At 42.3% G+C, this 141,890-nt stretch overlaps 6 protein-coding genes across 12 annotated transcripts; 4 read left to right on the top strand and 2 right to left on the bottom strand.

Annotated features, from left to right (window-relative positions):
• The first annotated feature begins 21,495 nt into the window (after nt 1–21,495).
• On the top strand, nt 21,496–33,089 carry HSPA14 (heat shock protein family A (Hsp70) member 14). The gene is made up of 14 exons (XM_014883095.2): nt 21,496–21,609; nt 21,731–21,811; nt 21,924–22,006; nt 23,006–23,054; nt 23,866–23,959; nt 24,061–24,151; nt 25,250–25,354; nt 25,912–26,073; nt 26,467–26,622; nt 27,819–27,921; nt 29,419–29,631; nt 30,027–30,200; nt 31,074–31,144; nt 32,410–33,089. The coding sequence occupies exons 1-14, from the start codon at nt 21,553–21,555 to the stop codon at nt 32,486–32,488; spliced, it is 1,518 nt and encodes a 505-aa protein (XP_014738581.2). The 5' UTR covers nt 21,496–21,552; the 3' UTR covers nt 32,489–33,089.
• A 1,007-nt stretch (nt 33,090–34,096) lies between these two features.
• On the top strand, nt 34,097–45,403 carry SUV39H2 (SUV39H2 histone lysine methyltransferase). Its single transcript, XM_014883144.2, has 6 exons — nt 34,097–34,152; nt 35,158–35,303; nt 36,267–36,938; nt 38,810–38,956; nt 40,106–40,235; nt 41,590–45,403. Exons 1-6 carry the CDS (start codon nt 34,134–34,136, stop codon nt 41,697–41,699), a joined length of 1,224 nt encoding a protein of 407 aa, XP_014738630.2. The 5' UTR covers nt 34,097–34,133; the 3' UTR covers nt 41,700–45,403.
• A 905-nt stretch (nt 45,404–46,308) lies between these two features.
• Nucleotides 46,309–57,555, bottom strand: DCLRE1C (DNA cross-link repair 1C). Of its 3 annotated transcripts, XM_088165892.1 has the most exons (15): nt 57,419–57,555; nt 57,244–57,295; nt 55,526–55,610; nt 54,434–54,493; nt 53,718–53,773; nt 53,538–53,639; nt 53,219–53,291; nt 52,921–53,061; nt 52,298–52,399; nt 51,586–51,722; nt 51,368–51,422; nt 49,676–49,764; nt 49,099–49,199; nt 47,703–48,629; nt 46,309–47,574 (listed from the first exon to the last, which is right to left on the bottom strand). In XM_088165892.1, the coding sequence occupies exons 1-15, from the start codon at nt 57,525–57,527 to the stop codon at nt 47,399–47,401; spliced, it is 2,265 nt and encodes a 754-aa protein (XP_088022018.1). In that variant the 5' UTR covers nt 57,528–57,555; the 3' UTR covers nt 46,309–47,398. The 3 variants fall into 3 exon arrangements, with proteins under 3 accessions (XP_088022018.1, XP_088022019.1, XP_014738615.1); XM_014883129.2 differs by having other exon boundaries at nt 47,525–48,629; XM_088165893.1 differs by lacking the exons at nt 55,526–55,610; nt 57,244–57,295; nt 57,419–57,555 and adding an exon at nt 55,042–55,219.
• A 94-nt stretch (nt 57,556–57,649) lies between these two features.
• On the top strand, nt 57,650–69,355 carry MEIG1 (meiosis/spermiogenesis associated 1). Of its 4 annotated transcripts, none has more exons than XM_088165896.1 (5): nt 57,650–57,673; nt 59,860–59,992; nt 61,817–61,979; nt 67,989–68,102; nt 68,894–69,355. In XM_088165896.1, the coding sequence occupies exons 2-5, from the start codon at nt 59,889–59,891 to the stop codon at nt 69,206–69,208; spliced, it is 696 nt and encodes a 231-aa protein (XP_088022022.1). In that variant the 5' UTR covers nt 57,650–57,673; nt 59,860–59,888; the 3' UTR covers nt 69,209–69,355. The 4 variants fall into 4 exon arrangements, with proteins under 4 accessions (XP_088022022.1, XP_088022021.1, XP_088022023.1 ...); XM_088165895.1 differs by lacking the exon at nt 57,650–57,673 and adding an exon at nt 57,684–57,812; XM_088165897.1 differs by lacking the exon at nt 57,650–57,673 and adding an exon at nt 57,684–57,812 and having other exon boundaries at nt 68,962–69,149.
• Nucleotides 69,356–76,550: 7,195 nt separating this feature from the next.
• Nucleotides 76,551–85,619, top strand: TMEM243 (transmembrane protein 243). Its single transcript, XM_014883113.2, has 4 exons — nt 76,551–76,647; nt 82,879–82,929; nt 83,761–83,865; nt 84,942–85,619. The coding sequence occupies exons 1-4, from the start codon at nt 76,570–76,572 to the stop codon at nt 85,062–85,064; spliced, it is 357 nt and encodes a 118-aa protein (XP_014738599.1). The 5' UTR covers nt 76,551–76,569; the 3' UTR covers nt 85,065–85,619.
• DMTF1 (cyclin D binding myb like transcription factor 1) lies at nt 85,445–113,951 on the bottom strand. 2 transcript variants are annotated; one of them, XM_014883112.2, is made up of 17 exons: nt 113,787–113,951; nt 107,468–107,584; nt 106,863–106,982; nt 105,851–105,945; nt 105,002–105,116; nt 102,780–102,856; nt 101,202–101,359; nt 100,354–100,386; nt 99,114–99,223; nt 98,343–98,571; nt 96,591–96,742; nt 94,924–95,139; nt 92,409–92,494; nt 91,636–91,794; nt 90,500–90,886; nt 87,342–87,489; nt 85,445–86,805 (listed from the first exon to the last, which is right to left on the bottom strand). In XM_014883112.2, exons 2-17 carry the CDS (start codon nt 107,574–107,576, stop codon nt 86,696–86,698), a joined length of 2,304 nt encoding a protein of 767 aa, XP_014738598.1. In that variant the 5' UTR covers nt 107,577–107,584; nt 113,787–113,951; the 3' UTR covers nt 85,445–86,695. The 2 variants fall into 2 exon arrangements, with proteins under 2 accessions (XP_014738598.1, XP_014738597.2); XM_014883111.2 differs by having other exon boundaries at nt 106,863–106,979; nt 113,787–113,899.
• Nucleotides 113,952–141,890: the final 27,939 nt, after the last annotated feature.

Raw genomic sequence — 141,890 nt, 5'->3', positions numbered from 1 at the left:
CATAAATTAATGATGAGCTGAAATGTTCTGGCTTAACAGCTCAGGGAGCTGGACATGTCGAGTAAATGGAGAAGGTGAATTGCAGCCAACTCTTGACCTGTCTTCAGTATTATTCCTTCAAGAGAATTTTTTCCTTTATGTTGCTGATGTTATACTCTCTTCTCAGAGACATCAGGTCAGATTTGGCTCAGATGCTCCAGGCTTGCAGCAGGAACTAAGCCTAGCTGGTTCTCTCACTTCACAGGAGCCAGTTTTGAAGCATTTTGTTTTGCAGTTTTTGTTTTTCTGTGTTGTCTCTTCTTTCCTCATCACTCCTACAGTAGCACTGACTCTCTAAACATCTCCCAAGCCCACGTCTGTCTGGTGGGTTTGGCCATAGCTCAGCATTCCCCAGCACCTCCCCTTTCTCATCCTGACAAAATCCACAACCTGCATCTGCTGCCTCTGTGTTGTCTGCAGATGGAATATGTTCATTGCACCAAAGTTATGTTAAATCAGAGCTGATGATAATCAATAGAGTTCCACTGTCTTCAGGTTTGGGGGACATGAAACAGTGATTAAAGGATATAAACCCAGTCTCCTGCTATCTCTTCTATCTCCTTTCAAACTGCCCAAACTTTACCAGGAAACCAGCTGAGCTTCTGTCTCCTCCCACTTCATATGAAACATATTAAACTGTCAGAGGGCAGGTCTAGATCAGATGTTAGGAAGAAATTCTTTACTCTGAGGGTGGTGAGGGCCTGGCACAGGTTGCCCAGAGAAGCTGTGGATGCTCCATCCCTGGAAGTGTCCAAGGCCAGGCTGAATGGGGATTACAGCAGCCTGGTCCAGTGGAAGGTGTCCCTGTCTGTGGCAGGGGGGTTGGAACTATGTGTGATATATGCTTTCTATACACCTACAGTATATACATTCTATAGAAGATGAGTAGGATGTGAAGAGAGTGGGGCTAAACCATTGAAATCATGAAATCAGCTGGATGCAACTTGGCACTACTTGGATGGAGCTTAATAGAAGATCAGAGAAGAGCATTGCAGATGCCAGAGGGGCCAGCTCCTAAGGGAAGGCTTAAAAGAGCTCAGCTGGAGATGCAACAAGAAACCAGTAAGATAAGCCATGAGATAAGATGGCCTGCCCTGCTTTTATCTGAGACACATAGGGATTGAGATTAAAAAATAAAATGATTATGGTAGTCAAAACACTCCCTAAAAATTTCAGAGTTTCTTTCATCTTCTGTTGTACCTGCTATTAGGCATCACTGAGGGCAGGTGGCTGGCTGAGAGGAACTATTATTATTCTCATCCAGTTATGGCAGAGCCTGTTTTTCTAGACAGGAAAAATTTAGATTGATTCGTGAAAGAATTTACTTAATTGTAAACAAGTTTTTAAAAACATGAACAAGAAACTTTTAAAGTTATTTTTCAACTCATTTTCTGAAATTTCTAAATGTTTTGACACTTTCAACACTAAGCAAACAAACAAACAATCCCCCTCCCCCCCGTATTCCATTGCTAATCTGGCTTTTTAAGGTCTTGAGCATGCCTGTCAAAATCTTGCTCCTGAGAGGCTACAAAAACCTCCTGTCTTGGAATTCCAAAACCCTGACAGGACTAACTGATCAGCTGGAGGCAGACTCTGAGTCCACCCCCCTGTCTTCCCAGGAAAGGCTATAATTTTGAAGGACAGTGAAATTCTTATTCCCCAAGGGATTCCTACTGAGGACCAGGGAAAAAAACACAACTAGAAAGTAAACCCATGTGGTGAGATTACAGAAGACTGGAAATAAAGAGCTAAACTAAAGTCCTTTGCAAAGAATTGTGCTGTTCTACTGTAGAATTAACACCAGCAGTTGGATGATTCCTGAAGCTGGATGAATGCACACATGCACTTTTTATATTAATGAAGGTCATTGTTCAAATTTTCCATTTTTGGCCATGCAAATAATATTCATACCAAACCAAAGTCCTGGACCTTGGAGCCAGAAGCTTTTGTAAACCAAGTCTTGATTCTGCTGTTGACATGGGTACAACAGAGATGATGATATTTACTCTGTTATCTTCCAGCAAGGCAGGTTGCTTCCATCAGTGAAAACTTGGAAAAATCAGAAGGCTGCTCAATAAATTAGTTCTTTCATAACAAGTGCTACTAGTTTCTGAGATCGATTTAGAGCCTTCCTCCAACAGCTGGATTAACAACAACTGAAATAAAACTTCTGTCAGAGCACAAGTTGTCCTTGAGGCAGCAGTAGAATCTCTTCCTTTTGTAGTTTAGAGGATTCAAGATTAAAACCCATATTTTTGTTTAAAATGGCCTTTCATGCACTAATGACACTTCAAGCCTCTGAGCCAGAACAGTTTCAAATAATTGACACTTTGTAAATGATCAGCTTCATTTACTTTCTGCTCTTTTCCCAATTACACATCCAACCTTCACAACTTTATACATTTATAGCAATTTTCCGGTTTTCACTCTCGCCCACTGCTATTAACACGGCGTGACTGCAAGTATTAAGTAAAACAAAAGAGCAATGACAAAATATTTCTTTGAGTTTCAATGCTTTTACTTCATAGAAAGATTTCCTTTGAATTTACAAATCTGCATTCTAGTCTCTGTGCAGCCCTTCTAAAATAAAACAGACTTGCCCCATGGCTGATTCTTAGCAATCATTCCAAAAGGCAGGTAATTTTCCAGGAATTAAAAAAAAAAAAAAAAGAAAAAAAAAAGGGGGGGGGAATTACCCTGTTTGTCTTGTTTGTAACTTAGAATTATTATAGAATGGTTTGGGTTGGAAGGGGCCTTTAAAGGTCATCTAGTTCAACCCCCTGCCAGGGGACACCTTCCACTAGAACCAGGTTGCAAACTGCCCTGTCCAGTCTGGCCTTGAACACTTCCAATCTACCATCTCTCCAGGCAACCTGTTCCACTATTTCACCATACTCATTGAAAAAAAAAAAACGTTCCTTGTATCTGGTCTGGATCTACCCTCTTTTAGTTTAAAACCATTACCTCTTGGCCTGCCAGAACAAGCCCTGCTAAAAAAGTCTGTGCCCATTTGGAACAGGCTGCCCAGGGAAGTGGTGGAGTCACCATCCCTGTAGGTATTTAAAAGGCACATAGATGGTTGAACTCAATCATCTTAAAGGTCTTTTCCAATCTGAATGGTTCTATGGACCTTTGATCTTCCTTATAAGCCCCTCTGAGTACTGGAAGGCCACAATAAGGTCTCCCTAGATCCTCCTCTTCCCCAGGCTGAACAACTCCAACTATCTCAGCCCCCTGACATCCTCACAGCCTTCCCTGCACCCACTCCAACAGCTCCATGTCTGTCTTGTACTGGGGTTCCCCAGCCTCATGCAGTGCCCCTGGAGAGCAGAGGGGAACAATCCTCCCCCTTGACCTGCTGGCCACACTTCTTTGGACTGGAAACATCTTTGATGCTGCAGACACATCTGTGGGCCCTGATGGCCTGATCCACTGTCCTGGAGCCATTCTCCATATTCCAGACACTTGCTTTGCTCCCATGTGTTGGCATATGGCTGGAGCAGACTGCCAGATGCCCTTTTGGAAAGGGATGGACTGAAGGCCACTCTCCCAGTGGGGATTTCCTCAAACAACTCCGATTTCTCCAGTTTTTGTCATGGCAAAGCAGGGGGTCTCAACCCTTCCTTTCCTGGTCTGCAGCTGTGTCACTGCTCCCAGCAGCACTGGGCAGCTCCAGTCCAGTGCACAGAGAAATGCCAGCCCAGCCTGGACTGGGGAAATCATTTCTGGCTGCCCCTTCCCTGCTCTGCTTGCTGAGCCGAGCCCTTTTCCAGTTGCACACCACAGATGGCTAATTAGGATCATGCAGAGAGGAAATCTGCTCCGTGGCCTTCTGTGCTGGGAATGGGCTCTCCGTTATGCAGATGAGATCCATCACTGTGTAATTCAGCTGTGTGTTGCAGCTGGGGCATGGCACAGCACCCAAGGCTATGGCACACACTTGCCCTCAGGGACCTGGAATCTGATTTTGGGCATGGATGGGTAAGCAGAGAAATGGGGCATGCAAAAGAAGGGAGCAAAGTCTGGGAGCAGAAAAGGTAGATTTCTTTGAACCCTCCCCATATCCATCTAAAAAATATAGCCTGTGCTATCATTATCTCTCACCCTTAAAATCACCTTTTCGTTCTTGACAATGCTAATTACAATGCAACAATTGCCTCCCAGAAAAAATTCACCCTACTCCTTTGACTCTGTGAGCCCTTAACCGAGCAAATCTCCATGACTAACAGAAAGAAAGCCATGAGGAACCATGTCAGGTACCCTGTGTCACACATGAGTCACAAAATCTCACTCTGAATTTTTTTTACACAAAGAAAAGCACTATATTTCCTTCTTCTCTCAGAGGGGCTTGAAACTATATCATCATTGAGGACTTCAGGCATATATTGTGATTTGTATTCTGAGTGCTTGCTGAACAAAACCTGTTCTTCAACTCAGCATAGCAGTGATTTGTGAGTATTAAAAGCAGAATCAATATTAAGGGGCAACATAGTGAGAGATTTTAAAATTGTGTAATTGGTTTGTATTTCCCTGTAAACCTCTGGGCATTTTATAAAATCACTTCCAAAAAACATTTTATTTACAGGAAAAGAAACCCCTCTTTCTTATTTGTATGAGGAAGTCATCTTTCTTGATAAGGACATTTCTTTGGAAAAAAAAATCTACCAAAGCAATTATCATTTCAGGAAATGGTACATTGTGAAATGATCTTTCTGGTTTGGAAGCTTATTCTTGAAAACTCTAAATAAAGCCCACGCTTGTCATGGCCTTGACCAGAGATAGATGATTAAATCAAACAGGGTCCTCAATCATTTCACTCTGTTCAATTTAATTTTGGCCGTGTCTGCACATCACTTAGCTCTGTTTACTTTGCTACATTCCTGCTTGATGCTTGGGAAAATGAACAGTCATGCCTGTGGCCAAGATTCTGTATTTAATCAAGAAACAGGATCACAGAATTGCAGAAAGGTTGAGGCTGAAAGGAACTTCTACAGGTCATCTTGTCCAAGCCCCCTGCTCACCTAGGACCACCTAGAGCAATTGAACTGTGTCCAGATAGCTTTTGAATATCTCTAAGGATGGAGACAACATCCTTGGGCAACCTGTGCCAGTGCTCAGTCACCCTCACAGCTAAAATGTGTTTCCTGGTGTTCAGAGGGAATCTCCAGTGCTTCAGTTTGTGCCCATTGCCTGTGGCTCTGTCACTGGGCACAAACTGAACAGAGCCTGGCTCCTCCTCCTTGCACCCTCCCCTCAGGTTTTTACATACACTGATAAGATCCTCTGTGCCTTCTCTCCCCAGACTGAACAGTCCCAGCCCTCCCAGCCTCTCCTCATGGCACTGATGATCCAGACTCTTCATTGTCTTCATGATTTTTTTGCTGGGCTCTCTCCAGTATGTCCACGTCACTCTTGTATTGGAGAGCCCAGAACTGAACAAAATACTCCGGGTGGGGTCTCAAGAAAGCAGAGTAGAGGGGAAATAACACTTTTCTCTAGCTTCTAGTAATAGTTAGTGTCATGCAGCCCAGGGTACCATTTGCCTTCGTTGCTGCAGGGGCACTGTGCTGGCTCCTGCTCAACTTGGTGTCCATCAAGGTCCTTTTCTGACAAGCTGCTTTCAGGCTGGGTGGCCTCCAGCACATATTGGTGCCTGGGGTTATTCTTCCTCAGGCACAGGACTTTGCACTTCTCCTTGTCGAGTTTCATGAAATTCCTGCAGGCCCATTTCAGTGTAATCCATCAGTGTATCAGACACTTCTCCCAGTCTGGTGTCATCCAGTTCACAACTACATAAAGTCCATCTCAGATAGAAGTGGGTGACTTAAATATCATTCACTGAGCCCAGGAACCACAGCAATCAACCAGCTCAGGTCTGACAGTAAAAGCTCAGCTCTGACTGCCTGACCTGGATCGGTGTGGGCAGCTGGTGAGGGGCATTCAGCATCGTGCTGCCTCCTGCCCACACGTCCAACAGGGGCAATTCCCAACCAACAGGCTGAAATACGTGTGTGTGTTGATGCAATGCACTTGTTCCATGTTTGCTCACAGCGCCTGAGAAAAACACAGATGTTTGGGTTTGCTACTGCCTCTGCACCAGGGTTCTGCAGGCTTTTCACTGCCACACTCCTCGCTGAGACCTCACAGGCAACGATCCAAAGGCATCCCTTTGGTGTCCTTAAGACTAATTATCCAGAACTTCAGGCAGTGGGAATGGTAACCCAGTTACACAAGTTTCAACAGAGGATTACTGGTTTTGCAGACATTCAGAAAATTTCCCAAGCAGAGATGACTCCTCACCACGATGCACCGAGTCCTCTCTCAGCCAAGCCCGCAAGATGATCCATGACGGTGCTGTTACTTTTTAACCTCTCTACAGCTTCCACACTTCAATTTCATTTGTTTGATCCAGTCTTTAGACTTCTTTTTTTCCCTTCCCAGCCCCACCACAGGCACATACGCAGCTCGCAGGTGCAGCTTTCCACCGCTTGACTTGTCGGGGTGGGTTTTGCTGGCTGCAGCTGGCTGCCTGATTAAACAGGCAGGAATTCCCATCTCAGTGCCCACAATGCATCTAGCAGCTGTCTTGCTCCCACAGACTGCTCTGATTTTGAGGAAAATGGTTTTAAATAGCTGCTTCCCCCTCGCATCCACCATTCACTGCAATATAATCAGGTCATGGTAAACCAGAGCACACGTCTGACTCTGCCTTCAAAAGCAAATATTTGGCAAGAACAAAAGTTATAGGGACTTTCAAGGTGCTCCACACTTGGAAAATCTGGCCATTTCCTTCACATGCTGCAAATGTGAAATTAACCACAAAATTTAAGGCGCAACTTTGAACATCTTATTGCAGCAAAATATCTTCTGAAAAGATGAGTCCAGTGTGTGATTTAGATGTGAAGGAGCACGGCCAAAACGTTGTAGCAGTGTTTAAGTCTTGCAAAGGATTCAGTTAAAGCTCCTGGTTCCCAGAGGCAGGTGAAATGCCAGAATTGCAGATTCCACATTTAAAATATATCTCTGAGCCCTTGGGCTTGTAACACAGGGTCTGAAGTTTACCCTGGGAGGAGTCAGTAACACACTGATGTGTCCCTATTGCCCTGGGCAATATTTCCTCCAGCAGGGAGGAGATATTGAAGGCCCTTTAACAGGGAGGGACCAGATCCTTCATCAGCACACAGCACTGGGACAGTGCCCCACACTGTACCCCTCTTCTGCTCTGCACCCCCCAGAGCAGATGCAGAGGATCATCCCACCAGTGCCCTACCCAATTTAGATGCCTCTGCAGGGCAGAAAGGGGGTACCTGGGAGAACCAATCCAACACATCTCCTGTGTCCAAAGGTGCCCAAAGGCACCTCATCCTGCTGCTCTGACACTCTGGAGTTGATGCTGCACAGAGAGGACAGACACAAGCAAGGATCATTAAGAAGGCAGATTTTAGCAAATACAAAAGATGCCAAATTTGGCCTGAAAGCTGCTCAGTGCCATCCTCCGGGATATTATTTAATTTGGGATAGCTACCAATTTCATAGCTGTGTTTTGAAATCCATGGCAGGTGCCCAGCTGGCAGAAATCTCTCAGTGGCAAGACTGAGAGGAAGCATTGTCCCTGCTTCCGACACGGACCCGGATCTCTGCCCCAGCAATAACAATGCAGTTAACTTCCAAGGAGCTCTTGGCTCAGCTCAGCTCAGCCTCCTCCAGTGCTCCCTTCAGGAGATGGCTTCACCCATCCACACTGGCTGTGAGCACGGAAAGGGAGGTCAGATCCCAGCCTGTGTCCTTCCAGCAGAGCCCTCCTTTATGGCTCACTTGACAGCAACAGTAGCTAGTGTTTCACAGCTTCCTGCTCTGCCACGGCCTCTGTCGTGGGTGGACAAAGGCTTTCTCTTGGCATGACAGGCTGGGAGACAGAAGGCACCTCCTCTGCCAGAGTCTACGGGATGGTGGTCTCGGCAGTAGGGAAAAAAAAGCTTTTTGGGCTGCTGAGTTTGCTGGCATCAGCAAATGCCAATTCACAGACTGAGACAGCTCCAGAACGCTGTGGGCTCAGGGCAGCTATTTCTGCAGCAGTTCAGTGGATGAGGGAGTCCCGCCTGGTACACAAAGCATTCCCACTTCCATGTTTTGTTCAGAGCAAATATTTTCCTTCCTAATTTTAAAATTTTAAAACTGCTGCTTAAACGCTGTGTGCAACCTGAGTGCCTTTCCCACTAAGTAATTTTGCATAGGAACCCACACCAAGCCATGGGCTGATGGGAATTGTCTGGGCTCTGCTGAGCTCATTTGATTCCTGGCAACTGTGAGCCTATCCTTAGGTGCACACCTGGCTCTGTGGTCATTCCACAGGCAAATAAGTCATAACTGAGCAGACAAGAGTCTAGAACAGGACCTAAATATCTATCTATATTTTATATATGTGTATATCTATTCTTGACCACAAGAAAAAGTTTGCAAACTTTAGGCAACACAATTACATCCCTTTGTTGAAATGCTTTGACAATGAAATCCAAATTTATGTATTTTGTACATAGTTTTACACCTCACTGCAAAAAGATATGGTAGTTTTGGATAGGAAATGCAGATTGTCTTATTCAAATGTACCTGGAGGGAAATGGAGGTAGACAGGAAGATTTAGGCAAGGTGTGTTTGGCAACATCCCCAGAGTTAATACTCTGCTGTTTTATGAAGTGATAGAAAATTTTAAAGAGGTAGAAGGGATGGACTTAACTTCTGTGACAGAGCACAACTGAAAGGCAAGTAACATTAAGAGTAAAGCAGGTCCTTGGTTCATTACTGATGGAGAAGGAACAATTCTCCTTCCACTTCTTTTTTTAAAGCAGATGTACCTAAATAACTTACAAATAGAGATATAGATATATAGAGATATAGATATATAGATATATAGTTACCCACCTATGTGTCTACCCCTTTGCCAGGAGATACTGAAAATTCACTGCAAACCCACACAAGACAGGCTCTATTCAGTCACCTCAACACATTTCAAACCCTCTTGGCTAAGACAAGTGTGGGCAGATGTGACATGGGACCTCCAGGAGATGCACATCCTTCCAGCCCAGCTGGGCCTCCCCAATGGCCCTAGAGATGTCTGTTCAGTCAAGAGATTCAAGTCCAGGATTTCCAGACAAGACAAGGCTGCCAAGTTCAGATGTGATTTGTTTTAGGCATTTATTAATTTGTAACATATTAGAAGTCTGCTTTTTACTGATTTTTCTATTGCATTTAACCAACTACAATCAGAGTCCTTTATTTCACTGAGTTTGATTGTGAAATAATAAATTGTTCAAATGGCTACCAATGCATGAACTAGTTTCTTTCCTAAGTACTGCATCTTTTTCTTTCTGGTTCTCCAGCTAAGTAGGTCTCACTTTTTCCAGGATGGGTCAAGTTACCAGAGGAAGGTTTCTTCCTGCTGTTAAGGGATCTGCTGCCAGTCTCAGACTTTGGGACCAGCTCAGACCCTGCCCCTCAAGGCTTAAGCTGTTTGCTCAGGACTGATGTCACAACCTGTCCTGCTGCCTCCCACATCTTTCACAGTATGACGGTGCCTGGGCAGAGCAGCCCGGGGTAAGAGACAGCACGTTTCCTTCTGGTGGAGTTGGAAGGGATTTTGCTCATTCCCAGAGGATTTTTTCGAGGTAGAAACATAAGGGAAAAACCTTCTGCTTTCCTTTTATGATTTGTGCCATTATCTTCTGCTGATCTTCCTGCACCTACATTTTCTGCACTTATAGTTAAACTCACAGGCCATACTGGTATACATGTCAATAACCCCTTCAGACAAGCAGAATGTCCTGAAGTAGTGGGATTTTCTGGTTGTGTTGCCATCCATTGTATCAATCCCTGATTGGAAGGGATTTGAAAAGCACCAAAACAATAAGAGCATTGAGAGCTCAAATTCTATTGAAAACCTCTGGAAAGTTCAGTTTAGTACAGTGAGGTGGCAAAGCCCTTGGATGTCTATAGATCATGACAAAACCCTTGGATATCTATAGATTTTGGCAAAGTATAATACAATGTGGGAAGAGATATATTTAGAGTAGGTCTAAAACCTTGAGTTTTCATTTATAATAGCTTTAAGTGGATTTGGCAGTGTATTTGTGGCAAACTGCTTCAAAGACAATAAGCAAAGGAAAACAGGCTTGCTCAAGAATCATTCCCAAGCAGCAAAAATCTAGGGATTAGGGAATAATCTTCACAAGGGAACACGTATGTATATTGATGCCACACTGACTCTCCCATCCATTATAAGATTATAGATGCAAGGTGAAACACTCATTTTGTCCTTTGTGCACTGCAATCAGATTTTTGGAAATAAAGGCTTTTTTTCCTCAGGATTCTGCCTTATTCTGTAACGTGCAATGGACAGGGTTATCCACAGGAACCCTGCCTCCTTCCTTCACTGCTAAGATAAAAGGCAAAAGCCTTGCAGGGAAGCCAAGATGGATTTGTGGCCAAGGAGCTGCCTGTGGAAGCTGCAGCCAGTGCCAAATACCTCTGTAGGAGATGATAAGATGATGTGATTGCTGGCTGCTGCTGCTCAGTGTCAGCAGCCAGTGCTCTGACGGTGACTTCTGCTGGTCTGTGCTGTCCTTGCCCTGCCATGGCACTCCCAGGCTGCTGTGGCACTGCAGGCAGAGCCCCTTCCTCATCCTGACAGCATCATGACACGCTTCAAATGAAATCACCCGAAAACATGCTGACAAAAAAAAACCAAAAGCAAAAGCCACGATTTTTGCTAAACCTCAATTTTCTCATAGAAGTGCACTGGGAAGCAGTGACATACCATGCTTTATCAGGAGACTTTGTTTATCAGCAGCCATCAGCAGACTGGGAATGCACCACTGGAAATCCCCCTCCATCTCCCAGCCTAAATCTTAACAGAGCTGGTGTAACATGGCCAAAGAGATTTAAAGCTGCCTCACACCAATAAATTCTGTGCTTGTAAATAGCAAACTCTACCGGTGTCATACACACTTAAAATCAATGGTGAACTTAATCTCCACTGCAGTTTTGTATTGATTTACCCACATTGACTTAAATTCCAATATAGTAAATCGAGAGCTGCCTAGAAATGACATAAAATTGTAAGTTTAAGGTACTTGTCCTAAGAAAAATAATTTTAGCAGGATTAATTATTTTTGCCTGAGTTTCCCTCTGGGTATGGTTGGACAATCACAAGCAGGCAGGTTAGTTCCTCAAGGCATGTAAGAGTCAACAGCAACACTGACAGGAAGAAACCTCTGCTGGAAAAGCAGAAGGCAGCACATGCCATGGTGTCCTGCAAAGCTCAGCTGTCCCTGTTTTCATATGGCCACGTGCATTTGGGCATGTGAATTCTGTCACTTTCCTGCCAGACTAAAATTAAGTAACTGAAGCCACTTGCATCAGCAGTCTGGGGTTAAATTAAACCATTGGGGGACCTGGAGAGGACTGGATTCTGTGCCAGCTTGTAGTGGAAATTTCTAAGGAGTGTCTGAGGTGAGGAATATTAATAAGAAAATCAGAAGAGTGGATGCATGCAAATGGCAATGATGCATAGTAAGAGGCAGATTGTTTCCTAGCAACAGGCTTTAGGCTGGTTAGTTTTGGTTAGCATTTTCTGACTAACAGCTGCAATTTGTATCTGTATTGCTGCTCACTTGCCTAGCTGTGCTGAAAGAGAGAAAAAGCAATAGAGAACACAGGGCAGGATCTGTGTGTGCCAGGCTGTGCTTGCAGGGGAGAACTCTGAGTGTGGAGAACCTGCCAGCAGTCCAAAAACTGATGAGTTGGAAGTGTCTTCAGATGCCCATTTCTGCCACGTGTGAACTAGCTCTGACCTGGACCTTGTGCTTCAGGCAGCTGAGCCAAGGCACGAGTTTCACCCTCACTGCATTTTGGCACTTCCCTCCTCTCCAATCTCTATTCCATAGTACCATGTGCTCCAGGAATATCCTGTGGCTAATTCTCTTCTCAGTATCATCAGTGAGAGACCCTTGACTTCACTAGTAACAGGGCAGACTTTTTATTTATTTATAGATTTTGTCTGTGGCTTTATTTACACCATATCCTCAGAGAATAGTGTAGAAAAACAGCTCCTCTGTGTGTGTGTGTTGATGTGTGTGTTATGTATAGGTCTTGGCATATTGGGATCGCTGCTCACCTATTGCAAGGTAAATAATTAATGATTGTATGTCTGTTAGAAATCTTTTCTGAAGGTGTTTGACAAATGCCTTGCACTGCTAGCATGCTACAAAAACAACTCTTAATAAAAATCCCAACCTTCTCTTTAAGACAGTGTTTGTAACCAACATGGGCTTGATACCAGTGTGAGCTCAAGGTGTGATCTGGGCTTTCCAGACACTTTGGAACAAGCTCTGCTTTCCCCATACAGATCCTGCCAACTTCTCCCCAGCCTGTCAGTACTTCCAGCACTCAGCCTCCCTCATCCTCCTGGAGAGCTGTGTTTTAAATCCAGTTTCCTTGCTGCAAGAGGAAAGAATGTGAAAGATGCTTTAGAGAGCATGTGAGTTTTCATGTTGTCCTTAACTCCTCTGTGCTGTGGAGAGGAAAATATTCACTCAGTTTATGTAAATGCTGGGTGTAATTGCTGTAACAGAGGGCAGCACAGTCAAGGAGACCAGTTGTTGCACCCCAAATGAAAGGGGCTTGTAGTCCTGTGTCCTCCACTGATCTATCAGCAGCTCCAAGTGTTTAAAGCCAAGGACCAAGGCTTTACCAGTCCATGACATCTCTAGAGGGGGATGGCACCAGCTCCTCTGTCTCATTTCTTACCTCAAGAGGAAGGTATTAGAATAAGTCTCATTAGCCACCAGAAAAATCACATAGGAAAATGAATCTGAGAAGTGCCAATCGACAAAAAGCTCCTGCCAATGCCTGCACTTTACTAGGAAAAACGCAGCAGATCCAAAAGTCATTAAGCCACTGGAAATGAGATTTCATTCAGTACGTGGGACTGGCTGTTTATGTCCTATATTCAGTTTTTGTCTGCCATGAAAAACTGTCTGGGTAAGAGGAGCACAAGTTTTTGATGTACAAAGAAAGCAAGAAGAGGGAGAAGAGACTTCACTTATTTGAGTTATTTGAAACTCAGCAGTCTTTGTGCACAGCTGTTCAACTTGAACAAGCAACCTCTCTGAAGGAGTCAGCATTGCTCCTCCTTCACTGCAGAGCTGGGAAAGTGCCCATCCACATCCATGAGTCATTCAGACAGGCCTCCAACAAAGGCTGCTCTGGCTAGCAGGAAAGTGTAAGCTCCAAACTTTTCCTGGCCTAAGCTATAAGCAGATGAGAAAAGGGAGGCAGGGACTACAGAACTATTTATTTCCCTTTCTGTTTGGGTTTAGAAAGGCTGAAGAGCAGAAACAATCTGTAGGAAAGTAGCCAAATGTGGCAGTGACACCCCAAAACTCAGCAATTTCCTTTAAAACCTTGATCTACCTTGTCCAAGTTCACCAAAATATCTGCCACCTTATACTTTTTACAGATCTTTGGTAGGGGGTGCTGCAAAGCTGGGCAGGCTTGCACACTTCTAGAAACCCATGGAAGTACAAAGCACAATTATGCCAGGGATGTTGACTGCCACAAGCCACTGGCTAAAATCATGAGACTCCTTCTTCCATGGAGTAAAACACATGGCAAAGCAAAAGGTACAGCAGTGCCAGACCTGCTCATAATGGATGTGGCAAATGTGCAAGTAATGGATTCTCAAGGAGATATTGAATGGTGTTGTTTCTATTTGGCAATGTTTTGTTTAACTTTGCACCTAAAATAAATCCTGAAGCTAAGCCTTGGATTGTGTCAGTCTGTCACATGAGCAAACATGATGAATGTACAATTAAATGAATTAATGAGTAATGTGATACAGCAAGGAAGCTCTCTTCTTCATGGTAGAATGCATCCCATAAAAGCAGCAGGAGTTTCCTACCAGCTTTTACAGCACAGAGAAGGCAAAGAGACCACCTGTGGTTCTAAATCAAGAATGAGACTCTTGCAGCTCTACCCAGTTAGTCTGTCCCACCAGGACCATTGTGGATAAGCACTCTTCAGCACAGGGGCAGGAGGCTGATCCACAGAAACCTCTGCTTATCTCCTGGCCAGACCAATTCACTGTTTCTCTGCACCCCAGGAAATTCCTCTTGGTTTGACTGTAATTTCTTCAAGTAGATTTTGTCTTTTTGTTCTGTGGTTGAACAGCGTGCAGAGGAATAACCTCTAGGCATGTGAATAGGCCAGGAAAATCTCCAAAAGGCAACCTGGGAAAATCCAGAGCTGAAAATTCAGTGTACACCTTTCTTCAAAGGGTAGACCCATGCAACTGACTGGTGCTGCAGATGTCTCTACTGAAGTTGGCCTAAAACTCCTGCTCGGTTGGAGTGGGATTTGTCCCCTGTGAGCTGCGTTTCTCCTGCAGCAGCTCTTCTGTGAAGACTTTGGAGATTCCCCTCCCATTTCCAAAGAAGTGAGGAGTCCCTGCAGCACGACTGATTAACATCAGAGCACGGAGAGATGTTACACAAACTGCCTGACTGCACAGCCCTCCCGTGGCTCAGGAGGGAGGATCAGTCAATGTCATGTGTCCCAACCGCCTGGATCCCAGGTCTGCCCTGCATGGGAAGTGGTTTTGTCTCCATAAAAACGTGTCGTTTTCCACAGAAGTGTAAGCTCTTATTCCTGGGTCCAAGTCATTAAAACCTGAGCATCACACAGTAAAAAATCATTGGGTGAAATTCCTCGGAAGCCCTGAAGCTGTCGCTAAGGAAAAGTGCAGCTGTTTGTTCATCAGCACTGCAGCTCCCTCCTCTGCACCCTTGGCCTTTCCCAGCTTCCTCTCTAAAGGTGGAAGGGAATTTCAGTGTATCTATTCAGTCATCAGCTGATGAGCTGCCAACAGCTCCGGTAATTTTCCCCTGCTTTAATAGGCAGTTTAGGGACTCAGCCAATGACCAGGGAAGCTGCTGGAAAGAGTCCCACTGATTTCAATGGCTGTCCAACAACACACAGCCATATATGCTGAAAATCAAGCACAAATCCCTCAAATCTGCTTCTCACAAGCCACAGGACTGTCCTCTGTTATTCATAATTATCATTATTATTGTCATTACTGGATTTGAATTAATGCCCGTGAGTGCAGATGGACAGAGATTTTTACTGAGCACGAATTCTGTCATATTACCAGGGTTTTCTCAGAACTTAAAACAAAGAAGAATGGTTCCAGATGCCATTCTTTTCCTTTGCATCCCCACAGCTGCTGACCAGCCATGATGTCCACAGCAAGAACTAAATTTCTCTAAGCGAATTGTAAAATCTGTCCAAAAATTCTTTATGTACAACAACAATAAAATCCTTAAGCTGAACAGCAGAGATTGCCAAAGGAATATTAACAAGTTAGCTAAAGACAGGGATCATTAACACTTAAAACAAATATGAGTGCTCTGTAGTTTAAAGAACTGTAATTTCATCTTTGAGCTTTATAGATAACAGTGGGGTTGTGGGAAAGGAAGTAATTCTGTCAGCTCTGCATGAATCCCATTAACACTTTTTTTGTAATAAAAGGAGCTCAAAATCTATCACCACTTTGATCTCGTTCAATAAAGCTAATCTTAGTGTTGGTTTTAACATGGACATTTAATTGTGTTTAATCACCTTCTGCAAAAATCAATTTAGTTGACATGATACTGACCAGGAATGGTCAGCAGAGATAAGAGCTGTGTTCTAGCTACTCCATCCTATTACACTCACCTCTAAGCAGGCAACTAATTAATGTGGTTATCCTTAGAACACCCTTGGGAGGAAGGAAAAGGCTGCTCCTGTTTATTTGTTGGTTTGGGCTTTTTTTCAAATTAAGAACTCAGGGAACAGCAAAATTAAATGGCTTCCACAAGATCACATGGTAAATCTCTGACAGTGCACAGAATGAATTCCTTGTTTCTAGCTGCTCCCTCATGCCTAAATCTGTTCTTTGCCTACATTGATCTCTATCTAATCTGATGCTGATCATAACTTGTGGTGGCAGTCATCTCTTCTTAAACTGCAGGTTTAAACACTGCTCACTTTTCATAGAATCATGGAAATGTTCAGGTTGGAAAAGGCCTCTAAGAACATCGAGTCCAGCCTTTACCCCAGCACCACTGTGTTCACCGTGACCCCAAGTGCCACAGCCACACACCTTCTGAAAACTTCCAGGGATGGTGATCCCAATGCCTGACCTTCCTTTCAGCAAATCATTTCTTTCTAATATCTAATTCTAATCTAAATCTTCCCTGACACAACTTGAGGCCACTTCCTCTCATACTTTTGTAATGACCTTTGTCCTGCAGAGTATGAACTTCATGGCAGCACTCAATGAACACAAGGTTTTCCACTGAGAGCACAAAAGTGAATTTCAGGCATATTTTACCATGAAGCTGGCTTGGAAAAATCTGAGCTTGCCTCATGGCATCCTTTGTAATTCATGTCACAACTTAGATCTGCATTATTAACCATAACATTTTGCATTTACAGAGCATCCTCCAGCCAAGCATCTCAGCACACTTCCTATCTATTATTAAAATCTTTCAACATTCCTGCAGAGTGAACTTGACATCATTTAAGAGATGGAAAAACTGGAAGACAGAGAGGAAAATGGACAAAAAATATGTAGATTTGCACTTTTACTGGGGAGGAAAAAAATGGTATATATGTTTGAAAGTTCTCAGGCTGGACAAGAGTAATGAAGTTGTTTAGCCAACTTTGATTATCACAGATGTGCCCAAAGATGATACTGCCTGACACAGTCAGTAGCAATTCCCCAAACAGCAATGAGAATATTACATATTTTTTGTTTTATTAACACCAAGTGTACATGCAATTATCTGTGCTTATATTTACTCTATGGTAATTCATACAAATTTGATTTCCCTAATAGCCAAATTTCAACAAAGCCTTGTCAAAGGTGACTTGTGCCAGCTCTCTGTTCTAGCCCTGGAGTGTGTTTGCCATGCTTAATTGGCCTTCAGTATCTCCTTGCTCCTGTCAACAATAATTCACAATTAGCTGCGTGGCAGCAGAGAAGAAATGTACTGGAGTGACCTGAAAGAGCTTCCTGCTTTCAGGCCAACATTGTTTTCAGTGGTGTCATCAGCAGATACCCTTGGGATGCTTCAGTGTGGGTGAGCAGCTCATTCAAGGAGCAACCATCAATGCCCCAGTTATGGTTTGGTTGTAAGAAAATAAATTTTTTCCTACTTTGTGACTCAAGTTTGTGATGTGGAGTGCAAAAAAAGGGGGGGTTATTTTGAAAGCACTCTAAGGTTTTTCAAGAAAAGAAAGCAAAGTACCATACCTGATTTACAGTCGAAATCAGAGATGTTTAATACACTCTCTGTCCTCTAAAACATAAACCAGTCTTGGGATACTCTCTAATAAGCACTCTGGTGTGAGTAAAAGAAAATTAATCTGTCTTCAACTTTGCTGCCAACCTGCGGAGCTGCCAACTAGACCGAATGCTGCAGGTAAATTGTAGAACTGCGATTTCTGCGGCGGTTCTGCCACCTACAGGCACTGAGAGCAGCTCTGCAAGGCCTTTGCCTGCCAAGATTTCTATGTTCTTCTTTTTCGTCTGCTGAGGGAAGATTCCGCAGCAGTCAGCCCTGACCTTCGACCCATAAAAATATTTTGTTCCACTTATTATATATTAAGAATATATATATTACTTATATATTATATTAATATGAATCTATTAAGTATTTAATTAATCTGACCCACTAACTGAGCTTGCTTTTTCCCTGTCATTTATATACTGAGGTTATGAAGAAGGCATGCTGAAATCGATTTTATTAAGTGACTTTTGTAATGGGTGGCAAGTGTTAGAGCAAAGCCAGAAAATAGCTACAGCCTTCACCAAAGCCCAGCAGCTCTGGAGGTGATATATAGATAGACTCTCCAAAACTATCTGTGCCCAAAATAAGAACTGCAATGAATAATGATGGTGTAATCCTTTTGGGGAATTTAGACAATGAGCTTGAAACGCCTCTTTTATACAAAGTGAGAGAAATGGAATTTTTCTAACAGAGATGACAGTTCCTCCAGTAAGACTGTGTAGTCTTACACCTCTGTCTTGGGCAAGGAGATGTTTTCAAAGCTGGGGCTGAGTGCCACACAGAGGATTCCTGCCCAGGTCCCCCACAACCAGGCTCTTGCAAAGGTCTCCTGAGAGTCCTGAGCTCTGCACTGGCTCTGTTCACATCCTCAGGCCAGAGATGATCACAGGCCACAGTCTTGGAGCTGCCATCTCGTCTCCTCAAAGCTTAATTTCTGAGAATTAAGTCAGAACACACACAAGATAATTAAAAAAAGTTCTCTCATCCCTCTTTCCTTATACCGTTTTAGAGTATATACTATTTACCAGCTGCAAAACTATCTTTGCTCAATAGAGACACTTGCTTATACTTTAAAGGCATTAAAGGAAGCTTGTGAGAAAGATGGGAACAGAACTTTTAGAAGGGCCTGTTGCAAGGCATGATGGTTTTAAATTGAAAGAGGGCTGATTTGTATCAGATATGAGGCTATAAGGCTGCTTTGGTTTGTGATGGCTAAGAGATGTGCCACAGCCCGGAGGAGAAGGGGCAGCTCTGACACTGTGAAAGGTTTGTGCTACTGCTTTTTCAGCTGGGAAATAATACTAAGGGGTTTCATCAGACCACCCAATCTAATTCTGAGCTGAGTTTGGTGCATGGTGGGTGTTTGTTGGATATAGGTACCTGGAGATGTGCAGGACTCCAGTCAGATTATGGCTGGGTGCTTCTCCTCTTCCTGGGTCAGAGAAATAGCTCTCCCAGAGGTGTGCAAGATCAAATTCCAAACCCAGGCTGCTGCTTCCACTTTTTATTTAGAGGGGATTGTTGCCCCTTCTATCAGCTCACTCAAGCTCAGTGCAGCTTCAGAACTTCCCATTAGATAAGAAAATTCCCAAAAACATAGGAAGGGCACAGACAGACAAGGGCCCTTCACTCCTCAGCAAACACCACCTGCCACCACAAACCTCTGCCAAGGAATTTCCTGCCTGTTACCACTCAGGTTTGCTTACACCTGGCAGAAACATTAACTGCTTTGGTTAAAATAAGCTTCTGTGTGTCCATATGGACATGTCTATGGCATAACAACTGGAAAACAACTGTGGATGTGCTTAGCTGTGTAGGAATGGTTACAGTGTGGCCAAAAGCAGGTTGTAATGCACAGGTTACACATTCTGGCCTGGGTTCTAAGTACCAGTATATTGACATAAATGGTGCAACTGGTATCTAGATTTGGAGGAAAGCACAGGAAAAATATTCCTGGTTTCTGTATTGGAACCTATGTTCTCCTTTACCCTCACGTCTTCAGAGTCTCTTCCCAGACTCCCTTCTCTTTTCTTTTGCCAAAAACATCACGGGGAGCCCCCTGTCCCCTAAAATACCTTTTCCCAGTCCGCACAGCTCTCTCCTGCCCACTTCTACCCTCTTTCTCTTTTCATTCCTCCATTTACAAGAGAAGATAGAAAGGAGCTACAATTTGGACACACTCCAAAGGTATTGTTTCCAATTGTATAAGTTTTGCCTTTGTCACGCTGCCATTATCTCTGGAGCATGGACTGCTGGCATCTGAGCTCCAGCCTTTGAGCACCTTCAGCAAGCTCAGTTACTCAGAGGAAGGGTCAAATTGCCCTGTGACTTAAGATATTAATACCCAAATTGTCCCGTGACTTAAGAACCGTGGGAATCTGTTCTGGGACAGAAAATTCTTTTGTGACACTGAGTAACACCTTTCACTTCTATGTGATCTTGGTCCATTCCTTTAACCTTCAACATATCATTTATAAAACAGGATAAGGACAATCTTTGTTTCAGAGCAATGCAGTGAGATGGCCCAGAGAGGCATTTGGACTCCCTTTGGAAATGAGATGCAAATGAGCACCCAAATGTACACAAGTGCTGTCACCTGGATAGTGTAAGGTTGCAAATGTGAGGTGGCCTGTCCTCTGGTGTGAACTTTGCAGTTCCCCCCTTTTTTGAGGCCACACGGAATCTGAGGAGCTGTTGGCACACTGCTCTGGCCAGGATGAAGTTCTGTGTGAATGATCTGATTTCCCCAGGAATGATTAAAGATATTCTTTTTTCTTCCCTGTCCTATGGCATTGAGATTAATTTCTCCAACAGCAATGTAGCATTATAGTTATTGGAACAACAGGACTGAGCTTTGCTTTCAGGCATTGGTCGTGTGTTGTTAGATGATGGAAAACCAGCACTTCAGCTCAACCTGCAGCACCAGATACAGAGATAATTCTGTAACATAGGAAGGTTGGACATGTGAAAATTGATTAAAGATTTGTGTTAATCACAAAAGCATTGGGGTTTGTATAAACCAGAATACTAAGCTCTGAAGTGAAGCACAGACACTAAATAAAGGAAATTATATGATAAAATAATTCTGGTTTAAATCACCTTGTTATGTTGTATTATGTTACATTATATTATGTTATGTTTTCCAAATAAGTTGTATTAGCTACCAGCTTGCAAAATCAGACTTCCCAAAAAGCCCTTCCTGCCTTTGTCTGGTCAATACCACCTATCTCAAGGACCAGACTTCCAGAACTTCTCTGGTGGTTATCTACAAGGACCAGATGGCTATCTGTGACTGATTATCACCCAAAGGCTTTGTGAATTTGTGTAAGGATGTTTATTCAACCACCACTGCTTATGACAACAAAAACCCAAAAATTATTAATTACAATGAGAAACCACAGCATAAGAAGAGGCTGCAAACCAAGATTGGGTGGAGCGTGGAGTGGGCGGTGACCCCTCGCGTTCCCCAGAGCGCTGTTTGCTCTTTCTATATCAAATAAAGCAATCTAAATTTTGCTGAATATCGAGACTTTTGTCTCTCATTTATAACAGACATTAGAAGTAATTTCTTCCCAGAAATGATGATTAGACAGTGGAACAGGCTGCCGAGGGAGGGGGTGGAGTCACCATCCCTGGAAATGTTTAAAGAAAGTCTGGACATGGCACTCAGCGCCATGGTCTGGTTGACGGGGCCGCGTTCAGTCATAGGTTGGACTTGATGATCTCAGAGATCTTTTCCAGCCTAATGGAAAAGGTTCCGTAATTCACAATGTCTCCCTCCATGTGCTTCACTGCCAACAATTAAACCGCGAGAGGCGCCACGGACCTAAACTACACGCACACTTGCTGCTTTCTCCCCTTTAATCTAGATTTTCCATTTTGATTTCTGTATTTGCTGATTTCCGCACTTTATCTCCTATTTTCCCGCCGCCTCTTCCCCAACCCCTCAGCGCCGCTTCCCGCCAAAACCCGCGCGCCTCGCGCGCACAGTCTGCCCCCGTTGCTATGCGCGATGACGTCCTTCTCTTCGCTTTTTCTCATTGGCTGCTCCGCCGGCGACGGCACAGCGCTGCGCGGGATTGGCTGGGAGCGGGCCCGCGCGAGGCACGTCGGGGCGGGAGGGGCGATGGCGGCCATCGGGGTGCACCTGGGCGCCACCTGTGCCTGCGCCGCCGTGTACAAGGTGAGGGCCGGGGCCCGCTCGGGGAGCCCGCCCTGGGTGTATCTGCCGCTTGGAGCTCCCCCTCGGCGGCGGAGCCCGCACAGACTCACGGCTGTGCCTTTCTTCCTCCCTCTCTCCCCAGGATGGCCGCGCCGACGTGGTTGCCAACGATGCCGGGGACAGGGTCACTCCCGCGGTCGTGGCGTTCTCGGAGAGCGAGGAGGTGAGGCCGCCCCTCCGCGGGATGCTGTGGGGAGAGGGAAGGGAAGGGTTGGGCTCTGTCTGCTACTCGCTTTTTTTTTGCGTGCGTGTTTTTTTCTTTATTTTTCATTCAGGTTGTTGGCTTAGCTGCGAAGCAAAGTAGGATAAGAAATATTTCAAACACTGTAGTGAAAGTAAAGCAGATCCTTGGGCGAAGGTAAGAGAATGGGCGTCAAAGGGGTGAGAAGTTTTTCCCGTTTAAAGCTGGTTTAACTTCTCAGCACTAATACTGAAGGTATCTCTTAAAAAAATCATTCTGTTATCATAGAGTCGCTGAACTGTTTTGTTTGGAAGGGATTTTAATGATCACCTCCCTTCCAACCCCCCTGCCATGGGCAGGGACACCTTCCCCTAGACTAGGTTGGTGCTATGAACTTCTTAGCCTGTATTTTCTTCCAGCAGCAAAATGATGCTTCTGAAAATAGAAAAGTAGAAAAGAAAAATTGCTTTTTAGGTCTGAACTTGTCTGAAAATCAAGTTGTGGAATACAGTAACAAGTTGCTTTTCACAGATACTTAAGTTTCTTAACTATGACTTCTTGTCACCTGATTGCTTTTCTGTGTGTAAAATCCACTGTGGTTTTGTTTGTATGAAACTTTGTGTTACTTTTATTGCAATCGTGAAACTATTGATTAGTGCCTGTTGTGATTCCTTAGTGGAGCTGTGATAATTTGCACTGGCAATTACAGTGACAGTAGAACTAAACCTCTTGGGTTGGACTTAACATCAGAGATGTGACAAAACTTTTTAGTGCTAACCCAGCTGTGTGTTACAGCCATTTCATTGACAGGCTCTGACAAGATGTTTCCCACTCTGGTGTATTTCTCAGCACTTTCCAGATGCAGAACTTCACTAAAATCTTCTAAAATGTTCATGAGGGACAACAGTTTGAAACAATGTGTTGGGTTTTGGTTTTCCTTTTCTGTAAATAGCAGGTGTTTTTTCAATCATAAGTTTTGGGAAAGGAGAATGAAAGATGCTAGCAGTCGGAACTATTGGGTTTTCTTCTGTTCTATAAATGTATCTGTAGAGTGAAGCCAAGAATTTTTGGTTCAAATATAGCTTGATGTGTTAGAGATGTTAAAAAGGGTGTTAGCAAGATGCATTTGTGCAATTAACCTTGAACACGTGATTTATTTTGAATTTTTATGGACAGTGCTGGTGACCCTCAGGCAAAGAAATATATTGCAGAAAGCAAATGCTCTGTGAGTATGATGATTTGTATAATTTTATGCTTTTCTTGTCATTGTTTGGGTCACACCGTGGCCGTGTTCTGTAGTGATCAGCTGTTATCATATGATGTCCCTTTGCTGCTATGTGGAATGTTTCTGGTTTTATTTCTTTTTATTTTATTTATTTCGGTTTTTTGTATTTATGCTGGGGTCTGCCAGCATAATGTAGTTAGTTCCAACAGAAATTTTTTTTTAATCTCTTGGCCATTCTCCAAAGGGATGAATCCTAATATATTTAGGTAGTAGCATTGTATTTTTTCTTAGAGCTGCTAGAAGATACTCAATTTTGCAGCACCTTGTGATTAACATCTTTAACCAGTTTACTTAATCTCAGTATTTAATTTGCATAATACTGTCCTTGTTGCTAGAAAATTTTGCAAAACAGGAGAAAAATTATCCTGGAAAATACATTCATAGCAAAAGAACGAGTCTTGTCCTGGGTTTTGACTGTTCATTTTGATGCAATTTTAAAAAATAGCTGGGATTTTTCTTATGGAATATAACCAGGAGTGTACTTTTGTTCTAAACATTGCTTTTATATTCAGGAAAACTTAATAGAAAGGCAAAGTCTGGACTCCTTAAGTTCTTAAATGCCAAATGCTATGGGTCTTTTTGTGATCTTTGATAAGCATCTTGAAAGTGTTTATCCCTTGTAGTAGAACACTAATGCAGAGAGTTTTACACAGTCCAGTGCTTTTTACTCTAAACAGAACCTAAATTAAATGTTACTTTTTGTTATTAACCAAATTACTGTCTAACAAAGATATTTTGGTTTTGCTTACAGATAATTGAGAAGAATGGAAAACTTCAGTATGAAATAGATAACAAACTTATTAACCCAGAAGATGTGGCAAAACTAATTTTCAGTAAAATGAAAGGTATATAATAAGTAAATTCATGTTTTAGCGTTTTAAGCTGTCCTTTTATTTTTAAGATTTTTTTTTTTTACTCACCATGCTCTGCCTGTGTTTCTAAACAGAGACTGCCCAGTCTGCATTGGGTTCAGATGTGAATGATGTTGTTGTCACTGTACCATTTGATTTTGGAGAGAATCAGAAAAATGCCCTTGGGTAAGAGCATTGAAGTTTTTCTGTTATTTGTACCAAAAGCAGATGGGCTGGAAGATCAGCAGTGGGAATTCTGCTGCTGGACTTCAACTTGTGACTATCAGTCATGATACTGGGATGTTATTTAAACTGGGAAAATATGAAAGCAAGAGGTTAAATCCTGAGTTGAGAAACTTTTAATGAAATTTGTTGATGTGACCAAAAGGAAATTCTGAATCACTGAAGTGAGAAGAAATTTTTATTTCATCAAGGATAGAACCTCATTTCAGATCAGGATCTTCAGTGATCCCTTTGAAATGCAAATAGTTTCTCACCTTCCCCCATAATTTCTCCTCCTGCACTTCATACTCCCTAGAGTGGTGCTACATGGCTCTTGAGGTCTGCTTTGTCAGAGTGCAGAATATAGAATATATACTAGTTTTCTACTTGGAAATTCTCTTTGGAAACACTTTTGCTCTAACAGCTCCTCAGTCGGAAAACATAAGCATACTTAAAGCTGAGCATAAATGGCAGCATCTGTTTCTAATTTCTGATAAGTAGAAGGCCTTACATTTAACTGTCATAAGAGAAATAAAGCACACCTTAAATTTGGTCCAAAAAAAGCGAGCTGTGGATTTGCAGTGTCTATAATGAAACTTTCTGTTGCTCCAGTAACTTCAAAGTGAAGGTAAAAAAAAAAGTGAGGTATTCCCAGGGTTACTGAAGTTTCAGGGAAGCATGCAAGTTAAATATTGCAAGTGAGGCAGGGTAATATTGTTGAAATAATGTATCAAGGAGCTTTAATACCAAACCTGAAGATAAGTTACCAAATTTGATTTAGGGTGGGGTGTAGTTGCAGGGTGTTTTGCAGTTTTTTATGAGCTTGTAGACCAGTGTTTTCTTTGACAATGAGCACACAGCAGATCCAATTATTTGAAGAACACAGTAGCAATTGACCTTCTTGGTGCTTTTCTTTTCCAGTCACTCAGTCTTGTTAATATCATATCATGCTATAAACAAGGTCTGATTAGGTGCCACATGTAGTTCAGGTGAAATATTAATAGTGTGTGACTATAGTGAGATCATTAAAGTAAAATGAAAGGCTGTTCTGGCTCATTGCAGGGAAGCAGCTGCAGCTGCTGGGTTCAATGTTATGAGATTAATTCATGAACCGTCTGCAGCTCTCCTCGCTTATGGAATTGGCCAAGATTCACCCACTGGGAAAAGGTAAAATCCTAATGTTTTACTTCTTTTTAAGCTGCTGTACTTAAATCCTGAGAAATCTTAAATGAGGGATGCTATGTTGCCTTAGCATGAGGCTTGTTTTGCTTTTTTCTTTCAAGACAATAAGCATTTAGAAGTTGTAATTTTGTGGTGTATTAAATCCCTTTGTTTTGATCTTTATATTTTGAAAATTATCTTTAAAGATTTGCCCCCAGTTTTAGAATTTCTGTTTAATAAGCTGATTGGCTTGAAGAAAAATGCATTCCTTTTTAAACATAGCTTGGCATAGCTGGTTTTAATTGTGGGAGTGGGATCATTTTACATGGGCTGAAAGAACCAAAGCAGAGCTCCTGGGTTCAGTAGGTGTGTCTGGTTGTATTTATGAATATACAGGTAATTCACTTTCAAAATAGCAAAGACAGCTGTCGGTTTGAACTTTTTTGTTCTTGCTTTGTGCTTCTTTACCATTCTCCATTTAAAATCTTTAATGCGTGGTGATAAATCTTCTGACAGTGTGTCAAAATTTAATGCTACTTTCAATATTTTTTTTAATGTGACAGCAACGTGCTGGTTTATAAACTGGGTGGAACATCACTTTCTATCACAGTCATAGAAGTAAACAGTGGAATATATCGTGTACTCGCTACGAACACAGATGACAGCATTGGTGGAGTTTGTTTCACAGAAGCTCTAGCACAACACTTAGCTTCTGAATTTCAGAGGTAAGATTTGAATTCCAGGCATGTTGCTGTTAGGATAGGATCTTCATTATGTGGTGCTTGCTTAAAAAAAATAAATCTAGGAGACTCTCTGTGAGTAAAATGGTTCAAGTAAAGATGATGTTGAAGGATCAGTCAGTTGTTAGGGGCTGAGGAGGAAGACTGGGAAATGCCTGTGTTTGGGTGGATGTTGCCTGAAGTTGAACTATAAGGACTCAGCTGTGGACTCTGCCGTGTCGAGATTGTGCAAACTTTCAGTAGTGACATTGTAGTTAATACTGAAATATTCACAAAAAAAAAAGTTCAAGAGCTCTAACCTGTTTTTCCTTCCAAAAAGAGTTACTAGTCAAATTCCTCCCTCTTTAAACTGGTATCATCTTTTTTTTTTAAATACAGGTCTTGTAAACATGATATTAGAGGAAATCCCAGAGCCATGATGAAGTTAATGAACAGTGCTGATATTGCAAAACACTCTTTATCAACCCTGGGAAGTGCAAACTGTTTTGTAGATTCATTGTATGATGGATTGGATTTTGATTGCAATGTGTCCAGGTAAGGCAGGTCTTGAAGCTACTGGAATCTTTTTCGGTGGTATTATGGATGTTCATTCAGTAAGCTTTGATTACTGATGGTGTTTATTTTAGAGAAGGATGTAAGATTGAAGGCAAATTTCCTGTTTGATGGTTCAGTTATGCTGTAATCTGTAGTGGTCTGGGCAGTCACACTTACAATGTTGCTCTGATGGTTAGAAAATGAAGTGCAAAAAGGCACAAGGAGACCCCATCTTCAGAATCTGGTTGTTGATGGGAGGGGAGTAGATACTGTAATGAATCAAGGTGGCTGTTTCTTCACGGTGTTGTACTTAAAGAAAAGATGGCTTATGGACTCTCCTTCTAAATGAGATCCAGAATGGTAGGAGTCCTGGAAGTCTTGATGTTGCTTCTCAGTAAGAGCTGGAGTAGAAAGATATTTTCTGTCTTTTTGTTACTACTGCTGTGTCCTACTCAGTCTTTTTTCCATTGGGATGATCGCTGAGATTTTTAGCTCACTTTGATTGTTCTTCCAGGCAGCAGCAGCAGCTTTAGCAAAATGAAACAGACTTTTCCATTCCAGAACTTCAGCAGTTGGAGCTACTAAAATAAGGCACAGCATGTTTTGAAAGTGTGAGAAGCAATACTGCATAACTGGGGTCGGCTCACTTTTGGATCAGGATGCTAATCTTGTGGATCAGTGTTGCAGACTTTGATTTGTTGCATTTGTGCAGAGTAAAACTTTGTTTGTGGGCTTGAAAGAGACAAAAGCAAAAAGACAAGTTTGGTTTTTAATTTGCTTACTCCCTGTGTGAAGATCAGGACTGGGCTTGATTTGCCTCTAAAAATTGTGTCCTTATATCCATTTTAAAGATCATGAAGCAGTTCCAGGATTTTTCTTTATTTATTTTGCATGAGTTAAGACAGCAATACTGATGCTGTCAAGGCAACAATACTGTTTTTTTTCCCTAGAGTACACTGAAGAAGAATGAATGTGCATTCATGTAGGTGTTGTTGATGGAACTACTAGCACAGATACTTCCACAGCAACAAAATCACTTGAAGATTAATAATGGGAAAATATTATTTTTTAAAAAATCTCTTAGTACCAGCTGGAGAACTAAAGTATATTCTAAAAAAATATTGTTCTTCCATTTCAGGTATTTGTCTCTAATGGATGACATGATCCTTCTTGAATGTTTTATTTTTCTCTTTTAGGGCCAGGTTTGAACTTATCTGTTCCTCACTTTTTAGTAAATGTGTAGAAGCAATTAAAAAGCTCTTGCAGCAAGTTGGATTTACAGCAGATGATATAAATAAGGTAATAATAGAAATAATTTGTCTCCAGGACGCTTCCACAAGAGCAATGCCTATGGGGCCTGTTTTCCTTGCAGACTGAGATTATTTCATGACGTATTAAAGCAGTTTTGAATGGGATCCAGCAAAGTCTATAGATTCAGGATCTTTGGGACTGCTGTATTTGTTTTCATTTCAGGTATTTGAAGTTAAGTATAAGGTAGAGTCACCTTCAGTTGTGCGTTTTTACTGCTGCATATTGAGTAGGTGGGGAGGATTTGTGTCCATTTGGTTTGTATAACTCTGCCCAAATTTAAGCTGAGGAGGGCCTTCCTTAAGTTCAGTCTGTGGGCTTTTTTTTGCCTTCACTGAACTTCGGACAGGGCTTGCTGACACTTCTGAAGAAAGGCAAAGTTTTGACTTAAAGTTGAACAAATTGTTAAATGTCCACTTGTTGCTTGTGCTCCTCTTTGCTGGCTTAAAAACCAACTGAGGTGCCAAACCAGAGAGTGCTTTGGTCCCAAAGATGGTGAACAAGGGAGCAGACATTAGTAGTTTAATTCATGTCTCTTGCCTTGTAGTAAGAGAGGAAATGCATCTCACTCACCCCCTTTGTACCTGTGCTTGGCAAATGGTGTTGCATTCATTGCTGGTGGGATGGGCTCCTCAGGTCTGCAGCTAGAGCTGCCTGGTGCTTTCAATAACACTTGATGTCGTTTCAGACTCTTAATTAGTGTTTGCTGTGTCACATCTCAGTTTCTCTGATGGCTAATGAAGTATTCCAGGTCACTGTTCAAAGAATGGCTTTTGTTTTCTGGTGGCTGTGGTTTTTAGGTGGCCTTTTAGGCTCTCAGGCTTTGGTTGGAGAACAGTGGAACACTTTAAATGTAAAAATAAATAACTTCAGAGTTGTAAATTAGGTTTATGTTTTACATGAGGAAAAGTGGAAGTTAGCTTTGTTTCCAGATCTGACTGATTTCAACAAAGTCACTGTAATGGACTGATAGATAATACCTGACGTGCTCCTTCCTACAAATGCATGATGGAAGGGTGAGTGGCAAGCAGCATGAGGAAATTTTAGATGCCAGGAAAGGAATGTATAACATGAGGGAAATCAGAGTCTAAATTAAGGGCCTACAGAGTCTGTGGAATATCTGTCTGTGGAGGAAAGGTCCTGAGCAGCCTGTTGTAATTGTGCCTATTCTGGCCAGGAGGTTGGACTACATCACCTCTAGGGTCCCTTTCAACCTGATGTTCTTTTTGTGTTGAATTTTTCAATTTTCAAAGTGTTACTTTATCTAGGTGATTCTTGCTGTAAGAAACTTTTCAAAGACATCATATTTCCTTTAATTTCAAAAACCAAAGTATCAGAAATCAATAAAAGATTACATCAGTTTTTATTTCAACAACTGCAGATGGTAAAATATCTTAGAGCAGTTTGTATTTCTGTACTGCATGGTCTGACCTGTCTGTTTTTATTTCACAGACTAAAGCTTTGAAATTATTATGATGTGTTTTCCAGGTAGTTCTTTGTGGTGGGTCTGCTCGAATCCCAAAGCTACAGCAGCTGATAAAAGATATTTTCCCAACTGTTGAATTACTGAATTCAATTCCTCCAGATGAAGTTATTCCCATTGGTGCAGCCATAGAGGCAGGAATTCTGCTAGGGAAAGAGAATACCTTGTTAGAAGAAGATGCACTCATTGAGTGTTCTGCCAAAGATATTCTTCTTAAGGTAAGGCTAAATTTAGAATATTAGAAAGTTTTACTGCTGCAGTGAATATATAGCACTGATTATGTGATGATGTTAGAGAAACAGCATTGTTTTGTTATTACTTCTACAGATTTTCTATAGATCATCAGTACATGGTAACTTATGTTTATTGACAAAAAAATTGACAGGGAAAACTGATTTTTAAGGGGAAGATACAATCTATCTTTCCTATGTTGTATTAGCTGGATTTCTCATTTATAAGAATGTCAGAGTTTTTTACTTGCTGTGATGGTAAATGTGACAGAGGAAATGAAGCTTAGATTTCTTTTCTTGTGGAGCATTGTTGTAACACTTCCAGCTCAGTGAAGCACTGAGAAAAACATGAACTGTATTTTTTTTTTCTTTTCTTTTTTAAGGGAGTAGACGAGTCAGGGGCTGACAAATTCACAGTGCTATTTCCATCAGGGACACCACTGCCAGCTCGAAGGCAGCATACCCTGCATGCTCCTGGAAATATTTCCTCTGTGTGCCTTGAGCTGTACGAGTCATTGGGGAAGAGCCCCATGAACGAAGAAGAGAAATTTGCACAGGTGAGTATGTGCACACTCCTGTGCACTCTTAACAGCAGCCATCTGGAAATCAGCTGGACCTGGAAAAAAAATGGAAACCAAATTCCACCAATACCAAAACTTGTTTTTAGAAAATTACAATGCCATGCATCTCTTTGGTATTGGTCTTTTAATTATTCTTCTGGACATGCAAGATACTGAACTACTTTAAAGAAACTGAACTGAAGTTTCCCTTTTGAATTCCTAAATGGCTGACAGGTTTTGACATTTGGCATTACTGTAATAAGACCTCCTGGGATGAGAGATCTTTACCAGTTATTCCAGTAGTGCACTGATCCTTGAGCATTTTAAATATAAAACTGATGAAGAAAATGGCATTGCTAATGTGTCAGTTACTTTTTGATCTTCCTAGATTGGACAGGATTTTGGTATTAAATACTGAATTCAGTTTATCACAGTGGTAAGATGAAATGATTCTATCAAGTGAGGGTTTCAAGCTGTTGGTAAGGAGTCAACCTAGAGAGAGAATACAGCTTTTTTGAAACAGTTGTGATGTGCTTTCCTTGGAAAGCATCAGGGAAGGGGCAGATGTGTCTGAAATTGATTGAATATTTTTAGAAGATTGTTATTCCACCTTAATTCTGCCCAAATACCTTTAAAGGGGATAGGGGAGGGACATTACCTAATAATTACAGTACTGATTCTGTAGGCACTGTGGGAGTGATAGGTACTTCAGCTGTCTCAGGGATAGATCCTGACCAAACCACAAAAACAGTAGTGCAAATAGCTAAAATGCATTAATTTTCACATCTTAGCTGTTGTGTCACTTCCCTTGAACTGCTGCTGAAGATCTTGAAGAACCTATTATAATCAAACTTTTTTTTTTTTTAATAGATTGTACTCCAGGATTTAGATAAAAAGGAGGATGGCCTACATGATATACTAACTGTTCTCACTATGAAAAGGTACCCAAAACACTTGTTCTGCTGTTTGCCCTGCTGTGTCACACTTCTTACAAGCAGTCTTTGCTCGTGTTACAGAGTACTTAATTTTTTTGGGGGGGGAAATTTCAGCATTTCATTGGTCACAGGGCTGTACAGTCCTAGCAGGGGTAAATTCTGTAGAAATGTGGGTTTTCTGCAGTAGCTTTGGTGCTTTCATTGATGCCTAAAGAAACAAAGCTTAATACAATTGTGTAGATTTTTTTTTTTTTTAGCGACTTCTGAACTGTGAATCAGTTTAACCGTGCTTGAGAGCTGTCAGGATCTCAGTCAGACTCGGAATTCTCAGACTTCCAAGTGGGTTGGGTAGTTTTGCTGAATGCTCACACTCTTGGGAAAAACTGAAGGAGATTTTGTCTATTTTAGGTATGAAGGATTGTCGAATTTACAGTGGCTCTGTTCTTTCAGAGGCAGGGCTGTTAAGCAGAGAAACAATGCCACAGGAAACTTGTACTTGCTATTTAAGTTTCAAAATAGTTCATTTTCTTATGTTAGCTATCAGATGTTAATAGACCTCACCTAAAATGCCTTGTTTGTCATACAGTGATTTATACTGAGCACTGATAAGGAAAACATTTTGGGGGTTAGAAGTGCAGCTCTGTCATGCAGGAAAAGCAGCATTATTTGGAAGGAGATTTAAGTAATATTTAGGGGGAAAAGGGAGAGGAAGCTTAGTAGGGAACATCTATTTGTACCTAAATATTTCGTATGACTATATGCCTGGCTGAAGTAGGGATTAATATTGTTTCTTAGTTCTTGGATTTTGACAGTTAAGGCTTTCCTTGTTGAAGGAGATCCTTGGAATTTAAAGACTATTTACACTTCAAAAGTCATGTTCTTGTGCTATGACAAGACATGTTTATCAGTCTGTTACTGTTACTCAGTTCTCACAGGGAATATTTTGAATATTATTACCACATTTTCTGTTTACAAACCTGCACAAAATAAATTCAATTGCAATATTTAAATGTGTTCCTAGATATATTCCAGCATATGTAGAGAAGATAGATGCTTTAAGGGCAAGAAGTGCACATAAAAACACTGACTAAAATAAACTTAATTTCATAAACCAGTTTTATCTGTGTTGAAGCATGTTTGTCCTTGGGTGTTTTGGTGCTGGTCATCCTTTCATCTGTGTGAAGACTATTGTTTATCCTCTCTGGCACATACTATAACATAGTAAGTGTTGTGTTGAGATAATCCTAAGAATAACTCTATCTTTTTTCTAGGGATGGGTCCTTGCACGTTACCTGCACAGATCAAGACACTGGAAAGTGTGAAATCATCACTGTTGAAGTGGCATCATAGTCCGTTTTGGAAGGCAACATTTTTCTAACTTGATTTTTGTCTCTTACTGGCTTTTCTGCCAAAGCGATGACTCTCTGCCATGTTTCTCATGATTCTTAGAGGACTGTAATAAACTAAAGTGAAATGCCACCGAGTTAATTTGCCACCAAGTCTGTTAAGAGTGTGGTCCAAAACATTAGTCAAGACATGTGAACAGCAGATCGTTGAATTATCAGCACTTGATTTACAAAATGCCAAGCACAAATGCTTGTGCCTGTGGTCAGCAACAAGCATATTACATAGTTTAAAGATCTTTCCTTGACTAATCAGGTCTTGTACCCATCCAGCCAGTGCATCTGTGGCTTCAGGAGTATAGCTTTGAACCATGGAGAACGAGACTGGTGAAAATCCACTTTCTGGTAATTATACTGGAATCCTGTGTGGTCTTGATGTTGCCCAAAACCGTGAAGGGTGGAGCCCATTTGTGCTGGCCTCTGCAGGTGAATTTTTTTTTTTCAGGAGATGTTCTTTTCTGTAAAATGGTTTTATGATAATACCTGAGAAATGTAACAGTTAAGTGTGCTTATTTATATGTTATTAAAAAATACATTTTTTACAGAGATCCTTGGCAATCTCCATTCTGTGTGGCACTGTTTTAAATCTATATTGTCATACATTTGGATTTAAGCTGGCAGGTTTTTCCAATAACAAGATGAAGCAGGCAAGTGTGGTTATGGAATATGAGGGTCTCAGCCTAAAGTGCAGTTAAAGGACAACACTTCATTGCTTACAACTGTGTGTTACCTTGTAAAATACTGAAAGTGTCACAGAAGAGCCTCAAAAATTAGAGAACACAGAGCAAGGGATACCTGTCTGGTATTTGAAACCTGTCTGGGTTTGAAGAGGGTTGTATTCCATTACCTGGGGTTTGAAGTGAACTTGAGAAGCTCTTCAACAGCCGCCTGAAAGGAGCCTTCATGTCAGTGATTGCCTGGGAGAAAGAGCCCGACAGGATTAGAGGTTGCTAACTTGTAAGCTGTGACAGGGGAGGTTTGGATTGGGCAGCGGGAAGGATTTCTTCACATTCAAGGTAATTAGGCATTAGAATGGGTGCCCAAGGGCGGTAGTGCAGTCACCAGCCCTGGAGGTGTTTAATGAAAGCCTGAATGTGGCACTCAGTGCCATGGTCTGCTTGATAGGGTGTGTTCGGTCGTAGGTTGGATTTGATGATCTCGGAGGCCTTTTCTAAACTAATCGATTATGTGATTCTGTGAAAGATTCTGTGAAAAATTAATAGTAATTTACATTAATAGTAAACACCTCATCTGAGGAGTGAGGTGTGATGATGGTGTAATTTTTTTTTTTCCCCCCACTAGAAGGGCCGGTACCATTTCTCCGAGGTTCTTTCAGTTCTGCGGAACTGAGGGGACCGGGGAAAGAAGCTGCTTCGCGCTTCTCCCGCCTGCCCCAAGCGCTGCAGCGCTCTATAAGAACAAAAGAGAAATGACTTTAAAACGAGCCGCTCTCCTCCCCGTTCCCGCTCTCCCGGCTCCGTCCCGCCGGGGGCCCCTCATGGCAGAGGCGGGAAGGGGAGGGCGGGCGGAGCCGCCCCCTCCGCTCCGCCCCCTTCCGGCGGGGGGCGGAGCCAGCGCGGCACCCCCGCAACATGGAGGGCTGGCGAGGAGGTGAGGGGGGAGCGGGCTGGGGACGGCGCGGCCCGGGCCTCTGCTGCTCCCCGGGCTCTGCCCGCCCTGCTCCGGGCGCTGGGGGAACTGGGGGGCAGGACGGGCGAGGAGGCTCCTGCTCGTTCTCGGCGGTGTCGCCCGGCTCTGTCAGGACCTTCCCCCCGTCCCTGCCCACAGACCCCCAGCGGGGAGGGAAGGGCTGGCGGTCCTGCCCGCTTCCCTAAGGATCCTGCCCGCCGCCCCACCCAGGGGAGCCGTGGGAGGAGGGCGAGAGGTGCCTGGGGTAAACCTGGGACGCGGGGAGAGGCGCTGATCACGGTGCGGCCGCGGGAAAGGCACCGCCGCCCCCTCCCGAGCTCTGAACTGCGCCGGGGCCGGGGCCGTGGCCGGGGCCGGGGCGGGAGAGCCCCGGGGGGAGGCGGGCACGGCCCTGCAGCCCGCGGCTGCCGCTCTGGACTCCGTCCAGCCCCTTGATCCCGGTGTTTCCCGGGCCCTGGCGCCCTGCCGTGTGTCTCGTCCTTCCGAATCCGCCTGGCTGACAAAGCACTCGCGATCCTGCTGGATGAGGGCTTGGGTCTCTATCTCCTCGTCCAGTCACCATGGTTGCATCGCAAGTGCTCAGTTGCGCTTGACTACAGAAATTTGGCGGTCTCGTTAAAGAATGGAGGTTTCCTACTTGCCGTAGTTCAGTTATGCGGTGCTATAATTGTAGAAAAATTGCTCAGTGCTTAGTGTATCTTTCACCTGTGGAAGTCTCTGCTCTCCAAAATATTTGTTGCTGTTTATAAGTGTATGTACTGTACAGAATAAAAATGTAGGGAGGGAAATCATTAACTTGTTTCACTTGACCAGTTAGTGAAGGCTTGAGTTGGAGACACTGCAGTTGTACAAGAGACTCGTGGACTTCTGTCAAAAATGATAATGTGGGGATTCTGGGATGAGGCATAATGATTTCTATTTAGCTGAGACATTAAATAGGATTCTTTACCAATTTTCTTATTGTAGCCTGGTATGTGCCATGTCTAGCTTCACTTGAGACCCTCCAAGAATTATGTAGGAAGGAAAATCTCACATGTAAATCCATTGGAATCACCAACAGGAGTCTAAAGAGTTATGAGGTGGAATATTTGTGTGACTACAAGGTAGAAGAGGTAAGAGAAACACAGACCAATTTGATCACTCTTTCAGCTGAAATTTGGAAGCAAGCCAAAGGTAGTTTGGCTCATAATATAAAGCAGCAGGCACTGAGGACAAAGCTTTTGCTGGCATCAAATTAGATATATTTTAAACTTTGAACTGTAAACAGAAAGTGGCGTAAACTGCTACTTTCAGTATGTGGAAGGAAGATCATTCCCTGAAATTACAGACATGTTAGAATATTAAATGTTTCACTTTTTCATTTCTGATGCTGATGCTTTAGGGTGTTAGCTCAGTATGAATTATGATGCCTCTCCTTTATTTGCAGACAACCATTGTATTTTTCTCTTGATTCTTTTAGTCTGTTTGACGAAGAATTAGGGCAATGTACTGCAAATGGATTCCTGTGAAATTCAGTCTCAGTATTTGTCCTTGTTACAGTTATTTGTCCTTTTTAAATAAGTGCAAAATATATGCTGCTTCATTGTTAATACAATAGTACGTGTATTAAATTAATTACTGTTCTGAGAGGATGGTTGATATGACCAATAGTGGGTTTTAGACTTTTTTCTCTAAATTTTGGATTTATTTTTTTTGTTCTGTATGTGATACGACTGCATTCTGCTTGTGCATACAAGTCATACAGCGAGTTAGCATACCTTACCACCTGCCTTGACAAACTAGCCTCCTCCTCCAGGTATGCTGTTAGCAATCAGAGTTCATCCCAACTTCTTAATTTCTTTGCCCCTAGAGATTATTTGTAAAGTATGCAAAGTTGTGCTATAAGTTAATTTGCAAACAAAAACCCTGATTTTTCTCTTTTTCCCCAATTGTAATTTTTATGGGGACATCAAGGCTTTCTGCCCTGTGTGCTGATCCTTAATTCCAGAGCTCTCGTGTTTGTCTGTGTGCTCTGTGATGTTGGATTTCAGCACCATGAACTCTGGCTAAATCTCTGTCTGTTTCTGTGTTTCAAGGGCAAAGCATACTATCTTGTGAAATGGAAAGGATGGCCAGAATCTTCAAATACTTGGGAACCTCGGAAACATCTGAACTGCCCACTGCTTATTCAGAACTTTCTTAGAGACAAGAATGAATACTTGTCTCGGGTGAGAGAAGGTAATGCAATGAAAATGAGAAACCACGTTAAAACTTTGAAACCTGCAATTGCAGATTATATTGTAAAGAAGGCTAAACAAAGAATAGCTCTGCAGAGGTGGAAAGAAGAACTCAACAGGAAAAAGAATCACAAAGCAATGATTCTGGTAGAAAACACTGTGGATCTTGAAGGCCCTCCTTTAGACTTCTACTACATTAATGAGTATAAACCTGCTCCAGGAATAAATGTGCTCAATGGAATAACAACTGGCTGTGAATGTGCTGACTGCCCTGCTGAGAAGTGCTGTCCAAAGGAGGCTGGGTTTATTTTGGCTTACAATAAACGTAAGAAATTGAAAATCCAGCCTGGCTTGCCCATCTATGAGTGCAATTCATATTGTAGGTGTGGGCCTGACTGCCTGAATAGGATTGTACAGAAAGGGACCCCGTATTCCCTCTGCATCTTCAGAACCAACAACGGCCGTGGCTGGGGAGTAAAAACCCTCCAGAGAATTAAAACCAACAGTTTTGTGATGGAGTATGTTGGAGAGGTGGGTATGTATTTATCTCAAATAGGTGGGTTACATACAATCGAAAAAATGTTAGATAAAATCTTAATGAGCTTTCTCTCAGTTTTAACACTTCTGGACTTCTTTACCCAGAGGATGGTCAGAACTGGAACAGGCTCTCTAGGAAGTTGATTACAGCAACAAGCCTGACAGAGATCATGGAGTGTTTGGATAATACTCTCAGGCACCTGGTGTGATTCCTGGGGATGTCCTGGGCAGGACTAGGACTCTGTGATCCTTGTGGGACTTTTCCAACTCAGGATATTCTGTAATTCTACTATGTAATAGATCAGTCTGCTTTTGAGTAGAGAAATAAAGGAACATTCAAGTCAACAGCAAAATTATGTTGTCTACAACATTCCTTCATTCCAGAGCAGTTGTAAAAGGTCAAAAGTAAAGAGAATATTAATCTCATATGGCACTAAAGAATTATTTTAGATACATGCCCTAATAGTATTTCTAAAGGCATGTCCTCAATTTCTTTCATGGCAATCATATTCTTCATTCTTCCCTGATTATCTTTTTTGTAGTTTTTGCCATTCCCAAAGCACACTTGTTATGAAACTCCCTGCACTCCCTTTTCTGTTTTGTCTGAACTTCTAAGGTAATATTTCCAAGCATATTTATTACTTCTGATTAACAGCAAGAATAAGATTCACAGTATGGACATTATCTGGTTTATTCAATCTCATACTGTTTCAAAGAGAACTTTTATAAAACACAGACCTTGAGTTACTCTTGAGATTTTGTATTGCCCTGTGTTCTTGTGGTTCAGCTTCTGCACCGTTCCAGGGCTCCTCACACCAGCAGTTTCTGTGTTTCTAACACAAATCTGCCTCGCTACTATGTTGACTCAAAGTATTTCCTTCTGTCCGTTTATACAATGCTTATGGTCTTAAGTAGATTTCCTCCATACTTCTGACCCAAAGCTTCTGATTTCTCATGTTCATCCATTTCCTTTAACTATACAAAAGACCAGACATTCTGCATACCTCTGTTAATGCAGAAAGGTGGTTATGTAATTTTGTTGGTTAAAGGAGGGAGTGTGCATTTACTTTTTCTCCTGAATCTACTTAATATTTACCACTGGCTTCTCAAATCTCATCTGTCAGATTTTAGAGGGATTTGTTGTCCAATTCCATCACACCTTGTATCTCTCTTGCTGCCAAATTATGATTTCTTTGCTGAATCTGCACAACGGAATGTGTTTAATGTGACAGGCTGTGGATGAAGTTGTTTAAGCTGCTTCATCTATCAACAGTGACACACTCGCCTAATTGAATAGGTTGAGCTTTGTGAAGATGTCATGCCATGAATAGGATCTTTCATTGCAGTCAAAAATAGCAGGAAGAGATGCTTCTGGGAAGAGAGGAAATGAATATCAGACTGTAAATGTGGCTGGGTTTTAAAGACTGATACCTGTTGATCATCTGTGAAAAGGGAAAAAGGTTGAATCTTGGTTTTATGTGAAGTAAACAAGGCTTTCTGAGTCTAATGGGAAAAGTGTGTGTATATAGAAACTTCAGATAAAAATAGTTGATTGTATTGTCATCATCAAAACTGTTAACAGAGGGTGCTGATACGGTTTTCTTCCCCAGAGACAAGGAAGTGCTGTGCATCAGCTATAGACAAATTGCATCCAGAGAAGCCTCAATCAAAAAATAATTAGTTCAGCTGTATGTACTCTTATGTATTCTTAATTCATTAGATGGGATGCTATTTCAACATCAAAAAATTATTTTGGTATTTTTTACTAAGTATTTTTCTAACTTGATTGTGATTTTTGTTTTGATTTAGTAATCGTTAATAATATGATGCAGGTTTCTTTTTTCCTTTTTTCTTTTTTTTTTTAGGTGATTACAAGTGAGGAAGCAGAGAGGCGAGGCCAGTTCTATGACAACCAGGGAAATACATACTTGTTTGATTTGGACTATGATTCAGATGAATTTACAGTAGATGCTGCTCGATATGGAAATGTGTCCCACTTTGTGAACCACAGTGTAAGACCTTGTTTTCTATACTAAGAATTTGGAGAATCATCCTAATTGTGCTAGAAACATCTTCTACTGTAAACATTTCCTTACTGTAGTCGCAGTTTTTCTGGAGTAGTTTGCTTCATGCCAGCACAGTCCAGTTAATCAGATGATACAATAAACAGAACAGAATACTTGGCCTTACTTGGATTGAGACTGGCTACAAAAATCTAGAGGGGAGATGCTGCCTGAAGTGGACATCCTATAGGACTAGAGTTTTCACTGAATCAATTGAATCAAAATAGGGTTGGTTTGGGCATGTTTTTTGAGTACTTGAAATACTTAACATGTGACAGGTCCTTAATAAAGTTAGCCAGGAGTCAAAGATGACAGGAACTTATATGTTATTTTGTAGCCAGGCAGGATGGAACATTACTCTGAATTTCTCAGTCTTCTGACTGAGAAAAGTTAAATGTCTGTAACTTCGCTTATGATACTTAATGTGTGATATATTTCACTGTTAAAGAGCAAAAAAGCATTCAGGGTTCAAGTCTCAGGGACTACTGACTTCTGACACTTAATCCAGAGAAAATGAGGAAGTGGTTTCTAATTCCTGCTTAGTGACCTCCCCCTCCTCCTAGCACCCAGACCATGGTAGGGAATTCAGAAGCCAAGCAGGTTTGCAATTTACAGTAGAAATTCATGCCTAGTATGAAGATGTTACCTGTGGTCTAGAAGCAATGCTTAAGCATCAGTACAGAGTAGTGAGTTTGTGGGGCTTGAAACACTAGGTTGTTTTTAGTTTTCTTTCAACTTTAATTCTTTTTATGGCTTTTGTTGGTATGTACTAGCCTCTGAATATAGCTCTACTTGTTTTGTCACCATTTTTGTTGTCACCTTTGAAGGTGCCACGTTTTTGTATAGGTTGTTGCATATTAGTGTAGTCTGCACATTGTGCAAAGGTTGCCTTCCTGGAAGGACTTGAATCTGAGCTACGAATAATGATCTCTTGGAACATTTCAATTTGTTGATTTCAGAAAATAACTTAATTGCAGACTTCTGTCAGTGAGACAAGAACCCATTCTTTTTTTGCTGGGACCTTGGTTTACTTAAACACGTCAGTGAAATTAAATGTTAATTTTTCTAACCAGAAACTGCATTAATTTTTGTTTACAGTGTGATCCGAATCTTCAAGTCTTCAACGTGTTTATTGATAACCTCGACTTGCGTCTTCCTCGAATAGCGCTGTTCTCTACCCGGACCATCAAGGCTGGAGAAGAGCTAACCTTTGACTATCAGATGAAAGGTCTGCACATTTTAACGTGGTTCTTGTGGGAGTTTTGGGGTGCTGGTGGGTTTTACTGCAGCCTGAATGGTAGCGTTTCAGCTCAGGCAAGGCTTTTTATAGTGCAGCTCTGGCTGTCAGAATACTCATTGCTCATGACGTGTAGTGCAGACGAGCACACACAGAAGGTTTTGCCTGCCTCTCTAGTGCATTGCCTTCCTCAGTGCTTCTTAGCACATCAGGGGTTATGGCTGGATTGTCTGGTGAAGCAAATGATTTTGAAGCTTTTTCCCAGGAATGCTCAAAGGAATGGTCAGGCTGCCAGTAAATAAAAGTTTCCTTTATTCAAATTGGCATTTCAGGTAGACTGCTTTCTAGGCAGTCTGCTAGTGATAGTTACTAAGGCAGTTGTAACAGCTCAGCAGCATGAGGCACCATAGGTTTGAGTTCTGGTGTCTGTAGGCCAGTTGTGGATATAGGTCCTATGGAACAGCTGTTTCAGCTGAGATAATTTCTTCTCCATAACTGGTACAGTGCTGTGTGTTAGATTCAGTATGAGAATAATGTTGGTAACTTACTGATGTTTTGGTTGTTGCTAAGTGGTGGTTTTCTTAAGTCAAGGAAACTTTTTTATGTCTCATGCTTTACCAGTGAGGTACATAAAAAAATGTAAAAAAAATGAAACTGGGAGGGAGCATAGATAGATGAACTGGTCAAAGGGATATTCCACACCAGAGAATGTCATGCCCAGTTTAGAAAGTGGGGAGATATCCCAAAGGGGATGATCAGAGTTCAGGGATGGCCTCTAGGCATTAATGAGCCGTAGATAAGCAATTGTATGTGCATCACTTGTGTTTGTTTCTTTCTTTTGCTACTGCTACTACTACTACTACTACTAAATCAGCATAATCAGAATATCACCATTATTACAATATTTTACTGTTTCAATTATAAAACTGTTCTTATCTCAACCTACAAGTTTTAATTTTGGTTCTGTCCTGCTCCACTGGGGTGGAAATGAGCCAGTGCCTGCGTGGTGTTTCATTGCCACCTGGGCTTAAACCACGTCACTGCCAAATTGATCTTGAACCTTAAAGCTCCTCTTTCTCTCTGTTTATGACACTGACATTGAAGGCCACCTGCACTCTCAGCTGATCCGTGTGTATACCTGGGGGGTACAAAGCTCGAGTCTGAGCTCTGGATTCCGATGTGTATGCCAGGTATTGCACAAGTACCTGTAACAAGGGTGTCAGTAGAATCTGAGTACAGCTTCACACACAGCTCTTTTAGAAGGCCTCTAGAAGCTGTATGAATACTGGGCACGATCTTGGTGTATCTTTTAGAACTTCTTTACTTGTGTTCATCTGTGTTGCAGGTTCAATAGATCTGACTTCAGACTCTGCTGAAGGTCTTAGCCCATCCAAAAAGAGGATCAGAACTGTCTGTAAATGTGGAGCCGTGTGTTGCAGAGGTTATCTCAACTGAGTTTGGGTATCCAAAGTCACAAATAGTTTGTTCTTTTTTTAATGTGTTTTAAGAAGTCTCTTCTTTCACATATATATTCAAGTATTCTTACATCTAATGTAAATAAGGATGAAAACAAGGTATTGTATTTGTAATTGAAATGGCATTGGCCAAAGATAGAGACTGTGGCGTTTCAAGCCAATACAAAAATGATGATGGGAGATTAAAAATTAATTTTTCTAGAGCAGTTGTTTAGGAAGCCATAAAATGTATGCCAAGAAAACTCTAAAACATACCTTGATTTGAATATTCCTAGAATCACAAAATAAGCTGCTTTGGAAGGGTCATCATGTCCAACTCTTAGTCCTGCACAGGACATCCCCAAGAGTCACACCCAGTGCCTGAAAGGATCTGGAACTGCCAGGCTTGGTGCTGTGACCACTTTCCTGGGGAGCCTGTTCCAGTGCCCAACCACCCTCTGGGTGAAAAAACCTTTTCCTAATATCTAATCTAAACCTCCTGTGACTCAGCTTCAGGCTGTTTCCTTAAATCCTGTCACTGGTCACCAGAGTGAACAGATTGGTTCCTGCCCCTCTGCTTCCCCTTGTGAGGATGTTGAAGAGCTCAATGAGGTCTCCCCTCAGTCTTATCTTCTTTAGGCTGAGCAGACCAAGTGACCTCAGCTGCTCCTCATAAGGTTTCCCTTCAGACCCTTCACCATCCTTGTGGCCTTCTTTGAATGCTCTCTAATGGTTCAGTGTCTTTTTACATTGTGGTGCCCAAAACTGCCCCCAGCACTCAAGATGAGGCCACCTCGGGGCAGAGCAGAGCAGGACAATCCCCTCTCTTTCCCAGCTGCTGTGTCTGATGCTCCCCAGGACAGGGTTGGCCCTCCTGCCTGCCAGGGCACTGCTGGCTCATGTTCATTGTGACAGACATTTGAGTGTGAGCTTTCAGCCATAGGCCTTCACGAGCTGATTCCAGTGGGATGAAGTGATGCTACATGTTTTCTACACCTTGAGAAGTCAGGAGGCATTTGATTTGAATTCTAAATCTTAGTTGACCGTTCTTTTGCTTTTTTGTTATATAAAGAAAAGCTCGAAGATCTTAGCAGTAACAGTTATGGCAACAAGATGAGGGATTAAGGAGAGCCAGTGTGTAAATAAAGGTTCACAGGAATGCAAATTGTAAAATGTTCATGGAACTCCACGCAAGGGAAGTAATAGCAGAAAGAAAACCAGAGAGACCAAAGCTCAATTAAAACTTAACCTGACCACTTCTTTAAAAGATAGTAAAAATGTTTTTAAATACATTAATAGCAAAAGGAGGGCCTAGGAAAACCTCCATTCTTTATTGGACACAGTAAGGGAATATCGTTACCAAAGATGAGAAAAAGTCTGAGTTACTTAACACCTCCTTTGCCTCAGTTTTCAACATTAAGACATTTGTTCCGTCCTTAGGACAACTGGCCTCCTGAGCTGGTAAATGGGGATGGGGAGTAGAATAGTTCCCCTGTAATCCAGGAAGAAGTGATTAGACACCTGCTGAGTCACTTGGGTGCTCATGAATCCATGGGACTAGATGAGATCCATCCTAGGGTGATGAGGGAGCTGGTAGATGAGCTCACCAAGCCACTCCATCATTGACCTGGAGAAAAGGAGGCTCAGGGCTTACCTTATTCTCTACAACTCCCTGACAGGAGGGTGTAGCCAGGTGAGGGTTAGTCTCCCGAGGAACCAGCAATAGGACGAGGAGACATAGCCTCAAGCTGGTTAGGTTGGGCATTAGGAAAAATTTCTTCACAAAAAGGGTGATTGGACACTGGAATGGGCTGCTCAGAGAGGAGCATCCTGAAGGTGTTTAGAAAAAGCATGGATGTGGCATTCAGTGCCATGGTCTGGTTGACAAGGTGGTGTTCGGTCATAGGTTGGACTTGATGATCTCAAAAGCCTTTTCCAGCCTAATTGATTCTGTAATTAGTATTAACAGATCCCAAGTGTAAAATTTGAACTTCTTAGCTGATGTTATGTAGGATGTTTTCCGTTATGCTCTGATTTTTTGTTAGGATTCTATAGGAGGACTGCAGTTCCACAGAGCATTTGTAAATGTGAAATTGTTGGAAGTAACATTCGCTGTTTGTTTTCATTGCAGACATTTGGCAGTTGTGGCTGAAACAAGTTGCTGGCTACAGTTTGGAAATAGATAGCAAAAGGTTAAGGAGAGCAGCCCCTTGTCTAACAAAGCCAATGCATTGTGGAGATATGCTGTTATCTGTTAGGTGCAAAAGACCCCTGGGATTGATGTATATTCACAACTGGTTTTGGTTAAATTTTTACATACTGTGTCTTTTTTACCTAGTGACAGACTTCTAAGATACTAGGCCTGTATTTTCTGGTTGCAAAAATGTTAACTTCAGTGAAGTTAGTCTAGGGGTGAGTATACCCATTTGCTGTAGACATTTGTAAGATGTTCTTGAATGTAAAGGCTGAGAAATGTGCTGTTCTTCAGCTGCTTGAGTCATCTTTTTTTTTTTTTTTTTCCTGATCATCTTAAAGTTGTCTCAATCTATTTGTAACATATGCTAGGTTTGGCTTGGCTTCAGCACCACTGAAGAGCAGTTGAGGTGGGTGATGAGTGGAGTTACAGCCAAGGTCCATGCTCTAGGGATGATCTACATGCTTTTTTCTCATGGATTCAGAGCTCTTAAAACTTGCATATTGCTTACCAGTCATGTAAATGTTGACAGGGTCAGGCAGAATAATGTTGCTCCATAAATGGATGCTCCATAGTTGGATGCTGGCTATGTATCATAGGTCAGCTAGTTACCTTTATAAGGTGCACAGCTGTTGGCTCAGGTGAATGAAGTCAAGTACCCAGCATGTAACTGTTTACCTAATTTGTTAGAAAATGCCTTAAATTCCATGTTAATTACTAGCACTTCAAAAAGAGCATTTCAAGGTTGTTCCTTAAGAAGCACAGTTGCATTTGTACTGAAGATCTGGCTCTTTGGTAGCAAATGACATTTTATATGCTACTAGCCAAAATCAGTTTTACACTTTTGGTGAAGAGCATGAGCCACTGGAAATGCTGTGTGTGAGTTTTGTAATCTACAATACAGAGATACACGTTGAAATAGAGACTTTATATTGTTTAATGAATTGGAGAAAGTTTGCTTAGATTTAAAAGTATTTAATGTGATCAGCTCACCTGTATCCACTTAGTTGATAAATGCTGAATGTTGTCAGTTTTTATCTAACGCTTTTTTTTTTTTAAAGTGGAATGTGGAGCTTTAATGTCAGCAAACTCTAGATGATCTTGCATCGTTTGGAGTCATTAGTGCTTTCTCCTGCATGTAGCTCAAATGAGCAGTGCACTCCATGTGGATGCAATCTGCAGTCTCCAGCTCCTCAGTCCACTGCAGCCTGCGCTGTCCCTGCGGGATGGAGCGGCTGCGGCAGGAGGCGATTCCTCACTGCAGCCCCGCCTGTGCCGCGGGCACAGGGCAGGCCCCAGGCTCTGTCTCTTTGTCTCTTTGATTTAAATATTGCAAGTAGATGCATTTTAGAAGGTAACAGTTGTGGCAGTTGTACTAGAGTGCAGTGTCTGCCTTTTCCAGAGGCAGAGAATATTATCACCAGCACTGGAATAATGCTGCTGTTTGTTAAGGATCTGTGTGTTATCTTCTGCCATAAATAAAGAACCAATAATTTATGTTTTGGGAGGTAGCAGTATTTTGTATTTATTTGAAGGAAACCCATGGATCCAGTTTCCAACATAAGAGCCTTGAACAGTATTTTATATTTACATATTCTCAGTGTATTTGGATTACTGTCAGTGAATTAGCATAATGGGACACTGTATTACTTTTAAAACTCCTTTTACTGTTTTTATGAGTTTGGCATAAAATTGCCAAACTGGAAATGGATTAAAAAAAAAAATCTGTTTTCAATCTCTTAGGGAAGTAAAACCAGCCCAGCTTCTGCCTTTGTTTTGCTTTGTGGTCTGTTGGCATTGTCATGGTCACCAGTTTAGTCGTGTGTATGCACTTCTTGGGGGTTGGTGACCTGTGACCTGTCCTCCATTTTTTTATTGTTTTATTTTTACTTTTTGGTAGCAAAACTAAAGCTGCAAGATCACCTGTAAGAAAAGCTATTGTCTATGTATTTAATCTCCAAGTTAAGTCAATCTTTTGGTTATTTTTAATGTATGTTTTAGAAACTGTATTAGAATATGCAGTTTGTAAGCTCAGGAACATTTTCTTTTCATACTGTGTCATCTCTAGTATTGCTATCTTCCTATAGTTTTTGATAAAATAAATTAAATTTAGTTTTTCTTTTGTTGTTGTCATTTTTAAAAAATTAGCCTGTCAAAATTAGTTGTAGCAGTAGAATTTGCTTTAAGACTGCAACCTCTTAATTCCTGGCCTGCACCCAAATTTTCTAGGACTGTAAAGACTCCAGCAGAGGGACCATGAGGAAATGATGTGTTTTCAGTTTAGGGCTGGTGAGAACTGGTATAAATTTACACTTGCCTGAACAGACTTGATTCTTGTATATTTGAGCATCCTGTTAAAGGCAGCCCTGGACTTAAATGCACAGTTTTCAGATATGAAATGAGTCAACAGAAGAGGTTCTGTTTTGTCTGACTTTATTAACAGAGGTAGTTCCAACAGCAGTTCCACTCACTCAGGCTTGCTAAAAAAAACCCAAAGTTAGTAGATCACATTTGGAAATGAGGTTAACAAATCGCACAAACAGCAGAAAAGGTAACAGTAGAGGAATACGTGGATCTTGAATATAGATTATGGCAATGCTTTGTCCCTCCTGTCTCTGTTCCCTTTGGCAGAATAGTGGTTGAACATTCACACGTCACTAAACATGGCACAACAACTGAAGGCACACTCAGAGGGGAGAGATGATGTGCTAAAGTATGTTTAATTCATTGGGACTTAAAGACCATGGATGGAAAATCTCAGGAAGTTTTAGATGACTTCTGTTGTTTGGGTATTTCTTAGGCACTCCAGTTTAGGAAAAACCTGAATTACATTTCCATGTTGGAAGATAAGAATTTTGGCAGAGAGTTATGATGGCACACATGCATGGAGAAAATATTATCTTGATTTAAAACAGTCAAGTCTACAGAGGAGGTGAAGTTTTGTAGTACAAGAGCCTGTCTGGTATAACAGGTTACCTTCTATGGCTGTTACCTGCCAGAGCAGGACAGGGCTGGTAACTTGGGGACCACAGGATTTTAAGTATTTCTGAAGAGCAATTCAGAACAAACCAGAACATAGAGGAAGTGATGACAAGTTGTTTGCAATGAGTTGAAGGTAAAGCAGTCTGCAGTACCTAACTCGGGAGTTAAGGCTCAGTGTAAAGAGAGACTTTTTGAAATGAACAGTTTGATTTAAAACAAATTAAAACCCCCTTACAACCTCAGTAATTCTCTAATCTGTTCTGCAGTTATTTTTAAAAATAACTGCAGTGAGTACTGATTAAATCGTTTTAATAATGATAAACAACAGTAATAGTGATTAAAGCCAAATTCCAACTGCCTTGTTTGCATGGTCATTCTTAGGTGTTCCTCCCTACAGTTAACAGTGTGCTATTTTATTAAAACCTGAGGTCACATTACAAAGGCAAACTCTTAGAGCTCATGATAAACACTAAATTTCATTTAGTGTCCTACCCTTAGTTTTGTCTGGTCCATTTTTTGTCTACTTACAGTGCTGGAGAATTGAACCTTGGGAGGTAGAAGGTTTTTACTGTCTCTCCTGGGAATACTTTCTGAATATTTCCTTTCCAGTATTTCATCGAAGAAATAATAAAGGTACACAGGCTGCAACTTCCTAGTTCTGACAGTAAGATGTTTCTGAATAAAGCATGACTCAGCATAGCTGCAGACAGTAACCCACAGGAAAGAGAAAAAAAATTCAGGTATTAATAGACATGCTGGGCATTACCACTGATAATAATCATTATACCTATTCTCAGGAGACTTTTTTCTCACTGATTATGTTTTCACCTGCTGCGAGTTTCTTGTATAAATGATGCAGTTTATCTGGCTGAGGCGCTTCCGCGTCAGGAGTCAAGGGAATTTCAAAGTCAGAGGAGCTCTGCGAGTCCCTCCTCAGCTCCAGATCAGGAGTCCTGGAGCTGTCACTTATTTCCACCAGGACATCCTGAACGTGGGCAGTGCCATCTTCTGCAGCTTTCTCACAGCCATTGCTTTTCAAGTCACAGGCACCATCGTGGGCACAAGGTCTGTTCTGACTTGTTGGCTTCTCCCTGCTGCTGTCCAGCTGAGTGTCACTGGGACTCTCCTGCAGCAGAGGAACCACTGCTCTGCTCCCACCTTTGCTGAGGTCCAGGGCATATCTCTCCTGGGAGGTGATGAGCACTGTGTCCATTTGGCTATCCCAGCCCTGGCTCCCCTGCTCTGATATGTGTGTTGACTGAGAAGAATTTTGGGAGGAGATGTGTGTTGAGTCACTTACTCCATCTGAATCACTGAAGAGTGACTGGGACCCACCAGCATCTGCTGAAGATGGGATGTTGTCCTCGTTTTCAGAGCTTTCTTCTAGTTTATTACCCGTAAAAAATTCATCCCAGCAAGGGACATTGGCATTAGACTCCTGCTGGTCACTCGTTACTCCATTGCAATTGGCTTTGGAAGTGGCAGCTGGCTCATGGGAAAGAAATTGAACTGTATTTTTTTCAGATTCTTCTTCGTCATCTTCATCATCATCATCATTTGATTCCTCACAGTCCACGAAGTCTACCTTGAGGGAGGTGTAGTTTGTGGTCCCTTTGTAAGTTTCTGTGCTCTCATTAATGTTTCCTTCAGCATTTTCAGACTGTCCTGTGCTGGAGGGCTTGCTCTCTCCTCTCTGCTCTTTTGGAATCTTGGGCTTTGTAGAAATTAATTCTGAATCAAAGAGATCATCTTCATCTGGCAAGAAACAAAGAGAAAATCACTAAGAAAAGTTCACATCTCTGATAAAATCTTGTTGAGAGCAAAGTTTTAATAAAAATTCATTAAGTATAAATTGAGGAAAATGTTCTTTATTCTAGCTGGAGATTTTGCAGGATGATACTGACAGTATTTGCCTTGCCTTGTCTAGCACAATGCCTCACAGAGACAGTTAGAACAAGCTTTCCTAGGGCTGCTCTAGGATTGAGGAAAGGCACTCCATCTGAAAACTTACAGAGCTGTTGAGCATTAAGTACGTTTTAAGACTGCAAACAAGTGTGTTTTTACATAATTAGTGCTCTCTCACCCTCCTATACCTAGGTTCACATAATTTCTATTTCTCCTTTCCAGCTGTTGCTTTGAACACACAGACAGACTGTGGTGAACACCAAAGATTTTGGCACCTCTGCTTAGTCTCAAACTTCCATTTAAGGTGCAGTACCTTTACCTGTATCAGATAATTCTCTCTTGAGGGCTCTCTTCAGTGTTCCTAAGGGCTTGTACCTGGGTTCCATGATTCTCCTGTATGACCTGCATAATGGCTTTAATCTGAAGGGAATGTGGAAAACAGTTAATATTTAGAACTCAGCAGAAGCTTTCCGGAGCAAAAGTAGATCCTTTAACTTGTTTAAAGTATGCTGCTCCATGCCTTTTACAGGCACTTCAGCAAAAATGTTAAAGCAAAGGCAGCAATACCTAGAGCAAAGTCCTTGATTCATCGGTGAGCTTCAGCAGCTGAAAGGTAGAAATCTGTCCTTTCAATATATTTACCTTTAAACATGTACAGCAGAAAAGCCTCTACACACAGATAGAAGCAGAATACAAACTCTGAGACTCAGCTCAATATACACATGTGCTTCAGAAAGCCCCAGTCTGTGAGACTGAATATAGAAAAAAAATCTGAATTATCAGACAAGTAAAGCAAAAGGCAGTGGCACGCCTGAGAGGTTGGGATTCAGGTGGGGAATTGTCTTTACAGGAACAGAGTTTGAATTGCCTCCCTCCAGCAGCCAATTGTCACTTACATTTCCATAACTTTGTCCTCTGTGCCACCCACTGGCAGTACACTGGGATACACGTTCACAGGACAGATATAGCTCAGGAAATCCTTGATCTAAATTAAAGAAAAGACGCAGCAATTTCACAAATTACATCAACAGTTAAGATTGTCACTTAAAGGCAATACTGATACAAGCACATCCAAAAGTATTACTAGTAGTCTTTACATAAAAGACCAATGTAGCCCATGACTCTGTCAAAGTGAGTATCTCTGGAACAAGGAAGCAGGCCTGAAAGGATGCTGAGAACTCAGCCTCACCAACACCTCACTGCAATTATCAATTACTACACAGACCATCTTGGTCTCTGAAAGAAAAGGCTGGGCAGACCTAGAATGTGATCCAGTGCTTCCTTGTACTTACTGCTGCTGATCTTTTCAAACATATATTTTTCTTACTGGAGTTCAAGTCTCCAGTTATGCAGATCAGGCAGTCCTTTATATTCCTAAAGTCTCTCCTAAAGTACCCTGTAAAAGCCAATTATGACAAAACACAGTTTTTTCCAAGCTTTACTCTGTTGTCTTCTAGATGATCTCCAGTAAATTACTTGAAGAATTGTGTCTGGTTTGGGGCACTCCTGCTGAGGCTTTTTCAGTACTGAGCACTGTAAATACTTGGAGGTTACAGATTACACTGCTATCTGTACAGACAGCAGGACTGTCCTGGGGTGACCCATAATGTTATTGCAATTTTGTATCTAGCAGTTATTTACTGTTATTTTTTTGCCCGTTGCTCTTGCACTTATTAGGAAACTTATTTTTTCACTTCCATTTACTGTTCATTCCTTATTGGTGGAGAGAGTTTAGTTGAACCTGTAAAGGGAGACAACTTGTTCCAGAGTGTTCTCCTTTATATTGTCTCAAACCAAGGACGCATCTATTTTTGCACGTGCAGGTGGGAGTGTTAAACTCTAACATACCCCCATATTCTAACATTACCCCCATATTCCACCAGCAAATTCCACACTGGGACGTCCATTTAAAATTCTGCGTGGCAGAGCAAATTTCAACTTAATCAGGATCTTAAAAACAATACTGCCTCCCTCCCATTTTGTAGTGCAAGACTTTGTGACAGTTCATTGTTAGCACTGATCCAGTTTCAGTTCAGTTTCTTAGGAGAAAGTTCTTTTAGAGGTGTATCAAGTCATGTTAAATGAAAGTGTGATTGTGGGGAGGATGCTGCCGTGACCAATTTCCTTTTAGCCTTTTAACACAGGAAAAGGGGCAAGAGCAGCAGACAGGATGTGAGAAAATTTGGTTTAAATGTGTGGGCTGAGAAAAGAAGGCAAACCCACCCAAATCTGAGTCAGAGCAGATAAACAACGTATTGTAAACTAAAACTCCATGGTTTAAGCATTGCATAGTTACACAATAATCTAAAATAGAAAGGCAGTCAAAACAATTGTAGGAGTGACCTATACATTGAGAACAGAGACTCAGGAAATAGGCTTGTAATCCTGCCCTACTTTAACAAGTTCCTCTGCAGCTATATTAAAACAACTTTCTCTGTCTTCAGCATTCAGAACTTCCTATCTACTTACAGTTTATTACTGACAAGATTTTTCTTAATATGGCAAGTCATGTCATCCACTCCAGAATAATCAAAACTCTTTTACATTTTCTTACATATATATATATTCAGCACTACAAGTATACAAACCTCGCTGTACGAAGAGTGGAAAGAGAAACAAGCTCTGTACGTTCTCTCCCCAGTCCTAAAAAAACAGAAGCAGCACAGAAATTAGGTAACTGCTCTTCATCTGTGGTCAACAGACCAGCATAACCTATTCTTAAAGGCCATTCAGAGATTCAATTATACATGTATCAGGCAAGATACAAACCTGAAACAACAGCTTTCTGTGTGGCCCAAATGCTCACCTCACTATTACACTAGTTTTCTTTCTCCTTTCCCCAAACCACATTGTGGAAGGTTTGATGCTGATTACATGCAGGGGAGCTCCATTGAGGCAAGTCATCCCACAGGGCAGTTTGTTCCATCGGAAGCAGTCATCGTCCTGTCCAATGGATATAAAATTAAGTTCAACAGCGAACTTTTTTACTCAGAAATTAAACAGTATAGTATCTAGCCAAACCAAGTTCCTATCTCACTTCTAATTCTCTTAAAAGACCCTGTCACACCTTGGTTCTTTAGTGCAGCTGGCAAAGTAAATCAGTCAGAGAGACCAATGCCCCAGTGTTCCCCCAAGCTGGAGCCTCCAGCCTGACAGACATCCTGGAAATGGATGGCCACACACTAAAACAACACAGTGCACCACTGCAGCAGGCACCATCTGAGCTGCTTTTGATACACTGAAATGGCTAATATCTGACTGATCTACTCTGCTGCTTGTCTCACTTCACTTAAAAACACAATTTTCAGGCTTCAAATACAATTAAATTACTTCTAGCAAAAGCTAATATATTCCCCCCTTTTTTAAACAAACAACTTCAACCCACTAAACTATGGTTTTCACTCTCCTTTACATTAAGTCACCATTTCACTGTCTTCATTAACCCAACAGCGCCCCAAGCATCCGCACCTATAACCACACCTTTACAGGTTAGGGGAGGTTTTGCAGAACAAACGCACCCGAGGATGTCGACAGGCGTGAATCTGCGTGTGTTGGTCTGTGGTAACATGGCACAGGATTTCTGGCATGTTCCTGAACATATCAAGTTTGTTCATGTGCACCTAGAGAAAGCCAGAGTTTACTCTTTATTAGCTCAATGTCTTTTCCAGACTGCAGCTGGAGCAGCTATATAGATGTGATTCTGTTCTCCCCAAATGCTGTCAGGCATTTAAATTATTACTCCAAATAATGTCCAAGCAGAGATGTGTCAGCCAAAACTTAGACATTTAAAAAAAGTAGAACATACCACCTATACTGAAGAAAGATGAATACTCATGAGAAAATCAGAATATATACTATTAATGCTATATGCAAATGAGTTTCATCATTCACAAAATAAAAGAGAGTGAGGTAAACAATGAGCATGAAAACTGGTAATTAACTTCTCTTTGGAAAGTCTAGATGTTCCAGACTGAAGTCAACTAGTTACCTCATTTTGAGCACAACGGCACTTTTTAAGGGAAGTTAGTGAAACAGGCATAATTGTGACCTAGAGCGGCCCTGTGAACAGCCATTGGCAGCTCAGTGTTGGCCCAGTCATTAGTGAGGATCTGTTCCAAAGCAACAATTAGAGAAACATTACCTTGATTCCAAGTTCCTCACTGAGGTTTATGAATAAATATTCATATCCATAAGCAGCTTTGCAATTCAGCCACACAACATGATTACGAGACAGTGAGGTCCAGCTTCGCACTAACTCCAAGATCCCATTTAAACATTCCTCCTGAAAAGTGTAGAAAATGCTGTCAATCTTGGAAGGTATTTCCAAAGTGCTGGGATTTAGCAAAGCAAAATGTTATTGCCTTGCAAGATTTACCTAACAAAAAAGTATTTAATTAATTGTTTTAAGGGCCTTTCTTCTGACAATTTATTAGACTTACCCGGCTTGGTATGTGATAAAATTTGGGATCACAAAAAGTAGTGTCCAAATACACACTCTGGATGTCTTTTACCCTGGAGGATAGAAAAGTGATATCATTGTAAACATTGCATCACAGTGCTAAGATACACCACTTCCTCTCTCTTCAAAAGGAGGTAATTCCACCTCCTGATTACAAAGAATACGTCAAAGGGGGCTTATAACTGCAGCACTGCAATTATATTTAATCCAGAATTAAAAAATGAGGAAAAAAAAATACCTAGCAAAACTGTCCATGCCATATGATCTTATGTTCCTTCTATAGACTACAAATAGCTCACCTGGTCCCTGAATGCAAAAGCTCCATTCTGGCTGCTTCTCCTTTTGCAAGCCTGAAATCCCCTGTGTACAACACAGTGCCATTCTCACCTTCAAACAGAAACCTGCAGACAGCAACACTCGGGTCAAACTCCACATTAAACGCCAGGTGGTGAAACATTTAAAGTATTGAAGGGACGTACATGACTGAACCTGGACAGTGACCAGCTGGCAGAAGTGTCACCACTACATCTTCTTTCTGGAAGAGAGGAGTTGGTATTATTTTCACACTGAAGTACCACCAGTACTTTTATTAGCACAGTGAGACCAACGTATTACTCCCCACAGTCTCCTGCAGCACTTAGCATTGCTTTTAAAACCAGAGAGTCCCTTCACACTGTAACAAGCACTAAAGAGCAACCACCACCTTGTCATGGCAGAAGAGAGGACCAAGTATTGTTTGGTGCTTATAAAGCAAGTTGGACAGAAGACAGTTCTACTTCCTTGGTTCCTGGTGAACAAGTACAGAATCACAAAATAGTGTGAGTTGGAAGAGACTTTTAAAATTCAGTCCAACTCCCCTGCAATATGCAAGGACATCTTCAACTGGATCAGATTGCTCAGAGCTTCATCCTGATCTTGAATATTTCCAGGGATGGGGTATTCACCACCTCTCTGGGCAACCTGTTCCAGTCTTTAAGCATCCTCATTGTAAAATGCTTCTTCCCTATATCTAGCCTGAATCAACCATTTTTCGTTTAAAACTATCACCCCTTTTCTGTTACTACAGGAGAGGAGGGGGCACATACATTTTAAAAATAGCTTGTGCACTTTGGATGCTGCAGCTGTGTTTCCTGTGCTCATGTAAACAGCATTAGTGCCCATGACTAACATATGAATTTTTTTTTCTGTAACTTACCTCACCAGATGTTTCATCTTCTAAAGAAATCTGAGTTGGAGTTTCAACTTCCAATGCAACCTGTAAGAATATGATTAATTGCATTATAGGATTTACTGAACATTCTGCTTCATGTTTATGTCTCATTCATCAGTATTCATTATGTAGACATCTCTAGCACTCACTGTGGCTAATGCTAAGCCTGTAAAATTAAACTCATTTTCCCACAGTAAGTCATAAATTTCCATTTCCAGTGGAATAAATTTTCCTACAAGTTATCTAAAAATTAAATGGAGATACCTCAACCAAGGTGTGCATGCCTAAAAAAGTTACAGCATGTTGGATTTCTATCAGCAACAGCTCTTGTTCCTCTGGATGCATCACATGCCTTATTTTTGGATAACTGCAAAGCCCAATCCCAGTCCCACAGCAGTGGATCTTGCTAAGACAGCTCTGTGCTGCAGCACTTTCCACTGCCCCCTATTACCAGAAAGAGAGCCCACAAATCACTGGGAGCATGTATTCCTGTGTTTGTGCAGAGATAATTATTTTTATTTCTGTAAAAAACCTCATGTTCAATTTCATAATGCCTGCATCTGCAAAGGGAAGGAAATGACTTCAAGTCACACCTGTACATAACACTGATCCCTTGCAGTCTGGCTCCAAACACTGGAAATCATGTAAATTTATTAAGTTTTTCAGTGATTTTATACTAAAACTTCTTCATGTTATAGTCCATTTTCCAAAAAGCAAAAGGAAAACCATGTAACTTCAGATTATATCTACTCCAAGCAGTAAGAGCCTTTAAATGAAACAAAAGAGAAATAAAGGACAGAAGCAAAGAGACATAAGCAAGGTAAGGAAATGTATACAAATTATCTATGTAAAGATGAAGGCCATGTAAAGATGAAGTTGAGGGAAAAGAAAAAAATTGTGGGAGGAAAATAATTAAACAACAAGCAACAAGCCAATCCCACATAGCAAGCAGCAGGAAAGGCACATTGTTGGAAGTACTTAAGCCCTGAAACACTGTATCAACACCAATATTTAGACTCTCCTGGGGAGCAGGGAGTTGCTTGGAAAGTGCTATTTTCAAAATAAACACAAACTCACAATATGATTCTCCCAAAACTTGTATTTCCAGTTAGTCAACAACAATTCCTTAGTTACTGGTGAGCAGTATAGTTTAACTTTCAAGCTGTGAGGAGACAAAAAATACAGATAAGTGTATTTTAAAGTAGATATGAAGAACAATCTAATGACACATCAGCACCTGGCACCCAGTACATCAAACCCTGCACTCAGAAACCTCTCCTGTGAGGACACCTGCAGAGCTGGAAGCCTGCAAACCCAAACCTACCCCTGTGTGCCCCTAGCAGCATGGCTTTGTGCAGACACAAATGCAGCATGTGGTACATGGGTGTGACCTATCTGCTTGTTTCTATTCCCCTGCACACACCCCTGGAACAGTCAGCACACAGCAGAACACAGAATACTCCTTATGAAGCTTGAGCTTATGCACAAGCAAAGACAGATTCTCTGCTTGTATCAGTGGAAATGCAATATTTACTCTAATAAATCAAAGAAGGCCTAGGAACTGGTCCACAACCTCCCTGGGCCCAATGCCGCATTTGATCATCCTCATGGTGAAAAAGGTGTTCCTTGCCCTTTCTTTATGCACTTCTATGAAGTCTGGCTCCATCTCCTCTACCCCTACCTGCAAACAGTGATACATGATTGTCTCCTCTTCCTAAGACTGAAGACATCCAGCTCTCTCAGCCTCTCCTCACACAACACATGGTCCTGGCCCCAGACCAGCATGATGCTGACCAAAACACCTATCAATTTATCATCCAGGGGAGCCTAGGGCTGGACACAGTAGCCCAGAAAAGTCTCACAGATGCTGGCCAGAGGGGAACAATTATCTCCCTCAAACTGCTGGCTACCTGCTGGCTTATACACTTCAGAGAGCACAGCTGGCCCAATTCACTGCACAGGCTCTGTGTACCAACACTTCCAGGGAATAACAGAGAGATCCTCACGAACGTCATGGAGTTCAACAAGGCCAAGTGCACCTGAGTCTGGGCAACCCCTGGTATCAAAACAGACGGAGGGATAAATGGGTTAATAGCAGCCCTGTAGGAGACTTCGAGGTACTGGACATGAGCCAGCAGTGTGCGTTTGCAGTACAGAAAGCCAATCTTATCCCGGGCAGCATCCCAGCACAGTGGGCAGCAGGACAAGGCAGGGGATTCTGCCCCTCTGCTCCTGTGGACCCCACCTGCAGTGCTGCACCCAGCTCTGGGGACCCCAGGACAGGAAGGACAAGGACCTGTTGGAGCAAATCCAGAGGAGGCCACCAGGATGGTCAGAGGGCTGGAGCACCTCTGCTATGAAGACAGGCTGAGATGGCTGGGGTTCTTCAGCCTAGAGAAGAGAAAATTCTGGGGGACATTACTGCTACCATTTGATACTTAGAGAGGGCTTTTAAGAATTCTAGACAGGGACTTTCTACGAGGACATGGTGTGGACAAGGGGGGCTGACTTCAAATTATAAGGGGGCAGGTCTAGATGAGATGCAAGGAAGATTTTTAAAATGAGTGAGGCTGGTGAGGCACTGGAACAAATAGCCCAAAGAAGTTGTGGATGCCCCACCTCTGAAAGAGTTCGAGGCCAGGTAGGAAAGGGCCTTGGAGCAACTTGGTCTGGTGGGAGATGTCCCTGTCCCATTGCGGGCACTTGTGACCCATGGCACTTCCTCGCGCTGCTTTGCTCACGCTTTGCCGCGCCCCAGCCGCCTCCCCTGAGGCCGCCCCGCCACCAGCCCGTACCTGCCCTCCAGCCTCCTCTTCAGGGCGGTCGCCCGCAGCCCCTTCATGTGATCTGGGGAGAGAGCCACGGGGTCAGTCGGGGGACACGCGGGGCGGGGATGGGGCGGGGATGGCGCAGGGGTGGGACACACGGGGGGTGGGGACGGACACACAGGGGACCCTGGCGGGCCCTCACCCTTGTGGCAGTGCGACAGGAAGAAGGCGCGCGCGCGCAGGTTGTCGTGGTCGAAGCGGTCGATGGACACGGCCGGGTACTCGCGCGTGCGGCCCCCGAACCGGCTCATGGCGGGCGGCGTGCGTTTCCGCGCGCTTCCGCCTGCCCGGCCCCCAGCCAATCCCGAGGCGACCCCGCCCCGCGCCGGCCTATCAGGGGCGGGCACGGCCTTTTAAAGGGGCCATGGCGGGCGGTTGCCTGGTGACGGTTGGCGTGGTGAGGGGACAGCCGGGAGGGGACAGCCGTGAGGGGGTGGGAGAGGGGGAAGGCCGCGAGGGGCACCGCCGCCATCGCGCCTCGGCTGCCGCTCCGCCCCGTGTGAGAAGAGTCCCCGTTTTGCGTATCTTGAGACGAGGTGGGCCGCCTTAAGGGCTGGATGGGCGGATTGTGGCCATGGCGGGGGGAGCAGGGTGAAATTACGGTCGCAGCGCAGTTACGGATGCAGGCCGGGATGTCTGCCTGAGCATCTCGGAATGTACAAAGAGCTGTCGGGCAGAGTAGGTAGAGGCCACTGGAAAGAGGGGAGCTTAGATTAGATATTAGGAAGAATTTTTTTACAGTGCGGGAGATGAGGCACTGGGACAGGTTTCCCAGTGAGGCTGTGCTGCCCCAGCCTTGGGACAGTTCAAGGCCAGGTTGGATGGGGCTTTGACCAACCTGATCTAATGGAAGCTGTCCCTGCTCATGGCAGGGGGTTGGAACGTGATGATCTTTAAGGTCCTTTCTTTGACATCCTATGAAATCTCTTATTGGCTCTTCTGACACCTCAAGCACTGTGTTTGCTAACTTGGGTTAAGTGATGTAGGAGGTACAGCCATCTCCTCCCGCTGCTCTGCCCCAGGGCCACTCCTGCCTGGGGACATGGAGCTCCTTGTCCGGGCTGAGGATGCAGCGGGGCCCCTGTCCCGCTTGATACTCTGGCCTGGACCTGGCCCTATTCTTCAGCTTCAAGTTTGCTGGTGAATTTGGGTGTGCACCCTAGGTTTACCAAAGTGGGTGAAGGTGCAGACACCATCCTCCCAGCATCAGGCACACAGGCTGTGACCCACAGTCCTGCTCCACCTGCTGACATGGAGCCCCTCACTCATGACAGCCCTCCCCCGGCAGCTCATTTTTCAATACACGTCTTGTTCCTGCTCCAGTGGCTGAAAATTTAATACCCCCACCTACAGGCCAGAAGTGCTCATACCCCCAGCCTACTCCAGGAGCTGGCACCAGTGTTCACTTACACACAGGTCTCACTAGGAGCTGGCACTTTGTCCTTGCAGCACACATACATGTGGAATACAGAGTTTGTGCAGAGAGACAGTTGAGATTTAAGAAGATACAATAGGGTAGGACACTCTGTGATGATCAGGTGTGGGGCTTAGCTGGACATGTAATACTGACCAGCCCTGATTTACATAGGACAGGCTTATTTTATATTCCTTTCTGTCTATTCCTATCTTTGTTTCTCGCTGCTCCTGCACATTCTTCACTGATCTCTACAGTTCCATGAATTCCCACACCTTTCCAAGTTTAGGTCCCCCTGGTTAAGTCTTACCAGTGCAAAGTCCAGGTTGATCTCCCTGGATGTCATTCCTGTAGTTTCTTGATAGCCCATCAATTAGTGCTAGAGTTGAGGTTTGTTTATCAGTATTTGTTTTGTCAGGTCCTTGTGTCTGCATGTTCTGTTTCTTTCCCCTCTTTTCCCAAATTTCCCAATTGACAAGGTCCCTGACCTTGCTGGAATGAACATTCTCACACTCTTCACATGTCCCATGGCTGGTCAGGTATGGTTCTCATCATCACTTTCCTCATTTGCTGCTGAGGTTTGAGTCCCCATATCTTGTTTTATGGCTTCTGCCCTTTCCTGCAGCCCTGTGTTGCAGTGAAACTGGTCCTTGAGCAGATGCCCCAAGGGAGCAGACACTCTTCTCACACAAACCCTCACAGCTTGTGTAACTGTTCAAGAAACCACCATTTTCGAGCCCAGGCTAGTTAGGATTCCACAGTAATTGTGTTATTTACATTAAAGAAATGTGTTCCCAAGGCCAAAGTACTCACTGTTTACCCTAAATTGGGAGCAGACAAACATTATCATCTTAGCAAAGTCCACTTCACTGTTCAAAAATTCCCCTTAAATGAAAAGCATTTATATTAAACTGAATATTTTCTTACCATTCTCTTGCCTTCTGTATTTGCCTTTATCTGTCTGTTGTCTTTCATCTCTTCTCTGAATTCCTGGCTGGAGTACAGCTGTCCCCTGCTCTGGTACAATGAAAACAGCTCTGTGCCTGGAGCTTGGGCACACAATAGACAAAGAGTACAATTTTTAAATAACCGCCCCCAAATGGGATGCTTTCATTATACGAAGTCACTAAGCTGGAACTTTCAATATATGATCTTTATTTTTTGGGCAGGAACGCCTGTGGACAGGCACTGTGAATCAATGGTGACTCACAAAGTGCCAGACCTGCCCACATGTCTCGAGGAAGAACATTCATTAGGTGAATCCAGCACGTCCTGTAAAGAAGTACTTAACACTAATGACACGTAAGTTATGACAAGACACTTAATTTCACCACAGCTTAGCATTTATTAAAATCTAAGGTTATTGCTAATCTTATTGACTGTCTAAAGTCAATATTGACTGACAACAGTACACTGATGAACAAATACAGAGCTTAAAAAATCCTGTGTTGGTTACAAAAGAGCCCTTTGCAGCACAGGCGAAAAAAATACTTATGTTGAGATACTTATTCTAAATTTAGGGTAGTCTTTGATATAGCTACCTGTGCTTATCCTGTTAATTTGTATTTGATACCTCATAACCAGGTGGGAAAATTACTTTTTTTATTTCAGTAAATGGCTGTTTTCAATTGCAATATGCTGCAGTGCCTGGCAAAAGAATGTTTGGAGTACTGAACTGCAAGAAATGGTTTAGTGTTGCTAGAAAAATGCCCTTTTACATATTTTTACTGATCTCTAATAAAATTTGGTAAGAGATGAAAGGCCCTTTCTTTGTCTCCTGAAGGCTCTCATGATGTCTCAGATGACAGGTGTGCAGACTTCTTTGTGCTAGTTCCACATTGTGATAGCAATAATTCTTGATATAATTTTCCCAAAGATTTTTATCCTGTGGTGCAAGAATTTTTTTCCAGTTTCTGGTATTTTAAAAAAGTAGTGACATTTTGCATTTCATAAGATTTTAACATTCACCTTTTAAAGCTCTCTATTGATGTAGGAACTTGCAAAGTAAAGAAATTGGGCAGTGTTTGGAGGCAGCATCCTACCCACAGGGAAGGAGACTCTATTAATCCTCTCACTGCAAAATCCAGCAGCTTTCATTCCTTGGAGATACTTTCCTAATTATGAAGCTGAAGCTTGGTGACATTTCAAAACTGGGAAAGGACTCATCTCTGATCATACCTGCTAGGCATGATAGTGATTTGTGTGTTTTGCTTGCAGAAGTTCTATTTGAGTAGCAAAATAAGGTATGCTTAGGAAAGCAAATGCAATAAAATTCATACATAAGGCAAAAGTCAAATGATTTTTTTTAAATGTAGTTCAAATCCATCCCTGGTGAGTATCCACTGTCTGCAATTTTTTTCTTGGTTTTTTGTTGCTGTTGTTTTTAGTTTGTTTGGGTTTTTTTCATTTATCTATTTAATTAATTTTCGTTCCAGTTTGAGTTTCAGCTTGTCCCGGTTCTGATCTTTTCAGATTTAGCAGCTGATTAACCTGTTTGCTATGTCTCAGCAGACTGAGCAAATGGGTTTTGTGTGAGGAGGAAGTCAGTGGCAGTCAGTTTGATTGGGCAAAGGTAGAAAGGGTTGAATTCTGGCATGTTGTGTGCCTTGTCTCCTTATCCAGTTTATCTCTGAAGACCTTATCTCTGTCATTGGCACAGTGGCCGTGTCACTGAGTGTGCATTTCTCCTTTCCCCTCCTTTCCCATCCTGAGTGTTTGCTGTTTTTCAGTAACAGCCCAGATCTTCATTCTGTGCTTCCCAGTTTGGTGTCACTTCAGGAGCAAGAAAGAAAAATCTGGTCATCTGCCTGCCTGCCCCAAGGGGACAGCAACTGCAAACACGTGAAATTCAAAAATATTGCATTTAATATTATTTAATGCATCAATATGCATTAAATTTTAGAAAGGTTCAGTCAAGATGTGGAAGTACATATGAGTTGGGTTTGCTTGAGACCAAGTAGTGCATTTAATTTGATTCCAACTGCTTATAGCTTTCCTTTTTTAACCTCAGATTTTGAACTCTGTAGTGCCTTTCTTTTAAAATTTTGTTCTATCCATTACTCTATGCCCCCGATAAAATCACTTGCTTCTGTCTTCTCTATTTAATTTTTTTAAGTCTCATTTCAGGAAGATGTCTGAAGTGTCCGAAGTCACGACTAAAGCTGACATCAAACCAAAATCTATGCATCGTGCCAAAATATGGTCAGATGATGTAGAGAACTTATACAGATTTCAGCAAGCTGGATACAGAGATGAGGTGGAATACAAACAAGTAAAACAAGTTGATAAGGTAAGATTTAGAACTGTGTAGAATAACTCATTTCACAGAAGTGAAACAGAAACACTATCCAGCGTGTATTTTGTTCCTCCTCTCTGATGCATTTAGAAGCATCACAGATCTCTTTAAACAGATGTAGCTCCGAAGGAATAATTCAGTATTGAGGGAAGAAATATTTCAGAGTGAGTTCTCTGAAGCTTCCCCATTAGTCAATAGGCTATAGGAAACTCATAGATTGTCCATGGAGTCAGTCCATGCTACTGCTTCAGTTTGCAGCTGGATTGTGTGCTAGCACAGTCAGGCTTTGTGGACACTCAGAATTTGGCCTCTATCAAAATAATATCCACAATGGAAATATTTGATGCCAGCTGTGCTAAAGGCAGTTGTGACACAGGCTCTTGTCAACACCAAGGACTTGTGCCTCTGCTCACTACAGTTGGTGCTGATGTTCCCCAGCACATCAAATGAGCTATTGAGTAGTGGCCAAATATCAGTGGCTAGTTAAGATTCAAAATAGCAACCAACAGGTTAATACAACAAACAATATATAATTTTTATTACAGCTCTGTAATTTATCTTCCAAAGCAGCAAATGCAGTATGAAGAGCACACTTTTAAAAGATGTTGACCTCCTATGCACATAAGAAACCACAGAAAGTTCCAAGAAACTCACTCCACATCCAGTTAACTCAAAACACAGCAAAACATGTTGATGAGCATAATAAGATACCATTCATTATTTTATATTGGGCTCTGATACCACTGCAAAGGCTGTGGTATAATTTTCAGTAACTGCAGAAGGAAATCACATAATTATTGTGGTAGGGTAATTAATTATAATTATCTATGTATTTAAGATTTATGGCAGGGCACAACCACTGGTAGTTAAACCCTGATGAAAGGTAAAGAATACCACTGACTCATTGTAATGTGAGTGTGCGTTCTGTTCCAGCCTGCTAGGGCCTGGCAGTGATTCTCTTTTAACTTACATATTCCAAAATGTCTTGTTAATCCATATTAGGTTTCTATAATACAGTTGTTACTAAATGCAATTATAATGTAGGTGGAATGAATCTTAAGGCTGTTATGTGTAGACAGACAATGCAAATAACACAGCTGTATGCCTGAAGTCATCAGGTAGGTGGTGAAACCACTTCTGGGGCTCTCCAATTAGAGAATGCTCTAGTCTGACATCCTATTGTCTCTGCCTGGAAGAGAAATAAGATGCTTATCAACTGATTTTTAAGGATCAGTTTAATCAGAAGCAGTCATAGACGGTCAAGCTGAAAGAGCTACTAAAGCTATAAAGCTGTTGAATGTGCAAATGCTGAAGCCTTTAATTTTAAGCTTTACACTGTGGAACAGTGAAGAGCACCAGGGTGATACTGGGTTTATGTGGGACTGGTCCCACTTTGAGAATGATACAGTCTGCAGCTTACTTTATTTTAATGAAATTTCGAATAAAAAGCACATTTTTCTTGGTCAAAAGGATCTGAAAGAAACGTTTAGTGTATGTTGTCTTACAGAAGCAGACTCTTGCAGCCTCTCAGATTACTGAATAACTGAATAGCATCAACGTTATATCCCTAAACAAGATGTTTTAAAAACTTTGACTAATCCAGTTTTAAATTAACCTGTTCAATATCCTTAGATTCCTATTTCTAGGCTTTTCATATCACAAAAAAACCCTGAAAACTGGTTTCTGTCATATTGTTCTCCATCTGTTTTTAAAAGTTCAACAAGTTAATAGAAAATATAGTATTTAGATGCAAATGAGGGTTTCCTATGGAAGTATACTCTATATTCCTTGCAATGTCATGCACAAATATCATTTAATGTGAGCATGTTCAGGTGATTTTATATCCTTTTTGTTCTACTTGTAGGTAGAATGCTGGCCAGAAACTGGATTTGTTAAGAAACTTCAGAGAAGGGACAATACATTCTATTATTACAATAGGCAAAGAGAATGTGAAGACAAAGATGTCCGTAAAGTGAAAGTTTATGTGTATTAGTGTTGTTGCTGTTCTGGTTGGTTTGTTTTTATAAGTTGTTTCTTAAAACCTGTAAGTAAATGAATTGTGTAATCTGTTATCTTAAGTATCCATGTCATGCTTAGATAGAAAGGGGAGTGCTGGAAATGCAGAGAAGCCTGAACTATAGAGATAGAAACTTCACTTTTTCTTTCCTATAACCAGAAGTCTTATTATTCCTCATTTTCCTGGTTACAAATGCTTTGACACAGATCTAAAAAGCTGGTAAATGGGCATCATATATTTCAGTTAACTGTATAACATCCATTGTAAGTACAGGCATCAGTCTTTATTCCAAACAATATAATCTTGTTGACACTGGTTAATGTCAGCCACAGTCTCTTGGTGTAGCTAAGGGTTATGAGACTCCAAAGGGACAAAATGAGGCCAGCGCACTGACTAAAATTTCTTTGCAGCAGAGCAAGAAAAACAAGCAAAGAATTTAAGTGCAGGATGCTGAACAATCAAGTAACAATGGCCAGTGCTGAGCTGCAGATATAGACTGGTTATTGTGATAGAAAGAGTCACAACAGAAATGTCTTTCTGTCTATCCCCAAAGTATTTTTGTCAGGTGCCAGTATTAATTACTCAAAGAGGAAGTATTAATTGACTTAGTAGCATATGCCTTCTTGTGGGGGTGAATTGTGGATTCACAGGTGTTGGGAACATGGAATATAAAACTCCAGGGAGAACATGAAGTCCACACTCAGTAATATTTAGGGGATAGTGACATACACAGATGATATGTGGGATTTCTGGGCAGAATTTATCTCGTCTAACTTCAAATGTCACATTATCAACATCCACACCTGATCCTGTCATTTGGACAGCCTTTGTTCTGAATTGAGAGAAGCTCTTGAAGGCACAGTTATTTTCTTTTAAGTGCAGCTATGTAACATTTTCTTTGAATGTGCTGCTGTGACATCAGCTCTGTAGCAGCTGTCCATACCTGGGCTACTGAGACACTCAATGAAGATGAGGGACTATACTTACCTTCACTCATGAGGGGATTTAATTAAAACACTTTGAGATGCCAAAACTCTTGATAATTGACCAGTAGAACAGATTGTAATGTAAACCAGTAGGTGTGTTTGTGGTAGTTACAAAAAAATTATTATTAATATTTCTAGTTTTCTTGTTGTTAATATCTCTAGGCTGTTGACCAAGGATATCTAAACTTAGTTTTAGGCATGAACTAGCAGTGTACATTTGACCACCTATCTTATGGATATTCTTAATTTATTTGAGCCTAAGATGGAGGCAGACTCAAGATGAGAAATAGAGGATTTACAGCTCCTAGTCAAAATAAGTAGTATGGGTGCAATATTTAAAAAACCTCATTGTAAATGACTGGTGATGATCTTATTTAGACTACTTGGAAAGTTTTAGCTTAAATTTGTATGAGCTGTGTTAGAGAAATGACTGAAAGATACTCTGAAGCAACTATAAAATTTATATTCCCAGAAGGTTTTAATGGCATATGAAGAGAGAGTTACTGCAAAGTAGAGAAATAAAGCATTGCTACAATGAATGTCACTTCAGCCTTTCATTATGCTTGGAGTGCTCTGAATGTACTTTTTAAAGACAGGACTTTTTGCATACTGTGCAGTTAAATAGTGGGAACAGAACAATTACGAGATAACCCATCTATTTTGTCACTTCAATTTAGTGGATCTCACTTTGTTAACTTTATAGATTCCTAAAAACAAAATATTCCAGTGGATATGAAAACAGCCTTTAAAGAAGTTCACAAAATATAGATGTGTTGTATAGCCAGCTCAAATTTATTGTCAGAAATTATTGCTATAAGTACACACAGAAGAAGTGAGAACATTTGGTACAATCATTTTCTCAGTCTATAAAAAAGACATAGTTGGGCATTCGAGAACAGGAATTAAAACTGCAGGTAACTTTTTAGGATTTAATGTGGAATTTTTTTCCACAAGAAAGATTTTTTTAAAAGTTGAAACATATATAAGACATTATTCTGGAATTCTCTCATTTTACCTGACTAGTACTCAATATTTTTGCAATATTGCTGGATGCTTCTGTCTGTATTTTAAAACCATGAATGTGCATTTCATGCAGCCCATAGATATTTCACTTCAAAGAGTAGCATGGGAATTCATGTTCTAGTTTATATGAGTTGACAGATCCTTCTCACTTTGAGAAAGTGAAATACCTAGATATTACTTGCATTTTTCAGCATTGTCAATGTGAAAAAGATTGAATGTCACTGTGATATTTAAAAGATTCACAGGAAGGAAAAGAAAGACAAGCCTTGTAATTAGTAAGACCAGTTTACAGAGATGGCCTTTGTCAAGACTCTGGTGAATTTGGGAGTTCTTTCAGCTCATTAGCGAAACAGCAAGTTTTGTACTGGCAGTGTTGGTTTCAGTTATAATTGTCCTTTGACATCCAGTCCATGCTAAACTTTAGGTAGTGTGACCACTCCTCCAGCCTGCCGAAGTTCCTCCTGACTGGGCTTCGGCATTCAGCTGTGCTGGCTGAGGGTAAACCTGATACTTGAGCTTCAACAAGGTTTCCTCTGCTGCCTGTGTGCTGGTGTATCTCACTCAGAAGAGCTGTCAAAAGAACTCTGTGCTTTCTCTTATCTGATACATCTGTAACTGAAATATCCCTACCTCGGTTTTAAGCAGGTGGATAACAGTGAGCTCACTTGTCTCTTAAGCTTAGTTATGAAGAAATATCAGAAGTAAGTGATCTGAGGAAGCTGTGCTTCATTTAAGGGTGACACAACAGTACTTATCAACATACATTTCTGGACATCATTATACAAACTCTTCTACAGAATTTTAAAGGCTAAAGCACATCTCAAGTTTTATTGCCTAGAGATGAAAATACATGCTATTTTTGCATTTGAGTCTTAGTGAAAAGTAATTCTGTAAAAAAAATACTTTCCCAGGTACTTATCTGTTGGTATTTCTCTTATCAGGAAATACTGTACTGCTCTCAATGGCCATTTGCAGCAGCTCAAAGAATGGCTGGTGGCAAGGCTCTCTGTTAGCTTGCAGCTGCCTAAGCCTGATCTACTTGGTCTAATTCTAATTCCCTTCATAGCTTTGTACAAGAAGTATAAATCCTTTCTGTGCCTGTTGAAGCTCACAAGAGTAGGGAAAACAAAATTCCAAGGCCTACTTTTCAGGCTTTGTGTTTGACTGCTACAAGTGAAATGGCAAGAGTGCAACCTTGGGTGTTCCAGGCTGGTGTGCTCTGTTTTTCAGGCTTCACTTGAATCATTATGGGACAGTATTTTCTGTCAGTGATACCATGGTTGTTTGATTGCTTTGCAGTCATAGCAGCTCAAAGCTCCACACAGAAGGATGGTAGAAGTGTTTTGATTTTCACTTTGGCACCCGAATGGACAGTTGTTTTTCCATCTCTGAAGACAGTTGTACCTCAACCTTTTGGTTTTCAAACATGGTTCCTTTGTTTCAAAGGTTGAAAATGGTTGGCCTCAAACTCATTAAAAACAGCTTTCTAACTCAGGAGCTGGTGGTGCTGCTTTTCCTCACATTGTTGATACAAATGAAGGCTGCCTGAAAGCAGCTGAATTGGAGTTCTACGCTCCTTGCAGGTTCTCTCCTGGTACTCCAGTTCCACTGAATTTCTCTTATTCATTGGATCTGTTTTCTCAGTAGCCTGCCTGTGCTGAGTGCCTCTTGGCAACTGTAATTACTTCAGAAAAACAGTTTGTTTCTTGCAATTGAGACTTTGCATTTAATTCAAGTCTGAAGCACAGCACCCTCACAAACAGCATTTGGGATGGTGACTAGGGAATGTCTGCTGACAGCAGAGTTCCAAGCTGGCACCCAAAAAATCACTGCAATGTAACTTTGAACAAACATAATGATTTTTATGGATGCTTTGTTCTGCCAGTGTATTTACATCTCTCAGTGTATCTTTGCTGCTTGTTTTGCTTTTGTGGCTCTTTTTCTCCTCAATCTCTTCCATATTCTTTGCCTTCACAGGCACTCCACACTCATGGATCCCTTGAAAAGCCTATCCAGTGTCTTCTCTCCTGGCTCCCTCAACCAGCCCTGGCTCAGACTTTGAGTCTTTTCCAGGGGAGGCACACAGCAAAGGTAATTAAGGATGGGATTTAATAAGAAGGCAGGCCAGACTGCATGGATCAGGGCCCAGCCAGGTGATTGTCCTGCCCAAATGCTTGCTATCACATATGATCCCTCCAACCTCCTTCCTTGTCATCTTCCCATGCTTGTTCCACCCTGACCCTTCCCTTCCTGTGTCTTTGGTCATTTCTGGAAACATCCTGTAGCAAGTTTTGTTCAGTCCCCCAAGATTCCTCAAATACACCTCTAATTTCACACTAACCATGTTTTCTCCATCTTATCAGCAACAATATTGAGGCAGATCCTCTCCAAAGCCAGAGTAGCTCCCTCAATGTCCCATCGGTCAGTGCCTGGCAAGCTCTGGCTCCCCTTCTTGTCTCTCTAATCACCTGCTCATTAATGGTTGTGTGCCTGTGTGTTTAAATCACTGTTTTCCTCGTTATTTGTTATCTCTGTGATACGGAATAACCAAACAATTCACTGCTCCCCAGTTTCACGCGTCCTGTGGCCGGCTCCCCGGGGCAGGCGCTTGGCTGCGCTCTAGGGATGGAGTGGAGGCACCCACGCACCGGAGCCCCGCGGTGCTGCCGCTGCCACACGTGCCCTGGCAGGCGGCAGCTCCAAGGGCGTGGAGATACAGGGAAGGGAATGCCTAGAAGCAGAAGGAGGAGGGGGAAGGGGAAGGGAGGGAAGAAGGGGACGGGTTCAGGGAAAGACGAGCAGGTTAAAGACTCAAACGCACAGATGCATCAGCATTTTGCCAGCAATCTTGTACTCACAGAAACTTCCTCCTCTGCTGGCAGCTCTTGCTGGTTAGGGAAGTAGATGTGGTCCCAGCTCCTCGCTGCAGATGTTCCTCCTGTCTTGGCAGGAGCACCCAAATACTTCATCCAAGGGAGAGCTGTCCTGCTCGGGTGGATAAACTGCTGCCAGCTGCTTGGAGGATGGAGCAAAAAGCAGGGGAACTGGATATATGGCAGGCACTTCATGTTTGCCCAAGGTGTCTAGAGGATGTCTGCTGTGCTCTCCTGGGGAGCATCCTCGTGCCAAGGACACGATGTTCCAGCCAGTGCTGGGATGTGAGTGAGGAGGAGCCAGCAGGTGGGCTGCGAGTGTGAGGAGATAAGTGCTAGGATGCTGTGCCTGGAGAGATGGGCTGGAGCCAGGCACACGCAACACAGGGATGTGTTGGGCAGTGTTTCTAGAGAAAAGAGCCTGGTGTTCCTGCAGATCAGCCTTTCTGTGGCTCTGCTTTCTCAAAGCTACAGACAGTGGAGCTCTTGCTCTGTGGTGGTTACAACCTGCCAACTCCTATCCTAGCCTCCCTGAGAGATAGACATCCATCTTGTTCAGAAGGAACTTGAGTCACAATCCAGAAGGACCCTTCTTCCCTTAACTGGACCCTTAAAAAAGGAGGAAGTCTGTGTATCAGAGCTGAAAGATCACTGTTTGGAGGAGATGCTAGTTAAAAACATGAAATATTTCTTTGATAGCCTATCACTCACAACTTTGGTCTCAGCAAATGAGAAAGATTACTACACTTGCGACTATGAAGATATTTATTTGAAACATCAGTGGATTAGTATTTTGTCAGACCACAGCAATATTTCAACAGAGAAGACAGGTCGATAGATGTCAGACAGATAGATCTGAAAGATGAGTTCAGAAGAGATGTTTAGAAGAGAGATTCATTGCCATAGAATGTATATTGCAAACAGATTATTGAGAATGCAAGGCAACAGAAACAGAAGAAATATAAAAACTTAAGTTATAGACAGTAAGAAGACGTTAAAATATCACTGGGAATCTTAACTTGGGAATAGCTTCTCTGCTATTTACAATCTTACATTTATGTCCATCGGATGGAAAAAACATCACACCATTATGAACATTCCTGCTTTACAATATCAGAGCAAGGTAGTAGGATCCATCTATACCAGATGAAATAATTTACCATCTGTAGCTGAGGAGGATGTGAAAATCACCTGCTAAATACAAACACATTCAGTTCAGAAGTCTGGGGTCATGTACACTTCCAGTCTTAAGTCCAGTAGCTCAGTACTCTCATTTCACTAATTTTAGATCTTAACAAAGTTTGGAAAACTGGAGAGGTGCCAGAGAACTGATGGAGGGTCAACATGAACCAAAAGAGAACTTAAAAGAGAACGATACTAGACTGGATAAACAGACTCTGATGAGGAATAAATTAATGAAGTAGTTACACAAAGACTCTCTCAATAGAGGTTAATAAGTATTTTCCACTGTGCTTCACTGATCACGCACGTCTGATACAGACAAGGTGGATACAGAGATGTAAGACAGATACAGAGCAGGCAGAGGTTTTGTTTCTGGAACATTATTTTACTGCCTGAAGACTAAACACTGTTTCCAAACACTGTCATCAGTCTCAGCCCAGACTTAGCTGACTATAAGCAGTGACTTGTGCTGTGCAAGACCCAGAGATGAGAGTTCACACCTCTCACCTAGGCTGGAGCCCTCTGCCCTCAGACTCCGTGAAATACATAAACTTTAGTAAGATAACAGCTCCCTTGTGCAAATAGGATTTGCATGCATGACTTGCTTTTCAATTCAGAGGCTGTAGCCACTGCAGGTTTTGAATTGCACATGCCCATGGAGAAGAAAAAAGCCTGCGGTTGGGGCAGTGCCAGCTGGAAACATTTCAGCACAAGAGGCAGCAGTCTGGATCTCAGGCAGATGTTTTAGTCAGCCTCTGGCTAGCCAATGTTTAATGGAGCATGTGCCTCAGGAACATGGAGTTTTGTGAAGAAAATCTTTTTCTCCTAGCTGTGCTTGGCTGACAGGTAGCCTTGAGGTGGCTTGGGAAGATGGACGAGCCACACAGACCCTCGCTGCTCGTGGGATGACCTCTCAAAGCGTGCTTGCTGTGGGCTAAGGTTTTCCGTCTCACCTCTCTGCAGAGAATCATAAAATCCTGCATTTCGAGGTAGTGCCAAAGGAGAACATATGCACATAATAAGGAAGGACAAAAAGGTGGAAAATTTTCTTTTCTGTTCATCCCACTTAAGTGGAAAACTTAAACGACAAGATGGAAATCCTGCAAAATCAGGAGGTGGTACTGCTGTTCTGTGTCCTTTTGCTATTCAAACTAGCTTTTTTCATTTGAAGATCAGTACAAATGCAGATTTCTCTGTGATGTTCCTGCTACTCTTGGTGGGGTGACGGGTGATGTCTGACTTGCAGATGCAGCAGGTGAAGGGCTGTTTTGCTGTTCAGCTGGTGTGTAAACAGCGGTGACACACTGAGCTCTGTCCTCTGCTCTTCAAAGGGATGTTTTGAAGCAGCCCCACAGCTGCTGCCCCACTTAATGTCTGCCACCAGCTCAGAGGAGCAGTTGGTAAACTGCTTATACATCTATCAGAACCCCAGGAGGGAAATTTGCATTATATATGCATACACGTGCATATATTGATGAAATGTTAATCTTTGTGAAGATATGTTTTCTCAAAAATAAAAAATATTGAGGAAATTTTTCTTTAAATCTGTCAAACACTGACTCTCTGCTGAGATTTTGGAGCATGAAGGAGCAGATGGGAAAGCTTCTGCAATACATTAAGTAAGATAACGTAAAAGAGGGAGAATCCACAATCCTCATAAAACTCAAATGCTGAAATATCCACAAGAGAATGAAGATTATAATAATTAATTCAGACAATACATCCTTGAATGAGAATATTTCAGCTTCCTCATTCGCTCAGTCTCTCATCTGATCTCCAAGAGCTAAACATAAATGTGGGAAAAGTGAAGTGAAATACTTTTTCAGAACTATTTGAAGTCTTTTGCCTGCATTCCAGAGCTCAGCTCAGGACTCCACGGGCTGAGGTTTGCACTGGATCTGTGAGCCCGTGCCTCCCTCTGCTGACTGCCTCTCCAGACCTCTCTCCTGGGCTGCAAATCATAAAAGGCCATGGTTGTTTTCCCCCTCCTGTTGGGCTCTCCATGTCCCAAGCAATGACAGTAAGGTCTGGGGAGCTGTTGGATACAGGCTGCTCACATCAGCCCCAGCCCCACAGTGCCAGTGGGTGTCACCCCCGTAGCCCGGTGGCATCTGCCACATGGGTCCCAGTGCCACTCAGGTTCTCCATTAACTCTAAATTAAAGCACCCTTGTTTAGGAGAAAAACTCTGAAAGTAGTAAGGCAGAGACTCAAGGAAAGTTACCATAAACTGAGAGATGCCGGCAGAGACCTTTGGCTACATCACTAGGTTACACCTGGGGTATACGTCACTGCTTCACTGAATTTTGATTTTGTCGTCTTTGTTTTTAATTTTGGGGGTTTTTGTTTTTGTTTTTTTTTCTTTTTTCTGTTGTTGTTTTTGTTGTTGTTTGTTAGTTTGGGTTGTTTTGTTTTGTTTTAAAGTTTGAATATGTCTGTAACACCACTTGGTACCAGTTTTAAAATCTTTTGGTCCTTATAGGCAGCTACTAAGTAAAACTGACTGTGGGAACTGCAAAGCTTAAAGGTTTTGGATTCTCTTCTCCTTTCACACACTCTCTATGAAACTTCCTGTCCTCTCAGCAGAACATGTGCCCCCAGCAAAGGCAAGAAATGTACAGTCTCAGCATGACAGGATTAACTGAAAATCATGCCCCTTGCTCCGGGGGAGGACCATGCTGGCTATCCTCGAGCTGGTTGTCCCTTAATGATCTGCCAGGGCTGGATGACCTTTTCTGTAGAGGGAACCAAACCCAACCCAATCCATCTTCTGGGATGATGGAGAGGCATCTCAGTGTTGTAAATGTCTTGTCTGTTTATTCCTCTTCCAGAGTATTTCCTCAGGTTGGGGGCTGAGAGAGATGAGATTAAAGTCTATTCTAACAAACCAAGTTTGTTAGTCAGGTTTCCTTTGGACTTGAAAACACAGAGGAAAACAGCTCCTGGATGCTCCAGGAGTTATGTGTTGTGGAAGCTTTGTTAGAAAGCTCTGAGGAAACTGCTATCCTGTCAAAATAAAGTGTGCCAAGTGGAAGAGCCCCAGGGCCATCGTGCTGGGATCTGAAGGCTGATTTAATAGTGCAAAAACCAATTACCAGGCTGTAATCAGTAACAGCTGTGCCAGGAAACTGAAATCGCTATGGGGAAGGAGACAGGAGAGCAGGGTCTGCTCTTGCAGGAGCTGAGGCTAAGATAAATGGCAGCAGAAAGCCCCTGCTACCAACGAGTTATGGAATAAATTGATGCACAGAAGCCCCAGTGCATTAGATCACTTGAAAGAACACGCAGAGTATCAGGGAGCCGGGTCAGTGAGGAGCTGAAGGCAGCACTGCCTGCCCAGATGAGTTACTGACCTCCACCCTGGGACTCCAACAGCCACCTGGTGAGTTACAGAGGCAGCAGCACCAGTGACAGTGATATATAATTAGCCTTGGAATATATTGAAATTTTCATATATGTGCTGAATTAAACCTTCACCCAGAGTGCAGAGAAAAACACATGATGACTTTTAATATAAATAAAATATTAGACAAGAGAAAGCATATAGCCTTTTATAGTTTATGGTGCTGATGTTCTGAAGAGACTCTAAAGCTCTCTTCAATTTACGGGCCAAAGCTATTTCTAGGAAGTAATGCCAGGAATATTTTTGAGGAAGGAGAGCTAAAGCTCAGCATCTAAACCTTGAAACTGCTGTAACAGATGCAGCTAGCTGTGATAAATATAAAACACAATAAATAAGACCAAGACCAGGTTGGACACAACTCTGGGCAGTACGAATCTTTCCAATGTTTAATCATCCAAGATTTCCTTTGATATTACTTCCTCCATTAAAAAGCAGGCTGTTTTTTATTTCAGACCTGAGAAGCATAGGTACTTTTCACTGAAGATTGATATACTTATTTTGAATGGTAGAAAGAAGTGGATCTGTTTAGTGGCTCAATCAGACTCTCACTCATCAAATTAGAGCTGCTGTCTACTAAGTGATAACATCACTCAGGAAGCACTTTGATGCACAAGTGAGTGGTCCAGGTGGGAGAGATGTAGATTGGTTAAGTGGAGAAGACGTGTAGTACTTAAAAAACAAGATACTAACAAAGATATAACGAAGCATGGGTTGAGAAACAAGTAACTCCCCTGTTCCAGTATTCGCTGATTATTGATTCATTGCTTATTATGTGTAAGTAACAATTTGTGGTTTCCAGCAAGTTTTGCCTGTGTTTTGCATTTGTTCTCAGTTATTCAGTGGATGTTGGAAGAAGGTTATGTCCCTTTGTCCCACTGAGCCATAACTCCAAGTGTAAATGCAGTACTTGATGCAGGACACTCCCACAGTGACCCCCCTCCAGCACTGCCACCCAGACCCTACAACCCCTTCAGTATTTAATCTGGGCACAGCCCGAGCCTGTTCAGGAATATAATTAATATACAAGTACTGAAAAATGAGCATAGAACCAACAGTTCTGTAGGTCAAGAGCACTTGTGTGTCAGGAAGCCACATCCTTCACACCATGGGATTGGTTTTTTCCAAGTGGCTCAAGAGGACATGAAGAGTCTCTCCACGGAGTCCTGGAGACTCCTCTTCCCCAGTGCTCACCCTGGGAACGACTGCTGGAGGGTTACAGGAGGCCTTTGTGCCCTCCCACCCAGTACTTCAGTTCAGGACACAGTCAAGCTCATCGAAACTGTGACAAGTTTCCGGCCTTACTTGAATTGAAGATTTCTCACCTTTGATGTGTGGTGGTGCTTTGGTCTCTGTGTTGAGAGCAGATCGAGTGCTCCCGAGCCCTGTGTGCACAGCACGGCCCAGGTCAAGCGGCCCCTGCAGCGCCTGTGACCTAAAATGACAGAAATGTTTCGCAAGAGAAGCGGCTGATTTCACTGGGCTCTTGCTCAAGAGCTGGAGGGCTCCCACAAGCCGTGAGCAGCGGCCTGTGGGGACCTTGGATGACGGGGGGTGACAGGAATTGGAGCCATCAGCAGAACAACTGCTCTGACAGTTCATATCTGCAGCTGGTGTTCTTCTTTCTGGTCTTTTCACCTACCGACTGGCCTATGAATCTTTTCAATCCAGCAAGAAGGAAATAGCCATGCTATTTCTGCTAAATTCCACTGGTATTTAGGGGAGTTTGTCTTTTAGGTCAAAAAGTCCCCAGGAATTCCTGGAGAGGTGCATGGCAGGGAAAGCAGGGTTAGGGGAAACCACAGAGCTCATTTGAGCAAAAAACTTAAAATGTGTCCTGGAAGCCACAACATTTAATGCATCTTAATTGGTTTATTTTCATCCTAAAATGCACTTAGAGAAAGGTTGTATCCATGACGGTCTGGGGGCTATCCAAGAGGAAAGCCATTTTCTGAGACCAAGTGATACAAATAGAAGAAATGAAATTATTAAAAAAAATTAATTTAAAATGTAAATAAAATATAATTAGAAAATTAAAATAAATAAAAAATAACAACAAAATAATGCCCCCAGGCTTTCTCACATGCAAACACATTATTATCAGCTCCGAAGCAGCAGCAGCAGTGACAGTACATGGGATAACTTTGGCTAAGGAATGGATACAGCAAAAGTGTTTCATTGTCACCAATCCGAGCCCCAGGAATAATCCCTCTCTTTCATTTAGTGTAAGTGGCTAACTCATGTAGGGCACTGAGAAGAGCACATGTAAGTTTGTTTTTCAGCTCTAGCAGGATCAGATATTTATAAAAAAATAAATAAGCCTCCCCCCCAAAATAAAGTAAAATAGAATAAAGTAAAAATAAAATAAATTACAAAATAGGAAAAATACAACAGCTATAAAATAAAGGTTAGGTTGGATATCAGGCAAAGGTTTTACACCCAGGGGGTGGCTGGGCGCTGGACCAGGCTCCCCAGGGCAGTGTTCACAGCACTGAGTCTGACAGAGCTCAGAAGGGCTTGGACACTGCTCTGAGGCACAGGGTGAGGTCTGTGGGGTGCCCTGTGCGGGGCCAGGAGCTGGACTGATGCTGCCTGTGAGTCCCTTCCAACTCTGGATGTTCTGCTTCTATGACTCTCTGAGAGTAAAACCCAATAAAGGAAAACAAAATAAAATAAAAAAAAAATATAAGACTAATGGAATAACACCTGTAATAAGAAAAATCAAATCGAATCAGAAACAAATCAAAGTCAAATCAAGCTCCTTCCTCCCAGCTGCCATATCATCATCATCCCTAATGAGATTTGCTCAAATACCGCAAATTTGTTGAGCAACAAACCGGCGGGGCCAGTGCGGAGCGGGGTGGGGCGAGCGCGGGGCGGGGCCGGGCGAGCGCGGGGCGGGGCCAGCCCGGAGAGGGGCGGGGCCAGCGCGGGGCGGGGCGGGGCCAGCGCGGGGCGGGGCGGGGCCAGCGCGGGGAGGGGCGGGGCGGGCGCGCGGGCAGCGCGGGGCGCGGAGCGGGCGCGCAGGGGCGGGCGTGGGGGGGGGGGGAGGCGCAGCATGAGCGGGCGCCCCCCCGCGGCCGCCGGCGCAGCGCCCCCGCGCCATGGAGGGATTCCCCGCCCGCGGGTACGGCACCGGCGGCGCGGACAACCGGCCGCTCTTCGGGGAGACCTCGGCCAGGGTAAGGGACAGTGCTCCGCCGCGCCACTGCCGCCCCCGGCACCCCCTTTCCCCGAAACAACCTCCCGCCAAAGCAAACCGCAGCGGAGGAAATGCAGCGGAAAGTCCCGTAGTGCCCCCCCCCCGCCACCCTCCCTGTGTAAAAGCCCCCCGGTAATGAGGAACCTCCTCCCCGGCCAGCCCGGAGAGCGGCAGCTCCCCACCCCCTGCCCCCGGGCTCGGCTCGGAGCGCCGCAGGCAGCCGAGCGGCCGGCCCGAGCGAGGAACCTGCCCGGACCCTGCGAACAAATTTAAAAATCCCTATGAAATACGAGAGAATCTTCAGTCCCCCTCAAAAACGGCATCAAAAATCAGAAAGGCTGCACCCCAATGGAAAAATATAAAAGGAACCCCCCAAATCCCCAAAGAAAGAAAAGCTTAAAATTGGCGTAATTATAAAAAAAACCCCAAACCTTGAAATAAAACAAAAACAACCGTCTCCCGATTAATGCCCCGAACCAAAAACAATCCATCAAAACTACCCCAAACGAACACCGCCCCAAATTTAAAAAAAAACAAACTATATCCCCAATACCAACCCCCCCCAGCAAAACCCCCTCCTCAAATAAAATCTCTCAAAACATTCCCACCCCCTTCCCCCCAAGGAAATCAACTTCCAAATAATCCTCCCCAAACCAGAATCCCCCCCAAAACTCTATCGGGAACTTGGGCTGGGGGTCCCAGGGTCGGGGGGCCCTCGGGCTGGGGCTGGGAAGGGATTAGGGCACGGGCAGGGCTCAGAGCCGCTGTGTCCCATCCGGCTGTGCCCTGCAGCCCAGCCGGGGCTCTGCGGCTGCCTCTCACCCAGTCTGGGGGGTCTTTGCTGGGGATGGGTTGGGGTTGGGGGCCGCCTTCGGTGCCTTCCTGGGAACTGATTTTTCTCCCGGGATGGAGGAGCCGGCGGTGGCTCCTTGGCTGCCGTGCGGCAGCGGCGGCTCCTCAGGTGTCAATCCCCGTAAGCCGCTCGGCTCCCGGCGCTGCTGCGGGGGGCTGTGCTGGGGAGGGGGCTCCTGGGGCTGCCCGGGATCCCTCGGGAACCACGGCACCTGGAGGTGTCACATCATCGGTCTGGGACATGGGGTTGTCCCGTTAGGAGGGGTTACCCACATTCGTATGTGTTTGGGGGGATGCGATTATTCACAAGTGTATCAAATCCATCACCGCCCTCCCTGCAAGAACTTGGAACTGCTGTTACAATTGTGATGTTTAATGGAAGCGAAGCGATTCCAACCGGACTTTCGGGGGAAAATAGAATGATGTGGCATAGGAGGACGGGCAGGACCCCAAGAAGATGAACGGAGGGGGACAGGTGTCCCCCACTAGCAGTTGCTGGCCCTGATGGGGAGCACTGGAGGCAAGGGTACCTTTCTTGGAGCAGTGCCTTGCACTTGGGTCCTCTTGGACGGTCCTTGGTCAGGGATTTTGGGAAGCTGCCAGCAATGGGCACTTAGAGGGACAGGGATGTGCCATCGGAGCAGGGAGGCAGTCCTGGCAGGTAACCCCCAGGTTTCTGCCCAGGTTAAGCCTTCGGTCCTTGATCCCTGCTTTTTTCCAGCCACGCAAAGGAGAGAGGTAAATAATAAACGTGGGATGCTAATTTCAGTTCCTGGTCTCTAACGGGGATCCAGCGTCCTGCACTTCACCCCCTGCCTGTCCCCTGTGGCTTTTTTGGAACCTGTCATACGGGCCGAGCAGCAGCCGATGGTGTCTCGCTGCTGTACCCGTGTCCGACAGACAAGGGATCACTGTGCTGGCCAGGGGTCGTTTCCTCCCTGATTCACTGGGGTTGCTTGGAAACGGACGCTGGTAAGGTCCCGAGCTGGAATGTTCTGTGTCAGAAATGGAAAAGCTAAACTTTGCCTTTAAATGGGAGCAGGTCTGCCGGGAGAAGTGCATCTGCCCTTGCCCCAGCTCTGCTTTTGGGTCTCTGCAAGTGATGGCTGATACTGGCAAACCTGGATCCTCTGCTCGGGATGGGGCCACAGGGAAGGGCAGGGACAGTGTTTGTGCCCCAGGAAGTCGCACCCAAAATGAGGGGTCTCCCACCCTTGCCAGCAGTTGGAAATGGATGTAGAGATGGGGATTCCCTTTTCTTGCCTTCTTGCACTCTCCTGGTCTCCAAGCTGGTGATTTTGAGGGCAAAGCCACTCTATGGGCAGCAGCATCTGCCTCCTTGCCCTGCCGTGGTCCAGCTGCTCCTGCAAAGCTCGTCCTCCTGTGCCACTGCTGAGCAGGGACTGGGGCAAGATGGTACCAAAGAAGTGGCTGGTGGGGAGAGGAGTGTAGCAACACAGTGCTGATGAATGCCAGGCGCTGTGGATTCAGCTGTGGTTTCCAGGGATGCAGCACTGGCAGTGAATGAGTATGAGACAATGCAAAGCGCAGCTGTACGGTGGCAGAGGGGACAGAGTGTCACAGGTGCAGCACTTGTCAGGAAAGAAGCTGAAAGTTGGGTTTCTCCATGGTGGGAGCATTTGAGTGGGTGGGAGTTAATTGTTGTGGGTTGGAAGCAGAAAGCAATAGAGAGATTGAGCAGCTCGGGATGGGAATGATGAGCTGTTGAGGACACACCAGGAAGTCCCCGTGTCTTGCAGCAGGTTGGTGGCCAGCATGGCCCTGAGCACAGTCTGTCTTGCCTGCAATTCCACCAGGTGGGGTCTGGCAGTGCATTCGGCTATCCCCTACGGCTGCAGCGGGCTGCAATGGCTACTGACCATCTGGACTTGCTGATGTAAGGCATAAAAATGGCCTTTCTGTCACTCCTGCAGAGATGGCACCAGGTACCCACGCTCCAGGGGACCTGCCCATTCCCTTGTCCTGGCCAAGCCCCTGCTGGGTTCCCTGTGGGCTTAGCCCACATGCTGCTAACTTGGAGGATGCAAGGATGGAAGGTGCAGAGCTGGAATGGGGCAAAGAGCAAAGCTGCCACTCTGTCAGAGCCTGTGAAGGGAGTGCAGATAATAGTCTCAGTCCAGCCTCAGTTTCCCTGCTGCTCCAAGTAACCTTGACCCAGATCCTAGAGAATCCTGGATTGTGCCCTCCTGCTTTGCAAGGATTTGACGCTTCCTGACCTTATGTCCCTTTCCCAGAGGCAGATGGAGGGAGACCTCTGCACTGCAGAGGCTCAATGGGAGAAGTCTGATGCCTCCAGCCCCTGCAACACTCTCCCCAGAGTAGGAGGAGAGGGCAGAAACTCTCCTGTTTCAAAATGCATCTTGTGCAACAGTGAAACAAGGAATTCTCATGTCTGGCCAACAGCTCACCACGTCTTGGCAGCTGGCTGGCTGAATGGGGACCCCCATGGAGGCACTGCTGGGTTGTATCAGAAGATGGTGCCAGTACCCTGTGCTGGCCCAGGTGACCTCAAGCAGCTGCAGCCTCTCTGTTTTGATGTGCCTGCTGGTGTTTTTTGTCTTTCTACTCTAGCAGCTATTACACTACATAGTGATGCTGGAGAAAAATCCTTCCTGAATCAGCTATGCTGGTCGTAAGAGCCGGCTGTGACAGCTGGGTGACATGTAGGACACAAGGCTCACCACAGCCAGTTTCTGTGTGCCCAGCATCCAGGAGTGTCTGCCCAGGCTGGGCTGTGCACTCGGCCACAGTGTGGAGGTGAAAGGCTCTGTCATCCCCAATCCCTTTAGCCGTCTTGGCCTCTGCTTGAGTATTTTTAACCTTTTTGCTGTGCTAAGCTGCCCGGGGCTGAAGTGTCAGCAGGCACTGGGGAATACAGCCTCTCACTGCTTTGCCAAGCCCAGGATTTCAGGATCAGTGTCTCTAATCTCTGCATCCTGAAATACCTTCTTCTGCCGGCAGTGCATTTGGGAAATTTGAGTGACCACAGGTTTAAGCACAGGGAAGGGGATGCCTTGGCCACAGGGACTGGATAACATGTGCTCCACTGCCAGCATCCATACCTGATCTGGCTGTTCCTGGGAACTCCATCAGTCAGCAGTGTGAGATGAGAGGTCTCTGTGCTGGGGATGCTCTCTCCCACACTGAAACAGTAAGAGAAAAATGTTCCATGACCACTGTCAAGTCTGACTCCCTTGTTTTCTCCAGCCACTCCAGTCTGTCCTCATACAGTGGGTCTCTGGTTAGTTAGGAGCACAGTCATGGCTGAGTTTCTGGATGGTGACTGACTGTGTGTCCATCCCTCTGAGCTCTCTGCAGAGCTGGCTGTGACTCTGTGCTCACCAGGTGAGCTCTGCAGGTTGGTGACCCACTGCTGTTCTGCAGCTGGCTCCCTGGCATCTCCTGCTGTGTCTGCTGTTGGAAACCATCTCCTCATGGCACAAGGGATCCAGTTGCTCACCTCCTGCCACCCTGAATGGAGCAGCTGAGCCTGAATGGCAGTTCTGGTCCCCCTCCGTAACACTGCCTTGGTGGGCTCAGCCAGGTCTGCAGGGCAAGGGCAGAGCAAAACTGCAGTCCTCTCCTGGTATTGGAGTGGCTTTTGGGGTAAGGACCCTTCCATGTCCTGCCTAAATTAAAGTTAGCTTTGAGTTCTTTAATTTATTTTAGGTGAGGAGGAGGAGGAGTCCAGCCGAGCTGTTATGATATGCTCTTGGAGCATTCCATGCTTGCATTTTTCAAGTTGCATTTCTTATTTGCCTGGAGTTGCTTGTCTTGGTTCCTTTTTTGGGGTCAGTGGTGGTATCCCGTAGCTGGCTCTCAGTTGTATTGCCAACTCCGAATGTGGAAATGCTGGTGAGGAGAAGGGATTTGTGCCTGGCTGGTGAGGACTTTGCACAGGGCATGTTGGTGACAATGTCCTTTGGAGGGTCAGTTCCCACTGCTGCAGCCACTGCAGTTCCCCCACAGCTTGGGGCCTCTGAGCTACAGGAGCACCAGTGGTTTTGTTTTACAAAGAGGAGTTGGGACTAATAGAAGAGGTTTCAGAGTCTGCTTGCTGGGGCCCTTGGGGATGAACACAACCAGGGCACAGCATCCACCTATTCCTGAACCACCTTAATGTGAGCTCTACAAAGCCTCAGGTCAGGGCTGGTGGTGTCCCACAAAAACACGAATTGCTGTTCTCTGCCTCCTCTTTGCTTCCTTCCAGTGCCCTGCTGCTGTCAGATGTTACTTCTTCACGACCTGGTACTTCTCCCTCTACAAATCCAAATTCTAGGAGGGAAGAAAGGTGCAAGAGCAGGTGGAGAGAAGCCTGTGTTACCCTGCTGGCTGGCTGGGGTGTCTTGGGCAAAATGCTTTCACTGCTCAAACTCTTTTCTCACTTTCTTTTCACCATACCTACTTAATGACTCTCAATATAGTTGATCGAAGTCCGGGGTGTTTTCTCTCTGCACATTTGTTCTGCTGTAGCTGTTCTTTTAGCCTTTGATCTGAGTTGTCAGCCATCTGGGGTGTGACACCTGACTGTGTGCAGCCCAGTCTGACTGTCATGATATATATTTATACTCAGAGCAGCGCCAGTGTGTGCTGGCAGGGATTGCAATATTCCCCTTTTCCTTTGTTTTTTACTCCATCAGTACAGAGTCTTGCCGTGGGTGCTCCTCTGAGTTCGTGGTCACACAGCCCAGTGTCACAGCCAGTCCCTGCCCTGATGCCACTGGGATGGGACTGGGCTGCTGTCATTGAGGGATCTTTCTTCCCAGGTGCAAAAAGGTTGTGTCCTCCCAGCTGTTTTATACTCATCAGGTGCAGCAGAAAGGAGTGTGAGGGGATTTCTGTCTTCCAAGCAGAGCCACTGGCATCTTCAGATCTGCTGGTGTTAGGGTGGAGCATTTGAGGTGTGGGCAACACTTCACCTCCTTGCCAGCAGCCCACAGACTCCCACCTAAGACTCTATCCGTCTATTAATTCTCAGGCAGTGAGGCTAAAAACAGCTTTTTCTGACAACCTCCATCTGTGCGCTCCCACTTAAAAGAAAAGATTTAAGTATAATTTGCACAACTGTAATCAATTTGGACGTAGTGGAGAAGCCATTTGCAAATGAGCAAACCTCCTGCACGAGGCCTTGACCAGTACAACCTCCCTGGGGTCCGTGGAGGGAGGGGAAACCTTCCTGTGTGGCAGAGCTCACCAGGGAGCCTTGATGGTGTGCTGGGGATAATGTAAATCCTGGCTGATGCTCTCAGTGTTGTTGGTTAATGCTGTTTTATATGGTTTGGGGGGCTTTTTGTTGTTGGTTTTTTGGGTACAAGTAAAACTCTTTTCTTTTCTTCAGGACAGAATCATCAATCTAATTGTTGGTGGCTTAACAACCTTGCTGCTTGTAGTAAGTATCTCCCATCCATGTTGCAACTTTAAGTCACAGGGAGAAAATCAGAATTCCTCTACCAAAACGGGTGGTGAAACTTCCAGTGATCAAAGAGGCTCTGATTTAGGGCAGGCAGTCATTTTGGGACATAATCTGTCTTTTGAACTTCTTTGACAACAGTAGAAGGGGGAATACCTTTCTTTAAGAGCTGCAATAAAATCCTTTAAGTTCCCTGGTAGATCGTGCATCCTGGCTGAACGTGAGGCTGGGTAAGACAACAAAGTATTTATGTGCCAGTAGAGCGTGTTTGCTTCTATTTCCTTCTATTTATGATTTATTGTCCTCTATTTATGGCTTATATAAGTCTTTCCAAAGTTTGTCCCTTTGTGTTGAGCTGTGCTTTCCCCAAGCTTTAAAGGCGAACTGGAGACCATCAGTTGTGTGGTCCACGGGGGGATTGTTGGAGAGCTGAGGTGCAGGGAGGCTGTGGGGACAGGTGAGGTGCCAGCTGGTGGAACACGAGGCTGAAGGGATGCTCCTGCATGGGCAGTGTGCACCCCGGGGCCTGGTGGCCTCATGGCTACTTGGAGGGTGGTTTCTGGCAATAAGCCAGAGTGGCAAAGCTTTCATTGGTTTTTTTCCACTCCTCTCAGTGTGCAGCTGTCTCAAAGCAGTTTTCCTCCAGACTTGCACATTTTCCTACAGTGCCTCAGGGGTGGGAGTCAGAGGCCAGGGAGGGGCACGCAGATCAGGATGTGAGCGCTGTGCTGCTCCAGCCCTTGGGCTGAGCCTCTTCTCACTGCAGCTCTGGCCAGAGTGAAATCCTCATCTTTGTTTTCCTCCACACAGGTCACTCTAATCAGTGCTTTTGTCTTCCCGCAACTACCTCCAAAACCTGTGAATGTATTTTTTGCTTTCTGCATCTCCTTGTGTTGCATTTCTGCTGGCATTCTTGTAAGTACCGCCATGTTTGCCGTGCTTTTGAGTCGATGGCTCTGAATAAAATCTGCTTTACGTGGTGCTGCCTTCTTTTTTACACTCTCCTAGAAAAGCTTTCCTGCCTCCGTAACACAAACTGACAATGAGGGAGTGGTAATGAGTTTTGTATTTACTGCAGAGGAAGTGTGTGAACTGAGCCAACTCCTGCAGCCCAGCTGTAGTGCAAGACTTGTCACCTCTGTGGCACTGCCACCCACAGCTGCCAGAGGAGACACAGAGTAGGAAACCAGGGAGCAGAGCACTGAAATGGGAATGCAGAGATGGACTGTGCTGCAGAAGACACTTGAAATGGGATCAGCCATGCACTTACATTAGTCAGTGACCTTTCAAACACAGGGGATGAGTTACAGGGATAGGAAGCTACAGCAAGTGGAAGATGTTGCTATACTCAACAACTGCAGAATTCCAAGAGAGTTGGTCCCAAGCACTGACAAAGGGAACGGGCAGGTCTGAGTTCATACAATCACAGAATGGTTTGTGTTGGAAAGGGCTGTCAAGAACCATCTAGTCCAACTCCCCTTCCACGGGCAGGCACATTGGTGCCTCCTTCCTCTGCTGTAGCTCTTCATACTTGGAGCATTCTCCTTCCTTCAGCTGTGGCCTGGAGCAGCCCTGTGCCCCTCACTGCCGGGTATGCTGAGAAATTGCTCTGCAGTGCCTGGTCAGTCCCAGTTTTTGATCCTACAGCTGGTGGCCACAACTCTGCCCAAAACAGACTGTGTTAGTGCAAAGCTGTTGTTTGTCCTCATCCACTAGGATGTAGCAAGTTTTGAGAGTTAAAATACCCCCGGCTAAGCCACTCACTTTCCCTTCCTCTCAGCAAAGCTGACCAGACAGCGCATGTCCTCAGGGCCAGTTTCACACAGACACACACACACACTCAGTCTCTCTGGCCAGAGGAAGCTGGATTGTTTTACAGGAAGAAAAAAAAACCCAGAACTAAACCTGCAAGTTGCCAATTCAGTTACCAAAGAAAGTTTCCTCAGAATATTCAGCTTTTTGAAATAACACAAACTCCTTTTCTCTTCTAGATCTACTGGTATCGACAAGGAGACCTGGAACCCAAATTTAGAAATCTAATTTACTACATATTGTTTTCTATTGTCATGTTATGTATATGTGCCAACCTGTACTTCCATGAAGTGGGTAAATGAAGGACATTGGGAATACCCAGCAATGATGCTACTGTGTCAGAATGCTCCCAGCTCAGCTCTACTCGAGACATTTAAGTGACAACCATCAGCCTGAGAGGAAAGAAGTGGGTTGTGCAAGGATAAATCAGTACATGATTTTCATGTAAATGTATATGTAATGTCCCTCTTGTTGGGGAAAATTATTGCCATAAGACGTGACATTCTGCTTTTTTTTGAAGAGCTACTGTTGCGCTTAATGAACATTCCAGTTGTACTGATGTTTCAGAATGGCACAAGCTTTTTCATTTTGGAAAAAACTGCACTTTTATATTACTGTACAAATAAACTGCAGCACTGAAAGGATCTGTGGCAGTATAAATAAATGGCATCTTACAGTCAAGTAAGACAAATACTCTTTATTTTGTTGAAACTGAATATACAATTATTTCTGTTCCCTAGGCAACCATTTAAAACTACAACTTATTTTTCACATTAACAAAACCACAGACTGAAAAAGACCAACTCTTGATTATGAAGAGCTAATTACAGAAATAAATAAAATAATTTATACAAGTCTTTAGTTTCTATAGCTTTTTCTCTTGATTCCTAGCTAACAGGCTGCTGTTCAGCCCAGTGTCTGTTTCAAACAATGCAAGAATTAATTGGCCTCCTTTGCCTCGGGGCCCTATGTCCAGACTCTCACAGAGCTACTCCTCCAAGACTTTGCCACCTTCACACCACTCCCCATTTACTAACTTGCTGCAGAAATCACGTCTGGAAAGGTGGCTGGTAGTGTCAGGTAAACAGTGACAGAGACAAATGTTCCAACCTACTCACAACAATCTCAAAGAAATTCCAAGCTTGCCAGGGGGGAGGCTGGTGGGTCCCAGTAGCTTCCCTTTCTCATAGCCCTTCCCTTTTTATTTAGCTTGCTGTAGTGATAAGAGGAAAAAAAAAAAAAAAACAACAAAAAAACAAGAAAAGATTTTCCACAAGTGATCTTTCAGAGCTGTCCATTGCCAGCAATGGACTCCTTAGGAACAGGCAAGTCCCATAAGCTTCTGCCTACTTCCTATGCCACAGACATACTAACAAGTCAGGTGAGGTGGGAATACACACCACTGCTTCGTGATGCTGCCCATGCTCCCTGAAGTCTTTGATGGAACTCACTCCTTCCTGAAATGTAACAGTCTCTTATTCCATGTATTCAAGAGTCAGTAAGTGCAAAAATCCTCATCCATTCTTCATGAAACCTGTGCAAACTAATACTTGCTGTGGCACTAAGAGGCTACAGTCCACAGTCCTTGACTTCTGTCCAGTTTTCCACGTGTGCAGTTCAGCACATCAGTAACAAGTCAGATCAGAACTGACTGGATGGATCCAAGCACTGTGAGCACTGCAACAGAGGCTCTTCAGAACACTGGAACACCCCAGTGAGAGGTGGCACCTCAGGCCTCGGCTGGTGGCTCAGTCCTCTCTCCCGGATGAAGGAAACAGCCTGAGCTGAGAAAGTGCACTGTAGTCATCCCACACTGGAAGCTTCTGTTCAAATTGACAGACTGTGACTGCTTTCTTTGGAAATGTGGCACAGGGTTGTAACTAATTTCACAATGCAGACATGGTCAATAGAAAATGGACACCATTGCTGGTTCTCAGTGACAGCTCACTAAATCCTCAACATCCTTTGAATCTTCTGAGTCAGGACTACCCAACGATGAGCCAATAATGTGTGACCCATCTCCATGATGTTGTAGGATAGGATCTGTCAAGGGACAAAAAGCATTACAACTATTGCTGTATTTTATATCTTGTTATAATGGCACAAACTCAGGAGACAGGGAACATAACCTGGAATTCTAACCAATTACAGGCCGTGTTGCTCAAACTAGGCAGTTTGCAATTTCTAGTTTCACAGGATCACAGAACAGCTGGGGTTGGAAGGGAGATCCTCTGTTCCAACTCTTTGCTAAAGATGGTTCAGCTAGAGCATGTTGCACAGGACCACATCCAGGTGGGTTTTGAGTATCTTTAGAGAAGGTAAATGATGACCAATATGGATGAATATGGATGTAATGGCGTGACTGGCATTTGCATCCATCAGATGTTACACTATCAGTGCTGACCCTCTGATGGCTCTACAGGGAGATCCTTCCTCTGGGGAGGGGTATTTGTTAGGTTACTTGAAGTTTCATAGCACTGATAGGTAAAATTATTTAAGAGAAAGCAAGGATCTATGAAATGTTGTCTGCAGAGACTCAAAAGCTCTATCCACTGCTTTAATGAAAGAGATTGTCATACCTGTGAGAGTTGTCAAGGGCAAGACTGATTCACTATCTATATCATCCGTTGCCTGGATAAAACCATGGGAAGAAGGAACAATAAGCACAGTCTCATCGTCTATTGCAGGCTGATCAACTTGTTCTTCTATTGTTGGGGAACCCAGGTCCTGCACAACACAGAACAAGCCATGAGAGTGCATTCCTGTAGCATAAACAAAAACCTGCCATACTCCACAGTAAGCAATAAACCAAAATGTCAGCACCTGAGATAGCTTATTTCAGCATTTACGGGGCATGTTTCTTCTTAGTGCAGGCATCCAAAAACAAGATGAGAAGAATTTTAAATTTTACTCTGTTGAGCAGTGGTGGAGAGGAAAGGAGACAGGTGCAAGTGGTGATAAAATTACCTTGCAAGTCAAATATTATGACTGTAAAGAGGAATAATTAGGCTTTTCCACTACTTGCTGTCTAGATGTTCTGAGACTGAAGCATTACCTTTGTAGCACTTACCTGCTCCACAAACCCAACAGCTTTACCTTAAGTTTCACAACTCCTGTTGTCAAGTTTTAACTGACACTGAACACAGAGCTCAAAAGAGCCACTTTATTTGCTGTGCCTTGCTTAGTCTGTCCCTGGCTGGAGGTTGGCTCTAGACTTTTTTTCCTGAACCTCATGATACCAGAAGATTGGCAACACACTGATTCCTTCCAGGTACAAGTTGTCAATACCCTCATTCTCTTCCAGTCCTGCCATTGCTGCTGCTGCCTCTTCCCTGGCTCCTGTGGTACTGGAATGGCAGCAACACATCTGGCTGACTCAGTGTCACAGCACACTCCTGGTTCCACAAATGCAGGGTAAAGTCATCCCACACAGTACTGCCAGAATCAGCAGAGATATCTGGATTCCAGTTTTTGTGTGTAAAGTGTAAAGTTTGTTCAAACTTCAGGAATCCCTGATGTAGAATGCTAGCAACTGCTGCTGACACAATGGAAAGTACCTGGATTTCTCACTGTTTTCAGAGGGAGCAGGAATTCTTGAGGAGAGGTTACAGCCCTCCATGTTTAAGAAAATCCTGATGCTCCTCTACCTTGTTTTTTTTTGTAGAAAAGCTTTTTCCCTACATAACTCCACAGTGTTTTTGCAAAGGCAGCTGCCTGAAAACCCCTTCCCTGGTGCTGCTGAAGAGGAGCTGACAACCTGTGTTGTAGCTCAGGGAACTGCACCAGCTCCCATCCACAGGGTGTGCCTGACCTGCAGGAGCAGCTCTCAGCAGAGCACAGCTCTGCCCACCAGCAGCACTGGACTGCAAGGCCTGAAACTGGCAGGAGAAGGCGTGAAAAACTAAAGAAGCCATTGTGGCAAATGGGCACCTTTCCCAGCCAGAAATAATAAAACCCTGCAGCATGACTGCCTGCCTCCCACTACCCACCCACAGTGACAATACAACCCTGGCAAGCTCATAAAAATAACACTGACTTAAAGAAAACAAAATTTAGGCATGTTTTTCTAGAGTAACTTTTCTCTGAGAATTACTCACAGACAGTTCACTATTTCCTAGAATTTAAGTACACATGTCAAACTTGAATCTGACTTGAAGGGAAAGGCAAATTAGAATTACAAATTCAGTTTGCTTTTCTGTATAGAAGAAAAAGTTTAGTTTTATATTCTGCTAGCCATGGGCAATATGTACAAAGTTAAATTACGAACTAGGTTAATATCAAAAGTTTATTAATTCTACCTCGAGAAGCTGAACTTTTAAAATAAGAATAGAAAGCTGATGGTCTGCCTCAAATGTTGAAAATCTTACCACAACTGTCAACCATGACACAGAAAGAGGAAAATGGAAGAATAATCCCTAGCTTTGGATGTACTCAGGATTCAGATACTTCTGTAGTAGCAAACTTGAGATGTACAGAGATTCTTCATTTTGTAACAGAATAACAGATATGCATTCTCTATTAGAAACTTCTTCAAAGACCAAGCCAAAGCACATTAATGATGGATTTTGAAGGCTGACAAAGCAGAAATGCAGCTACTGTGGAGAACAGTGTTCTAAAAAACAGGAACCGCTATTTCACTCTAACTCATGTTTTCCCAAATTCCAACCTAATCAAACCTGTAAAGGAAGAGGAATTTTCTACCCACTAAAGAGTGTTATCATCTTTTTAGCACCTCTGTTTTCTGTGACTTAGTCATTTTCATAATTCCAGCAACTGAAAGATGGAGGATTGTTAGCATAAACAACCCAAATACCTGTAATCATTTGGATAAACTAATTTCTGCATTTTAGGTGTTGGAGGTGAATAAATCTGAGGCCAGAGAGAAACAGATTAATGCTTCAAATTCCCATTTAACAGATACTTGACTGGAGCAGTATGTTTAACCAAAACCCTCAAGACTGGACACTGAGGTGCATCTTGAAGTATGTTATTAGACTCCTAAAGCAAAACCTAAATACTCTAGCTCAGCTCCCTTATTCAATCTGTCTATTGATGTAGGTGTGTTGGACAATTAACAGCCCAGTTTAAAGCAACAACATCAAACAGGAATCACCTGAAGGCAACTGTTCAGTGCCACCAATATTCCAGCTTTTCACTGTCACCATGCAGAAGTACCCTGAGTAGTGAAGCAACTCCACAGTTAGTGGGGTGTTCAGTGCTCCAGATAAAGTCAAATATAAGCCTCAGTATCAAATTAAATGCTGTTACTTTCATAGTCATAACACACCAACAAAGCTCAAGGATAGGGGATCTCAGCAAATACTCGTAGAACTGTGATACAGAATCACAGAATTGTTTGGATGGGAAGGGACTCCTTGAAGATTGAAACTTGAAGACTGCTCAAAGCCCGACCCAATCTGGCCTTGAATGTTTCCAGAGATGAGGGAGCCGACAGCTCCTCTAGGCAACCTGCTCCAGTGCCTCACTACTCTCACAGGAAAGAACTTTCTCCTAATACATCATCTAAACATTCTTTCAGTCTGAAGCCATTCCCCTTGTCCTGTCACTGTATGCTCTTATGAATAGTCTCTCTCCATCTTTCTTCCTTCAGCTACGAATATAAATGAAATCACTGAGATATTTCAGATGAACAGCTTAACATAAAGGCCACAGATTGAATGAAATAAATCTCCATGCAGAAATGGGAAAAAATATCAAGTATCATTCCCTCCCTTACCTCAGTAACATAAGTGCTGGGTAAATCAGATTGAGAATCCTCATTCTGTTTCAGGCCAGCATCAGCAATCTCCTCCTCTGTTCTTACCATAACTCCATCCATCAGTTCTCTACTATCCCTGCTGCTAAATTTGGAAGCATCATCTTCATTGTAGGCTGACTGCTCTTCATCACTCAGCTTGGACTGATGGATATCATGTGGGAAAGTATTTGCTCCGAGGGTGTCTGGAGGATCTGTCAGGTCAGCTGACTGAATGTCTGAATCCACAGTCAGTTCTGTCTGGGTGACAGAGGAGGAGATGTCTTCAGCAGCAACGGTGCGGATTATGACACTCGGCGTGTGGCACTGCACTGTGACGTTGTCACTTGTGTTTAACAAATGCTCTGGCTGTGAGCAGCATTTGCAAAAAAGAGACAAAACCCCAAAAAAGGTCAGAGACTTTGCTGCAATTACCTACAAATCTTTCAAGCAAATACAAGCAAAAAGATTCCAATTGCTAAGTGTAGGTTAGAGTTTTATATATCCAGTATGTCAGCCCAGATCAGCGATTGACCTTTCCTGTTCCTAAAGGATAACTCTGTAAACTGAATGGGGTGTCATGTGCTTTTTAAGTCACAAATAAAGTAAATACATAATAATATGAAAGAGGCAACCATTCAGATGAGAATCACTATAGATTCAAAAGTCCAGTGCTTTTTCCACTGAATTTTTCATCACTTTCGTGATTCAGTCTCCAGTTTGCTTCCCCTTCCATCCCTCTAACAAAAAGTAATACCTGTCACTACTAGGATTTCTCCATTTAGTGGCTTCCTCCCCAGCAAAGCCAAATGTGCTGTGGATCAGTATCTATTTGTGAGAGTAGCTGAAAACATCACAAAACAACATTTGGCTTTGCTGGGGAGCAAGCCACTAAACGGAGATATCCTGTGCAGAACTTGCTCACTAAGCTAAGTTCTGAAGCAACCTGAGGTTGCTTTTTAAAAACAATATACAAACCCCCAAACTCTTAGTCCTCAGGATTTTAAGCAAAGTAACATTGTTATGACTTAAGAACAGCTTTGCAAGTTTAACGTGCATGTGCAGGGCCCTGCATTACAATGTTCCCCTTCCCCGTGTCCAAAGCGCAGAGCTCTCACAGATAAGGCGTGAACGATGATCTGCTCCGGGGAGGCTGGAGCGGCCGCGGCCGTCAGGGTCATGGTGGGACTCGTTGTCAGCGTTAAAGGGAGGCCTTGGCTCGAGCTTGTCTGCAGTAAGTAGGTACCTGGGGTCCCAGTCGGCTGGAGGTGGAAAGACTGTAAAAACAACACAGGTTTAATACCCAAACGCACTGCCCAGTTCTTACTAGAGTATTTTGATTTACATGAACCACTCTAATTGTAACTCCCCTGGAAAATCACCACATCAACCCAATCCCTTCTGCACTGACTGCTGCACTGCACTCAAAAAGCAGAAAAAAACCCTCATCTGTAGCCTTAGGCTACCAAGGCAAGTATAAAGGGCAGGAGCCCAGCAGGTCTGTATTATGCTGTACAACAGCAGGTAAAAAAGGAACAAATTCAACTTACTTTTGCATTGAGATGGAAGAGCAACTGTGCTACAAATTACAGGACAATGGAACTGAGACAATCTTTACTTGCTGGGAGCTTTTTCTGTCTCATGTCAGATTTCAACAATGAAAAAATTCAAGCACAAAGGAAAACTTCATAGCACTAAAACAAATTTAAAGCATTTAACTATAATTCACAGTTTACTCAGCAGCCCTTACTTTCAGAAGTAAGTTTTAGAACTCTTCTTTCTATTTGAAAACCTCCCCTTTTTTTTTTTTTTTGAAATGCACAGTTTTATAGTCGAAGAAGTAGCTGGGCTGCAAAGAGAAAAAACACAGTAACAAACACCAGTTACTTACTGGAAGAATCTCAAAAGTCTGTAGTGTTCCACTGTTCAGTGTTATTGTCTCAGAGTCAACAGTAGCAGCAGGGGAATCGGTGGAGGCTGCAAAAGGAAGGGGAAAAAAAAAAAGGAAAAGTATGTAAACAGAATGTTCAGCCCTGCAGAGAGCATAACATACTATAATTAATACATGGCAGGGTACTGTTAATTCCCCTAAGAGGAAAAAGAAAACTGGCTGCAATCCTAATGACAAGGTTCTCTAATTGGTACCCAAAATGCAATACTATTTAAAGAGAGCATTCTACAATCCAAAAGAGCAAAAGAAAGAAAGTATGGGTTTAGCACATAGAGATAAAAGCAGACAAAGTTTCTGATATGGTCTAATTACTTTTTTTAATGAGATTTGCAAGAGGTTCTAATGCAACGATACCCTTTGGTGTAATGATATCCTCTGGATCATTTACTGCTTGTTTTAAACCGGTGTCAGGCTTAATATTGTTGTATTTCCCACAGACCTCTTTTTCTTTTTTTTTGTATTTTTAATCTTTTCTTCCCTCCACACTATGTCCATCCCTGATGAAACATCAGATGCTTCCCAAGATATTTGCCTATCCTGTATGTTATGACTGCAGTTTATAAAAGCTGTAAGTACTCTTACTACAACTATGTAATTATTTATGCAATTAGCTCCACTAATTCTAAAAGCAGTGAAGAGAAGCATTGAAAACCGTTGATGTACCAGGTATTTTAAGATCCTCAGGTCCAAACAACTTGTACTCAAAACTTCATAACCATAATTATCATTTCTACTTACTCTTAAAAAAAAATCACAAGTTCCAGGAAGGTGAAACTGCCTGGAGCTTTCCAGTAATTTCCTAAATACCAGAACGGGAAAAGATCTACAAGATGATAACAGTGACCCAAGTACTGGAAACTTTGCCATCTCAGACTCTGTGGCTGCAAAATACAGTAATTTTGGTCTCTTAAGAAGATAAAAGCTCAATTTTTGAAGCTTTTATTGTTGCAGGGTACGTTCAAGGTTTCCTGCTGCAGATTTCCTGGTACTCAGCAGCAGAGAGCTGTAAAGTGTGGCCTTTCAGTCACCCAGCCAGTACTTTCATTAAACCTCAGGACTTGCCCCTTTGAAACCCTGAGCCTTCCACCAAATGCAGCTGAAAGTGGCTAATAGGTTCAGCTCTATTGGGACTATGAAACACACAATACAAAATTCACTGTGTCTACACAGCCAGAAATTCTTCAGAAAAGCAGACTAAAATGGGGAAAAGGCTTGTTAGGCAGACATGGGCAAGTGAAGTCACAAAATAACCATTACAGGATTCAATTCAGAAAGGATTAAAGATTCCAGGATCTCAGCCCATCTTGCCTGCTCATCAAAACCCATCAGCTTCACTCAAGCTTCATTCAGTCTGAGAATACTGACATACTATGATAGACCAAAAATTCTTGGCTTGGTGTCATCTGTCATTCTAATTCGAAAATAAACCACATAAAATGAAAATAGCACTTAATAAATAGATTAAGATAGATTGACCTAGCAAAATTATAATCAGAAAATTGTTTGCCAAAAGCGTATTCAGGGATAGTGTGAAGAATCAGTTTGTAGACTGATCAGAGCAGGGTGCTAATAATGCCAACCCCTGTGCAGGCCATTCATTTTAGAGCTGGGACTCGATGACCCATGTGGATCTCTTCCAACTCAGAATATTCTATAACTAATTTGTTAATCAGCAAGACCAAACCACTAAATTTTGCTAATAAACTTTACAATGACCAATGGTGCAAAACAAAGTACAGTGCAGATGACAGACTGCGTGTGACTGGAGTTACTTTATAACATAAAGTTACTTTATAACACAGAGTAGACCTGGTAATCAATGATAATTGATGTTAATGAGCAAAGTTCATCCTTAAGAGCATGGGAAGCATCGATTAAAAAAAAAATACAGTAGTTTAGCAGAACACTGGCTGAATGTTGGTGTGCTTTGAAGCTAACACTTTCCAAGTGTTTGCGCCTAGAAATAACTGCATAATAAAGGACTAGAATAAAACACTTATACCTTCTCTTCAGTGCCCTGCATCAGAACTTAGGGACTTAGCAGTCTATGTAATTTACAAAAGGAGAACTTGTACATAACGTTCACTGTTCTGCACAAGAGTGACCAGAAACAACTTAAGGAATAAACATACATTATCTTCATTAAGAGGTTTGTGCACTGAAGGCTTTTTAAAGAACATGCTATGTGGCAAACTCCTGTGCGCACACACACGGACAGACATCTACAACACCTGTGTCCAGGTGCTCCAATTGTAGCTTCTTGGAACTACTGTTACAGCAACATCTATGTCTGCCTAACTAAGTAAGAAACAGGAACACAGGAATGTTTCATCTGAAGTTATGGCATGACTAAGGGAGAATTGATACAACTCATTAAAACATGCTCACTCATCCTTCCCCACCTTAGCACAAGCAGGCTTCATGTTTTGTGTGCGTGGTTTGTTTCAGTACTTACAGACGTGGGTGATCTGCACTGGGATCTGCAAAGCTGCCACGGGGCTCGGGGCACTGCCTGTGCTCTCCTCCAAGCGAGCCACCCGGATCTGCACGTGCTGCACCCCCGAGCTGGAGTTCGTGTTTGCTAAGCCACTGCCACATTTGTTCTCTGGAAGCTGGTGCCCTGGATTGTTTTTTTGGTTCTCGTGGAGCTGTTTAAGACCCTTTATCAGCACTGAGAGAAAAAACACTCATGCTAAAGCAGGCTGAAGAAGCACATTTGAAATGCTGCAATTGGTGATTTACCCAAGATGAAAAGAAAAACAAAATCCTACAGAAACCGGAACTTAAGCAATCTCCAGAGATGCATAAACGAGAAATTTAGCACATACATAGACCACTTATAGCTAACTACAGAAGTGAACTAGATTTCCCCATGGAAGCCAGGCATTTCATGATGCTTGAGGGAAAAAAAGAACACACATCCCGTAAAATATTGGAACTCTCTAAAATTATGCATGGTATATCCCTAAGCTACAAACAAGTGCCACTATCACTAGCTGTGTAATGCTGCTACCAGAAGTAAATCCTCCAATCTTCCACAATAGGGAAGCAAATTTGTTCAAGAGCTTGACAGAAATGTCATTGAAAACAGGGAGCAAGAGAGAATGAATCCCAAGTGGTTATATTACAATTCTTCACCTGTGCATGTGGAGGCCCATTCTCCAACAGAACCACCTGTGACTGCTTTGGCCCTTCAGGGGGAGCAGCTGACATAACAGCAGGTTACAAAACCTGAGGCATCAGCTTTTCTAGCATTCATCACAGCAAACTGCCTAAACATCTCCCCTTTGTCAGGGAAAAGTGAGCAGAGGCTGTTGATTCAGTGTTGCATTTATCTTATTATTTGATGCAACAACTGCCTATTAATGTGTGGTAACAAGGGCTCTCCTCCCAGCTGCAGCCTTGAGGCAGGACTAATATATAACCACACTGTCAACCACAGCACAAGTGTGCATTAAATTACATCTTTCATTAATTATGACATGACTAATCTCTCTGATTTTTTTCCTCTCCCCAAGTCAGACAAAGGGAGGTCTGAAGGTCACAGACACCCCTTTGGCTTAGGCACTAGTTTCTCCAAGCCAGAATGGGAAAATGGTATGAAATGTATTTGAGGGAGCTTTATACTCCTGATGCCTCCCCTCCTCCTCACTGCAGCTAGCTTAGTAGATCTACCTTCTGCCTACAGCTAAGACTCAGCACCTGACAGAGATTATATTTTAACATCATAAAGGCAACACATCTAACCTGAGGCCACAGTTAGGCTGCAGATACATATCCTCTTCTACCTGAAGAGGTCACTGCCCTCCATACCAAAGATCAGCATCATCTGAGATGTGCCAGCTGAGCTGCTTATATACATGCTCTCACTTTAGCCAAAGGAAGAAGGGATGGTAAGCTCTGTCTAGGTGTACACATCAGCTTGGCCTGTTTGACTGAAACACTTAAGGACTGCTTGTAGGAGCAATTCAGCCAGAAGATCCAAGGGGCCAGTAACTTCCAGCAAAAGAGCAATATGCTCTTTGGCCAGCAATGCTGTAAGCAGACAACAAAATGCAGCCTTACTCCTTTGAAATATGTGAAAGGAGCTTTCAGAAGAGAAGTGTGCAGGTAGTACATTACCAGGGAATGAAACATCTTTGTGGTTTGCAATCTGTCTTTTAATGGTCCACCATTTACTCCGAAGCCACTGTGGGGAGCGGACACTGCTCCATCCTTCAGCCAGTAAATCCCAATTGATGTCATTTTCATCAGAAACTTCAAGTTCCGCTATCCTGGCAGGATACAGAAAATATTGACCTGTTAGAAATCGCCCTCCAGAGCGGCAGGGGTGTCGCACATGTCCGGCCGTGTCACACGTAACAGCGCAGAACGACATGCTAGTGACCAGCCCACCAGAGCTCAGGGATCGACACAGGCTTCCAAGGCTCCACGCTGCCAGAGGTCAAGCAGAATCATAAACAACAGAAGATGGACTAGACCTGTCACATGATCCAGTCCATCTCCTTGCCATGCAGGATTATTCTCCTTATTTACTTATACATTAGGTCTTAGATCGGATTATTGTGAAGCATTCCAAGTGGTGGTACTTGCATCTTTTCTTTTTGAAAAAAAAAAAACATTCTCCAAACACATCTCCAAGGCAGGAAATACTTCCTGAGATTTCACTCTGAACATTCACTTAATTAATTTCATGTTATGATATTTACTTGTTTTCTTCTAAGTAACAACCATCCATCCTTAACACGGATTTTTGCCTTCTCTCAGATGCTTCTTAGCCAAAGTAGATGAAGTTAACTACAGCATTAAACACTTTCTCATAAATCAATCCCACTATGCTCTCCAGATAAGGGACAATCTTCTCTAACAGAATGTGTTTGAAATCACTAAAAATCTCTGAATTGCCCTTATCTGTACATGAAGCATATGAAAGAGAGGTGAATAGTGAGGGGAACATATTTTGGTGGAAGTTAAGAAAAGTCCTCTTCACAAACAAAGCAAGAGCACTCTTGCTAGCTAAAGAAAGAAAAAAGTAAAACCAAAAAAAAACTACCAAAACCAACCCTGTAGGATGAGTAAAAGATGTCTGGACAGACCAAACCACAATTACTAAGAAATATACCCAGCACATTCTGAAATGTGGAATCAGGATCCTCATTTTGAGTTAATGTCAAATGGCTTCAGTAAATTTGTTAATACTGCTTTGTAAGTAATCCTTAGATTCCCTCAATGTCTTGGCTTTTTATTCCCACCCAACCATAAAAATCCAGTGGCTAAAAAGCCTGAGTTAAAGGCAGGTAAAATGGGAGGAGGACTGGAGAGAGCAAAAGATTTCCAAAGTCACTACCAGGTTGCCAGTTCAAATGTGGTCAGAGATGCTGATATCCAATCAGGGTTTATTGGCCTACATGAAATTAATTTGCAGTCTCAGTTTAGCTCTTTGTAGACAAGATGTCCACATCACAGAAACCACCACCACACTTGACCCTTGTTGGTCATCTCAGCAGAGAGGCCAAGGACTGAACGGGCAGGGAGACTGAGCTACCCTCCAGTTAAGGGTTAAAGCGCATCGGTGGGGCAACGTGTGGGAAGCTTGCATGGTTTGCTGCCTGTGCTGTACCTTTTCTGTGGAATAAAGAAGACTTCAGTCTCCAGGGTTTTCAATCTGACACCTTTCACGAACACTAACATTCACTAAAAAAACAAAAAACAAAAAATATGTTCAATAATAAATCTCTGGGAACTGTAAACACAGCAGTGATTTTTGGAAGGTTCTAGAATTTTCAGTGTCTAGGAAACCAGCAAAATGGACCCCAATGGAATCCTGCTAGCAACACATGTTACAAACCTTGAAAAGTAACTAAAATAACAAACCTCAAGATCAGATTTATTTCATCCTCCTTGGTCCACTCGGTGCCCCCACTCTGTTTCCAGTTGAGATAGTTGAGCCATTTAGAGCGGCACTGCTTCTCTGAGCGTGTCCCGACCCGTTCTGCCACAGCAGCCCACGACACACCCTGTGTGACAATGTCACCTGGCTCTGTGCTTGTCAGCTCGTGCACTACTTCTGCCAGTCTTTTTTCTTCTTTCTCTGTCCACTTCCCTGAAAGAGAGATAAGACCAATAACTTAACTAGCAGCACATACCCTCTGTTCTGATTCATAACATGCCAGCAGACGTTTCATTCCCATGTCCAACACCTTATTCCAGATGCAAATATTAATTTGTGAAGAAGACACAATTGCTCTTAATTACTAGCAATTTATATTGTATCCATTCTTGATTAACAAATCAACAATTCCATTGTTCTGCTGCCAAATTTATTTTCTCTTTCTCTCACAGAGGAGTAAGACCACACAGAACTTGTCCAAATAGTGACCAAAGCAAATTGATCCATGGTATCTGAACTGTATTAGCTGGAGTGAATTAACCATGCAACAATTTAGTGGACATTATTCACATAAGGTCTGACTGAATTTTCCTTTATATTTGAATATATACATTACAAAATAAACAGTACTTAACTCCTGAAGTGCATCGGTCTCTCTCTTGACACCAAACACACAGTGTAAATTTACAATCATGAAACACAAGGGACAGAATTTTTACCAGAGTATTCATTTCTGACACCAGCATTTAGCTCACCTGTGTTGCAGGTATCCTTCATCAGTCTACATCGATCCTTTACAGATGAAGCACTCCTCCCCAGGGCAGCTCCTATTGTGGCCCAATCATTACCGTGCTTTACTCTCAGCCTAAAGAGAAATGTGCTCATTAGCACCATATCCAGTTAGGAAATTACCAAAGTATCAAACATTCTCTAATAAAATCAGGATGAATGTGCAGTTTATAGGCTTAAAGAGAGAATGAGGAAATCACTTTGCTACTTCACTATCAGTATTTTCTGTTACCTTTTCCTATGTGTTTCTAGAAGCCTTTTGGACCAGTTAAGCCACAAGATATTTATAAAATGCATATTATCTGTCTTGCAGGAAGATTGTGAGGCTTAATGAGTGTGTTAAACACAATATGAATGTTTAGATAAACAGCTGATTTCCATTCTATACAGGTTCCTCAATGATTTTCAGGTGGTGTAGAGAGCACTTGAGAAATTTAAATAATGCCCGATAAAAACCCAGGCATCCTACAATTTAAATTAAGCAAAACACTGCATAATCACGTTCATAATTTTAGCAATCATCTTCCTCCACATGACAGCAGGTTGCTTATAATGCTGATCCATGATTAGTTCTGACACATCTGGAACCACAGGCACCTTGTGAACGACACAAACTAGATCAATTGATCCAAACAGATCCATCAATGTGATGCAATATATTCCCTCCCTTCCTTCAGTCCAACAGTTTCTTCCAACTGCCCAGCCCTAGACATGTACAGGAGGGGATAAAGTCTGCAGCCCCATCTCCTTGATCTATCAGTTTCATACTCAAAATTCAGCTTTCTGAGCTGCATTGATAATTTATGTATCTGTAACACTTCCTAGGGGAGACCCTACTCTTGATCTGCCACTTCCTTTAGGAATAACCTTTGCTCAGATTTTGTAAAGAAAAGGGACTTCTGTTTCTCATAACCACAATATTGACTGTGCTTGCAAAAATCTGAAACCTTCCTAGTTATAACAGAAGCCTTGTTTTAGAACTTTGTTGCATATTGTTAGGTCTTGAACACACACTAGAAAAAAATTTACAATAATCCAAATGTATTTTCATTCTTCTTTAGACAGTAACCACTTATTTTGGCTAGTGTTGGAGCACTCAAATATATTTGAAACTCTTCAGAGATTTAATATAAGGAAATCTTTAAAAATTGATCAAGCTACTAAATATAAACAAGGAAGAGTGACTTTGTTCATGAGATAACTTACTCTTTAAGCTTTTCAATTTCCTCAGGAGTATACCTAAGCAACAGGTAAATAAAAAGACATTATTTTAAACAGAAAGCATACAGAATAAATATTTTTATCTTACTAACCACACAGCACACACTTAGTTACAAGAGATTACGGAATTTCAGCTATAAGAAACAATCTGACTGAATACTTTGGAAGAATGTGAGGAATAAATGTAATTTTCTACATCAGTGCATTTCTAAGGTTAACTGGTATAAGATTCCTCTCATTTGTCAGAAAAATTCCTCATTCTCCATGATCTTACTCCTATGAACAGAATTAGAATTTTCTGCATTAGTCTTTCAAATAAACAGCTTCTTCCTTACTGTTCCAGTTCACCATCACCATAAAGCTGACTTTCCATCAAAAAAGTATATCAGCACTGAGAAGATATTTTTTTATTTTCAACTATCTTCAAAAACTAAAATATAATATCCTTTCTGGATGGCACCAGATCACTGCTTTAAAAAATGGCAAGCAAGGGCATAAGGGGTGAAGATCAATTACTTTCAGGTCACAGCTCCAGAAAAAGTTACATCTCAGCAGATCCATGCTTGTGTCCAAGTCTTCTCATCATATCAGAATCTGTTATTTACCTTTGTTTTGGGTTTTTTGTTTGTCTGGTTTTTAAAGCTGTCATTGAATACCATCAATTGAACACAACTATTGTCAAGGATGATCTCTCAGAACTGAGCAGAGGTGACATATTAGTAAGATCTAGTTCTGTTTGGCTAAAATTTTCTGTCTCACATAGAACATGTCAAGAATACATATATGACCCTACTCATACCAATAAAACCATGCAGCATTAGAGGGTTTCATACTTTCCAACATGGTTTCTGTCATCATACATGCGAAGAACTCTTCTATAGACAGCAAAGAGAGGCCGATTCAGACCCCAAGCTATTGTCCTGTAGAAATCTTTTCTTTCATCTTTTGACATTTCAAATATAATTTCAGTGGCATCTTTTATTCCACGGGCCTAGAACAAAGCATTTAGAAAAAAACAAAAACAAAAACCACAAACAAAACACCTTAGATAAAGTCTCCTAGGAATGAAGAAGTAGAACACAAGAACTGAAGCCATTATGCAACTTTCTGTGTATCACAAATACTACAGTCCAAAAGTAAAACTGAGTATTTATGGATTACCTTCCTCAAATACAAACTCTTGAACACTAGGTTTTGCTGTTTTGGTTTTTTTACGTTGGAGTCCAGGGAGACACAGAAATTCTACCACCTATCCACATAAAATAAAAAAAAAACCTGTCCAATGTATATTTTAACATCAAAAATTGAACCATCATATAGAACATTATGGAATATGTACTGTGGTGGAATTAGTCTGGGGCCCTACAAGGGAAGGTTGTCAAACAGTGTTATATTGATTTATTACATGATTTTAGATATTCCTTATGCAAAACCAATTTCTTTCAATTAAACTACTCTTCTTGTTCTGATGGAAACTCAAATAAATTCAATACAAAAACATGAAATATAACAGTCAAGCTTAACTTCAGCTTAAATTAAGAATCACTGTATTTCAACTATTCAAAGCAGTACAAGAAAGCAGATAAATGGGAAAAGAATGAATCAAATGATTTATCAGTAACTGAGAAAAGTTATTTAGCTAGCTCAAAAAAGCTTCACTAGATTTAAAACGTAGTATTGCCCATGAATGATTTTGTGGCAGAAGCTCTAATATGTGTGTGGGCAAACACTCTTTTCAACCAATGCTGTGGATTTTTATCCCAATGAACACTAAATTCAGAGCTTTTTTTTTAAACCACAAGTGAAGGATAGTGAAACTGTTAATATCCAGGCTATATATTCTCAGTTGTAAGGGCTCAGATCAAATATTCCGAGCTGCAAGCCTACCACAAATATGACTTACGGGCAATTATCACCGTCAGTGTGTTCACCACATGCCCATTTATACTGAACTCTGACCCCAATAATTTAAGGGGAAGAAAGTAGACACAAGCATCCTGCTAGTATAGTACACAATCACAGACTTGGCACCAAGAACATCTGAAGTTGTATTCAGTGCTCAGGAAGGAAAATTATCTCTACTGCTAGTGCAATTTTTTCCCACCATCTTCAACAAAGGATTTGTGACTTCTCAATGTATAGTCAGAGAAAGATATTTAACCATATAAAAGGTCTTGTCAGGATGCCCAAAATGGGCTTACCCAGTACAAGAATTAAAAGCAATGTTACATCCAGTAGTACTTAAATCCTGTCTATGAATAAAATTTCAAATTTCAAATGGGTAATGACCATTCCTACAACAAACCAATTCGAATCACTTATTGCGTGCTCTGGGAAGTACTAAAGAAAGTTGATTTCTTGAAGGAACTGCATCACCACATCAATGAGCAGGGAACATACTCTAAACATACCTTTAAATAACGCTCAATGTTACTCATCAAAATGTCAATTTCTTCCTTTGACCACATCCCTTGCTTCCATTTATGGCCTGAAAATAGAAATGACAACTAATTACTGACGTGAAGCCCAGAAAAAACAGCAAGAACAGAAGTATATGAAAACATTACCCATACTGCAATTAACAAGGAAAAGAAATAAAATATAACTAGCATTAATTTTAAACAGGTATTATTTAATAACTGACAGTAACCGTCAACTAATATTTGAATAATGTGAGTCAGACTCCTCTTCAAAAACACCCCATTTTTTAAAACAGAACATGAACTCCTCTATGTGCTGTCAAGTCACATTTTCAGGCTTTCTCTTCAGCTGCAACTAGAAAATTTCTGTCTTTAAACTGACAGCTGAAATTTCTATGCACTCAAAATGATTCCAGAAGCTGGAACTTAAAATATGACTCAGAAGATTACCTGAGGAATTGGCAACAAGGTGGGGTTCTCTTGCATGCCTTAACACTCCTAACGTGAGAGTAGTGCCACCTACTGTGAGTGCTTTTCACAGAGGTAAGTGCTCCATTAAGCCTTTTTTTGACAAGCTGGCCCCCATCTCTCTCCTTTTTGCATTTGGAGTAATGCTCAGGGGTCACAGTCAACATAAAACCTTGTGGTGGGTCTTTTACTTCTCCAAATAAAAGTGGCAAACCAATAGAAACAAATAACGTTTCCTCTCTGTATACGCCTTTAGGAACTACAATGCCAGCTAAGCTTTAAAAGCAAACCCAACCAACTTTATTCAGAGAGAAAATTTCAAAACTGAAGTCTATCAATAAATCATTAAAATATTCCTACTTTAAATTATCCTTTTTTCCCCTTATGGTCATACCATACTTTTAATTAAGCTTATGCTGGTGTGACCCAGTTTACATACTGGTGTGTGCTGGCTACCTGCCCACCTCTGCTCAGAAAAATCAGGGTACTTCCTTCTCAGCCTGCTAATTACCAGAGCTCAGAGACAGAACACACCAAAGAGACTGTTCACTCAAATCCAATTATAATGAAAAGTACAGGCATTATTACTAATTCCATTGGAAGTGGTGAGAGAGTACTCTTTCCCTGTGCTCCATAGCTTCAATCTCTCCTTCCACAGTTACAGAAAAATAATGTACTCCTGTAACTGTGATTCACACAGGTCCAAGCCTCTGAACTGTCTTAATGGGACGCCGCTACTCTTGATATGGAACAACCTCTAACACCAAACTATTTTAGGAAAGGACATATATTCTGCACTTCACATGTTTGTATATTCATAGTCAGGATTATAATAACCTGCCCATAGGTCTGGGAAGAAAGCATTATCAAGTGGAGACTGCTATAAAATTATGAGCTCAGGCAACACATGCCAAACTCTAAGCTAATGCAAAAGACATACCCTGGCATTCCTCCACTGCTGATCTCTCTCTGACAAACCATAGAGCTTAAAAGAAAAGTTCAGCCAGTAGAGATTCTCAGGTATTTTTCCTAGCATATTTTACTAGAAATATCCTCCTCAAGTTATTAATCTCTTAACTGGAATCATCAGATTGAGTGCCTTCCTTTGACCACCTGACAATGCTTTGTCTCTTCCTAAAGGTTTCTAACAAAAAAGGGAGTTGCTCTGAACTGACTGAAAAAAAAAATGTTTTTCCTCTTGAAAAAGTGAAAGTCAAAGTAGGACAAACAGTAGAGGGGCTGAGGAAACTAGAGAGAAAACACGTCTTCGTTTGACACTAAGTTTTTTCTCTAGGTTTAGAAAGGCACTTCCCCCGTGGAAGGGAAACAAAAAATGAAAGTTCTTGAGTTCAGCAACTACTACATTATTGCACAGATATATTTGGAAAGGGAGGAATGCCCAGTGGGGTGGAAGTTTTAGGAGTAGTTGAGATTATTTCATTACATCCTGGTCTGCAGGCGCCCTCTTCGTCTGAAGCAATTCCATTAACCTGAGCACGGATTGTTGTTTTTCTTGGTGTACCCCACTTCCCACCCCGACAGACAAACACAACTCTATGTCCCACCTGGGCTGACACACAGCACCCACAGCTCTTCTCTACTGTGCCCACTACTGTCACCTCTGCAGGCATGGCCCATCTCCAAAAAGCTGGACCAGAGATTACTTCATGCAACTTGCAAAATGTTCTGAGATATTGGAATAGTTTACCTTTCTATATGGGAGAACTGCACTTGAAGTAACCTACCTTTATTGGTTAGAGAATCCTTATCCTCTTTGGTTGTGAACCAGGCTTGACTAACAGCTGATACTTCTTCATTGCCCATTGGGGAGATTTCATCCAACTGCTCATTCTGAAGAATCTTGAAAAGATCAATATGAAATAATACAGTCAGCTATTCAGATGTTTATATCACTTTGCAATTAACATGGAGACATAGTTTGAAGGAAATTAAATCAGCACACTTCGTCACCTTGCTGACTCTTCAAAAATGTCAGGTCTTAGACATGGCATTTGAATTATCACCTTTTTTAAAACACCTGAGTAAGATTTAACATATTAATATACAAATGTTGTGAGAATTAGTTAGGTAACATTCTTCATCTCGTTTAATGTACAGTGAGTGAGAAGAGTCTCACTGGCTGTGGTGGAAACTGGACTATATACAGCATCTCCAACCTAGAACTTTTAAACATGGTATACCCACAATGAAAACTGCATGTAACTGTTAGGACTGGCGACAAGACAAAGTCTATTGAAGCCTGTTATAAAGCTTAATTTATAATCAAAGAATGACAGAAATAACAGACAAACACAAAAGAGCACATAATTACAAGTGGAGGGCTACCTCTATTACTCTTTGCAGCATTACTCTTTGGGCAGTAACTTAAGACTACAAATAACCTCTCTCATTCATAAAATTATTCAATTGTCCTTTTACAGACCAGCATTTTTACAAACAAAACCCATACTCAGAAATATTTGCCTCAAAGACTCTTATTAATTTAGTACGTATTTCTGATACTTGTTTCCCTTTTCATTTCAATTTAAATAAAAGCATACATCAAATAAGTAAATTTTGAAGTTTTACTGTACCTGAATCTGGGTAACAGTTCCTTCATTAATCTCATCTTCAGCTACCTCAGTGGTAGCAGTCATGGTCACCTCAAAGCTCTGATCATTTTCTGAAACTTCAGATGGGTAAATTAGTTGCATACTTAACTCCTGAAGCATTTTTTTACATATGCTATAAGTTTTATAAATTGAAGTGAAAATTTTGAAGAGCCTTATTTGGTATTTATTTGTTGACACAGTAAATTCACTAAAATGATTAGCAACTGCTTCTCTTCATAAAATTTAAATATGGCTTTTGAAACCTCCAGTTTTATGCTTGACTACAACTATGACCTACTGTGAAACATAAAAAAAATGTGTTTGATGAAAAAATTTGAAACTATATTAATATTTGTTTTCCAGCCCTACCTCCAGTATTTTCCAGTTATTAGACAACATTTAAATCTTTTGGCTGCATGCATTTTCCCCAGCCCTCCTTCAGCTTCAACATAATAATGCCTTTACTGCTAAGAATTTCTACCTAGTTTCACCAAATAAACAGGCGCTCTAGGTACTGCAAATTGGTATTTTAACTAGTTTTGGTTTCGTGTCCCTTTGGGACAGTATATTAAACTTTCTAATACTCAATCAACTTCCAGAAGACTAATTCAGTATTCATCCTATCTTTTTTACATCACTCTCTTTTTACATATGCCTCAATATTACAAAACACTGAAATACTAAATATATTGTCTGATCATTAAAAAAAACCGAATCTCTTTGCAGGAGAGCATCTAGTTTGTTGTTGATTTACTTATCCTTAATTTAATCTAATGCACCTGTGCCTGCAAGTCTCTAAACTACTTTAACACAGGCTTATTTTGCCAGTACTAATTGCTGCAAAACTATCCAAGGCTAAAAAGAAATATGATATCCAAGTATATTAATAAAATTTGTAAGGAAGAAAACCCATGCAGAATATTCTAATTCAAGAGTCCACTTCTAATCTTTACCAACAGGTATATTTGCTACAGGAGTACATAAAAGAACTTACTTGGAACTGCAACAACAGAAATGCATGGAGTAGAATCATCAAGGCTTTGATCATCCTCTGATAAGCAAAGCCTCTTGTGTGGAGGTTCGGAGCTGTCTTCAGAGTCTACTTCATCAGCTTCTGACAACAAAAACACACCCAGGTTACTTCCTGTAAGCTAAGTGGAGCCTTGGACAGAATTGTCCTAAAAAGCAAGCCAAAGCAAATAGTAGAAGCAAATGTGACAGGCTGGTTCAGTGCTTTGCTGCTGCCCAGGAACCTGGTCTAAGCTAAGGGCAACAACATGCTTTCTTCAACATGCACTTTCTTTGAAAATTCCATCCACAGCCTGTTAAACACAAATCAGTCTACAGAAATCTGGGTACGTGCTTGGTTCTAAGAATCCGTTTCAACTGAAATAAACCATAGCAGCTCTATCTTTGTTGGGCACACACAGTTTTGGGATTTATACCTAATTCGACACTTTATCACTCTTTAAACCAAAGCAGAACAATTCCTGCACAATAAGCTGCACCTGAGTAGCTCACAGAGTGTGGGCAGGGATGCATGGTGGTCAGATCAATCAAAACAAAGAAGAAAAAATACTATGTAATACAATTCTATACCATTTTGAGGGCAATGAAGAATTAGGTTCCCTTCAGTATCCTGAGTCAAAGTCACAGAGTTCACGGTTTCTACTGTCACTGTGTCAGACTCTTCTTCAACTGTGCTCATACTCAAACCTGAAAGAGCAACACACAGATTACGTTTCTGCTGCTGGAATCCACTTGGACCATAATGCTCCTTCCATGCCCCAAACAACCAGCAAAACTCCCACAGGGGATGAGCCTGCTCTTTCACATGAAGCATCCACAATTTCAGACATTCACCTACCTTTACTTTCCTGCAGACTTATATTGCACAGGGTAAAACCAGATAGCTTTCAAGTAACTTTTCCAGTTAAAAATAGTACCTAAACTCCCTATTAGGAGGATTTGCAATCTACTGATCTCTTTTTTTTCAAACACAAACCTAGGCTATTACTTTTTCAGCACTTCTAAATTATTCACATCTGATGATTTTTGTCCAGTATTTGTTTCAATGTTAATTTAGTAATTCTACTATTATAGAACTGAAAGCTAGGCAGGACTGACAAATATTTTTCTAGTATCCTATTAATCACAGCTGCCCTATTTATAGACTACCAACTTGCAAAGTTTTATTCTCCTTCCATGAATATAGCTAAATGTGAAACTTACAGTTTTTCTTTAGCATTTTATTAACAAGAGCAACAGAAAAATTGGTTGCAAGGAATCACTAGTAAAAAAATTACTGAGAGAATAAGTAATCCAGGATAAGCCATATACATTGAAGTCACAGAATTAGGGCAATATGATGTGTCTCTGATAATTTCATTTCCATTATAAAAGTACTGCAATGAAACACAAAGTCCCTAAGAAATTCTATGTAAACTGCCAGCAGTAATTCTGAAATAAAACAAAGCAAAACCTACAACGAAAGTTTTCTCCAAGTACAAAGAGATGCAATCTTTGCTGCTGCATTAGCTAAATGAAATCACATCCAAAATATCCAGCTTTGCAAAGATTTCATCAGTTTTAAGCTTGCTTTTGTTGACTTTGGCAGAGATTTGTAAGAAGAAAATATCATCCATGTCTCCTTTAACTGCTCCAGTCCTTTTTCTGTATTTCCTTATATGTCAACAACAACAAAAAATTACTTTTAACATTTATTTTGAAGCCAAAATGTCGTTAAAAAATATCTGGCTATAGCTTAAGAAAAAAGAAATCACAAATACATTATACATTTTCCATGTTCTAGGCAGGGATAGCCATATACCCGTATGCAAGCAGAATTTGCAACGTGGATTTCAAATTCCCTGTATAATGTTAACATTATTGCATCAGCAGGAGATTATTTAATTTTTAATCAGAAAACATGTTCTTTAGTACTGAAGATTCCCAAGAGAAGCGTTATCCTGGAAAGATAAAACTACTGCCAGTCCTTCTAAAAAAACTACTTCTCACCTCTCGAGCTTGTTGAAGGTTTGGCACATCTTTAAGCACACACAGTGACTGATTCCTCAAATGAAGTGATATTACCCTTCTGAACATGTAAAAAATTTCAGATAGCACTGACATTTTAAATCAGAGGGTTCTCAAACTTACTTTCACATCTACCATCAGCAACAGATCCTTGCCACATGCAAGTGTAGGAGTAACTCCTTGGGATTCATCTGCTGCTGAGTTTTACAGCCTGTGCTCTATCCTTCACTAGAAGCTGCTGTTTGCTGCATGGCTGTAATATTCATTTTAGGAACCCAATGAGGCATCCTTAATGCTAAAACACGAAGAAAGGCATCCGAAGTGTTACAGCTAAATTAGCAGACTGTAACTTTTTCAACCCAGTTTTAAGTTATTAATTTAGTTTTTGGGGAGTGAACAAACTGGACCAAAATAAACAGATTCTCTTTTTCATGTTCATATGTACTTTCTGAGTAAGTTTAACTGCAGGGACTGTTGTAGTAAAAATCCCTGAAGTTACTGGAAATGAGGTGGAAGATTCTTCCTTAATTTTTTGTCAACTAGTTGTCACAACATTTATTTTTCTACAATCAGTTGAAAGCACCCATTTTACTTGTCACCATTTTAGAGGCCTGAAAGATATGAGATTCATAAGATACATAACAACAGTCATTTATTTCACCTACAGCTGTTCTGAATAGCACCATCCACAGCAGTAGAGCAGACCATTCCTTCTTTTATTTTTGGAAGCCAGACGAAAATTGAGTATAGGCACAGCAAAGCGGGGTCTTTCTTTCAGCAGTTACTGAGGACTTCATGAAAATCAATCTGTATATTTAGAGGATTTGGCTACCAAGTAAAAAACACAGGGCAATTAATCCTTTTACATTCTCTGCCTTGCTGGTTTGCAAGTTAGGAGGGAACAGGACACAGCATAAAAGGGATCCACACATCCAAATATGGCATTCCCAGAGATGGCGAGGAAGGGACACCACGATCAGTAGCTGCTACTCTGACTCTTCCATCCAGAGCTGTAACAGGATTTACCAGACAGTGGCTCAGCACATCTGAGAGCACCACTGACTCCTCTGATCAAGTCACAAATGTGCAGCTGTCAGCTCAGCTCCCATGAATTGCAGAGCACCAAAAACTGGGCACTGCACTTTGCTCAAGGACTGTGATTTCCCAAGAAACAGTCCTCAGTGTAATTCCTGGACTGAGGACGGGTTTATAACTCCTTACTGATTTCCCAAAAATGGCTTATGTCACCTGCAAGTGCAGGCTCTCCCCCCAAAAAATGACACTCTGTGTAAGATACTCAAGATTTAGCATACCTTAAGTTTTCTGAGTAAAGGTAATAACCTTGACCGAGCCTTGATAAAAACTTGAAAAGAGCTAAATCCTTGATTTGATTTCCATCAATTTTAATGCATATAGCCTTGGACCACAATTGAAAACTGAGTAGAGAGAACATGAGGAACGAAGTCAAAGTCAAAAGCATATTCTGGACACTATTTTTTATTCATCAGACAATACAAATACAAGAAAACTGAAAGAAAACCCAACCGACCAGGTTCTTTCAAGCTACATTCACCCCAGGGACACCAACCCATTAATACATGAATGAATCAGCAAAATCAGGAATAACTGCGGTGGTTCTTCTGAGTGAACAGGAAACAATCCCCAGATCTTACAAACCTCACTGTTTCACACATAAATAACAATGTAGCTACCAGGTACACTGAACAGGCATCAAATATGACACGTTCACAGGGAGCTCAGAGGCCAAAGCCCAGTGCTGATCCCCGAGCCAATGCCCTTTGATACCTTCTCATCGTGTTAGCTTTTGGGGATGAGACCAGTGTTGGATAGAAATGCATCAAAAGTGTGGATGCCATAATCCATTATGACACAGCACCTTAGTCATCAGTGTCAATTCAATTAACATTTTTTGCCTTGCTGGATTTCTGTGTGGATTTACCAAACCCAGTATTTTTTAGGAGAGCATTACAATTTCAAACAGGTTTCAACATGCAGCCAAAGAGGTGGGAAAATACTTCTGTCTATAAGACTCATTTAATACAGATTTCTAATTTAAGTTTTCCACTAAAGCCAAATAATAGAGATGTTCTTATTTATTTGGGAAATATGCAGCAGAATTATGGCAGGAAAAAAACAACCCAAAAAGCTGATTTTCCACCAAGGTGAAAAAAAAAATTACATCCTAATACAAAATTCCTTTAATTCTAAATAACCCTCATCAAGCAAACGGGCTCAATTATTCTGTGGGCCGTAAAAATTAAGCACTTCTAAGAAATAGTATTTTTACTCTTGCAGACAGAATTCTGTCATTGCCCCTAGTTATTAACTGAACATTATGTCTAGTCTTCGGTGGACTGTTGTAAATCTTTTTAAATTTCTGTAGTAAATTGTGTTAAAGGCTGCGTTCTCTGCACTGGGCAGTAAGCATGTTTCACTAAGTTCTGTAAAAAGCAAATTTTGAAGATTATTAGGGGAGGTTTTCAGTTACTGTGGCATTTAACTGGAACAATCATATGGAATGCATTGGGATTTCGAGGCATTTGTTCAAGAGTAAGACTAAGGAAACAAAGTTATTACAGGACCTCATATTTTAGGAAGCCTGAATGTTTAGTGTATTCCACAGCAAGTCAGGACTTCCAGTACATTATCAGGAATTTTTATTATTCAACTAGTGCCAGTGCTGTTATGCTGATATTCAATGAAACTCCCCCAACTTTACTCCAGACCAAATGGGTTCTGCTCAGATTTAAAATTCCACCATGCAGAAGTTTTCTCTAACAGCTGCCAACAATGGATATGAAAAGGAACCAAGCTGGGAAGACACCAATCGTAAGGATCCAGTCTGAGTCTGGGGCATACAAGGATTTATTAATCTGTATCAGCGTGAGATTACAATCCTTTAGGAACAGTTGCATCCTACTCGTCAGTGGTATTTAGAGAAGTGGGCCATCACTGAAACAGAATATATGGGAGACACAATGGGACAAAGTGTTCTCATTTGCATTGATCCAAAATTGGCAGAACTCCATAAGCTTTAGCCTGTCCATTGAAAGTTTAATAAAAAGCATGCTTTAAATGTCACAAAGGGAAAAAAAACCAACACAAAACAAAATAAAACTCCTGTTCTGCCTTTTTCAAAAAAAATATACACAGAAAGTTTCAAGTTTTCTTTTTTAGGAACTGGCTGTTGGGGACGAGATTATGGCTATGGATAGAAATCTTCCTAAGTATTGTATGTACTAAAATTCTTTCCCCTTCACATAAATCCAGTCCATGCTAAGCATTTCAGTAACTTCTTCACCTTTATAAACAATGGGAAGAATTTTAGCATGCAAGAAAACTAAGAAATATTATCCTAACTGATAAGCCTGATCAAGCAGTAAGTCTGATAAGCAAAGGTAAATCTTGCTTTCTGATGGACAGATAAGCACAGAAATGATGCTCAAAAAAAGGACCTATTAGAACATGCAAAACACAGCAGAGAGAGGTCTTTGTTTCTTACATGGCCGCTTTTTATAATTTTGTGTGGTGAAGACAAAGATCGGATTTTTTTGGGCATTCTACTTAAGTTGTAATTAACGTTCAATCTTTTCAGTAAGTCATAAAACATCATGAACTTGTTTACTACTATAATCCCGTGAAATGATATAAACGAAAACTAGAATGAGATGTGCCCATATCAATGCAGAATCTGCATCTCCTGGTTTTGCAAAGGAATTCCAACTACGCTGTCAAGAGGCCAATTTACATCTGTAGCCAAACCGGCGCTGGCAAACAAAAAGCATTTTCTAGATTACTTCAACTAACAATGGCCAGGTGGGGCGGAACATTGTAACTCTTTGTGAATGAATACATACAAATACTATCAGTCAGCTGGTACAAGAAGTAGCTGGTAGCTTGTTTTACAAGAGTAAAACACTCCACCACGCCCAAAGGCACAACCAAGAATAAAGAGACTTCAAAAGAGGGGGAAAAAAATAGGGTGGGGGAAATATAGGCTTTTCCGACCGGAATCTTTTATTTTGGGAAAACAGAGCATAGCTCTAGTGCAGAAAATCCTGGTACCGCTCCAAGATCAAACCCCTGAGCGTGGCAGAGTCGAACATTTCAGACTCCACTTGCCCTAAGCAACCTCAAATCACAACTCTCGCTGCGAAAAAAAAAAATAAATTATGAAACAAAACAGATAAAACCCACTCAGGATACCCCAAGCGCAGACCCAGCGAGAGGAAATCGAGAAATTCAAACGCGATGCTGCAGGTGGCCTCACATTACAAACATCCAGGTATTGTGGGAGAGAGTTAAAACCCGAAAAAAGAAAAAAATTTAAAATAATAAAGCATAATAAACAAACGCGCTGCCCTCCTAAGGGAGCCAGCTTTGGCGATTTCCAGGGCCGGCCCGTCCGTCCGCTTCCCAATTTCCCTGCGCGCAGCGCTCCCGACGCCCGGCAGTTCCCCGGGCAGGCGGGGAGCCGCGGCCCAGGGCTGGCCCAGGGCTCTGCCAGGAGAGCAGCCGGCAGGAGGCAGCGGCCCAGCCCCTGCCCCGGCACTGCCCCCCGGGGCGGCGGCTCCGGGCCCGCCTCAGCTCCCGCTGCCCCGCGGCCGCCAGCGCCGCCATTTGGCCCCGGGCGGCCGCCGCCATTTTCCCGTGCCCTCACGGGCAGCGGCGCTGAACGGCCCCGCCGCGGGCTCCGCCGCCCGCCCGGCCCTGCCCGCCCGGCCGGCAGCCCGGCCCGAGCGCGCCCAGCCGCAGGCCCGCACACGGCCGCTCCCCGCCCCGTCCCCTCCCCTCCGCCCGCGGCCGCCGCCGCTGCCCGGAGCTCCCGGCCCTGCCATCCCGCAGGGCCCCGCGCACTTACTTCCTGTTTTGGGTCCGGGCACTTGAGAAACCAGGATGGAGACTCCCAAGTACCAGGATGGAGGCGCCGGGCGGCGGCGGGCTGCGAGCGGGGGAGGCGGAGGCGGCGGCGGGGCGAGGCGCTGCGAGCCCGCCGGAAGGGCCCGCGCCCGCCCGCCCGGCGCTTCCGCCCGCCCGCCCGGCGCCACAAAGCGCACGGAGCCGGGCCGGGAGCGCCGGCGGCGCCACAAAGCGCACGGTGCCTTCCCCGCCCCGCTGAGGGGCCCCGGGGACAGACCCCCCTGAACATCCACACGGCTTCCGCCGCGGAGCCACGGAATCGATTAGGTTGGGAAAGAACTCGGAAACCATCGAGCCCAACCTACAACCGAATACCACCACCCTGTCAACCCGATTATGGCACTGAGTGCCACATCCAGACTTGCCTTAAACATCTCTAGCGATGGTGACTCCACCACTTCCCTGGGCAGCCCATTCCAATGTTTAATCAATGAATGTGAATCAGTGTCTAATCAATGGCCACACTTACGATGAAGGCTCTGGAGCATCTCTCATATGAGGAGAGACTGTGGGAGGTGAGCCTTTATAATCTGGAGAAAACTGGGAGGGAATCTCAACGTGTATAAATATCTCAAAGGTGGCTGCCAAGAGGATGGTGCCGGACATTTTTTGGTGGTAGTAGGATGAAGAGTAGTGGCCATAAGCTAAAACACAGAAACTTTCACCTCAACATGAGGAGCAACTTCTTTACAATGAAAGTGGCAGAGTGCTGAAACAGGCTGCCCAGGGAAGTAGTGGAATCTTCTCTGGAGACATTCCAACCCCACCTGGATGCATTCCTGTGTAACCTGCTCTGGGTGACCCTGCCTTGGCAGGGGGGTTGAACTGGATGGTCTCCAGAGGTCCCTTCGAATCCTAACCATTCTGTGACTGGGGTCACTTTTCATTTCCCTCCTGCCCAATAACCTCACAAAACCAAGGCATATTATCAAAAATTATCCACAAAGCCAAGAATAAACAAGCATATAGTGGTGCCCAGCATGTGGTGCTTGCTGCCCTGTGGAATGAGTGCCTGTGGGTGCCATGATCCTTGGCAAACTGAGCTGAGCCCCTCACAGGCAAACCGGACACATAAGGGCAAGAGGGTGCATGGCATCCCCTGCCTGCCATTTTTTGTCTAAAAACCTCATTGCTTTTCTACCACAAAGCCTCTTTTTGGCCAATTCCCTTACGTGTGAATAGCTGTATCCTCCCCAAACTTTGGGAGCTTTAAAAAGTGTCCTCATGGGAAGACAGGGCAGCTTAGGGGAAGAGACATTGCACATAAAAATGGTGGTAAAAGTATGGAGATTAAATGTGGAGCTGGTACAAGAAGGTAACAGGTTTAAGGAGCTGAAAGCAGGATTTATAGCACCTGTTTTGTTCAAAGCAAACTGACATTAACTCTGGTCTATGTGTACTTGGTATTTCTGGACATCAAAACTCAGGAATCTCGGGTTCCACACCGAGTAGTTGACTTCCAGGGAAAAAATTTAAGTGCCTGGTACCCTTAGGCATTAATTGGCCAAAGTAGAGACACAATTTGCTATTCTAGGGTTGCATACAACTATTGGACTCACCAGCCATGATCTCTTGCAGTTTTTTTCCCCCAGTTTTTTGCAGCAAATGAAGCACGAACATTTGCCTTCCTTGAAGCATGTCTCTATTTTTATGTTGTTTTGTTGATGGTGGTTTTTTGTTTCTGTTTGGTTTTTGGGTTTTGTTTGCCTGCTTTGCTTGGCTTTGCTTTGCTTTCAAGGCAGCTATGGGCTTGCTTTGAAAATAACAGGATACCACTTCCTTGAGCTGTACCAAAATGCTTCATTAGGAGGCTGTGTTCAGACTGCAGGAGACAATACTGAAATTTCCTATAAGCCTTTTCACCACGTGAAAATTTCTAAAAAGACCTTGTGCAGTAAGCAGCAAACATGAAGAGGACTCTTTCCATAAATTAGTTTACCCTTTGTCATCCCTTAAGTTATGAGCCTTCTCCATGCTGGATATAAAGCATTTCTCTTTACTATATTTTTATCTTACTTATCTGGATGTACCTTGTAGAAAACATGATTTACCTGCAAAATCTGTACCTCCTTTTACATAGTGGTGTTGTTCTGGGACGTATCATAGCCACATATAAAGATGATAAGCTGTGAAGTGGCAGCATGTTGAGGACTGGGCCACTGGAAATTTTATGCCACCATTTTAGTCACAGATCTGCAAGACTTTGTTCAGAGTTTGGGATGATGACCTCTGTTTGGGCCCTATTCCCTGTTTTTGCAATAGAAAGAATATAATTTTCCTCACATATATGTGCTGTAACCACAGTTAGGAACATTATGTTAGGTTCAAGGTATATGTAGATAAAATTATGGCTGGAATTCTCTGGTGTTTCAGGAACAGGACAAAATCTTACTCTTATAAGGTCCTCTTGTTCCACAGAGCAAATGAGGGTCATGAATCCTGAGTTATCCCATGCTAGTGGAACAATTACATGCATCTATACCTATTTAACTTGATGAAAGACTCAAACACAGAGTTTGCTACAGACCTAACCATTTCATTTTTAGATTAAGATAGCTTTTCACTCACATTGAGTTTTCTTCCAGAGGCCCTGTGCTCCTGATAGCCACCAGGTGTCCCTACTACCATGTGCTCCAGACCCACCAGTTGCATCCCAGAGATGGAATGTCTCTTCCTCTGCTCCAATTAAAGCCCGATTAGCATTGCTCTGTAGGTACAGCAGACTCACTCCTCGTCGAGCATTTGGGGAAAAGTGAGACTGTGGTGCTGCTTGATAAAGCAAAGATATGGGAAGGAGGATCGACGTGCTGATGACTCACCATAAATCCTGAAGGCAAAGTGTGAATTTAATAATCCCAAATCTGATTGCATGGGTGGTGACAGAAATCTTGGCACAGATCCTTTTTGGTAGCAGAAGAAATAAAGTTTTAGTCTGCAAGATTCAGGGGAAGAAATGCAAAACACAGAAGTTAGAAAAGGCCTTGATTCCTCTTTGTTTATGAGATTTTTCATATTTACGTAGATTTCTATCTGTATAGATATGTATCTAATTACATATGGGTACAGCAAATCTATTCATATCCGTATAGATATGTGTCTAATTACATATGGGTGCAGCAAATATATTCATTACTCATTGACAGAAAAGATAGTTAATATAAAAATAAACAATCTAGTATTTATATAACACTTGTTCATTTGTATGCTCACAGTTTGGTAGGGGCTGGCTATAGAGAATTGCTCAGGCTCTGAAGAGCTGCCATGAAAGAGAGAGATGCAGAGAAGGAGTAACAGAGCACTGGTGGCAGTTTGTGTGTGTTCTTTGCAGAGCAGATCTCCTGTAAGAAATATTATTACTTTGTGGTCTGACCTAGGAAGAATCCTATAAAGAGCACTCACTCATTCTGAGACCTTGTCTTTGATGACAATCTCGTAATTTCCTGACCACCTATAAAGTCTCTATGTATTCATTTTGAGTGCCTGCTCTGTCACTTACCCTCTGTCAGAGTCCTGGAAAATGTTAGAGGATGGCAATGTATTCAGGACCCTCAATTCTCAGTCTGCAGAGCTGGGAATGAGTGCATTGTAATTCTTTTTTCCTGAAACCTGTGCTGAGACACGTGAATTCTGATGGCAGTCAGTGCAGGCTGCACACCTCCATACCTGGTTGCTCTCTCCATACCTTGGGGCCATTGCAGTAGCAATCCCTCTGAACCCAGTTGAAGACTAGGAATGGTTCCATTGATCTGGCTAAATGTGGAGAAGAAAAAGGATCAGAATTCCAGAGACAGTGAGCAGAGGACAAGGTCTACATGGATCTGAGCTGCCAGCAACATTGGGATGAGCCATTCTTCCTGCTGTTGAGTTTAGCAGGAAGACAGCTGTGCAATTCAGAGTATCCGTAAGGATTTAGTGTTTGGAGGGGATGTCCGAGAAAACAGGAAGGAGGCTCTGGTTTCTGTAAGATGGGTGTATGGACAGCAGAAGAGGAGAAGGAATGAGACTTCACAGCATCACTGGCAGAAGAGAAGGGAGAGAAAAGGACAGAGCAGATGGGAGAAGCAGATGGATCCCAGCTGGGAGTGCTTTACTGTGATCTACTGAAATCAAAGGCGCTGATGGCAGCGTGTCGTGGGCAGAGTGGGAGCTTCAGACAAAGTTCATTAGAGAAGCCCTCCCGTTGAGTCATGAGGTGCAGAGAGGACGCCCCTTGCTTTCTAAAGTCCTGCTTAGAGAGGAGCCTGAGTGCAGCTGAATCCAGTCTGAGCCCCAGACTTTGTCAACAGTTTATGTGTAAAGGTTTATTTAGGTGTAATCGAACCTTTATACAACTTTGTCCCACAGGATTAAGGATGGCAAACCAGATGTATTTATATAAATATATATCATTTATTATGGTTATGATTAGACAAAAAGATCTTAATCAGAATTTTTTAGCAGACAGTACAGGAGCTATAACGATTATAACATACTGCACTAAGAAGCGATATTGAAGCAATTACATTAAAGCAATTTTATTAAAGCAATTGTATTAAAGCTAGCAAGAGCAAGTATTAAGTAGAGATTTATGTTACTCATCCACACCAATGACCATGGGCAGATTTCTTTCTCTCAGCCTCGAGGAATAACCATTAGGGGCATCCCCACTAAAGGGAGGAATCTCCACACATACACCCCAAGAAGAGGTATGTTATAAGACCCCAGTGTTAAAATTTGGAACTGGGTTTTATTGTAAAGTGATTCACTATCAGTCATATGTTTCCAGGCCAGCTGTGTCAGCTCAGCACCCCTAGGTGTATGATCAGTAGTAGCACTTGTTTGTTCTTTTTTTGCCAGGTCTACCACATCTTTATCTCACTATCAGGATGTTTAACTTTGAGATTGATGTGTCGTACAGGTTTCAGCACTAATCAGCACTAAAAGCAGCATGAGGTTCCCTTCTTCATTTACCTCTAATAACTTTGGAACTAGAGCATTGTTCCAGTTATTTTTCTCATTCCAGGCAAAGCATCCTGCTACACAGAGGGAGCCATGAGGAGAGGGTACAAATGTAGTTTTTTTCTGTGGGAGGGAACAGGTAAGAGTGGACAGGTGCTTTCTGCATGGCATTGTGCACAGGCTGTGTGTGCAGGAGCCATGGGTGGACAGGGGGACTGCAGCTGTGTAGGGGAGGGAAGGACAACCAGAGGGCAAAGAGCTGCTTCCTTGGCCTATGTCACCCACAAAACCCCAGTAAATGAATGGTCATAATCTTGAACTCTGATCAATTCAAGCTGTGGGAGGAGAGTGATGTATTCTACACTGGAAAAACTTGTCCTGTATTGGAGCTGCATGTTGATTTGGCTTTTATGTAGGTTCAGCTTTTTTGGATTTTTTGCTCAATACTGGATTATCGTGAAAGCAATGACAAACCTCTTGTGAATTTGAAGGGGACAGAGTGTTTCTTAGGGAAAATGTGCCATTTATGGTGTAATTCTACTCTTTGCTGGCAGATGGTGCTGTGATATATCCAGGAGCTAGGAACCAGCTTTTTCAACTTCGAAGGGATGTGAGCAAACAGCATCTCTTTTATATTTTCATTCGAGTTTGCTCCTAAATTTGTTTTACTACGAAATGAAATTCTTCCCCTCTTTCTTGTTCTGCTTCCAACTTCAACTATGTAAGCAGATCAGCCAGTTTTGGTTTTGCCTCTTTGGATTATCACAGAGCTGGCAGGAAAAATGCAACTCCAAACCAAAATCATTCCACTGGAAGAAAATCTATTAGTGGCAATATTTCCCACAATTTAAGGTTTTCTTATGTTTATAAATCTAGCCTTTCAGGCCCATGCTGGTCTTGCAGTCTCCCTTTGACAGCAGTCTGAAGTTTCTGTCAATAGATATACCTGAGACACAACCTAAACAACCTCTGAGAGTCACTTCTGCCCTAGTTTTTAATGTTTCTTTTTATGTCACATGCTTGATACTGTGATCCATTGCTGATTGTTTTTTCTTGCAATGTATGGTGTGATTAAAGGTTTCTCTCAGTGGTTTCTTTCTGGGAAACAAAAAACCCCAGAACCAACCCAAATGTTTTATATTGGAAAAAAACAAAAGAATATTTGAAAGAATTAGTAAAGGATGGGATCAGCCTATTTAATATCTAAATTTAGATGTCTAAAAAATTGCTGAAAAATTAGGGATAGATCTCATATGCTTTCTGGAACTGCTGTCCAAGAGGTGCATAAACACTTCTTTTGCTCGAGAGGTTCGTGGAGCACCCATATTCTCAGAGGGTGGCTGAAAGTGCTAGAGCTAAAGGCCAGAAGCACCAAGAAAAAGAAAGAACTTATTCCTGCAGCCAGCACACTTGGAGCCAGACAAGTATTTGTGTCATTTGCCTCAGGTTTTTCCTGTGAGAGTGTAATCTGAAAGTCCAGGGAGCTGAGTATGGGACTCGTGTTTTATCCTTCCCAGCTGAGCATCAGGCTTCCTACCCTGGGTTCATGTCATGCTCTCTGTAAGAAGAGAAGGAGCAGATCCCCCCCACCACCTCTGCTAGAATGCAGCATGACTCAAACTATCTGGGTTAAGAAAAATGTCCAAAATAGGTAATTTTTTGCTGGTTTTCTGCTTTGCCCTGGAACTTTCCAATGACCCAGTTTCCAGCATAAACCCATAAATTTGTTAAAAAGTCAAAGACAAGAGCTGTAGGATGTGAGCAGAAGTGATTGCAGGGAGACATCTCTCTGGGTGGCTTCACTGCTGAGGAGAACATGCCCGTGGACCTGTACTCCACAATGAGGAGGAGTCTGGACAGAAGCCTGCCAGCTCCTGGGGAAGGAATTGTGCCAGAAACTCTTATGCAAAAAGAAGTGAGCACCTTTTTTCCCTTTTAATGAGAAAACAGTCCATCAGGGACCACTTCTGAGGTGATGCCCAGTTGGATGAGTCCTCTTAGAATGTATGTGCCTAAAATTTTCTGTGGATGCTTTACATTCAAGAAGAGACAGAGGTAAACTTAGGGAGACAAAGTTATCCTCCTGAAGTCTTCAGAGCACTTTTCTATCTCCTCCAACGCCTTGAGAAATGTTTCCATTTGCATCAGAAGGACCAAGGAGAGGTCCCTGATGCTTAAGCACATCTGAACCTCAGGCAGTATTTTCCAAACTCAGCACTTCATAAATAACATCAATAACATCAGTCCAATCCTGCATGGCCAAGTTCTTCAAATACATTTATCTTGCTAATGGTAATTCCACCTGAACTCACAAAGAATCATTGGGTCTCAGTCCAAGATTATACCCAGTGCCCAGTTGTTCCAGTGGTGATTTAAGTGGGAGTGCCCATGTGCCTTTTCCTGGGATCTCTCATGTTCTCAGCAAGGCTCAAACATTCCAGGTGCTCTGTAGAGTGGATTTCTGTGCCCAGGTGCCCATGCACTCATGTGGGGAAGTATGAGTGTAAATATGAGTGTGAGAAGTTTGCCTCTTGGAAAATCCATGTCAGGGTAGAACTTGAAACCCGAACCACAACAGGTTTGTTTTTTTTTCCTATTAGACTTGCAAAAACTAGTGAGAATAATCTTCCAAAGCAATTAAAGCAGTAAAACAAATTTGACAATTTAAAAGGCAGTGGTCAGGATAGCATTATCCATTTCCAAAAGTTATATATTTCTGGACCTCAAACAGGGCTTTATTTCCCTGTGATTTAGCAGAAATATGTTTTACATTCTAATCTGATTTCCTAGGCTAAAGAAGAAGTGACTAAATGAGCTGATAATACCTGGCAGCTGTCAAACGACTTTTTGCCATCTAGAGAGAAACAGAGGAACATATGTTCTGATCTCCTGCTACTTAAGTTAGAGGATGAAAGAAATAGAAGGGGTTTAAGTTGGAAATGAGATCATGCATTATGCCCTTCGGACAGCATGTAATCTGGCTAATGGCAGCACAGAGTTATATAAATAACTTCATTAAAATGAACTTGTTTTAAATGAGCTAAATAAATCAGACTCATTTGTCAAAGAGCTGGCATGAAATAATCAGGTTAATTTAAATCTGCTCGCTGGGGGGATGATTCCTGAATTTGTTCCACCAGTGAGACTGCCATCAGCAGCTTCAGTCACCAGTGGGAGCCCTGAGCCCAATGTGAAAAATGCAGACTGGGCTTCCACATTTGCCATTTCAGAAGCCCCTCTCTTGTGTCTGTAGCAGTCTCTAGGGTCCCATAGCTGAAGGTGTGTGTTCCAGGGCATTTAAAGCATTGTCCAAGACCAACCACATCTAAATCCTTCTCTGGTGGCTGGAAGCTGTTTAGCCCTGTAGGCTGTTCTCTGCTGTCTGCTCTCTGCCTCAGAATGAGTGGTAAAATGAATTTTAACCGATTGCTTTTGGCACCTGCCTTGATGGGAGAACTATGTGATGCCTCAGGTCTTTTTCTCACAATTAATTCAATGCTTTGTGTCTAAATTTTCCCTTTTCTCATTATCCCATTCATATCCTCATTCCTTTGCAGAGGTCAGAAGGATAAATCTAGTTCTTCAGGCTATAGGTGGACTTGCTCCTCTGTGGTCTGAACATCCCTTACCTTTGCAGGGATGAATATTTACCTACTGTAAACTCACTCCACTGCAGGAGTCAGTCAGACTGTGCAGAATTAGACCAGCTAAGGATGTGAATCTGTAGGGAGTGAATGAGTAGGAAGATTGTCCCAGATACAGGCTGTCTGTCTGTCCTTGGTAGTTTACTGAAAAGCTCAGGTTTTAACTTGTGCTCCAATGTAAGAAGAATTTCTCATATGCCATCATCACCTTTACCAGATGACCAATTTTCTCTTTGTTTAATTTTGGATACTTTTCTTTTACATAGTAGAGAGAAAGTATGAGAAGATAGATCTCATGGAAAATGAGTTTATAATCAGCATTTACAGACAGGAACATTTCAAACAAAGGAGTGAGAAATCAATTTTTTGTGTTTATGTCCAGGATCACAGTTGTGTGTACAGCACATTGTGCTCCTACACAGCAAATCTGCCCTGAAGCGCCTGTAGCTGACAGCTATGGATTTATCAAATGAGAAACTGGACTGTGAATTCAACTTTCAGGAATAAAAAGCCTTTCAGCTCTTTAATACCTCTCAATCCTGCCCTTTGGTTGTGCTCCAGCACAGGTGAAGGGTTGTGTGAACATCAGACTGCAAGACAAATTCTTTGTTCCCAGAGCACTGATTAATCCAGCTTGGTTGCTGGTAGCAACCTCTGGGCTATTCTAGCCCTGTGAGATGAAAATTACTTTGGGGATCTGTTCACAGGTGGATACTCCAACCTCACCCCCTCCTCTTGTTTCAGCAGGTGTGTGGCATCCTCCCCAAGGACTGTCCTAATCACAGCTTGTCCTCCAGTCCACTGGTCAGTACCTGTAGACCAGTGCCTGGCTGTGCTTCCCTTGGTACACCCTGGCCCTATAGGGTTTGGGTTGTTGTTTTCAACAATTTGGGAACTTGGGAAAGTTCCCAAAGCCATGCAGTCACCATCCACCTCCGAGTGGGGTCAGATCAGGAGCAAGTGCTGGACAGAAGCTAAAATGCCTTCCTGGGGGCTGGGATAGAGGGGAGCGTGACAAATTGATCCCCAGCTATGAGCTGCAGGAATCAGTCCACAACAGCTCAAAAAGGGATTGAACTAAGAAATTCTAGACTTGTTCCCGGGGTTTTACCATTGGCTGAGATTCCCTCTTCCCCCAGGTCTGAGTTACAGGACAGCTTTCTCCTCTGACAGCTATTACACAAATGTCAGCTCACCCGGGGCCAGCACATTTGTGCAAATCACATTGAAAACAAACAGCAGCTGTATGTGTGGGGCCAGAGGTTGCAGTGCAGTGGTGTTTGGGATGTGATGCTGGAGGATGTGCTAATCCCTTAGTAAATGTCAGAGTGCTGCTGCACTGAGGATTGGATCATGTCCAAGCAGAAAACTTTGCTTCGAGCTTGCAAATGATTTGTGAGTTTCTTCATTATGGTAATTTTGAGAGTGCAGGTTTCTCTGTACAGGACTCTTATGAGAGAAAAAGAGTGATCCTCCTAGGGATTTGAAAGCATCTGGAAGATCTTGTGGTTATGTAATTTTTTAATTCATGCCAGATGGGTCATATCCTCCTTATTTATATGGCTGTAAATCTGGATTTATCCCACCTGGATGACTCTTGTCAGAATCGGTCCACTGTTCTTTAATAGATTTTCAGTCTAAACTGATGGAGTTAACCAGCAAAATCACTCTTACCAGTAAAGTGATCAGTATGTTTCAACTGTTGGACTCATTCCTTCAACTCATTTGTAAAAGCTTTTTTACCATCTTGAACCAACGAGAATTAAAATAAAGGACAAAATGTTACACTCACAAGCATATGGCCACATTTCTGCATTGTAGCAGTTCAGTGCTATACTACAAATTGCATCCTGGTTTCTGTTACAATTTTTGTTTTCATCTGTTCAGGCTTTTAAAAATAAATTTGTTCTCAAATTAAATCAGCACAAATCTTTAGCTGTGGGGTATAGTTATTGGCAAGGCACCTTTCACTGCAGCTCAATATATAGGAGCAGGAGGCAGGATAAGAAGATGTTATTGATGACAGAGGTCACTGGGTGACAAAAAAAATTTGGGAGGGATATGGAGAACCTGTATTTCCATCTCCTTCTCTCACATAATCTGAAATGTTTCTGTAACTCAGAAAGACAGCTTTTCTAACGTTGATAACAAGGCAAAGCTACAGCCAACAAACAAAGCATTATAACATAAACCAACCAGCTTCACCCATCAGTGCCAGGAACAGTGAAAGCATTCCTGGCCTGTCTCTAACAGGTGATTCTGAGTTAATTGTCTAGGAAATAATTTTCATCTCTGCAGCTGATATGTCACTGGTGATCAGAAAACTCTGTTCAAGGGGAAAAAGGCATCTCTGCTTACAGGACTGACAAGAAGAACAAGAAATTACAAAATCCCTTTCCATCCCCCCCTCAAATGAACAATATCCCAATTTAAATACTCTGTCATCAATCAGCTGTTTTGGAAAGAAAATCTATAGATATTGATGTTGAGATCATATTCTTGAGATCTGCTTCTTACATGTTCGTCCATTTAAGACAATGTGAACATCCATACAAGCAGGAGAAATTTAAAATATCAGTCCTCAGCATTCTTATTGTGTAAATACCTTAGTATATTCTTAATTTCAATCATGTCTGGTTCAATGAATTTAGATCAGGAATATATCTGATAGGATTCCAAACTATTAAAATCTTAAATTTATTTTGGGTATTTAGGGCCTTTTTCAGAATGGCTGAAATCCAGGGAGTGATACAAATTAAAGAGCCTGAATTTGAGGTCCTTGCACAAAAGCTCTAAATCCCTTTTAGACTTTTTGCAAATTCCCTGCTGAGAAATACTGTCAGCTATGTCAAATAGAAAGAACTGCCATATATAATATCAGAAATTTTGCCAGCTATGGCAAACAGTCCTACGATTAGAAAGGAATTACAAATTCTTTTGGGGTAAAATAGTTCTGGTTACATATATGAAAAAATATCGATAAACACCTCAGCCCTCTTGAAAAGATGACCTTTGATAATTCATGTATCTCTGTAATGTGTATTAGACACCACAGGCAGTTGTGAGGAGTAAGTGGGAAAGTATTGAAAAAAATGGAAAAAAAGCCCAATACACTGCAATTGATAGGGAATATTGAAGTTATCATTTTGATAAAAAAAATACTGTTGATATATATATATATATAGATTGATAGATATATGTATATATGTATATATGTATATATGTATATATGTATATATGTATATATGTATATATGTATATATGTATATATGTATATATGTATATATGTATATATGCAGTGATGTGGCTGAAATCAATGATTTAATTTGTTGCTTCGGCTTTGATTTTTTTGTTTGTTTTGTCTATTTTTGTTTTCTTTTTTGCTTATCAGTACTGTGCTTTTAATCTCAGAGCTGTTTGCTGCCTGCAGCAGCAGCAGCAGCTGAGAATCAGGCCAGTCCATCTTTCAGGTCTGATGCAGGATGCTGCACAGATTCCTGGCTTTTTCCCCTGTCTTTCCCATTTTAATGATGGTTTGACCATAGAAGCTCTTCTAATTGACATTAGAGATGCTCTAACCTTTTATACCCTGCTCTTTCAGGCTGATGGAGTTGCCTTCACTCTGATCATTGCTAGCAGCAAGTCAGGCTCCAGCATTAAAAAGTAGGTTTCTGGTGCAGATTTCCAATGTGCTCTGAATTCATCTCTGAATATTTTCTAAATGTGGAGCAGCTTATGTCTGAAGCCAAGGCAGAGAGGCAGCAAAGGTCACTTGTAGAGATTATGTCTACATCCAGCCTTCTCCCAGTTTTCATAACATTCAGACTTGGATGTGGCCCCTGTCAGAATTCAGTAAAATAAGATATTTTCTGAGTGCCATGTGGATTTGTGTGAAGTCCCTCTTGCTCTGTGACCTTCACAAAATCTGCCAGTCAAGTTCATTTTTTCTGTGCAGCTATTTTTTAACCTCACAGTGTGTGATAGCTGCATTATGTGCATGAAGAGCCCAGAGAGAGGTGAATATCTCAATGAAGTGACAAAAATATGATGTATTTTCCCAGATATCATTTCTATGAAACTTCATTGCATTGTTTAGTCACAAAAAATTTTCAGAGAGCTATCTTCCCAGTAAATTAACAAAAATATCTCTCATGTTCTCTGCCAATAAGAGAAAGGGGAGTCAAATTTATCAGAAAGAAAAAAGTGAAAAAAAAACCAGTTCACCAACAGTTCAGCAGCATATATGAGAGTCAGACAGCTTTCTTTAGAAATGACTCTCTTTTCTATTTGCTCATTGCAGGTAATCATTGCTTTTTGATTTGGACTGCTCTGTGCAAATTTGTTTTGTTCTGCTTCTGCAAATAGGAAATGGAAAGAAGTGTGACAGAGTGGTGAAGCTGCACACAGAGCAGGCAAAGCTGAGTTGTCTCCTCACTTTGCCTTGTGTGAAGTATTACCTTGTCCTGGTTGAAAATTAGAACCACTCAATTTTTAGTTCACCCTTTTTCCAAAACTGGGGCCTTTCAGTAAAAAAAGTTTTTGATTAAACCATTATTAGATTTGATGTTTGGATTTGATTAAAAAAAAAAAAAAGAAGAAGTTTTAAGATCTATTTTCATCAAGAAAACCCTAACCAAAAGTATTAAACAAAAATGTTTTCCTTTTTCTTAGAAGGAGATATCTGAGCTATCCTTTTAAAATTCATTAGTCTCTGGAGCATTATCTGCACATTGCTGTTTCTGTGGCTGACATATCCCAATTTGGGCTCCTATACAGGTTTTCACGGTTCTATAGCATGCTTATAACACAGTTTAGTTCCACTCAAATGGACGGGACTGGTTTTAAATGACAGTCCAAGCATTGTGAGTTTTAAAACTGTGTGGTTTAGCACCTCTTTCCCTCTCTCTCATCATTGTCAACCTGGCATGTTTTTTGTTTTTGAGATAAGGGAAACGCTATTTACTGACTTAAAATGCCATGAAGTTTGATTAATATTGATGTAATATCCTGGAACTACATAACTAGCAAACATTTATCTTTATTTATTCTTTGAGTTTGAAATCTCCTCTCTATTTTTACCTTCTACCTTGGCCACTTCGATAGCCATTTCCAGTGTGAGATAATTTTCAGTGCTGAATGGTTGCTGTGCAGAGGTGTAGGACCCTTCCATCATTTCCCCATCACAATTTGTGAGCCATAATCCTCATCAGAGAATGGGGAGCTAAGGAAGAGCTTTTTAACCTCCATCTGTCTTTGTCTCTGAGTTTCAAAAGTAAAATGTCTCTGTGGCAGAGACAGAACAAAAGTGGTAGATGGAGGATTCATGGCTGATGGAGGATTCAGGATTGAATCCTGACCCAGGGCAGTGACCCAGACTTCAGCCTACCTCCAGAATACACCTTTGGCTCCATGGCATGATTCTTAGTTTCTCCTGTGAGGTCTTTTACACTTTCTTTAATCATTTAAATAAAGTTTGGGTCAGCCAGAGATTTCTCTCCCTTGGAAATAGCTGGTTTCAAGATAGTTTGGACCCAGAGGTACATCCCCCAGCCGAAGTAAATACATTTAATACAAAAGTTTTTGGCTATTCTATCTTTTTTTCCTCTACCTTTTCATAAATGAGCTCACTCCATGATACAGAAAGCAAGCTGACAATAGAGCCCAGAGGTCACATGATGGAAAAATGTATTTCCTGGCCATTTGTGTTCAGGTTACTGCACTGGCAAACAAAGAAATAAATAATGGGACAAATTGTTCATAGAGTTATTAGGACAATTATGGGATTGTTCTTGTGATAAGCATAAATTATTATTACTTACAGCTATCTGAGGGCTAATGCTTCTCACAGGAGCTGAGAGTCTGCACCAGTCTCCACATCCATGTGGCTCAGCGTCCTGCCCCTGTTGTGTCTGCACAGCTGCATCCAAAATCTCACACAAGCAGATGGGGAAGAAACCAGCTCCAGCAATGACCTCATCAAGACCAAACATCTCTGGCTTTTGACCTGCTATGAATTAATATCCTTAGAGTCTCTGTAAATGCTGAATCTCTTCCCTAAACATCAGTACTTAGATACCAGTGTGAGTTCTGTTTATTTCCAGGGGCTCTGTAGGCAACAGTGATTAAAGGATGAAACATTATCTGTTACTGTTCCAACTGTTTCTATAGAGCCAAGGATGTCAAAGCCAAGACCTGAAGCCCCTTGTGTGAGCCACTTCACAAAAAGAAGCGATAGAAAGGTGGTTTTGCCCCAAACACTTTACAATCTGTTTTCAGAGAAGAGATGGCAGAGGGGTGCAAATCAACAGATTGAGGGATACCACGAAACAGGGAGTTTGGTCAACAGGATGAGCAGCAATATCAGTCTCCCAGGTGCCTTTTTATGGTTGTTTTGTTTGGAGACACCACTTCTGTGCCTGCTATAGGAACTGAGGCACTGAGGCACTGCTGGGGTGGGGACCAGTTATTTACACTACTCACACAAATGGGCTTTTTTTTGTGAATGACACTTTCATTTTATTTGTTATTTTGAACCAACCATGTTATTAAAGAGCAAGATTTGACCTTTGCTCTCTCTTTATTAGCATCCACAGCTCCAGCCTGTTTGCGACCATTACCTGAAATTCATATTTGTTGAGCCAGCTGCTGTTTGCTTTGGTTCTCGTTTGATCTTTTTCTGTTATGGCTTCAATGGTGGTTTTGTCTTCCCATCTCTCTGAGCTCTGTAGAAAGGGAAGTTTTTAACTTCTCCTTTCCACAGAGCTCAGAGAGATAGTCAGAGACAAAGAGTTTCTTGATTTTTCAAGTGCATGTTGGTAGTCACCTCTAACTCATCTCTTGTATAGCACAGACCTCCAAATCCCACATGGAGTGGGAAATTCTGTTTCAGCTCTAGCCATCCTGTCAGAGTAATATGTGACCATGATTTAAAGATTTCTGATAATATATAACCCACACAACCCTATACATGTTGTTTCATGACTTGCCTTTCCTGTTACCATTCTGTGCCTTATCTTTTTTTTATATGAAATTACTTAGTGTCATTTTCCAGCTGGATATAATTCTCATTATGTCTTTTTTGGAGGGGAAGGAGCCACCTAGAATCCAAAATATGTTTCTTGTACAAGTTGTGAACTAGGCACCTGTGAACAAAGCACCTTTTAACATTCTTTGAATAAATGGAGAAAAAGGGATATGTTTTCCCTCTTGCTGCAAGCTGCACTTCCCAGATTTACTTAGATTGATTATGTAGCTAATTTTTTTCAATTTCAGATTGGATTGAGTGGGCTTAGGTGCCTGCATTCTGGTTCCACCATTTCATAACCTCAGAAAATACCTGCCAGTGGCTGAGCTAACAGTCTCACCCTGTAAATATTCTGTGAAAAGGCACAAACAGTTACACATACATATTTTATAGCCAGTAGGAATTGGGAACACTCAGCACTGCAGCTCCCATGCACTGAATGAAGTGATGATTATCTTGAGCAAGGAAAGAATCTCCCTGCTGAGTCAGAATTAACTTGCAGAGCTGTGAATTCTGGAGAAAGCCACTCCTTTTTAATCAGAATTCTGTTAATTGTACATAGGGAAATGAACCTCATCCTGAATATCCTTGCTAGAATATAATTGCATATTTCCATTTACTTCAACAGATCTGAGGAGATCTGTAGGAACTGTTTTTCCTCCAAACAGCCCATTGTTTCACTTAGGACATATTAAGTCAATACACTTGTCCAGTGAACAAAAAGTTAACTGCTAAATAGTTTAATGTGCTGTCAGTGCAAGATTTTCAGAAAAGTATTAAATAGTCAAGAAAAAAAGAAAAGGGGTATAAGGAGTCACAAAGCTTCTTTAGTACTTTGTACTCTGCTAATTTCTGTCCTGGCAGTCTTTGACTCACAGTTGCTTCTCTTTACCAGTTACAGGCAATCCTGGCCCAGCCCAGTCCTACCTGCTGGCTAAAAGGCAGCAATTTTGTTTCTGTTTCCAGGGCATATCCAGTACGGAAAATAGTATTCAAGTTCTCTTGAAAATACCAGGCCTTTTCATGTGAATCTGGAACAAAGATAGTCATGAGCTCCTGAAAGCTGCCTTTGTGGTAGTGTCATCTTCCTTCAACTTTCAAAGTTTCAAGCATTAAAAAACACTTTCCAGGCCAACTGGATGTTGCTGAATGTTAATTGCATGATGCCCCCTTGCCTTGCCTTGCCTTGCCTTGCCTTGCCTTGCCTTGCCTTGCCTTGCCTTGCCTTGCCTTGCCTTGCTTTGCCTTGCCTTGCTTTTTCTTCCCTGGGTTGGGCAGGGCTGTGACAGCAGCAGAGCTGGTTCAAAGGGAAGGACATGGGGTCAATACACAGCAGTGGTTTAGATTTTTGCAAAAAAATTAGCTGAAAAAAAGTCACTCTATTGCTAGGTGATAAAATAATTTAATTCTCTGTCAAACCCTGAAATGAACCCATACTTACAGTCCAGGTCTTGATATCTTATTTAGAGTATTTGAGATTTGGAAGGAAGGAGGAGAAGGGAGGGAAAGAAAAGGGCAGGTTTGTGTTTGAACCTGATCTTTGAGTACTAGCCAGCAACAGGACCCTGCAACAGCCCTGATACACCTGAAAGTACAATATTGGATAAATGGAGGAAAACTCCCTTGCTACTTGTGTTTAAGTTTCATGGGTGTTTTTAATGGTATTGGGATGTTTTACAGAGTCAAAATATTAATAAAATCCTAGTACCTAGCCTTCAGAAAATTGCTGACACGACAATCCCTGTGTTACTACAGCTCTGAAAGGAGATCTGATATTTAGAAAGCAGCCTGGAATAAAAGCACGTGTGCTTTTTTTGCCACAACATTTTTAAAATTTTTAATGAGAAAGTTTCCAGTATAATAGGAACAATATGGGAACAGGTGAGTTCCTCAGGATGGTTGCATAAGAGGGTCTGAGTCAATGTTGTGCATCTCCACTGACTTTGGCAGGGCTGAAGCAGAGCTGAGGAAGATGTAGGTTACCTACAGAGCCACTGGAGATCTCATCTGCACAGGACTGAGTCACCCAGCTCCCATCATCAGTACTGGACTGAGCCAAGATGGGCAGAATTGCTCTCCGAACAGATTCTCCCTCTACACAGATTAGCTGTAATACCAAAGAGAAATTTCATGCCTGGTGTGAAGCTCTTTCAACCCTGGTGTTCAGCTTTGTGCTTTATTTCTAGAGGAGAAAACAGCTCAGGCTTTATTTTGCCAAATGAGTGAGAGCTTCCACAGCCAGGAGTGCCAGTGTGACACAGGGAAGAGCCAGAGATGACAATTCATCTCCTTCTGTTTCCAAACTTCCCTTGCACCAGTTTTTGTGGACATCCAAAGGGAAAGATAAAAATAAGTGAGGAACTCAAGACAGACTTCTTCCATCAAAGCTTTCACCTTTGTCTTTATTAGCAATGCACTCTGCATACTTTGAGTTTCACTAATTGGCAGCACTTGTCTGAATTCCTATAGGCAGCTTCAACAAGTGCCTTAAAGATGTGTGATCATTAAAATTAAAAAAGGAACTGGTTATTTCTCTGCATTTTTTGCCAGAAATTAAGCATCCTACAAATTATAATTGCAAACCTTCACCATGAATATTCATCCATTAAAAGAAAAGGTGATGTGAATGATTTATTAGATTCTAGACAGATTTGGAAGTAATTCTGCAGCTGGTGCAAAGGAAACGAGTGAATTTGTCTTCATGAGGCTGCAGTCATTTACAGACTGAAATAACCTCAGCATTTTCTATTTTCTCCTTGAGGCTTTTACATTAAAGCATTTAGTGTTTTGGGGAACCCAACAGTATATTTCATAAGAAATACAATGTTCTTAAAAATCTCCTAACGATTATATCTGCTCAGCTTTATTTGTACTGGCAGGCGTCTCCCATCCAGGCCCCTCCATTCACTGGTATGCACACCTTGGGTAATTTTTCCTGTACAAACAAGTTGCAAAGTGGGCAATACTGAGTCCCAAGTATGCAAATGAAACAGGAAAATAAGAAATAATTGGAATAAACCTAGACTGGTCTGATCTTTGATATTCTGACATCCGTGTATTAAACACTGTAGCATCTGGAGACAACTTTTTGGCATTTGCAAGCACATGAGCATCACATTAGGAGCTGATAGGATCACAGAATATCCTGAATTGGAAGGGGCACACAAGGACCATTGAGTCCAACTCCTGGCCCTGCACAGGACACCCCAAGAGGCACACCATGTATTTGAGAGCACTGTCCAAACACTTCTTGAGCTCTGTCAGGCTCAGTGCTGTGGCCAATTCTCTGGGGAGCCTGTTCCAGTGCCCAGCCACCCTCTGGGTGAAGAAACTTTTCCTGATATCCAACCTAAACCTCTCCTGACACAACTTCAGGCCATTGCCTCAGGTCCTGTCAGTGGTCACCAGAGAAGACATCAGTGCTGCCCCTCTGCTTCCCCTTGTGAGGATGTTACAGACCACTGTGAGCTCTTCCCCCAGCCTCTTGTTCCATTGCCCAGGCCATGTCCTGCCATGATTAAAGAGATACCTACCAGGCCGTGTGGTGTCTCTGCAGTTAGGCATAGACATTTATTTTGACATGCATGAAAATTTTTTTTGAGATTCCTAATCTTTGGGGGTAGAAGAGGCATCTTTCTTCCATTTTACTTTTCTATTCAATCTTCATTTTGTACCGTATTCACTCTGCAATCTTAGTATATTAAAATCCTATTTACATATATAGAAAAAGGCTCTTAAATGCTCTGTAATTAGACATTCAGAGTAAGAGCCATTTCATTCAGTCTGACCCAAATCTGCTGTTTAGAACTGCATACAGCCTGAGTACACGTCAGGGTTTTCTTCTGTGCTGTAACAAACTCATCAAATTTGTGGGGAAGTCTGTTTTTATTGTTCTCAGAGAATGAAATACTGTTGTTTTTTTTCTTGGTCGTCATGGAAAGGAGCTGAGAAGCAATTTTGGAGCTGCCAACTTTTTAGGAGGCTGATCTGGAATACTAATTCAAAACTCACATTAAACATCTGATCAAAGTGTTTTGGGTTCCATTATAGTGGATTTCTTAAACAGAAGCAGATGGTATTTTACTGTGACAACACTGAGATTTCCTTTCTCTCAGTCTTATCCGGGGGAATATTATTCCTGTGAATTCTTATGTAATTCTTAAAACCAAAAAGCCTGAATATATAAAAAGCTAGCATGATACATGCAACTTTTCTTAATGAGGTAAATTCTCCATCTCTATATTACTCTTTATTGCACTTTGCAAACATAATTTGGAAGCCCTAGATCCTCTGTGATTAAAACTTAAGCATGTAAACAGGTTTTGTGTGATTTATATCTTTTCGTGCAGTCATATTCCTCTGGCAATAAAATTTAAAATTATGAAGGTCCTTAAGCATCACTATTGACAGGGATTAGCTAGGAAGCAAATCCCAGATATCAGGGTCACACTGTAGTCCTTTCTCTTATGATTGTAATAATAACCTGAAATAACATCTGAAATCTCCCATGAAAACGGTGGTGGGGCTCCACCCAAATTTAAAGCTCTGCCCATGTAATCAGCTGGCTTTGAACAGTTCAGTGTTCCTGTATTTTTCTCCTGAAAAACAGTCATTTATCAAACAAACACGGGTGGGACATTGCTCCCTCTCCATCAGCTTTGCTTCTGCTTTGTCTATTTATTTCTTGCCCCAGAATTACAACTCATTTACTCTGTAAATCTGCAGGTTTGACTCTACTTTATTTGATGAAGAAATGTTGTTATTAGGCTCCAAGTTTACAGTGAAAACTAAGAGAGCAGTTTATGCTATTTTCTGTCCCCAGCTACTCTGAGGCAATCGAGGACAGTTCTGCATTACAGCAGATCTGAGAGGTGATTCTCCTAATGACATGATTAAAAGCAGATCTTCTTTGGGTGGCAAAAGTGGATTTTCAGGGGATGATTTTATGAATTAAGCGGTCAGAACTGGTTCTGTAAGCCAGAATTTGTCCTGTCTGGTTTAAATCAAAAAGAGAAGTGAATATATATATACATATATATATATATAGCTTTGCTGTATGGGATAATAAGGAATTCAGGAATGTCAGACTATTACCATGACTGATGGAAAGTGAATCCTGGCTGTAGGCACTTTGAATTTTGCATAGAGGTTAAGAAAGGTTATGACCTTCATAAAAGCAGCTCCCAGAACTGCTGCACGAGGCCATGAAAATTTCAGTGCCTGGAATGTGGATGAGGTATCCCCTGCCCTGGAGATTGCTTCCAGACCTGTGTTTGTAAGATTAGCAAGGGCTCTGCTTTCAGTTATCCTGCATAATGGTATCATGCCAATGAGGGCATGCTAGTTTAATATAAATTGCACATGATAACTTCAGATTTTTGCACCAAAAAGACCCAACAAAAAACCCAAACAAACAAACAAAACCAAACCAAAAACAAAATAACAAACATCCCCCCCAAAAAACAAAAAACAACAAACCCCCCCCCCCAACCAAACCCTTTTCCTGTCCAAAAATCAAAGCACTGTGAAACTTGTAAAGCTTAAAATTCAGTTTCCTTGTGGAGACAACTGTGGGGTTTTACAGTTTTTGACAATAAGGAATTCCAAAGAGGGCAGTTCAGCTTTACCAACTGTGAATCAATCCCTGCTGTTGCTTGTGGACACTAGTGTGGAGAAATATCCTCATGTTTGAATCCAGTCTTGGTGAAAACAACAGACTTGATATGGGCTCGAATCATTTAAATGCCTTATAGGAGCTTTGCAGGGTCACTTTTAATCCTCATTGGAGCAAGTGGAAATATTCTTAGCAATGTCAGTGATTCTTAACAATTCTCTGAAGGCAGCTAGTTTGGGATGCCCCCAGAGCAAAGGTGTGTCTACAGCACAGATACCTACATTTCAACAAGTTCCTAGGACTGTCCTGGCCAGAAAGAAATAGGTATCTGTTGGATGTCATTCATCCTATTTTAGTGCATATGTCTGAAATAAGCCATGTGGATCCAAATGCACAGCAGATGGCTCTGAAATGTTTGATACTCCAACAGCTCCACCTTAAAAATCAGAGAGAGCTTTTAGGTTATTTTTAGCAAATCAGTGTAACAGGACAGAATCATTCAATAATTCAGTAGATAACAATCATCCCACAATCTTTCTCTATCAAAACTGCAGTTGGTACAAAACACGCTTATTCTTAGCTCACTTAATAAATATATGTTATAAACTCAGTGCTGTAATTGTGTGGAGATTGCACGACCTCTCTCCACATAGTCTTGTTGGATATTACAGCAGCTTTCATTGATGTTTGCAGGAGTCCCTTCTCTATAAACTCAGTTGTCAGCTTTGGGAATTCCTGCCACCACTTCAGGATATTTAGCACAGCAGGCTGACTGTTTTAATGTTGCTTTTCCTTGGCTGTCACTCTGCCAAGAACTTTTAAAATCTCTGAAATGAGTAAGAAAGCTTTAAGGTAAGAGTAAAATAAGCATCACTTAATAAAATGCAAAATATTAAATCAGTTATTAGTTTTAAAGTAACATATCAAAAGATAAGTGATGCTATACCTTATAGTTTCCCCTGTGCTGGCAATGGGATGTCTGAAAACTATGAAGTGAATGTATTACAGATGGAGAAGATCCTGGTCAGATGGCCTGAGCCAGGCTTGCACAAAACCCTGAGCATGCTGGGTGACAAAAAGTGGAATCAGAATTCACAATGGCTGTGCTACTTTTAAACCTTCAGGATTTGAACGATTCTTGACCCCATGTGCTTCCACTGCCTTTCAAAAACTTGATTTTGGTTAATGTTTTATTCATAGAATCCCATTTGCCTATATTTGCTGGAGACACACAAAAGGGTACCCATGGAAAGCCTTTTGGGGAGCTGGATCTCCTGTTGGCCCCCGTGTAGAGGGGTCAGCTGCAACTGGAACAGGATGAAGACCCCAATTCATCTTACAACATGTGCTCACAAAATGAATACATTTGGCCTCACTCTCAGGGACAAAGGCATGTTGTTGGTTCTCCTTTTCTTCCAAATTTAGAATGTTTTCCAGTGATTTTCTGGAAAAAAAAGGAAAGGTACTTGGCAGTATAAGATACCTGCATTAACTAGACAGGGAAGTTTGTATTGAAAAGGAATTATACTTTACTCATTTGATATTTCTGACCTAGGACTTCTTTTCAGGTTGTCTCCATGAGTTTTTCTCTTCTAGTTTGTCTTGTGTTCAGCAAGTTAAATGGTGATGCTGTTTACCATCAGCCTCAGGCATGCATGGATTACCAATAGGGCAGCAGCCTGCACATCCAGCTGGGCAGTGACGTCTGCCTCTGTCCAGCTGTGGGTGACACAGCAAGGGGAGGGCTGAATCACCTTTGTTATCCCTGCTGCCTGCAGCATCTTGGCCTGTTGGGTCATCTGGAGTATTTGGGGGACAGCTGGGTGTCCTCTGTTTGGCCATTTCAATCATCAGAAATAGATAGATATATATATATATAGGTATTGTGTTAGATACTAGATATATATGTTAATTAAATAAGAATATAAAATAAATCTCTATATCTATCTAAACGTCCGCAAATGTCTAATAATATGTCTATATTTAATTAATTCTGAAGTTTGGCGAAATATGCCTGGAAATAAGAATATTCAGTCTGCAGGATTTGTCTTTGCATGTGGGAAAGTGATAGAGAAACAAATTGTTCAGCTGCAGCAAAACCACCCAGTTGTTGTGATGGGAGGCTGAGTACAACCTCTCATCAGCCTTTTGAAAAGGCCTGTAATTTCATTACTCTGATAAATATCAAGGGTCACTTTAAGTCTTAAAACAGAGATTGCTTTGACAAAGCTTTTAACCTCAGGCTGACATTCTACCTTACCTCCATGGTAAAGCCCATTTTTAGAGATTAATTCAAACACACTATTCACTTTGCAAAGTTAATTTCAAATTCACTCTCTCTGATCTCTTGTAGGTCTGTGGGTTTCTAGTGACGCTAGTGTTTGTATTTTTTACAGCCAGAGGTACTAAAGATTCACCTTGCCCTCACCTTCACTATTTCTCAGTAATACCTAGGGACGAGATAATATATAGTTTCACAAGGTGTTTAAATAAATCTTCCCATCCCTCAGCAGGGGAAGGGATCTGTCATCTTTTTGGTCTGGGATGAGCTGTTTTGGTGCCATCCTGAGATGTCTGATCCTTCTCATGGCCCTGGAGGCCTGGCTAAAACCCCCCTCGAATTAATTGTGGCAGGATCAGGCTCTTCATGGATCATCCTCTACCTCTTCTTGGGCAGGTCTAGGCTGCAATGAGCATCCATGTGCCAAGGACAAGCAGAAAAATGCTCCATCATGAGCTTCCATGGTTCTATAGAAGCTTGGATCAAGGAGGTTTGCATTCTACTTGCCAGATACTGTACTTTTTTGGCCATAATCAGCTGGCAGACAAACCCTTCCTGTCCTGCTGCAAGTCCTTTTCATCCAAACATCTCAAAGGCTGATTAAATACTAATTTACAGAGAAAGATATTGAAATAAAGAAATAAAAAGTGGCTTCCCTGAGACAATGGAAGCCACAGTAAGGCTTTAACTAAGGTGTAAGTTTCGAGGTGATGTTCTGCAAAATAATAAATTTTATCTGGGATGAGTCAGTGGCAGTGATATGAGTGGAAACACATCCCTGGAGCTCTTGTTTTACCACCACACTCAGCTCTCTCTCAGGGACTCACTTCTGCTGTGCTGTTCTGCATCTTCATGAGCAGTGGGTTGGCACATGACTGGAATCTCTGTTCAGAAAGCTGGGTTTAAGATGAACTAGAGTGCCTCACAGACTTTTAATTCAAAACAATTTTTTTTCAGGTGAGTTTGTAGGGAAAGGGGGCATTGAGAAAAATGTCAGGGAAAATGGAATTACTTACTACCTCGGGGTAAAGTAATAAGATAAGCAGTGGTTTTAAGGAGGCAGGGGGAATTCAGACACCAGCACAAGGAAAAGCATAAGCACCAGCTTTCCAGCAAGAAAAGCAAGTTCATGAGGGAACAATTAATAAAGCATAAAAAATACATTTACAAGTATTCTACTTAGCTTAGTGCCACTTGAACATTAGCATGTTAATACAGCGAGCTATTTCTAGTGCAATAAATCATCTCACCCCTTAAATTGCAAATTTACCTTTGTGGATTTTGAAGGCTCTGGTGTGTTACCAAATTTAAAGATGCTGACAGAGCAATCAGTATTTTTGTGGAGCAAATCAGACTGAGACTTTGTGTCAAAACAACGTCATCCTGAGGGAGCTGGAGAAGCAAACATGCAGAGAAGGGTGTATGCCCTGTTCAAATACTGCCATATTCCTTGTGAATATTCCTTGTAAGGGAAGCAGGTTATATCCTAAAGATGCTGTAATACTCTTTATAGGACTCAGAGCACCTGCTTTAAGAGCCAATTCACCCTGAAACCACACAGGGAGCACCCAAGGCTGACTCTGAGGCATCTCCTGGAGGTGGGGACAGGGCTGATGTGACATGTACAGGTCTGCTCTCTCCTCCTGCAGGAAATCATGCAAAGCCCAGCTGTCCTCCAGATCTGTGTATCCTTTCCCCAGACAACTGTTCCTCCCTCTCAGCAAGGGGTAAAAGGCTCCAGGATGGGAGGTGCTGCCCCTCTGATGGGTTTGGCCCCAAACCTTGCTCTTTTTCCATGAAGATCAATAGAGTGAGCTGGGTCTAATGAGTAAAAATGCGTGGGAGGTTTAGGAGAGGGAGGCTGTAAACTCAGCAAGACAGGCAAAGAGTTTACGCAATGTTTATTTTTGAGCACACAGGCATCTGCCTGCAGCACCTGAATGGCTGCAGAAATTGTTTTCAGAAATTAATCATAATCAAGCCTGATGCACTGGGTAAATGTACCGTGACTCATCCAGAGCTGAGCTAGAGAGCCTGAACAGTGACTGTCGCCGTGTTAGGATAAAATAACTTCTCAAATAGATGATGCATGTGACAGTTGGATGTGCTCATCTAATTGCAATAACCAGCTCAGAGAAGAGGAGCTTGTTACGAAGGTTTTTGCATTAGCACACACGTTTCAGGGTATTTATTGCTTCTATGACTGCTGAGGACGGACACAAAAGGTTCCCAGGTGCCAAGAAAGCTGCTAAGAGCACTGAGCATTTTAAACTTTTCCTGTCATAGCTGCAAAATCATCTAACAGCACATGCCCTGCTTTACCTTACATCGATCCTTACCCACAGGAGCAGCTTGACCTAGTGGGTGACATCCCTGCCCATGGCAGGGGGCTGGAACTGGGTGATATTTCCAACCCAAACCATTCTATGATTCTATGATTAAGAGTTGAGTGAATTGTGTGTTGCTCCTTCAGCCTCCTTGCAGCTGAAGCCCCAGAATTGGAGATGGGACTGTGCACTGACAGGTAGGTCAGCTGTTGGGGTAGATCAGCTTGCTTGGTCATAACATCACCTTGAAGTCACCTTGAAAAGTCATATTTCTGTCACATGTTTGCGTAGGGCCAGCACAATTTCACATCCAGATACGTGAGATCAGGGTCAGTCTTCTCACGTGATGAATTACACCTCTGGCTTCTACTCAAATGACTTTGTTACAATCTCTGACATTCAGTTGTGTGCTTTTTATTTGGAAAAACTGGGTTTTGAAAGTTTACAAGGGCTCTCTTGGGAGCAGAAAATCAATACTGTTGTTAATACTGAGTTGCAGTCATTTGCTGTCATTGCATGTGTCAGTGCTATCAGCAGTGTCAGCTCAATTCATTTTTGCTACCAACCACAGCAATAATAAGGTGATAAAATATGTCCTATCTACCAAAATTCCTGTTTATCAAACAGGTGGGACTTTCAAAGCATTTTGATGCTGGCTCAGGATGGCTCCCATCGATATCCCTGGGAGTGTCTGGTATTGTTTTCTTTGAAGCTTTTGAAAAGTGAAGAGATATTGTCATTGATTCAGGGGAAGCAGAAAGATCTTTGAGAGGCCATTGAAAATGCAGTGTTTTAATCACAAAACTTCCATCAAGATCAGGCACGTCAATAGAAAATTTCTGTTTCCTTCCAGAGAACACCATCATAAAATCATAAAATGGTTTGGGTTGGAAACTTTTAAAGGTCGTCTGGTCGAACTGTGTGAAAGCCTTGTGATGTTTTCATTTTTTTTCTCCTTCAAAAGTAAGATGTTTCTGACAGGGTAGTTGGGGAGGGAGTTCTCCTCACTGCACTGTGGGACAGTAGCCCCTGACACTTTGGTAATGGTACAAGGGACAAATGGTGACTGGAGAAGTTGGGCAACACGGGGACTCCTTGGTCAGAAATCCAGCACTGGAAGCTGCTCTGCCTTCTGCTCTTTCCTAGAGCCAGGAGTGCATCTGCAGAGCCCTTGCCAGCCTAGAGTGGACATGATCAGCCTCAATACACCTGGCATCACTATTGAGATTAATGCGAAGTTACACCAAATAACTGTTCTCCTCTGCAGAAAGAAATTTAGTCCAGGTCATTCCTCCTAACTTAGCTCACACACCAAATCGACACAGGCAGAACATACAGATTTTAGCTTTCTAATAGTTTACTTTTCAGATTGCTCACCCAGCCCCCCTCCCATATGGCATGTCCTCTTTGGACATAACCGTGTCACCATGAGTCCCTGAGAGTCCTCTAACAAGGCTCGATTTTGCATACAAAGTCAAGAGAATCATCATTACTCAAAACCCTCTTGCTACCAGATAGCAGACAAATAGGTCTGCTGGGAAAAGATGCCTGTGGATGGATGGCTAAGAAACCCTAATAGGAGCAGTAAAAGGCTTTGGATGCTGATCCTGCTGTCTGTCCCCAGTTGTCTTGGAAATATTTACCCTTGCTATTCCTTCTTTCTCAAACATGCTAACTGATTTTAATGCAGTGATCATCTCTTTTTGTCCTATATATGACAGGGAGGAGAATCAGATGGTCCATACATTATAAAACTGAAAATTAATATTCCCCCCTTAGTTTAGAAAGCAAAGAAAGAGCTGTCAAATTATGTGGCTATCTCAAAAGCAGAGAAATTCCTCTCTTACAGCTGAATTTCTTGTGATTCAGATTCAAGCAAGGCAGATTATGTCTCTAACCTCTCTTTTCCAGGTCTGTGCATAGAAATGGTGCAGAAGTGCCTTGGATCTTTTATGTCTAACCTTTGCAGAACTCATATTAAATTGTATGTATTCAAGGAGCTTTTCTAGTGTCAAGCCAAGAACAAGATCTACAGGAAAATTCAACTAAAGTCACAATGAGAGAAAGGATGAACAAAGAAATCTCAAATGGAAGGCTCCAAGAGGTTTAAAGTGGATCCAAAAGATGAAGTTTGCTAGAAAAGCAAAATGTAGGCGCTCTAAACATGTCTAGGGAGAAGAGGCAAAAATACAGCATTGAGGAGCAAAGGAGTGAAAG

Source organism: Sturnus vulgaris, chromosome 5 (assembly GCF_052056855.1).
Source record: "Sturnus vulgaris isolate bStuVul1 chromosome 5, bStuVul1.hap1, whole genome shotgun sequence".
NCBI classification, from domain to species: Eukaryota; Metazoa; Chordata; class Aves; order Passeriformes; family Sturnidae; genus Sturnus; species Sturnus vulgaris.
The sequence above is the reverse complement of the archived record's forward strand: the minus strand, read 5'-3'. Positions and strand labels throughout refer to the sequence as shown.

What these genes read in the sequence shown, in the direction of transcription:
- DMTF1 (XM_014883112.2), bottom strand. Translation starts at nt 107,576, where the DNA reads ATGAGCACAGTTGAAGAAGAGTCTGACACAGTGACAGTAGAAACCGTG. An exon ending in GAAATTGAAAAGCTTAAAGA is followed by an intron (nt 99,224 to 100,353) that starts GTAAGTTATCTC and finishes ATTTCTCTTTAG; the next exon opens with GCTGAGAGTAAAGCACGGTA. An exon ending in CAAAGATGTTTCATTCCCTG is followed by an intron (nt 95,140 to 96,590) that starts GTAATGTACTAC and finishes TTTTTCTCTCAG; the next exon opens with TGCTGATAAAGGGTCTTAAA.
- HSPA14 (XM_014883095.2), top strand. Translation starts at nt 21,553, where the DNA reads ATGGCGGCCATCGGGGTGCACCTGGGCGCCACCTGTGCCTGCGCCGCC. An exon ending in CCTGCGCCGCCGTGTACAAG is followed by an intron (nt 21,610 to 21,730) that starts GTGAGGGCCGGG and finishes CTCTCTCCCCAG; the next exon opens with GATGGCCGCGCCGACGTGGT. An exon ending in AATTTTCAGTAAAATGAAAG is followed by an intron (nt 23,960 to 24,060) that starts GTATATAATAAG and finishes GTTTCTAAACAG; the next exon opens with AGACTGCCCAGTCTGCATTG.
- DCLRE1C (XM_088165892.1), bottom strand. Translation starts at nt 57,527, where the DNA reads ATGAGCCGGTTCGGGGGCCGCACGCGCGAGTACCCGGCCGTGTCCATC. An exon ending in TCCACTCTTCGTACAGCGAG is followed by an intron (nt 49,765 to 51,367) that starts GTTTGTATACTT and finishes TCTTTAATTTAG; the next exon opens with ATCAAGGATTTCCTGAGCTA. An exon ending in GAGGACAAAGTTATGGAAAT is followed by an intron (nt 49,200 to 49,675) that starts GTAAGTGACAAT and finishes CATTCCCTTCAG; the next exon opens with ATTAAAGCCATTATGCAGGT.
- SUV39H2 (XM_014883144.2), top strand. An exon ending in TGATGGAGTATGTTGGAGAG is followed by an intron (nt 36,939 to 38,809) that starts GTGGGTATGTAT and finishes TTTTTTTTTTAG; the next exon opens with GTGATTACAAGTGAGGAAGC. An exon ending in CCCACTTTGTGAACCACAGT is followed by an intron (nt 38,957 to 40,105) that starts GTAAGACCTTGT and finishes TTTTGTTTACAG; the next exon opens with TGTGATCCGAATCTTCAAGT.
- TMEM243 (XM_014883113.2), top strand. Translation starts at nt 76,570, where the DNA reads ATGGAGGGATTCCCCGCCCGCGGGTACGGCACCGGCGGCGCGGACAAC. An exon ending in TCGGGGAGACCTCGGCCAGG is followed by an intron (nt 76,648 to 82,878) that starts GTAAGGGACAGT and finishes TCTTTTCTTCAG; the next exon opens with GACAGAATCATCAATCTAAT. An exon ending in TAACAACCTTGCTGCTTGTA is followed by an intron (nt 82,930 to 83,760) that starts GTAAGTATCTCC and finishes TCCTCCACACAG; the next exon opens with GTCACTCTAATCAGTGCTTT.
- MEIG1 (XM_088165896.1), top strand. Translation starts at nt 59,889, where the DNA reads ATGGTGACTCACAAAGTGCCAGACCTGCCCACATGTCTCGAGGAAGAA. An exon ending in GTACTTAACACTAATGACAC is followed by an intron (nt 59,993 to 61,816) that starts GTAAGTTATGAC and finishes GTCTCATTTCAG; the next exon opens with GAAGATGTCTGAAGTGTCCG. An exon ending in AAGTAAAACAAGTTGATAAG is followed by an intron (nt 61,980 to 67,988) that starts GTAAGATTTAGA and finishes TTGCCTTCACAG; the next exon opens with GCACTCCACACTCATGGATC.